This window comes from Mauremys mutica, chromosome 4 (assembly GCF_020497125.1).
Source record: "Mauremys mutica isolate MM-2020 ecotype Southern chromosome 4, ASM2049712v1, whole genome shotgun sequence".
Lineage (NCBI taxonomy): Eukaryota > Metazoa > Chordata > Testudines > Geoemydidae > Mauremys > Mauremys mutica.
The window spans coordinates 11,378,199-11,522,377 of record NC_059075.1 but is presented as its reverse complement, the minus strand read 5'-3'; the positions used below and the strand labels follow the sequence as shown (position 1 = coordinate 11,522,377).

The 144,179-nt window shown below is 42.3% G+C and overlaps 2 protein-coding genes across 4 annotated transcripts; one reads left to right on the top strand and one right to left on the bottom strand.

Annotated features, from left to right (window-relative positions):
- Positions 1-37,728: 37,728 nt before the first annotated feature.
- On the bottom strand, positions 37,729-94,431 carry AP5M1 (adaptor related protein complex 5 subunit mu 1). 2 transcript variants are annotated; one of them, XM_045013250.1, is made up of 8 exons: positions 94,256-94,431; positions 45,887-46,529; positions 44,079-44,306; positions 43,589-43,728; positions 42,673-42,758; positions 42,465-42,580; positions 42,130-42,226; positions 37,729-40,956 (listed from the first exon to the last, which is right to left on the bottom strand). In XM_045013250.1, the coding sequence occupies exons 1-8, from the start codon at positions 94,279-94,281 to the stop codon at positions 40,874-40,876; spliced, it is 1,419 nt and encodes a 472-aa protein (XP_044869185.1). In that variant the 5' UTR covers positions 94,282-94,431; the 3' UTR covers positions 37,729-40,873. The 2 variants fall into 2 exon arrangements, with proteins under 2 accessions (XP_044869185.1, XP_044869184.1); XM_045013249.1 differs by lacking the exon at positions 94,256-94,431 and adding an exon at positions 52,400-52,667.
- EXOC5 (exocyst complex component 5) lies at positions 53,111-94,926 on the top strand. 2 transcript variants are annotated; one of them, XM_045013248.1, is made up of 18 exons: positions 53,111-53,246; positions 63,297-63,391; positions 66,707-66,822; positions 69,904-70,098; positions 75,685-75,749; positions 76,164-76,192; positions 76,346-76,455; positions 76,710-76,754; positions 76,877-77,017; positions 78,692-78,774; positions 79,980-80,189; positions 82,614-82,761; positions 85,186-85,294; positions 86,855-86,975; positions 87,567-87,653; positions 90,712-90,820; positions 91,435-91,650; positions 92,999-94,926. In XM_045013248.1, the coding sequence occupies exons 2-18, from the start codon at positions 63,313-63,315 to the stop codon at positions 93,185-93,187; spliced, it is 2,052 nt and encodes a 683-aa protein (XP_044869183.1). In that variant the 5' UTR covers positions 53,111-53,246; positions 63,297-63,312; the 3' UTR covers positions 93,188-94,926. The 2 variants fall into 2 exon arrangements, with proteins under 2 accessions (XP_044869183.1, XP_044869182.1); XM_045013247.1 differs by having other exon boundaries at positions 66,675-66,822.
- The last annotated feature ends 49,253 nt before the right edge of the window (positions 94,927-144,179 follow it).

Genomic DNA, 144,179 nt, shown 5'->3' with positions numbered 1-144,179 from the left:
GGTGGTCTGCTGGTCTTCCTGCCGCCACCTATCCTCACGTTCCATGAGTGTGCGATGCTGCTCACATAGGGTCTCCCTCCAGTGTTTCTGCTCTGCAGCCTCTGCTCGGGAGCAGACCATCAGTTCAGCGAACATGTCGTCCCTAGTCTTCTTCTTTCGCCGTCTAATCATTGCCAGTCTCTGCGAGGGGGATGCCTGGGCAGTCCGGGAAGGACCCGAAGCTGTGTGATGGGGAAAGTTAGTGATTTCCTTGTACAGATACATTTTCGCGAACAGTGAACACCGTCTAGTCAATTTCCATGAAGAAGACCGTACCGGACAACAAGTGTCACGTGGTCTCCAGAGAAGCACAACATTTTGGCCTACGCTCTGATTGGCTGCGCCATTGCACAGGAGAGCGGAGAAGTCGGGAGAGAGAGCAGAATCCCTCTAGCAGAGAGTCCTGGTAAGCCTTACAGTACATTATGCTTATCAGTTAACGGATAGCTGTGCCGTCGTGCTAACGGCAATCTGGAAATCAGATACTATGACCCTTTTGCAGCCACTCCCGACACTGCAGGGGAAAGATCAATGTATGCTTTTCCTGTGTGGCCTACAGCACGTGGCTGCTAAGCGCGGGGCTTTGTTATGCAAAGTATAAGTAAACCATTAAGAACAGTAACTATTCGCTAATTGCCCTAATTAGATGCAGCACTTCAGTAACGAGATTACCCTGAGGCGTGTCTCTCGAGTGCAGAAAGAAAGGATGTTAAGGGAAGCACTTCACCGACCGGGACCCTACGCGGCCATGCTGGTAGAGGCGATGGTTCCCCTGTATCTGAGGATGTCGTGGCGTGGAAGAGTGAGCTTCACCGGAGGACCAAATAGGGCACCTCTTCCTCGAAACCTCCTGCGGAGGGTATTTGAGGAACTGTTTGAAGCATTTGTGGAATTGTCCATGGAGGACTATTGTTCCATCCCAATCTGTGTAGACCTACTGTTCGTTTAGTTTCCCTTTAAAAAGTTTTAGATATAGTATTTATAGATAGAATTTATATTTTTGGTATACATGTTTTCGAGCAAATAAATATTTTCTTGTTTATACGACTTACCGCCTGATCCTTCCCCTGACTCTGAGTCCGGGTTCACGGCCGGTGAGGGTTGGTAGGGGATCTCTGTGAGGGTGAGGAACAGATCCTGGCTGTCAGGGAAAGCGGCATTGTGTTCGCTGTCGCCTGCGCCTTCCTCCACGGACCCTTCGTCGTCTTGCCCATCGGCGAACATCGAGTAGGAACTGTCCTGGCTCACTATGCCATCCACTGAGTCCACGGTCAGTGGTGGGACAGTGGTGGCAGACCCACCGAGAATGGCATGCAGTGCCTCGTAGAAGCGGCATGTCTGGGGCTGTGCTCCGGAGCGTCCGTTTGCCGCTCTGACTTTTTGATAGCCTTGCCTCAGGTCCTTGACTTTCACGCGGCACTGCATCGCATCCCGGCTGTATCCTTTCTGTGTCATGGCTTGGGAGACCTTCTCGAAGGTCTTTGCATTACGCTTGTTGGAGCGCAGCTCCGACAGCACAGACTCCTCGCCCCACACAGCGATCAGATCCTGGACTTCCCGGTCTGTCCATGCTGGGGATCTCTTTCTATTCTTGCATTGGGCTGACTCCTCTGCTGGAGAGCTCTGCATCGTTGCAGGTGCTGCGGAGCTCGCCCCGATGTCCAGCCAGGACGTCAGATTCAAAGTGCCCAGACAGGAAAATGAATTCAAATTTTCCCGGGTCATTTCCTGTGTGGCTGGTCAGAGAATCCAAGCTCCGACTGCTGTCCAGAGCGTCAACAGAGTGGTGCACTGTGGGATAGCTCCCGGAGCTACTAAGTTCGATTTGCATCCACACCTAGCCTAATTCGAGCTAGCAAGTGCGAATTTAGCGTTACTCCACCTGTCGGGGTGGAGTACCAAATTCGAACTAAGGAGCCCCCTAGTTCGAATTAAATGGCTTCCTGGTGTGGACGGTTGAGCGATTAGTTCGAATTAACGCTGCTAAATTCGATTTAAGATCCTAGTGTAGACCAGGCCCAATTCCCCTGGGCTACTTCCTACCGCAGTATGGATGTAGGGCTCTGTAATCCAAAGGTCCTCTGTTTCATCGGGGTACTCAGCCACCGGGAGTCCTCACAGCTCCTTGGAGCATTCATCTGATGGCTGTCCTGGCAGCTCCTCGGGGCACTCATCTGTCTCCTCCGGCCACAGGGCGCAGCTCCACTTAGAGCCTAGTCTGGGATCTTGTTGAGATCCCAGCTCCCTGGAAAAGCTGTCTGCTCCCTCCAGTGCTCCAGCCCCAACTGAGCTCTGGAGCTCTCCTTTTATACTTCCTGTCCCACCCTGGGACTTCCAGTGAGTGGGGCAGGGTGGATTTAGCTCTGCCCACCAGGGGGAGTGTGGTGGTCCCTCGCTCTCCTGCTTGGAGGGAAGCCACTCTGCCTCACTACACACATTGAGCTCTTGCCCTCGTTTTTAAGGCTCAACACACAGCTCTTCCCTCTCCCACATCTCAGCTCATATAACCCCCACTCTACATTCTCCTCAGTCCTCTTTCCCCTGACTGCTCTGTACGCACTGATCTTGTGATCAAACCCCCTAGCGTAGACCTCTGTGCCAATGGGGCTCCATACAGGTACAGGGAGCTATGACAGTGGATATGACGGCAGGATTGGGATCTTAGTCTCCTTCTCCCATGCCTGAATTCAGGCCTTCTTTCACTCTCCCCATGCTTTTCCTACAGCACCACATACTCGTCTGATGACATCAAACAAACAAACAAACAAACAGTAATACAGATAGATCCACTTAAAGCCTGTGTTTCCCTAAAGAAGGAATAATTAAGATAAGCCTTTCACAAGCACAGTAACACAAAAAAGGGATTTTGCCAGCCACAAATGCAGAGCCAAGGGGTTAATATATTGGTGATTGACTGATGCCTTGCCCAGAGCTATCAGGACATGTACTAATCCAAACTCTGATACTGCATCCATGCCAGGCTATGGAGTAGTAAAGGATCCTCTCCATGTGGCTACTTCCGCCTCAGGGAGTAGCCTGTGCAACTGCTGCAGTCTCCCTATGTGATTCGGCTTAGCTGGTGGATCTGTGAGGTTGTTGGTGCCCCATCAGTTTCCACTTCTCTTCCTGCAGCCAGTTCTATCCAGTTGGTGAAGGGTTGGCTCCATGATGCCCAGTGTGTTTGTGTATCCTTTCCATGGGCTCCTCACATCCTGCCTCTGCCACCATACAGTGGAACCTACACTGGTTCATTGCATAGCAGGTGCCATTGTCCATACGATAGGGCAGAATTTACCCTGAAGCTTAGTAGTGACCCTTTCCACTTATTGAGCCAGATACTCAGCTTCAGTGAAGTCAATGGAGCTGTGAGGTGGATGTGACACCTGTCAGCTCTTGCCAAGGCTTTAGGCCTCAGCCAAGCACTGACAAATTCATTGCTGGAAAGCAGTCGATTAGTATGGTTAAGACAGGTATTGAACTTATAACAATGTGGTTAGACTATGAAATGCTTGCAAGTTGCTGCCTGCATTAATCTCACTTAGAATATCTTTATCACCTGCTATAAGGCAAATATTCAAGTGTTTACTTTCTAACTATAAACAGCAAAGAATCCTGTGGCACCTTATAGACTAACAGAAGTTTTGCAGCATGAGCTTTCGTGGGTGAATACCCACTTCTTCGGATGCAAGCAGTGGATGCATCCGAAGAAGTGGGTATTCACCCACGAAAGCTCATGCTGCAAAACTTCTGTTAGTCTATAAGGTGCCACAGGATTCTTTGCTGCTTCTACAGAACCAGACTAACACGGCTACCCCTCTGATACTTAACTATAAACAGTGTTTGCTCTGAAACCATGAAGCTAGTCAGGAGGGATTGACTCCTGCCCAGCAAGAAGGGCTATCAAAACGAAATGGGCCATTGTAGAACATCGCAATACAAAGACTTTAATTGCCCCCTCACACTATGAAGAGGATTCTTGCAAAGGGGCTCGTCCAATCGGCTTGAATTGTGGAATAAGGAAATTAAAATGGCCGACAAGAAAATTTTTCATCTCTTGGGCTCTCATGGGGACAGAAGCAGAGATCCCCAGGGTCAACCTGAGTTAGCCCTAAAAGACATTCAGAGCCGATGGATTATTACAATTGTATCACGTTTTCAAACCAAAGACTAACCAAAGATTTATTAACTAGGAAAAAGAAATGAGAGTTACCACAAGGTTAAAAGCAGGCAAACATATATATACAAATGAATTTGTTTATTACAGGATTGGCTACAAGTGTTGTCTTTGGCAAAAGATCTGCGGTAGAAATTGACCTGAGACAAGTGATTGTTCTCTTGGGACTGGAAGCAAACTGAGTATTTTGTGTTCTTTGGTGTATAACAACCAACAGTCACAAAGGCTGGCTTGCCTGGTGGCAAGGGAAACTGGAACGCCCAAGGGGACTGTGACTCCATGCTCAAACTGTTACAGTGTTTTAAGCATTCACACTTGTTGATGGGTTGGTGAAATCCAATTATAGAACATACAACCAGTGTGGGGTCTCTGCCCTGAGGTTGGCACTCACAGTCATGAGCCACTCCAGACAGAGTGACCATGGAGGCCCATTTTTAAAAAAATTGATTGATGTATCCTACTTTCATTGCAATCCAGATGAAGTGTTGAGCAGAAAAGTCTCCAATCCATTTCTGGATCTGACTTCATTTTCATGTCCTTCCTTTGGATCTCTGTGTGAAACAGTCTTCATGCTACCACAGTTCGCTCCTGAGATGGCCATGTTGCTCTCTCCACCCATTGTCTGCTGGGGACATTGTGATGCTCGACTCTTATCTTTTCCAATGTTTAGTTAGCCCAGTAAAAGAGATCTCCAACTGCACGTCACTGCCTCACCTAGTAATAGTCAGAGAGCATACGGACTTCCCTACCATCCGCTGCTGGAGCGGCTACTTCAGAGCAAAGCAAGAAACTTCCTGAGGAAGAGTTGGGAACTGGCATCATTTTGCTCAGAAGATGTGGTGCTGTTTTCAGGGAGATTTATTTCCTGATTCTTTCTCATCTGTCAGGTTATGTTTCTTTGATGACGTAGCTCAATCTCCTGACCAGTAATGCATTGCATAGACACAGACTTCCTCTCTACCTGCGGGGTGGAGGGGGTGCTCAACCTCTGCCCTAGGCCCCGCCCCCACTCCACTCTTTCCTCCAAGCCCTCAGCCCCACCCCACCTTTCTGCCCCACCCTGCCTCTTCTCGCCCCCGCCCCGCCTCTTCTCTGCCCCTTTCCACCCCCTCCCCAGAGCATGCCCCATCCCCGCCCCTTCCGCTCCCTCCCAGCACCTCCTGCACACTGTGGAACAGCTGATCCGCAGCGGGTGGGAGGCGCTGGGAGGAAAGGGAAGAAGTTATCAGTGAAGCTGGGAGGAGCTGGCTGCTGGTGGATGTTAAGCACCCACTAATATTTTTCTGTGGGTGCTCCAGCCCTCGGATTTTGTAATATGTGCCATTCTTATAGAAGCCACTTTGGAAAGGGGATCCCTTATATGGTCTAGAAGCCTGTCGCACTAGTTTCTGTTTTTCTGTGCTTTGATTAGATGGCCATCCCTCTCCCTTTCTAAAAACCCATATAGCCAACATTAAGAAAAGAGACTAGCTGAAATAACATTGCATTCCGTTCCATATATGCCCCTGGTAATCCTGCAGTTCTGTTTGAATTACTTCACTTGTAGCAGCATATAATACTAGATCAGGCCTGCACAACTCGTAAAGTGGTGAGGGCCACATTACTCCAAAGAAAACAGCTGAGGGCTGAAACCTCTGGCCCCGCGGAAACACCCCCCCCCCAGCACTTCCCGGCCCCGTGAAAACACCCCGCTCCAGCACCGCCCAGCCCTGCAGAAACAAACCCTCCTTCCTCAGCACCGTCCCACCAAAACAGCTGTGGGCCCAAAAGGAAGGTTGGGGGTGGGGAGGTGATACTTGATTTTAAATCAGCCAGGGGCTCCCAGCTGAAGAGGTGGCTGGGAGCCCTCAGGGGAAAATTAAAGGGCCCGGGGCTCCGGTGGCTGGGGGAACAAGGAGCTTTCTGGGGCTGGGGCAGGGATTTAAAGGGCCCAGAGCTCCTGCCGCTGAGGGGAGCCCGAGCCCTTTAAATCCCAGCCCCAGCCCATCTGCTGGAGCCGCGGCTGGGATTTAAAGGGCTCTGGGCTGCCCGCAGAGCGCCGTGTGCAGGGGATTTAGAATCCCCCCGCGGGCTGCACAGTGAGGCTCTGCGGGCCACATGCGGCCTGCAGGCCGTATGTTGTGCAGGCCTGTACTAGATACTCTGGCAATGGGAACTGTAGAAAAGAAAGGAAAAGAGAAAGCTGCCGGGTTTTAGTGGAAGTCATGTAAAATTTCTCAGGAAAAGAATATTTTTTTAAAAATGCACAATGCGCGAGAGCTTCATTAGTCACACAGTTTTGCAAAAGACAAAGATCTAGACCAGAGGTGGGCAAACAACGGCCCGCGGGCCATGTCTGGCCCACAGGCCCATCCTGCCCGGACCCCAAGCTCCTGGCTCTGGAGGCTAACCCCGGCCCCTCCCCTGCTATTCCCCCTGCCCTGCAGCATCAGCTCGCTTGCTCCCCGCCAGCGCAATGCTCTGTGTGGCGGGGCTGTGAGCTCCTGGGGTAGCGCCGTTGCAGAGCCTGGCCTGACCCGGTCTCTGTGCTGCGTGGTGGCAGCAGCAGAGGCAGTGTGGCCCGGCTCCAGCGCTGCCAGCCATCGGTGCTCCAGGCAGCATGGTAAGGGGGCAGGGAGCAGGGTGGGTTAGATAGAGGGCAGGGGAGTTTGGGGTGGTGGTCAGGGGAGGGGGATATGGATAGGGGTCAGGGAAGTTCGGGGGGGAACAGGGTGTTGAATGGGGGCATGTCTCCCGGGGGGCAGTCAGGAAGGAGGGGGGGTTGGATGGGGCAGCAGGGGACAATCAGGGGCAGGGTTTCAGGGGCAGTCAGGGGACAGGGAGAAGGGGTGGTTGGATGGGGCAGGAGTTCCGGGGGGGCCGTCAGGAATGAGAGGAGGGGTTGGATGGGGCAGTGTGGGTCCGGGGGCAGTCAGGGGACAGGGAGCGGGGATGTGTTAATGGGGCAGGTGTCCCAGGGGACGGGGGGAGATAGAAGGTGGGGGCTGGACCACGACCCCCGCCCCAACCGGCCCTCCATACAATTTACAAAATCCGATGCGGTCCTCAGGCCAAAAATTTTGCCCACCCCTGATCTAGACACTGTACCAACCCAGTGAAGAGACAGCCCCTGTCCTCAGGAGCTTGTTGTCTAAACAGACACAACAAGGGTGGGAGGGAAAACAGAGAAAATACTTGCCAAAGTTCACCCAGCAGGAGTGTGACAGAGCTGGGATTAGACCCTAGGTTTCCTGACTCCTAGTCCAGCTCGCTGGCCACACTGCCTCTCTGATGTAATACAGGGCAGCTCAATAGAATTCTAAACATTTGCAGACAGTCTGTCACCCTGTGTTTGGCCTGGTCTACACTAGGGGGCAGGGTCGATGTAAGATACGCAACTTCAGCTACGGGAATAGAGTAGCTGAAGTCGAAGTATCTTTTTCGACTTACTTCCCGTCCTCACGGCGTGGGATCGACGGCCACGGCTCCCCCGTCGACTCTGCTGCCGCCACTCGCCCTGGTGGAGTTCCGGAGTTGACGGGAGTGCGTTTGGGGATCGGTATATCACGTCTAGATGCAAAGTGATATATCGATCCCCATAAACCGATCGCTACCCGCCGATCTGGCGGGTAGTGTAGACATACCCTTTGAAAGCATTTACCACCAGGATGGAGTTACTGGCCAATTTCAGCCCCATGGAAGGCTAAGAGAGGGAGGGGTGCCTGTTCACTCTAAAGCCACCTGTTGTCTTGGGAAAAGAGTGGGGCAGGACAGAGTTAGAGCTGATCAACCCAGGTGCCCCCAGTGTGCAGTACGCAAGTGCAGGGAGAAAAATATATAAATAGCACAAAAATCCAAGAAGCCAAAATTTTCATAGAAGACAAACAAGATCAGCTTGTTTCAGAAACCTGCAGGATGAAAACTGTCTCAACCCTTTTGCCAACATTTGTTCTTGTTCTTTGACCAGCTCTAACCAGGTTCTGCAGGCACAAATGGAGAAAACAAACCATATGTTGCTTACAAGTAAACCATAATGTTAACTCAAGAGTTAAGTAAAGAAAAAAATAATGTAATAGTAACTGAGAAAAGCAACAGATTAAAATTGCAAAGTCACTTACAAAATAGATTCTAAATGCCCGTGTTAGTGACCAAATCCTTTAGAACAGAACAGTGGCAGGATAACGTAAAGCTCTGCAAGCCCTCTTTTACTTGAAAGCAGCACTCTGAGCATTTTTGTCTCATAATAGGCTGGAGTAGCAAAGGAAAGATAGGTGGATAGCCATGGAAACCAGCACTGCACTGATGACAGGATGCTCAACATTACTAGCAGGTATGTGATAGTCAGGCAGTATCTGTATATGTTCCCTGCTTGAATAGTTCAACAGAACATATGTAACCCCTCTGCCAGGCCGAAACGATAGCAGCAAGGGCCGGGTTCAATACATTGGGGTCCCTTCCCCACAACGTAATGCAAAACCAGCTCGAGCCCCCACCCAGTGACCTGGGAAAATCTTACACACACCCCTGGGTGCCTCAAGGAGGCAATACTTCCCCTCTCGCAAGCACAGAGTCTTGGTGTAGCAGAAAAGGTTTAATTACATGAGATAAACAACAAGCATTAAATTGGGAAAATACCTCAACTAGAGTTCATAGATCAAACTGTGAGCAAAGACCCACCCCAGCAAATTGGGCCGTGTCCTTCTCTCGGGGCCCTTGAGTCCAGCAACCCCCAAATCACCCACAGTCCCAAAAGTCCCACAATCCAAAAGTCTCTGTCCCGGGTCAGTGCAGCCCCAGAGTTTGAGAGTCTCTCTGCAGAGGTCCCCCTCCCCAGCCTGGGTAGAAAGGGGCACCTTACGTGGTTCGGGGCCAACTGCCCTGTCTCTTCTTGGGGTTCTGCTTCCACCAGCCGTCCCCGCAAACAACTCAGCTCCGCTGGCTCTGTGGGCTGCTCCTCTCTGCCAGCTGCTCTGGTCCACCAGCTGTCCTGTGATCTGCTCCAGCTGTCCTCGCGAGCTGCTTGGCTCCACTCACCCCGTGGCTTCACAAACTGCTCCACTCCGCTCTGCCAGCTGCTCTACTCCACAGTATTGCTTCAGGCTCCCCCACTCGTTAGCACAGTGCTCAGTGCTCTCAGCTCAGCAAGTCCAGCTCTTTAGTGATTTCAGCTCACAGTAGGGGAGCCCAGTGCCAGTGCACCACTAGCCCAAAGTGAGTTCAGCTCAGTAACCTGTATCTAGATTCTTAAGAGAATCAAAAATTAACTCTGACATTCCACAGTGGAGAGAGGCATAGGTGGAACTGGTGCTTCTGGCTCACACAAGGAGCCTATACCACCAAGTACAGATATCTATCCCAGCCTCTCTCTTTTCAATGGGTTTTGGAACCCATGTCCCTTGTCTAGCAAGTGCTATTTAGTTGATAAGGAAACCCTTTATCATAAGACAATTTTGTAGTTCCTCATTTACTTAATCAGGGTGACAACATTTTATTCCTCCTGCCCCAATAACAAAGAAATTGGGGATCCCACAGCTGTGAAAATAACCATCCCAGGCTGCTGTGCAGTATGCTAAGTGGGGTGGGAGTGCCAATGCAAATAACTGAAATGCCAATGCGAATACTTGAAACTTCTTTCTGCACTCCCCGTAATTTACCACCAGATGTCAGGGTAGAGCTCATCCTGACTCTGCTTACACATATATAGTATTTAATTTTACTTACATGCATAAGAAAAGTGAAGCCAAGCCATTTGAACGGATGAGCAGGTGGAGAGTTGGTCCAATTTATATTTTGTAAATACATTCATCTAGAGCTGTGGCTAGGACCTTATACATTATCTGAAATATGTGCTTTGTAAAGGACACAGCAGTTTTGAAATCTTCAGGATTGAGAAAGAGCCAGGCATTTCAAATGAGCAATGTATCATTTTGCTTTTGGAAGCTTTATTGGAAGGTTGTAAGAACGTTTAGATGCAAACGTTTAGCTTTGCCTTCTGATTTTGCATGCCCACTGTTTTCACATCTGAACTGATTGCTCCTGCAGAAGTGGACCTGTGCCTCATGTGCAGCTACAAATGGCAACTTCCAACATGTTTGTCTTTGTTTGCTAACATAAAGTTACAGGGGGCCCCGAACTAGAATCTTGCATCCAAACCACCTGAACTTGGGAGAATTCAGATTTGCACCCATCTCCATACTTAGCAGTTCAGATCAAGTTCTAAAATGGGTCCAGACTGGAATCCTGAATCCAAATACCCCTGGACACAGGAAAGTTCAGCTCTGAATCCAGATCCTCCAACTGAGCCCATCCGGTGAAGTTACCTGTTATTAACACTGTACATTCCATAATGGCCGAGAGTCATTTTGAAGCTTTTATGGGTCTGTTATGCAGCACTCATGTTCACTGTGAATCGAAAGAAATGGGCTCAAACAGCCTGGCAGCTGGGCCTTGCAGTTGTTCTCTTTTCAATGTACTGTCTTAGTGCAAGGCGAATCTAGGATTTGCCGTACAGCATTAAATCACTCAGTATTGTGCCTCTGGTGCTAACCAGCGCTGAATGATTCAGAGCATTCTGGCAAAATTGATTTATTGTGGTAAAAGATCTGAAATGGGATAAGAAGGAAACAAGCTACAGAAGCCACACCCAAAAGCTTCTTGGGTGAGGTATTTACATTGTCAGTGCTACACTGAAACCTTTGCTCTTAAAAAGCAGAAGTGACTTGCAAATCCAGGAGCAGGGCCGGCTTTAGGCCGATTCGCCCGATTCCCTGTAATCGGGCCCCGCGCCTTAGGCGCCTTTTTTATTTTTTTTACTCACCCTGGAGGCGGTCCACTCAGGGGTCTTCAGTGGCCCTGCTCTCCTGGCTGGATCTCCGGCTGGAGTGCGGCAGCCCCACGGGCCCTGCGACCCCGGCCGGAGCGCCGCGGCCTCGTGACCCTGGCCGGAGCGCTGCAAGCCCCATGGCCCCACTCTCCCGGCTGGAGCTCCTGCTGGAGCTCCGGCTGGAGTGCGGCAGGCCCACAGCCCCGCGACCCCGGCTGGAGTGCGACAGCCCTGCAGCTCCGCAACCCCAGCCGGAGCACCGCGGCTTCGTGACCCTGGCCGGAGCTCTGCAAGCCCCATGGCCCCGCTCTCCTGGCTGGAGCTCCAGCTGGAGCGCAGCAACCCCACGGCCCCATGACCCTGGGCCCGGCCGGAGTGCGGCAAGCCCCGCAGCCCTGCTCTCCTGGCTGGAGCTCTGGCCGGAGCGTGGCAAGCCCTGCGGTCCCACTCTCCCGGCTGGAGCTCCGGCTGGAGCGCGGTGGCCCCACAACCCCTGCCGGAGCATGGCAAGCCCCGCGGCTACCCTCCCCTGGCCGGCAATCCGAAGTGCCGCCAAAGACTGGGAGCGTCGCCCGGTGAGTACAAGACCCAGGAATCAGGCCCCACACTTGCTAAAGCCTGCCCTGTCCAGGAGGTTATATTGGCTTCCCTTTGTTGGACCAGGGAGCCCCCAGATGGCTTGGCACTGAGCTGAGTAGAGACTCATTTAACACAAAATGAATTTAGTGTGCTAGAAAAAGACAGACACACGCCAGATCTGGCCCCAGTCTGTGTTGGGGACAGAGAAACAGTTTGGCCAAAGATCTTGAACTTGGAGCTTTACTGCTGCTTCGGCTGTCTTTGGGCAAGCAGGTAAATATTTGTGAATAAAGCCCCTTTGGAATAGAATATCCTGAGTCTGTGCCAGCTCTTCTCTTCCAACCCACACCAGAAATCCAAGACTTCTTTAATTATTCAAAGGCTGGGACAAAAGGAAGACCAAGATCCCCCAATTGACTCAGTACATAGTGCACTGCTGTCCAAGAGGATAGGTTCCTTCTTGAACTCTGTGGTGATCAGCTTACACCTGAAGTGCAACAGCTGATTATCCTTGTCCTAACAGGCAAATATTACTTATGGAATCTTAGAGGGGCAGAGACCAGACCCATCTTTCTTTGCAAAATTAGCAGCTATTGTGGAAAAGTTATAAAAGAGAAGAGAGATCACTGCTCTGGGGATTCCCAGAGACACACCAAGCACTAGGGGGACAGATCAAGGGGAGGCCAAGGAGAGGTACCATATTTGCAAACCTGCCCCCTGTACGTCTTTCTTTAAGAAAGTATTTTGCTCCATTGAGGTAGTGATAATCTCTGCATCTGTTATTGTTCAGTTTTATGCTTGTCTCACATAGTCCTTTAAATCAGGAAACCCTCTTCACTCACACGGGGCTGGACACAATCTTTCCCTTAAGTAGGTAGGAAAGATTTTGGATTGAGGCCAGGGGTGGCTCTAGGTATTTTGCCGCCCCAAGCACGGCAGGCAGGCTGCCTTCGGCGGCTTGCCTGTGGGAGGTCCCCGGTCCTGCGGATTTGGCGGCAGCCTGCGGGAGGTCTGCCAAAGCCGCGGGACCAGCAGACCCTCCGCAGGCATGCCGCCGAAGGCAACTTGCCTGCTGCCCTCGCGGCAACCGGCAGGGCGCCCCTCGTGGCTTGCCGCCCCAGGCACGCGCTTGGCGTGCTGGTGCCTGGAGCCGCCCCTGATTGAGGCCACTGCTCAGGGCAGGGTGAGGAGGGGCTGTTTTTTGGCAGCCATGCCCAGAAGCATTGTGCCTGAGGAGCACTGTGGGAGCAGCCTCTGCCACCTCATGTTAAGGTATGTGCTTTTCTCTTTGCTAGCCCAGCTCCACTGCCGGAATATGGGAGCCTAGGGGAGTATGGGGGGAGGGGAAGTTGCCATGGTATTGCCGTTGCCTTCTTCTGCCCTTTTGGGGTGTGTGGAGCCACTGTCCTTTCTAAACCTCCTCAGTCCTGTCGCAACTGGGAGTGCAAGGACCAGGATGGTAGCGGGAAGGGGAGAATGTCCCTTGCCCCCTTCCTCAACGTGTGCACCTGGACAGAGAGAAGCATTGAGAAATGGGTTGTGCCTATCAGAATGATGGGAGAACCTTGGGTGAGCAACATGGAGAAAAGCAAGGCAGCAATGAAAAGATTCTCTATAGTCTCTGTCCGCAATCTATGGAAACCTGCACAGAATACATCCACGATCCATCAGCTCCACAGCTGTCCAGCAGGGGCTCCCTCTACTCCTCAAGGCAGAGATCACGACAGCCAGATCACCCTCAACCTCGTTTTGCACTGATAGCTAATCTGTTTACAATAGAAACATTGATGTTTTGAACATACCAGGTATTTAATCTCAGGAATACTAATGTACCAGCTCGGCTGCTTCCATTGCATTGAGTCACATATATTATTCACGGACCCCAGCAAGATTGTTTGACAGTATAAATTTAGCTTAAAAAACATCAGCCCAAACAAGTGTTGAAATCTTTCCTAGCATTATAAAAACTCCTTATTTAAAAGTGCATTTGAACAATGAACGTACCAGTGGCTCACAAAAATATCATTAAAAGATCCAAGACATTCTAAATCTTATATAAGGGTTCTACATATTAATTTTTTATTTTCCAGCTACTGAAAACATGCCATATTTGCATTTTTGAGCCTGACTAGTTTTAATTCAGTTTTTTTTATTGTACAAGCTAAAGAGGAACATTTACTTTGTTTTCACTGATTAGTTATACAATTATTCCTTTCAGATACTACATGAACCATGAACCATCATATTATATTCTTTGCTAATGCATTCTGGCAGAGCTATTTACATGAAAAACACAATACACAAATGTAATGAATTTCTCAAATGAACACATTGGTAATATAAAGTAATCACTTTTTTATACAACAAAAATTCATTAAACTTTTCTCAATTAGCAAAGTGACTTTTCTAAATAAGCTACTGAGTGAGTGACAGCCACTCACACAACCCTTGCTGGATTGTATGATATTGTTTGGTGCATTGTACTGGGAGGACAGGAAAAGAAAGAGTTCATCTTAATAAACTTCAGGTAATGCTGACTCCCAGAGAACTAGATAAATATCAGGTTCCTTTGTTTTTTTAATTTAGCTCCTTTTAAGGAGTGACTGGATTTTATAAGTTCATACATTGTAAGGTCACAAGGAATCATTTAGTCTGACCTCCTTGTCACAGGGTCAACTCACCACTAAGAGCCCCTCCTCCTGGCCACTCTGGGGATTAGCTCCACTCCAGTTGCTGCACCCTCCTCTTGTGGTGTGGCCACCTATCTCTGCTGTCCCTCTGTAGCCACTCTTGCCCCAGGAGCTGCAGCTTCCTGTCTGTGACTTGGTCCTCTGGCCAGGTCACTATGGTCCTCCCCTTCTGGGGTATCAAAGTCTTCCAAGGGAAACTATCCCAGGCAGTCTGTTCTCTGCTGTCAGGTCCGCACCACTTCCCCAGTGTCGAGGAGGGGAACTTGGGCCCACCCTCTTCTCTGGGCTCCTGTTCAGGGGCCCTCACTTCATCTGCCAAGGTCTGCCCACTCCATACCTTGCTGTCTTTCCCCTGAGCCTTTCTGGCTCACTCCCTTCTCCGGGGTTTGCCAGCCCAAACTCCCTCCTCCCAGGAAGTAACTGTAGGCTACCTATCTCTAGAGCCCTAAACACACCTCCCTTCTCCCAGGGAGTGACTGCAGACTGCTTCCCTGCTGCTCCTGTCCCACTGAGCCTCACTTAATCAATCCCCACTCCCTGGCTCCCCCTCCAGGTGCAGCCTGGGGAGTTAATTGGCCCACCTGCCCATCTTAACCCCTTCTAGTCTTGTGTGGGGTGGGCACCCCATCACATTCCTAGAACCTCCCCCAGTAATTACGGCATCAAGCCCATCACTTCTGTTTGAGTAGATCTTAAAGAAAGCCATCCAGTCTTGACTGAAAGACTTCAAGGGATGGAGAATTCCCCACATTCGTAGAGAGGTTGTTCTAATGGCTAATTAATTATCCTCACTGAGGAAGGGGCAGGAGTTCAAAAATCAAAAGACAGACGGCTTTTGACTCCCCCTGCCCATTCCTCAGTGTACGGGGGTGTGACGACAATTAGTGTTGCCCCCTCTCCCAAATGTATTGGTTAAAGTAATTTTGGTGCCACTGAAAGAGCTCTCACCCTCCACATCTGCTCATCCCCTGCCAAGCAACTGATTCTGCCCCTTTCCCCCAGCGCAGCTCCTTTCCAGTTCAGGCTCCCCACCACAGTTCACTCCCCCAACCCCTCAGTTCTGGCCCTCTCCCAAGTTCAGCCCCCAGCCTCACCTCCGCTTCTCATAGACTCATAGGCTAAAGCCAGCAGGGCCCATCTTGATCCTCTAGGCTGACCTCCTGCACTTTGCAGGCCACAGAACCTCACCCATCCACTCCTGGGATAGACCCCTAACCTCGGGCTGAGTTACTGAAGTCCTCAGATCATGATTTAAAGACTTTAAGTTACAGAGAATCCACCAATTATGCTAATTTAAACCTGCAAATGACCCATGCCCCATGCTGCAGAGGAAGGCAAAAAAACTCCCCGAGTCTCTACCAATCTGACCTGGGAGAAAATTCCTTCCCAACCCCAAATATGGTGGTCAGTTAGACCTTGAGCATGTGGGCAGGACCTGCCAGGCAGACATTCGGGAAAGAATTCTCTGTAGTAACTCAGAGCCATCCCCATCTAGTGTCTCATCACCAGCCATTGGAGGAGATATTTGCTGCTAGTAGTCGCAGATCAGCTACATGCCATCATAGGCAGTCCCATTATACCATCCCCTCCTCCATAAACTTATCAAGCTCAGTCTTGAAACCAGTTAGGTTTTTTGCCCCCACTGTTCCTCTTGGAAGGCTGTTCCAGAACTTCACTCCTGTGATGGTTAGAAACCTTTATCTAATTTCAAGCCTAAACTTGTTGATGGCCAGTTTATCATCTATTTTTTCTTGTGTCCACATTGGCACTTAACTTAAATAACTCCTCTCCGTCCCTGATATTGATCCCTCTGATGTATTTATAGAGAGCAATCACTTCTTCCCTCAGCCTTCTTTTGGTTAGGCTTAACAAGCCAAGCTCTTTGAGTCTCCTTTCATAAGGTAGGTTTTCTGTTCCTCGGATCATCCTAGTAGCGCTTCTCTGCACCTGTTCCAGTTTGAATTAATCTTTTTAAAAAATGAGAGACCCCAGAATTGCTCACAGGATTCCAGATGAGGTTTCACCTGTGCCTTGTATAATAGTACTAACACTTCCCTGTCACTACTGGAAATACCTCGCCTGATGCATCCTAGGACTGCATTAGCCTTTTTCACAGCCGCATCACTTTGGTGGCTCATAGTCATCCTGTGACCAACCAGTACACGACTGGTCTTTCTTCTTCTCTGTCACTTCCAACTGATATGTCCCCAGCTTACAGCAAAAATTATTGTTGTTAGTCCCTAAATGCATGACTTTGCACTGTTAAATTTCATCACATTTCTATTAGTCCAGTTTATAAGGTTGTCCAGATCCTCTTGTATGATATTCTGGTCCTCCTCTGTGTTGGCAATACCTCCCAACTTTGTGTCATCTGCAGATTTTAATAGCACACTCCCACTTTTTGTGCCAAGGTCAGTAATAAAAGTGTTAAATAAGATTGGCCCAGACCGATCCCTGAGGAACTCCACTAGTAACCACCCTCCAGCCTGACAGTTCACCTTTCAGTATGACCCACTTTAGTCTCCCCTTTAACCAGTTCCTTATCCACCTTTCAATGATCATATTAATCCCCATCTTCTCCAATTTAACTAATAATTTCTCATGAAAAACTGTATCAAATGCTTCTTTACCCCCCCGCTCCAGGCTTGGGGGGGCTGCAGGATTTGCAAGGAGGGGCAGCCTAGGGCTGTGTGTTCTGGCCCCATGCGGCTCCTAATCCCCAAAGGAATGTTCCGTGGAGCCATTACAACTTCATTGTAGCTGCTGCATGCCACCAGCCATCCTGCAAATAAAAGGCCTTCAAATAATGGTCATAGCTCATCCATTACTACCACAACCAAAGTGAAGGAGCTACCCAAGCGCCTGTTGCCTCCAGAGTCCCCTTCTCTGGGCCTCTTTGTAAATATTGTTGTCTAAATATTAGTATAAACCCTGAATGTAGGACACACTGCAGCTGATGAAGCAGGCCAACCCGTTTGAGTTAGATATATCATTTCTGGAGTGGGGACAGTTGCTCCTGACAATCTCCTCTTGGGGCCAGATCCCCTACTGGTATAAATCTTTGTTGCTCTATTAACGTCTGTGGAACTGTGTTGATTCACAGTAGCTGAGGCTGCGGATTTACGGAGATTAAATTTTTCAAAAGCGAACAAATTCCACGTGTTTTAAAATCAGTCTTATTGGATTCAAAAGAATATATATATTAGATTTCTTTCTAAAGGCATGACTGTCTGAAACACAGTCAGCTCACTAGTGAGAGTCTGGATTTGTTATATAGACTGTTTGAGCTGCAATTTGAGTAGGTAGCTCTGTAAGATGCTACTTCTTGGGGAAATAAAATCTGCCATCTCGTTTTTGAACACACACACACACACACACACACACACACACACACACACACACACACACACACACACACACACACACACACACACTTTATTGACTACAATAAAATAATTACAGAGATCACCTCTTCCATCTAGTTTGCATACATTGGTTCACTTCTGGGTAGCACAGAATGAAAGCAATTCAGTCTTTTCTGAGCAATATAAATGAGCTACTTAAGGGAGGAGGGATAGCTCAATGGTTTGAGCATTGGCCTGCTAAACCCAGGGTTATGAGTTCAATCCTTGAGAGGGCAATTTAGGAAACTGAGGCAAAATCAGTACTTGGTCTTACTAGTGAAGGCAGGGGGCTGGACTGGACTCTGTGACGTCTCAGGGTCCCTTCCAGGTCTATTAGATATACCTCTCTCCATATATTATTCTTACTTTCTAGACAGTAAATCCATTGCTGGAGCCAATATGGCAATTGTTGCAGAGATCAATGTTTACTGAAATCAAAATGATGGGCCAAGTCGTGGCCTCCCAGGAAGTCAATGGGAGTTTTCCATAAGACTGAGATTTGGCCCGAAGTCAGGCACAGTGTGTAAAAAGGAATAGCAGCTAGTAGGAGTTTGGAGTCTTCATCCAGAGAACTCCTTCCCAGGCCTGTTACACAGATCATATTGTTATAGCATGGGCCTGACCTACTTTGCTTTAATAAGCTCATCTGTGTGCAATGAAAAGATAAGCAAAAACACCCTCCTGTTCCAAAAAATCTATGCTATCTATCTGTGCCATCCTTTTTATGGGTGCTGATAAGGACCCGGTCATGCAGGCAAAACCTTCATTGACATTAAAGAGAGTTTTGCCTGCACAAGGGCGGCAGGACTGGGCCCTGTAATGGGGCCAAAAAGGATGATATCATCAGACTATGTAGAGATATTTGCAACTGGAATAATGCTGCATGACAGAATCTGTGTATAAAGCACCTGAAGATGCTCTCTACATCAAGACACAAGTGGCTTCAGGGGGAGATTTTCAAAGGCACAAGGGGCAGATGCCCTCTTCCTGTTGAAAGTCAATGGGAGTTGGCTGCCATTTGTTCCTTTAACAATCCCTTCTTTTATTTTCAGAGGTGCTAAGCTCCAACAGTCTTGAAAGAACATCATTTGTCTGCAACAGATTTCGGCCCCATTTCAGCAAAGCACTTAAGCAGGTGCTGAAAGTTAAGCACATCCTTAAGTACTTTGCTGAATGGGGATGGAGTTCAGCACAGGCTGCACTTTGCTGAATTAAAGCCTTATGCCCAGATCTTCAAAGGGATTTAGGCACCTAACTCCCAACCTAACATAGCAGATAGGAATAATGGGCCAAATCCCACCTGGCTGTATGTAGCTGAGACCTGGCTTGAAATTTGTGATTAACACATGGAGGGAGGCCCTAATTCCTGAATCCCCCCATTTCCCCACCATGGTTGAGCCTGATCCACTCAGCACAGCAGTGCTGTACCTGAGTGACAAAGGCTGGGGTCAAACTGACTCCTGGGGAAGCTGACTGGAAAGAGGTCTCATGGGAATCCCAACCATATAACCCCACTGAAGTCAAGGAAGTTACATCACAGAAGGATTTGGACCATTGTGGTTTGATAGTGATGCAAAGCAAGGCAGATAACTGTCTCTTAATTAGGAGAGCTGCAATGGGTGGCTTTTACATCAGGCAATAAATGCCCACAACACTTAAGGGTCAACAGCACCTTCACTTGCTATTCCTAATCTATCAGGGTTGAATGGGACCTCAGGAGGTCATCTAGTCCAACCCCCTGCTCAAAGCAGGGCCAATCCCCACACTAATTTTTACCCCAGATCCCTAAATGGCCCCCTTAAGGATTGAACTCATAACCCTGGGTTTAGCAGGCCAGTGCTCAAACCGCTGAGCTATCCCTCCCCCCTTTGTTAATACTTGGTACTGTGGGACATCTCCAGTTCATGTTCTTTCTAGTTAATAATAGCCTTTGTGCAGGCCTTCCTTTCCTAGGAGGGAAGGCTAATGCAATACTCACTGAGTTGCAGCTGCTGGCTTGGAATCGTCAATAGGTCATAAACCTACCACCACATAGGAAAGACAATGAGATTATATATACTCCTACTACCTCCAATTATAGTAAGAGCAACAATTATAAGGCTGTACTCCTACAGCCACCCTAGGGAGAAAATGAGAGGAAAATGTTCCATTAGCCTAATGAAGAGAGTGTACTAGAGCTACAGTCAAATTTTCTCACTATTAGCCCCTACAGCGTGCCACTAACACACAAGGGAAGCAGGAATCATAGGGTAACAATTAAAGTTCCTGACAATCGGCCCCTATGATGTACATGCCTCTAACCTGATGAGAAAATTAAAAAGAGTCACATTTACATTTTCTCGCCATTAACTTCGGCAATGTACAATGCGTCATTTGCCAATAAGAGAGCGAGCAAATACAAGTTTGTCGCGGATCAGGTGTGCACGATGTCTATACAATGCCATCAGATCTGGGCAGCGTAGCACTGTGTGTCCAGAGTCGTTGTTAAATGTTCTGGCTAGTCCTGGAGTCACTGGAAGGCACACAGAAATGGTTAAGATTTTTGTTATTTAACAGCGATGAAAAGAGTTGCTGTTAAATTTTCACCTAGTGAGGGAAAAGGTGGACAGAAATGATGTGGGTAATTTTCTGGTGTATACTGCCACTGCAATAGCCTTATGAAAGAGGAAAAGCAAGAGAGAGAAGGACTAGACCAGGGGTCGGCAACCTTTCAAAAGTGGTACGCCGAGTCTTCATTTATTCACTCTCATTTAAGGTTTCACATGCCAATCATACATTTTAACATTTTTAGAAGGTCTCTTTCTATAAGTCTATAATATATAACTAAACTATCGTTGTATGTAAAGTAAATAAGGATTTTTAAAATGTTTAAGAAGCTTCATTTAAAATTAAATTAAAATGCAGAGCCCCCTGGACCAGTGGCCAGGACCCGGGCAGTGTGAGTGCCACTGAAAATCAGCTTTTGTGCCGCCTTTGGCACACATGCCATAGGTTGCCTACCCCTGGACTAGAGGCTTAGGAGATGGAAAAAGTTGGATCCTTAATGTATGCGATTAACAATGTGGGGACAATCTCAGCCATCACATAATTGGATATAATACCCATTGACCTCAATGAGAGTTGCATCCTTTTGTACTAGTGGTGAATCTGGTCCATATGGTAGCCAAGATTAAAAGCCAGCATTTACCAAGAATGGCCACAACATGGTACCTGACATACCCCAGTTATTACCTATTATAAAACCAGGGAAATCCTGCAGTATCTCAGGTATGACAGTGTAGCCAATGTTGGTGGAAACTGACATTTTGATGGTGACTGCTAAGTGACACACTGGATTAGGTACTTCACTTAAAAACCCTGAGGTGAAATTCAGTCCCAGTGTAAGTGGGCATAGCTCTGTTGGGAAAGTTGCCCCGATTTACACTAAAGATAAATTTGACCCTATTTTCCAGTTGCTACTTGGGTGACAAGTTGCAATTGGCTGCATGGTTGCATCATCAAGTCGGCTATGGAGCTGGTCCATAATCTGTAATGGCTTTATTTCCACATCCCTAAAAATGTAAAGTGGACAAACTACAATGGCTGTAAAATCAGTGCATTTAGCAGGGACTGGAAACACTTCCCAAGCCAGTTAACTGGAGAACTGGTTCAACAATTAATCCCCAGAATTAATGTGTTCAGTTTTCAGTGCTAACCGCACAAGGTAATCTGCACATGTACCATTCCGTGCAGCCTGTGAAAGACTATGCAGATATCCTGGCACGACTGTAATTCATTGTGAGTCACACCTGAGGTCTTCCTTGGCAGACTACCTCTCTGATTCAAACTTGGCGGTAATTATCTCAGTGGCTGCTTCACCATTGTGAAATAACCAAAGACCAGGGCATACTAATTTCTTTGTGTAGCCTTTGATAATAATCTGCTCATACCCAGAGTTTTCACAGACCTCTGTTTCTCCAGTTGGCTGATTTTTCAAAAATGGTTTGAGTTTCAAAGCCGCCTAAGGGATGTAGGTGCACAAATTGAATGGGAGTTGTACACCTAAATCCCATAGTTTATTATGAAAAATTCAAACATGGATTGTACTTCATCATAGGACCAACATCTGGAAAACCTGACGTGAAACCAGACTTTGCTCAATGGATTGAGGAAGAGTGAATGCATCCATACTAGTGTTGGGTTAACAGCTTGGAGCCATATTACTTTAAAGGAAGCTTTTTGTTTGATCTCTAAAATTGCAAAGCCAAGAGCTGCACTGACAGCTTCTGGAGAAATTATAGGGTGTAAAGAAACCCCCCTTCTTCTTGTCTCCACACACCTGGAGAAATGGTGATCCACTGATTGACCAAGGGTGAACGTTAGAAATAGAGGGAGATGGAGCAGAAGGAAGTAGTGGGTGGTGAGAGCAAATCTGAATCCTCTCCTGGCATCTGCATTAGCTAATGGCAGTGGTGCGAAAAGCTGGCTGCCCTGAGTGATTTATGTGGTGATTTCTGAGCCAGTGAGCGCTACGTGGTAAAGCTGAATTCCACTTTTAACCCAGTTAAGAGATAAGACATTATTATTATTATAATTACTATGCTGTTACTTTATTGGTTAAATTAACATTCAGTTGTTGGGGTTGCTGTGCAATATACAATATTATTTCACCTACTGTGCCTTCAAAGTCATCTTGTCACAGCAACAGCGTGGCAGCATGGAAAAAAACCTTTTAACAAATAGGTAAATACATGCCTCTGGGGAATGCAGAGGGCTAATTATGTCAGCTTCTGTACATTTGTGGATGAAAAAAAAAGCTAAAAATAAGTTGAACTAAAAATATTAGAAAAATATCTAACATTTTTCAAAAAGTTGTTGCGATAAAAAGGTCCAGAAAATGGATTTTATTTCCATGTTATTTTATTTAACCAGTCCCACACCTGGGGCCCACTGAAGTAAATGGGCCAGAGCCCTGGGTCTGGTAACATCCCTTTAGACCACTAGAATATAAATGCTACCAGAGCGGCTCTGTAGCTTAGTAGATTTGGAAGTAGTGAGGGATATAGAAAATTGGAGTTCTAGACCTTCATTGAATCTTTGTGCATCAGTTTTCCCCATCTGTGAAGTGGGAATAATAATACTGCCCTCCTTTGTAAAATGCGTCAAGCTCTATTATTAAAATAATCTTAAACTTGCCTCAAATGGGAAGCTAAGGATTGATTAGTTAAAATGGGCACTACAGTCTCTTCTTAATGAAATCATACTTTTGAAAAAGAAACTCAGGGAACAAGCTTCCTCACGCTTGTTTAATGCATCCATTCTTAGTGCATCAGAAACCTGGGATTGCATCCAGTTGCATTGCAGTATATAACATATCTCAATACCTACATTAGAAACTGATAGATTTTATCAAAACATCATCGGGATTAGAGCACAAAATAGCTTTGTATGTTGATGGCATCTTGTCATATTTGCAGGCTCGAGAAGCATCATTAAGAATTACAGAACAATTGATCTTGGAATTTAGGCAGGCAAGAGGCTTCAAAATAAATTACAATAAAATCTGAAATGTTGGGAATGAATATTCCTGAAAGGGTCAAAACAAACTGTTGACGGCTACATACATTTAAATGGATAACGGGATCTTCCAAATATTTAGGAATAAATATTGTGGAGAAACAAAAATCTTTTTACAGCAAATTACCCTCCACTATGGAGTAAAATATTTTTTTAAATGGGGGGAGGGAACAAATAAGAAATTTCTTGGCTACGTAAGGTAGCCTTGGTAAAGATGGATGTTCTCTCAAAGTTATTATTTTTGTTTCAATGCATCCCTATTGGCATCCCTGACATTAAAAACATGGCAGGATGCACTATTAAAATTCAGATGGAAACATAAAAGACTGTGACAGGCAGGGCTTTCGAGCGGAGCCCGGAGCTGGAGCATGGAGCAGCTCCGGAGCAGAGGAGCTGCAGGTTTTTGCCTGGAGCTGGAGCTGGAGTGGAGCCGGAGCACAGGTCAAAAGCCCTGGTGACAGGGCAAGCTTCTGCCCCTGCCTTCTGCTGTGTCTATACAGACTCAGAGACCTTCAGTTGTTAAACACCCAGGGGCAGTTAATTTGCATTTTCTCTTCCCACCACCTTGCTGAGCCATACACCATATTATTTACAGTTTCTCCTCGGTTCTCTGCCAAGAAAGGAGAGTCAGCCAGCTAACCCTTCCTGTGCCGTCTTATACGTCCTGTGTTAATGGGCCAATTTACTCATTAGTCCTCCACAAATTTGGCCCATCAGGTCCACCCTGTGGGGAATGAATTGATGTTTAAGTGCCCAGGGTGCTGTCTCAGCTGCTGGTTCCCAGCACTCTGTCACGCAGACAATGGGTGAGTTCTAAACGTCTGTATAAGCCTACAGAGCGGGAGGGACTAGCTTTCCCCTAAATTGTTTTTTTATTATGCATCACACTTAAAGATGGGATCCGTCGGTTTAACAATAGATGAGCCAAACCCTGGGTAAAACTTGAACAAAACCGGAGCCCAAATATAGCTATTTATAGTCACTGCTGGGTTAAAAAGAAATTTAGGTCACCCCAAATAATAATACACCCGTTCATCCAGACCACCATACTAGCTTTGGATAAATGTAATAAACTCCTGCCACCAAGGCTCTCTGCATTAGCTACTTTCATTAATAATCAGGAGTTTATCCCTAGGAAACATTGAAGTGGCTATTCTTTGCGGGTAAGAACTGAGATTACTCAATTTTAACAGCTGTTCCCAGGTCCTGATTTCAAATTATACCAAGAGATATGTAGTAACACAAATAATACAAAGATCTCGTATTTTCAGTATTTACAGATCAAACATTTTATTGTGAAATCTGGGTACAAGACAGCTTTATCTAGACCTTTAACAACACTGGAGGAGCTGACCTAGGACCAAGCTGAAACAAAAGGCTGAATTATTAATATATATACGATGTTGATTGAAAAAGATGTTGAAAAGAAAAGAATCCAGACGAAAAGATGGAAGGGGGATTTAGACAAAGAAACTGATCTGGATGAGTGGGGAAGAAGATACACATCTTCAATTGGTGTAGCGCAGAACAAAAATGTTTATAAATTACTGTGGCGGTGGCATTTGACTCCAGTTAAAATCCATCGTATTTTAGCTACTAGGGAAGTGCTCTGTTGGAGGGGTTGCAGGGAAAAGGGGGACATATTTGCACATATGTTGGTTGTGTCCAGGAATAAGATGGATTTTGTGGAGGGGAATTATGAAAGAGATTCATCTGATGACAAAATATCAGCTTCCCAGAGATCCCTGACCTGCTTCCTTATTGTTCTAGAAAAGGATCTGCATTTTAAACAGAATGACAAATTCATTTCTTTTTTATTGTTAACAGCAAGACTTTGTATTGCACATTATTTAAAAAAGTGAGCCCTCTTCCACACAGAAGTGTGGTATAGTAAAACGTGGACTGTCCTTATAACAGAAAAGCTTTCACACCATGTACATAGGCAAGAGATGTGCCAAAAAGAGGATGGGCATTTAGAAATGTGGTCACCCTTTCTAGCATACTCAGTGGAGGAGGGGTCCCCAGCCAGCAAGGCAGAATCTTTAGTCAGGTTCTTTGAATATTAACCTGACCCTGAATAAGTAATAAGAAATGTACAATGAAATATGTTACCATTTTATTGTACCCTTAATAACAAGTTTAATAAAAAACAAAGAAAAGAAGCAGCCGACAGATTTTCAGCATGCACAGCTCACACGGGTGGCTGTTGTCTAAAGCATAACAGCAGCTCTCTCTGAGCAAAGATGTAATTTGGGCAATTGGCAGCATGTATCCAGCTCTGATGGGAAAATTATGGTAATCCCACCTGTAGTGCAGCTCCTAGGATCCTGAGCCTGCAAAACGGGAAGTGTGTAACTTTCCTCGTCTGAGTGGCCTCAGGCTGGGGGCACTTAAGCCACCTTTCTATCTCCCCTGATCTTAGGGCCGGCTGAGAGCCAAACCGGCCCCTGGCACAATCAAGAGCAACCGAAGCTCTGTGCTGCCTGTGACCAATCAGAGATATTCAGCCCGTCCACTTCCACATTCAAAGCACTTGACAAACAGAGTAAAGGCAGGGCCAGAGTGCTAATCACTCTAGCCATTCCTGGCTGGCAGATGGGGTCAGACAGGATACTACACCCCCCTCGCCCCCCAGGCTACTCTAATCTAGGGTGACCAGACAGCAAGTGTGAAAAACCGGGACAGACAGTGGGGGTAATAGGAACCTATGTAAGAAAAAGCCCCAAATATCGGGTCTGTCCTGATAAAATCAGGACATCTGGTCTCCCTGCTCTAATCTGTGCTGGAACTAGGGCTGAGGCCCAAGGATCAGGGGGCTACAACCAGCTCCCTTTGGCCCCCTCCCCCGCATCTCAGCTGTGCCCACACTCAAATATCAAGAGGGCGAAAATGAAACTGACCAAGTCAGAATCCATCCAGTTCAATTAGCAAAGACCATACTGTTTAATTAACAGTCTATTTAATTAATTAAATCTTTAGAACAATGATACTCAGACGGGGGCTGGCAAGCTACAAGTGGCTCTTTAATGGGTCTCCTGCGGCTCGTTGCAGCACATGGTAGTAAAACACCGTGTGACTGAATTATTAACCCATCTAAGTTATTAACCAATCAGGAGGCTTTTACTATTCAGAGTAACCAATTGTAGTTGATAAAATAATAATTCTTGGTCAGTCATTTTGCTGTGAGAATCATATCTATATATTTAAACTGCATGACAGGGCGAATATTTATTTTATATATATACATACATATGCATATAAACTAAATATCTGCCATCACACTGTTTAAATATGACTATATAGTACTATAGTAAATGAAACAATGACGTCACACTACTGTGGCTCTTTTGGGTAATGGTGATCATTTATTTTGCAGCTGAATCACTGAGGTCTGAGTATCACTGCTTTAGAACATCCTAAATTAACTGTGAATGAGGGGCACAGAATGATTTTGCCAACGACATGTGTTCCAGGTAATCCATACAGACACTGCCATAATTAAAATTGCCTCTCTCTCTCTCTCTCTCTCTCTCTGTGTATGTAAGTCTATGAGAAATGTATGTGTTTGCTATTGTTGGTTAAGTGCCCACAATGTACCCAGTGCTGTACAAGATGCAAAACGAAGACCGTCTTGCCCCCAGAGGGCTTGCCATCTAATAGACACAAACGGAGAAGATGGAGCACTCTAGGAAGGCCAGAGAAAGGAGTAGATTTCTCTGATCTATTGTTGCAAAACGCACTAGAGACAAGTGGTTCAGCTAATGAAGAACCAGCCACATCACATCATCTCATAGGGTGGGCAGGCTCGAACGCATCAAGACACGGGGCTCCTGAAATGTCAGTGAGCCGGATCTTGAGCTAGTGCAAATTGTCCTAGCGCCACTTGCCATCAGCAGAAATGTGCTCATCATTATCAGTTGGAGAACTGGCCCGGAAGTAATTTTCTTTTGACCAGAGCTGAGGCTTCTCATTGCAAGATCATGGAGAGAATGGGGCAGGAGGAACAGATATTGTTACTCTAGAGCCATAACTACCAATGCGGGATTCAGAACTTTTATTACGAACAACCTAATGAATAGTCTTTAGAATTATTATTAATGGCCATTGGTTTGGGCACTTAATATGATGCTTTTTGTCTAGTTTTTAATAGCTTTTTTTTATTCTACAAGCTAACCGTGTTATTGCAATACAAAATAACAGCTAGGAGATGAATTTGGTGGAAGGACATATAAATGAGATGCTAGCTCTTGTCTGCCACACAATCCAACCCTCTACTGCTCTTTTACAGAAAAAGAGGTCAGTGTAAATTGCAGTGTAACATGCAATTATTCTTTCTACAGGCTAACTATGAATGTTTTCCCACGCATATTTGATCACTATATTCAATTACACATCCACTTAAACAACACACACTCGTTTGCATTTCTGCGAGGCTTTGATTTTTCTCTTTGAACAGATTGTTTGCTATGCGTGCTGAAGATCAGCAGGACAATCACATGAAGCATGTGTGAAGTCTTGTGTAAAATTATCTTATTTTCAAAATAACTTGATTTATTGTCTGGAAAAATCTCCTTCCCTCCCAATACGCACTCCTGAAAAGAATAATTTCTGGGGCAAGCTCTCTCTAACGTGTAATCTTCAGCCCTGAGTTTGCTTTCACTTGGTTAGCTGCGGGGAATATGAGCAAAATTAGAATGCTTTGGGGTTGTTGGGTTTTTTTTACAAAATAAAGTGCTCATTTCTGTTAGCAGTTCTGCACAACAAGGCAGCCCCTTCTGTGAATTTGAAGATGCAGCTAATAAATTTCCAACACTTCAATAAATAGAATTTAAATGTTAGTCATTATAATGCCTCTATTGTTAATGCCAAACCCGGATTTTTCAACCTCTGACTCCCAGCAATGACTAGCTGAGTAGCAACAGCATAGTGCTGAAAGAATTTTTCAACAGCAATTTGCTTGTTCCAATTTGCTTTTCAAGGTTTGTGATCAGGATTGCTATAGAGCCGGTAAAAGGATCTAGTTCTATTAATTTGGCCCAGTCATTTCTCTTGTTCTAGTCATATTTAGTTTCTCTGGCAGTTCCACTGAGTAAGTTAATTGAATCAGCAGTGCCACCAGTAGCCTGTGTGCAGTTCTACGGTTTCACATATAAAACCTGCTCTGCTCTGCCGCAGAAATAGATACTCTGCACCTGTTGAGAAGGTGAAGAAATGTGGAAATGACTGTTTTAGAGACATTTCTGCACTATAGCTTAAGTTGCTTGTTCCTCCCTTCCTCTTCCAATAGATCATACAATAAAACAGTGTTTTACGTTTTGCACGCAATGTAATGTCAATTATACCAGAGCACTAGTGATTGCACAAAACATAATGAAAAAGGGAAATGTAATAGACTAGATTTTTAGTAGAATTGCACTTTAAATAATGAAGTGATTCTGTAAAAATGGCCAGATGTCATTCCATGTTGAAGCAGCAAAGAATCCTGTGGCACCTTATAGACTAACAGACGTTTTGCAGCATGAGCTTTCGTGGGTGAATACCCACTTCTTCAGATGCAAGTGGGTATTCACCCACGAAAGCTCATGCTGCAAAACGTCTGTTAGTCTATAAGGTGCCACAGGATTCTTTGCTGCTTTTACAGATCCAGACTAACACGGCTACCCCTCTGATACTTGATTCCATGTTGATTCTCTCTCTTTGATTCTAGGTCAAATTTGCCCAGTTTACTAATGCAAAGATTTTTTTTTCCAATTGCCAACTCTGCAAACTCACCTTGGAGTCCATCCTGCTTCCACAGAACTACAAGTAATTATATTAAACCAGCCAAGTTCTGCCCTTGCCTACATCATAAATAGGCTTGGAAGGATTAGATTGTTGTTGGTAAATGTCGGTAAACGTCAATTTCACCATACACACACAAATCGAAACATTTCTACCAATAATAATCAAAATGTACAGATAGGCAAAGAAATAGAAAAATATTGGTTGAGAACTTCTTAGAGGTTGATTTAAGGATCTTTACTTTGTCTATTTTAATGTGTGATGTTGACAATTTGTGTTTTAACAGTGATCAAGCTTTAACTTTTTGAATCTCAGCGTCTACGGTCATTGAATAATTTCTGCCTGACCCTGCCTATTGTCTGACTCCCCCATAGTTTCCCACACCTGTGTAAATTTAAATCAGTAAAATTGTAAAAAAACAACAACAAAACTTTTAAAATCCATAATTTTGCAGAACTGTGAAAATTCAGATAGATGTAGAAAACAATGCTTTAAAATATCCATTGATATTATCCATTGAAAGTATATAAAAAATTCTGCTGAGCCTAATCATAGAACTGTGGGGCTGGAGGGGACCTCCACAGGTCATTTAGCCCCTAAACTGAGGCAGGACCAAGTAAACCTAGAGCAAACTGGACAGGTGTTTGCCCAACTGTTCTTCAAAACCTCCAATGACGCAGAATCCACAGCTGACCTTGGACGCCTATTCCAGACCTTAACTACCCGTATAGAAAGTTTTCCCTAATATCCAACTTAAATCTCCCCTGTTGCAGATGAAGCCCATTACTTATTCCCCTACATATAGAGCCCCATCATCTTCAAATTAAATATCTAAACCCCTCTTACTCTCAGCATGTTGCAACAGGTGTAAACAAGAGGAGAATTTGGCCCTACAGTATTTAATTAACAATTCTACAAGAGATCTGCAAAATCACCTAAACTATTTAGGAGCCCAAATCCCATTGAAAATCAAATGAATTTATGCTCCTAAATCACTTAGGGTCAGCTTTTTAAAGTTATTTAGGTGCCTCAAGATGCAGATAGGTGCCTAGTGGGATTTCAAAGACACCAAGCTCTCTAATTTCCATTGATTTCAACAAATCCCATTCACCTAGGCTCAATTAGTCCCATAATTACCCCTGCCTTAACTGTCCCCAAGTCCTTAAGGCATCACCACCCTTTGGCTGAGGAGGGCAGTGGATTTGGAAAAAAACTCTGACAAGAACTCCACACATTTGCTTAATTGTGTGCGTCAGCCATTGTGGCTCCTGGCAGGTGCAAAACTAAGTACATGCACAAGCTTCTGCAGGCTCAGAACCTTGGTGATGTGAGGCATTTCTGCAGCCTCGGCTATCTCTAAAGATAAGCAAGCTGTGCCTGTAATACTGCAGGCAAGCACCTTTCAAATGAAAGAGCAATAAATACATGAATCAAGGAAGGATGGGGAACTGAACAGCTGACCCTGGCCTGGCAGAATACTTTGGCCCATTTCAGTTATCAGAGAGACATCATAAACTTGCCATGAAAACAAACTGTTCTGTGTTTGTATGGTGTCTAGCACAGAAGTATCCTGGTCCATGACTCAGGTGCTTAGGAACAACAGCAATACACATCAAGAATAAATATTCCATCATTCTCATCACTTCTGCAGTGGACTTTTTTTTAAAAATGAGTAGTTTTTTTCACCACCGCCAGGGGGCAGGAAAGGCCTTTAAAGAGTATAATTTTCCATGAAAGCCATACTCCTAACTAAAATTCCTGAAGACACTAACGTTTTCCACTTTTCTAAGTAATTCCTACCTCTTTTACAAATAATGTGTTGACCCGCCATATCCTACAAAGTTAAAACAGTGGCCTGTGTGAAGGATGATGCTTTACGACCTATATAATCTAGAGCTGTTACTAGCTGATCAACAAAGAGAACACAGGGTCACACTAATTTTTTTTAAGATATATTCTAATGTCATGAACTATTTATTTCTTAAGAAATTAAATAATGTTTTAACAACATTAATTGGGATAAAAACTTTTAACTTAATAAGAATGGAGTATCATCCTTAACCTCGTATTTCCTGGAAGTTTATTATTATTTATTTGGATGTATTTCTATTGGTAGGGAACTGACATGCAAATACCTTAAACACAATACAGCTGTTCAATAACAGATTTTTTGCTTCTTGATTACACATACAGTATAAACTAATGAAGCCACTGCCCCTTGCTTCCTGCTCATCTTGGAGTGGTACCGTTTGTATTATTCATGTAGATAAAATGAATTTTCCTAAAATGTTTGATTTAGTAATTAATTATCTTAATTTAGAAACTAATTATTGAACATCAACTAGACTGTAGAAAGGTCAGTGTGGGTTTCATGGCTTGTTTTTTTGTTTTTGTTTCTTTAAGTATGTCACAATTATTAAGTCACTCTGAGGTCCTTTCTCGGAGCTGAGGAAGAGCTCTGTGGAGTTCGAAAGCTTGTCTCTTTCTCCAACAGAAGTTGGTCCAGTAAAATATATTACCTCACTCCTGTTGTCCCACAATTATTATGCAGGTTAAATTCTTATTGGATTATTTTCTAGGTTTAATTTCTCTTCTCTCCCAAGAATGCTATGAAATCGATATGATCATTACAGTAAATACACAGAATACTTTGATACGTACACGTGTTTTTAACTGAATAGTGAATACATGTAACATTTTATTTACCAGCAACCCTAACAGCACCTTTACAAACTCTCATGTAACTCCAGATTTTGGCATTTCTTAAAAAGGGATTTCTTTTTTAAACCCACTACACGGTAATGGCTCTTAAGAAGCTGTTACTGTCTAGAGTGTAAATCCTTCTTAGTGTGTGTATTATTGACCTGATAGACTGTGATGGAGCCTTCCAGGAACCATTGTGTTGATTCAGCTGTGAGGCATGTGCAGTAAGTCTGCTTTCTGAAATCCGTATGAAATTTTCCCTGAAATGAGGAGGGGGACTGAATCAGAATGGAATATCCAAGTCAAGTTTATTCTCCGGTGCCCTAAAACACTCACGCTATAGAGCAGCTGTTTACAAATTCAGGCTTTTTCAAGTAATAGAATACTAGCCAAAAAATGCATTTTAAGAACTTTTTAAAAGTTCAGCCATGAACTTAAAAGTAGCCACACGTAGCTTCTAATGCCCTGATTCTGCAAAGACTTAAGCGCATCGGCCCAGGCCCTTGAAGGTATTCAGGCTCCTAACTTCCATAGAAATCAACCTTTGATGATCTGGGCCAGGGTTAACTTAATTTATTGACCTCAATGGGAATGGCTCGCAAGGCAGGAAGTTAAGCAGGTGCAGGATCGGAGCCTAAAGCAGGAATAAAACCAATGTTCTCTTGAGCTAACCTATATGATTAACATTCATTTATGTGCAAATAGTAAAGCCTTAAAATGAGAGCTTGTAGAGTGAAAATGCTGCCAGCCACTTTACCTGAAATGGCATAAACAATATTGCCTTCCTTTTCACTAAAAATAGATACAGCGTGAGGCCTCTGGCCTGCCCCGAGAACCCACAATGGCAGACGCAGTTACAGAATCAAGGCCTTATTCTTATACTACCATCCACATCTCATAGTTTGCAGATTACATTAGTACCAAGTTATTTAATAAGTCAGAAGAGAAGACAGAGAGAGGGATGTTAGAAAATGCGTAAGCAAGGGGGGGGGCGGGGGGGAATATAGATTCAGATGAGAGACCACCACCACCTCTAGGTTTGAAATACGTGATGTTAATGAACTTTTTTTTTCTAATCAGTCACAATATGTGTTCCTTTAAAAATATTTTATGGCACAAAATATAGAACTATGCATGTATTGAATCTGACAATAGCCATGTAGATACAGCAGGGATTTTCCAGCCTAAGACAAGAGGTCAACACCACACCGGACTTCTAAGGGGGAAAAGCTTAATAGATTAAGATAGAGAATTCTGTGTTGCAATATCTTTTTCAAAACCGTGGATCCTTCACACACACCACATGCTGCTCGGTAATCGAATGGAAACTGGAGGACCAGCTTTGCAGAACAGAAGCACTTCTCTCATTATAAGACAAGGCCCTTCCCTTGAGATACGTGATGCAGATAGCGCATGTAGCAAAAAATACAGTTAGTTCAACCATCTTGTTTTGGGGAAGAAAAGGCCTAGATTTCCTAAAATCATTATTGTCCAAAGCAAGAGGAGCTATTTGCCCTATTATGTAAGAAACAAACTTTATTTGGTATTCAGTTGACTTTCTAACTTAGAAGAGAGGACTTCAAATGCAGAAAAGAGATTGCATTCTTGGCCCTTGCTTGAAAAGGTTATGGAGAATAAACGCACACCCTGGTAGCGTTCTAGTGATCTCCCTAATCTCAGTTGCACTTTGTCAGAACGAGGTAACTGGTAGTTAAGTGAAATACCCTAGATCAAAGGGGGATTAATCACCAACTGAATCCTTGCTGAATAAACCTGTCATTCAAGAAAATTATTTCCACTGAACTTAGCAGAGGATTGAAGGTATTTGCATAACAGGGACCAACGTACTTCAGCCAGGTTAAAAGGTTCAGAATTCATCCAGTGTTTAGCTTTTTGCCTCCTTTTCCTTTCAGCAGCCCTGTACAATGGCTCCTAATCTGATAATACAGCTAACTATCTAAATGATGTCAGAACAGGAAGGTATTGCAAAGTTTGGATGAGGGATGGATCAATTTCACTTTCAGTAACTCCTAAATCTGATTTGTTGGAATTTAAGATGTAATCCTTAAAAAAAGTCCCTTAAACCTGAGGGCTGTTTATTAACATCCTTTTTTTTTATTTGACCTTTGTCTTAGAAACTACTATTCTGTACCTGCCACCCTCCAAGGGTCCTTTCTGATAATTTCATATGCGTTTACTTTTAATGACTTATTTTGGAGGATAGCTATAAAACCAGTTGGGTTACATATACAATTTCAGATTTTTATTTTAAAGCTTGTGCTGCTGAGTTAATGAATTCATACAAATAGAAGCAGGATGGATAGGGTTAAATAAATGAAAACAACAGGCTTCCAGCATTTTCCAGAAACTATTTTCATAAGAGTTTCAGATACCTACAGCCTTTTTATGTGTAATCATACAAAGATTTTTAAAGCCAGGACATTGTCTTTTTTTTTTCTTTCAGGGAACTCAATCGTGGTGGAACAGAAGATGAGGAGACTAAAGTGGTTTTAGACTGCTGCGGCATTCTTGGACTGCGCTATGAAAACTTTGGAAAAAATATGAAAAATGTGCAATTTTTGTGACTGCTTTTATCATCAGTCTCAAGAAAAACCTCTCCCCTGTGCTCATTTTCAGGCGCTTTCTACCTCTCTCACCTTTTGGATACATGGCAGGAAGTTTGGATACATGGCAGACGTCAGATTTCATAATCAGATTTTGACACTAAATGGAATTTAGCCACTTTTGCGTTGAGAATACGTTTGACATCATTCAGGCTTTCAATAGAAGCAGTTCATATTCATTGCAAACTCAAAGCATCTTTCAAGTTAAAAAAAATGGCAAAGAATGGTTATCAAAGAAAATGAATAAAATCCATATTGAGATAATTTTTTAGAAAATGATTGAAGTTTTAACCCAAGAAAGGACTCTTAGAGTTTCTTATAGCTTAGAATAAGAACATGTCAATCACGATTAAGCTTCTGGAATCGGAATCCCTTTGAAATGCAGCTGTTTCTTCTTTAATTGTGGCAGCGGACTCAAAAGAAAAGAAAGGTCCAGCCTTAAAGATGAGTAAGGAATACAAAATAGCTCAGGATTAGTTGTGGAGTTCAAAGGTCACTAATTACACTAAGGAGTTCCCAGACACAGGGAAAACATTAAACAGGTCACCTACCAAATGGGAAACAGACTTTGTCTTCAAAAAATTATCTTGAAGAGATAGGTTTCTAGACAAAATCAAAAAGCATCACACAGTGAGAACAGCTGATCTCAATGGGATGAGAACTGGAATTGGTTTTAGTTCGCTACTGTTATGGATGGCTACAGACACCCTGAAGATTAACAAAAATTGTCTAGATTTCACCCAGCTTTCTAGAATGCTCTATTAAGGCACAGGGAAAGGCCTTAGTATGAAAAAGATGGTTTTTACTTACAGCCCTTGATCTGCATCAGTGAAATACAAACCACCTCTAAGATCAATAGCTGACCTTGGCACTTGGCTCATTTCATTTTACTGAAATGCCTATAAAATTGTTCGGCTGGTAGAGAAACTTTAGCCTAGCCGGTCAGATGACTCTGCTGAGAGTGCTATCACACAAGAGATGCTAGTTCAGGAGTGATCTCCAGGAGAGTCTTTCTCCACCAATGGGGGCTAGAAACGGCTTGAGGGTAATGGTTTCCCTCAAGGTCTCTTCCCAAGAGAAAAGTCCAACGAGCATTGTTTGTTGGCTCTGCCTAGCAGTTGATCAAGAGGAGGAATAAATATCAACTGGGGATGAAGACGGCTGTTCGGCACCCAAGTGAGTGTGCAGCAAGAATTAGGAAATCATGAAGGGAAACGTGGTGACTAAGAATGACAGTGGGTGGAGGCAACAGGGAGATTTCAATAACCAAGGCCCAGATTCAACAAGGTATTTATGCAATACCCAACTTTAAGCATTGACTTCAGCTGGACATGAGGAATCCCATTGATTTCAACTGAAATCCATGAGACTACTCACATGCTTAAAGTCCAGCACATGCTTAAGTACCTTGCTGAATCAGGGCCCAATGGTCCCTTGTTGTCAAAAACTGTTGTCATTGCAAAAAGATCTACCACGCCACACTATGCCTCATTCCATGTGGAAGGCCATCCTTCACTGGAAAACCCTTAGAGCATTCAGTTTAAGGGGGTGAGGGCAGGAAGAAATCTCTCTCTGCCCCCTTAGTTTATTGATTAATAAAGTTATTTACAGGAGAACAGGATCTATTTCTTCAGTTCCCACTTTCCCATCTGAAGTCACAGTCTTGTTCCTGATATTGCAATCAGTGGATCTTAGAGCAGAAACAGATTTGTGGTTTCATGGAAATAATGCTAGAGAACTGCAGAAAATCTGCTTGGTGTGTACCTCAGTGGTTTACAAAGAGCCCGTACTTGCTCTTGGAGTCAACTGAAGTTTTGCCATTGACTTCTACGGAGCAAGATTGGGTCCAATTGTGCCATCCTCCCCTCCCTGCACACTGTGTGGCAAATTAAGAGCTGGTGCCAGGGGAGCTAACCCATAAACAGGCTATGCAGCTGCAATGCAGCCCCTCTGTGGCAGTTATCGACTGTAAGAGCAAATGCTGCATCTCTTCCGCTGAGGTCTGGAGTTACTGCTGTGACGGGTTACCTCTGGGGTGCCACAATGGGACTGAGGTACCATTGAGCCCACCTGACCCACCAGCCTGGGCTCCCTTTACACTGTACTGCTGAGGCAAGCCAGCCAAGCCCTTTCCCAGGCTTCAGCCTACACTTTACCAGCACCCATACAAGTAGAGACACACCCAGCTGCAGCTACACACACACATGCTGAGATCAGCTCTGCATGGGAAGGCTCAGCTAAGGAACTGCCCAGTTACTCAAGTGCACCCCCCCACTGCTGGGGTCTAAACCCAACATTATACCGTCTTGCGCTGCACAGAGAATTCTACAGTGTGAGCTTGTGAGATTCGCTCCCTCCCTCAATGTGGAGAGGAATATACACAGCTTTCTGTCCCCCCCCCCCCCGTTATGATTTCCACACACTGGTTTTAGACAAAACAAAAACAAGTTTATTAACTACAAAAGATAGATTTTAAGTGATTATAAGGGATAGCAAACAAACCAAAGCAGATTACCTAGCAAATGAAACAAAATGCAATCTAAGCTTAATATACTAAAGAAATTGGACATAAGTAGCAAATTCTCACCCTAAATGTGGTTTTAGGCAGGTTGCAGACATTCTGGAGGGCAAGCAACACTGGCTTGCAGCTTAAAACTCCAGGCACTCCTTTCACAGGCTAGGAAACTCTCTAACCTGGGTTCAGCCCTTCTCCCCCAGTTCAGTCTTTTTTTCTCGTGTGTTTACAGCAGTGATCTTGGGTGGGGAGTCAGTGAAGAATGACTCATGACCATGTCACTCCCTTGCCTTAAATAGCTTTAGCATATGGTGGGAACCCTTTGTCATCTGGTTTGATTCCCATGCCTGGTCAGTGGAAAAACACTAGTATGATGATGGAGTCCAGTACCAGGTGACTTGGTCACATGCCTCTGAAGGGCCATAGCAGCCATGAGACAGAGGCTGTTTGTAACATCCTCAGGAAGGCTCCCCGGTGGGAGATTAGCATCTTCAAAGTCCTACTGTTTTCCTTAAGTCACTGCTTCCCAGGATAGAGTCCTCCATCCTAAGTATGGCCTACGTTCTTTTTTCCTAGATATATGACTTTACATTTGGCCATATTAAAACATATTGTTTGCTTGTGCCCTGCTTACTAAGCCATCTAGGTCGTTCTGTATCAGTGACTTGTCCTCGTCATTATTTAACACTTATGCAAATTAGGTGTTATCTGCAAACTGTACCAGTGATTTTATGTTTTCTTCCAGGTCATTGATAAAAACATTAAACATGGGCCCAAGAACTGACCACAGCAGAACATCACTAGGAACACACCCAATAGATAAGTACCCATTTACAATTACATTGAGACGTACCAGTTAGCCAGTTTTTAGTTCATTTAATGTGTGCCGTTTTGACTTACTATTGGTCTAGTTTCATCATCAAAATGTGCAGTACAAAGTTTATTACAAAAACACTTAAGCTTGTTTAATAAAGGTATGTAATCAAAACAGATTATGTAAATTCCATTATTTTGCCCCACATGGATGTCAGGCTGATAGGCCTATAATTACCCACATTGTCTCATTTGCTTTTTTTAAAATATCGGCACATTAGCTTTCTTCCTCTCCTTTGGAACTTACCCTGTGTTCTAAGACTTATTGAAAATAAACATGAATAGTCTGAAAGCTCCTTGGCCAGCTCTTTTAAACTCTTGGATGTAAATTATCTGGACGTGCTGATTTAAAAATGTCTAGCTTTAGCAGCTGTATCTGTGAGAGGTGCAAATATGGAATTACAAGAGTCAGGGCCCTTCCTCTGAGAAAGAGCACGGTGTATAAAAAAATATTCTTAAAACTGCCCTTTGGTAGAGAAAATATTGAATAATTATTTGAAGTAATTATTAAATGGATGACCTTAGCTTGAAAAAGAGGCTTGGTACATTATTAAGCAACTAAAGGGACATCAATTTGATGTCTAATTAACATCAGAACAAGTTAGTAGTAGTTGAAGGAACACCTACCCTGGAGTCCCCCTAAAAATTTTGTGGGTTCGCAATCACATTTTCCTGATATAAAAAAAAGGTTTTCTCACCGTTATTGTGTGTGAAAGACCCACACAAATGAGGAAAACTGATAGGGAAATAGCGAACCTGGCTAGACACAACATACCATGAAATACACAAAGTAAACAAATTGAGAAAAGAGAGAATTTTTTCTCTAACTTCTCCTGTATAGTAATCTCAGCTGTGGGCATGACATTTTCAGATAGCATTTCCATTAGGTATCATGAGGGATTGTGGTGGTTATAATTAGCAGTAAAAAACCAACAACACTGTTTCCCATTGTTCATGCTGTGGCTATCTCACAATCACCACATCAGAGAGGGGTCTTGTGGCTATTAAACAAAGCTGTTTAGCTCAGACATGCTTGGTCTACCTCCATTTGTCTTTCAGGCTGACTAGTTCATAGCTGCTTTCCAACATATGGGCCAAATCATGCTCTCAAAATGTCCCATTGAAGGCCAACGAGCCACATTTTGTCAGAAGGGGACTGAGAAGTAGTAGCATTTCCCTCATCGTCTGACTATGAAGGATTTTTCTGCCATAGGATGTCCATGGTTTCCAGTGAGGTGAGAGAGGCTGGTCATGGCCTGAGGAGAGACACCACCTGCACTATCATCCCCCTCCAAACCTTCACTGACATCCGCATGTAAATTAATTCTGCCAATCACTTTCCCTTCTTGCATACTGAAGTCCTCCTCACTAAGGGAGATTTGGAAGCATGGACAGGAGGCAAACCAAAACGAGCGTAGCTTGTGAAGCAGCCCTGCTTTCATGGAGCTCCTCCTATCACACAATGAATTCCTCAGCCCCTGTTGATGCTCCAAGATACACAGGATTGTCCTGGAGATTCTTGGACATCTGTGAATTACAAAGGCAATGCCTGCTATGAAGGGTGAACAAATCCCCTTTCCCTCTACTGGGATGGGGCAAAGCAATCCCCACAAGTAGAAATTCAGATTCATGGCCCTTCTGTAGCTTTCTTGTACATAGGGTGGTGGGGGTCACACCATGCCCCAACTTTAAAAAAAAAAAAATTCTCTAGCCTAATCTGAGCACAGTGTTGGTCTGTATGTATGACAGCGTCTTTGGGGGGCAGGGGTGGGGTCAAAACTCTAGGAAATTTATGAACGCACTCTTTGTCCAGTAGTAAAAATGAATTCAGCATCTTTGTAAAATGGGTCATTTTAATTCCACCATACTGTAGGTGTCCCTTAGAAGTTTGCATAGCAGTTTCAGCTGAGCTGCACGGTTCACATAAATTAATCTACTCTTTAGAACGTTTAACCAACCAATTAGATTACTATCTCAATCTAAGCATATTTAAATTATAGCTTAAAACTTTCCCCCTTATATAATCACTAATCTTATTTATCACACAGCGTACAGTTAAACAAGAGGTGCTGTAGCAGCAGCCACAGTGCTCAGTTATTAGAGGCAGCATTCTTCTCTTCTTTTGTGTTGCTCTCCAGGTTCCCATTTTTTTCCACCAGCCTTTCACAATTTGCTCATTTTCTGATATCTCTCTTAAAGTTTATTTCCTGTGTTCCTGCAGATACCAATTTTCTTCTCAAAATTGGTGGTTTGCCTCTGTAAACTCACGCTCCCTTTCCTTTAAGCCCAGTTTTCCAACGAAAATGGGTTAGTGATGCTTCTCAGCATGTTAACAAACTTGGATAATTTTGTTAGTTATTTTTGGTTAATATTCTGCCATTTATTTTTTAAACTGTATTTGCATCTCTGTATCATCTTTGCTACTGTCTCCTATAACAATGCTATCTAAAGGTAGATTGCCAGATTATTGCTATCAATGTAATTATGTGGTTATTGTTCACAACTTTAAAAGCACGATACAATTCATTTGCCATTACTAAAATATAAATGAGCTAAAGTGTTCATATGTACTTCATACAGAACCACACACAAAACCAATTGGGAAGAGCAGCTGTATGAAGACAAAGATAAAAAGGATTCTTTGCTATTGGACTGCCCTATTAACTTAGGGGCCAATCTGACTCCAACTGACTTCATTATAGGAGTAAGATCAGGCACTTTATGTGGGCCTGTAAGTTTGTGTGTGTTAATGGACACTGGTGCCTACGCAGAAACACACTGAAGTCAGTGGCATTCTGCATACGAACAGGGCTCATCCATACCAGCTTGCAGCATTGGATCTTTATTTTGTAAAAGTTAATAATAGCAGGAAGAGATGTGTGGGGTAGCAATGGAGGGGTGGAATCAGATTTTAAAGTGTATTCTTTCAAATAGTATCTAGGACTAAAAATTTAAAGCAAACAAGATAAATTTTAATTTAATTGAAATAAACTGATATGTTTTCCCCCCAAACAGGAACTTAAATACAAACATATTCATTAAAAATACTGCTCTCCCCCCACTTTACAATATATTAACATCACGTTTGATAGCAGTCTTTTTTGTTCAAATACAAAAATTCTTCACAGGGAAATTAGAAAAATAATGTTCTGTACACTACAGGTGCTGGGGCTTTGGAATTCCAGATGTAATAATCTGAGGAAATCAATTCCCGGGCTAAAAAAGATAGACAAAATAAACATTAAATGGTGTCTTGCATTAAGATATTACTTTATTCAATTTAAGAAAATATTGATCCATTCTCACTAATTGACAGAAAAAGTGTAATGGTCTCTTTACATTGTAATATTTAAATTATTATTTGAAAATTGTTTTTGAAGAGGAGATATTTAAAGTCTCAGCTTCAATTACCTCTACTAATACATTGGTCACAAGCTTATAATTCAAACAGAGGTTAACTCAAATTCAGGCGTATGGTTTGGATTTTGTTTAATGAATATAAACTGTGTATTCAACATAAATATATATGGTATGACAATTAACTGCTGTGATGAATGGTTTGGCATCACTAGAGTTCTCATGAGGAATTTCTGGGCGTCTGCTGAGGTACTTGGAAAAAGTTACAAAATAAAGCAGCAGCAAATAGAACAGTGACTTTATTAGCCACCGCTGCCTGCTCACATATAATGAGTGTCTAATATTTGCCCAACAGTGGTACTTTTTGGGTGAAGACTCAAGAATCTTAAGTGTTCAAACACATCAGAGAAAGAATGGCCCACTGTTAATAGGGGATAACAGCGCTTTCCTACATCACAGGCGTGTAGTGAGGATAAATATATTAAAGAATATTAAAGACTGTGAGGCACTCAGATACTTTGGTAATGGGGGCCCTATGAATATTTAAAATACAGAGATTATCCACTTATGCCACGTGCATATTGTTCCTTCTATAACCCTTTTTTTTTTTTAAATCAGGTACAAGTCTTAAAACAGACATAATTTAGGTTGGAGCTAGAATACAGTAGCTATTCTACATGGCGTTCATAATTCAGTTTTCCAAGTGTAGTTCATAATGGCATATCTTGTCAAAAAGACTACACTATTTACTGTAAGAGCGGGTATGATATTTCTAGTTACCACGTCACTAAATTTTTACATTCTTGTCAGGCTCAGTCACATCATTTGATTAAAAAGGTACTTTAAAAAAATAAAAAAGGGCTGATAGACACGTTTTTGCTTTAGTGACTTTTACACTGAAATTCACTAACTTTGAAAATCATATTTAATAAAATCAACAAAAATAATCTAATTTTAAAACTCAGCCAGTTATTTGTACTTCATGACTCCACTTTGCTGTTTCAACTAAATAATCAATAATTTTGAACTCACATGTACTTATTTTTGGTTTTCCTGATGAAAAGACCTGAACAGAATGCTGGTCTGCATAACATCCAGTAAGCGTGTAGTCTGGGATCCTAAAATAAAGCTACAAAAATATGGAGAAAACACGATCAGATGCATATTTTTAGTCTTACTTCAGAAATACTGGCAATCTAAGTTGTGTCACCCTTGGTGTGCAAAGATATAAAATTGATAGGAAGGAGCATTCTAGAGAAAACAGAGAACAAAGATACTGATTATGTGTGATGTAAATCAATGTAGTTTCATAGCCAATTGTAGTTAATAAAAAGTGATTACTAATTCTCATACAGACTACAACTCACTTTTACATACGCAGTGCTCCCACTGCAAATTGGATCAACTGGTTGCTCTTTGCTCATAGAACCAAAAGTCACAGTTCCAGTAAGAGAAATTTCTAACGATTTGGGAAACTTTTGTCCTAGAAACAAAAACAGCCTCAGTAAAATTCTAGATAAACAAGTGTACACAAAAATGACTAGAAAAAAAATTGATGTATTTTATTCAGCTTACCTATGACCCAAACCAATAAGCTTTTCTCTCGAGATACATCTAGCTGGCCATAACTAACTTTGTACTCCAAATGAGCGACTGGACCCCTATTGTAGAAAAGGGAGTAAAATGTCATTGGAACGAACACCATACAACTATTTATTGACAGGTATTTTATAGAATAAAGCAACAAATGTATTAAAATGAATGCCACTATTTATGTGTACACAGCCAAATCACACTGAACTGAACATACTGCTATCTTGTGGAAAGAAATTACAGCCAAGGGGGATCATTACTGTTTTAACGTATTAACTGCAGTAGAGCTTTTGGTGACTTTATTTCACTGACAGCATTTTATCACTGCTATGATCAATGTCAGCAGCTTTGTAGAATTTCATTGTTATAATTTAATGATAATTATATGACAATATACTCATAGCAATTGTCAGATAGGCTTAATAAAACAAGTTTTAATTTTAAATAACTATATTTGGATAAGCTGATTTTTGACTATGATCAGAAGTCTCTACAACTGGGAGATCCTGGTTCGGAAGCAACCTCAAGACTTACTCCACTCGGTGGGTGGTGGCTGAATTTGGCACAAAGAATGGTAGAGGGAAATAGGATATTCAATAAAAGTGATCCAAGTTATCCTTTAAGAGTAGTAGCATAAATCTGGTTGGAGAAAGCATCTGTCCTGACTGTTGGTACCACTGATAAAAAAAAAGGCCTCCCGAATCAGGATCCAGGTGAATATCCTGAGTATCTCATTTGAGTCTGAATACATCTTAGATGATTTCTTAGTCTCAATTACAACAGCCTTGGGCATAAACTTGAGGGGGAACTAATCCTGATATGTTGATCCATGCGATTCCCATTCTAAGAAGACTATTAGGGAGGTGAAGAAAATTATTTAGGATTTCTTTACTCTTACCTGTTAAAGAAAGGTATACGAGCTTCACAGTACTCAAAAGCATTTTTTACACTTTCATGAAGTTTTAAATTAACTGTTAATTTTAATTGCAATTCTTCTTCCTTCAGCTGGTAAAATCCCAAAATTGGTGGTACAGGCACCTGAAGAGAGTACATTAATTTTAGGAATAATTCAGCAATACCTTCAAGAAGTTAGTTATGCTCTTTAATAATAGTAAGTAACTTAATAGTTGATTAATTTATGTTGAGAACTATATATTTTTAATGAACCTGCAAGCCAGGCTCCTCAGATCACTTATGCTACGTAGCTTTGTGGTGTGATAGGAACAGTTATTGGCATCTTATCTTTGCTCTATTGTGTCAGAGTAAAGTTCGCTAATCCCTGAGGAAGCTCACTTAAACTTACTCAAAAATATAGATTCTCTCCCCTCTCCCACCTCCTCACCCACTTGAAAGAGTGGTAAGTTATATGCATCAGGGAATGTAGTTACCTGGGATGTATAGTAGCACAAATTGAATAAGTCAGGAGGAGGAGTGAAAGGAAGTTTGTATGGCCCGCTAAATGCAGAATCATCCATGACATCAACGCTACAGGAAGTAAGAATTGCAGAGTCAAGAGAAGTCACACAGGGATGCACCAGGATATCCTGGAGTGGAGAGCCATTGGCAGGGAGGTTCAAGCTGACAGTCACATTTGATGTAGCTCCTTCCAAATCACACTTGGAACACAAAATGTCAGGAAATTACTCAATAATATTTCTAAAATCAGAACTAGACATTTGAAAATAAAACAAAAAATAAACAATCCCACTAAAGAATTTTAAATGGGCTAGCATGTGAAGGTTGACAGATATACTTTCAAACCCACGTCTTTTCCCCAATTTTTAACCTTCTGATATCCTAAGGAGTATTAACACAGACTCTTTTATAGAACAGTCTTAATTAATAAGCACTCCTTGGCAAAAGATGCAAATGAACCAAGCACATGCAGTAACAGATACATTAAGAATTTGATAGACATATTCAATAATTGTCTGTCCAATTAATTCAGTTATTCATACATCATCGGTTTAATAGATTCAAACATGCTATTAATGTCCACTGAGATACCATGTCAGCTCTCTTGTACTGATGGCCTGCAGTGCTATCCACTGTCTAGTCACTTGGTGTGCCAGCTCAGCAATGCGTGATTATGCCAATACTTTCTTTTTATGACTGGCTATCTACTCTGCGAAGTGACCCAGAAACCTGCCCTATTGAGAGCAAGAATCTCTCCACCAAGATAATCCCCACCCGCACAACTGGTGGGAAAAACCCCAGTGTCTTCAAGAGCAGTATACTTTGGTCAGCTTCCCTATGAGATGAGCATGTTGACACTTACTGCTAATAATTAAATTACCATGATGCACTTTATCAGAATTTCTTTTCTCCTTATCAAACAGTAGCAGCTAAAAAAGTGGTTAGTTATAATAATGTCACACACTTCTCTAGCGCAATTTATGACAAAGAAGAGGAACTTTAAATCATTTGATACAGCTACTGGATTCACTATTAAAGATACAAATATTAGCATGTTTCATAAAATTATTATTAATCTACTTAACCAACATGCTTCCTCATTTTTACTAATAAAAATAAACACCTGAAACACATACAGAAGCTATTTAAAACAAGCATAAAGCTGTTTTCTTTCATAAGAATCTATGTCCTTAGATTTAGCAAGATTAGGAATTACTGTATAAACAGCATGTGTGGATGCATGATTTTGTTTTAATAGAAGAAAGCAAGATATAAAATTAAACTTTCATTTACTAGAAACCCACCAAGCAATTTAAAAAATGCTAATGCAAAGACATTTGTAACATTCTCATTTAAGAATTTTGTTTTTTGTTGATCATTACTAAACCTTTATTAGATGGCTGGGGTAAATTTGGCACTGTAATTGTTATTTCCCATTCCCTGTCCTTAAAGGCAAACACTTACTATTTCATTTAAAATAATAAGAACATTGTAAAATACTTTGGATCTGGATGATGCTTGAGAGGAGTGTTGGTTTTACTTCCCATAAATAGCTAGTGAAAAAAATGTGTGATGAATTCAAGAAAACAACAGTAAAGCAACATTTTTATTCTGATTTAGCTCATTAATCTAATAAATACCCTCTGGTATACATTTAGGCATAAAAGCTATTTAGTTCGATTGCCCCATATGCCAAGGTAAAATGAACTGAATTTTTACTTTTCCTAGTGCGTTCATATGCTAAACAGGTCAGTCAGATTTGTACCAGAAATATCCTCACCTTACAAGTCACAGTTCCATAAACCTGCCACATATCTGCAACATCCCTTTTGTCATATTGCATGGACTTGACTTTTTCAGTGATGCAAACATTAACCTGAGGTTTGCCTTTGTATGTGCTAATTCTCCAAACTGGTTGTTTCTGCATGTGGTTTGTAGAAACATGACTGTTATCTAATAAGCCATTCAAGTCTGTATCTAATGGGGTGCCAAGTGGACAGGCCTGCATGAGCAAACTTGGAAGTTGGCCCACTTTTGCACTCATCTCAGCTTCATTCTTCTGACTGGAGTTAATGAAGACCAGCAATCCTGACAAGAGAGCGAAGGCTTGTGAGATTCCGCTAATGCTAATAAGGGGTGGGCGTGGCTTCAAGGATTGCTCAACTAGGGGAAGACAAACATATATCAAACCACTCTTCTGAAAGGCAAGGACAGGCCAGAGGTCCCCTCCTCCTGTTGGAAGCGCATACACTGAAGTCTTGTTGATTCGAGAACAGTTATCTCGATATTCCACAAAGTTCTTGTCTGGATCTGTCAGCTTCAGTTCAAAAAGCAATGCTTTAAGAAAAACACTGTCCTCTGGTACGGTCACATAGCTTGCTCCATTGAAGGCTTTTGCTCGTTTTTCAACAGTGGGGTAATGCCTGTAATAAAGAAACAGAAATTCATTAGCATTACTCATCTTACTCTGCCCATAAAACAACACACACACACTTCCTGATATTTATTGTCTGAGCTATACTTTGTCTTTTCTAATTAGCCAAACACAGAAATTCCGCTGCTGCTCCGAGAGGGAGTATTATAAAGAACTATGGAAGATGGATATAGTCAGGGTTGAGGTTCAGTCAAATATAAAAACACAGACAGAACATTTGAAGGCCCTCATCCTGCAAATTATGATATGTTCACGGATCTCTATGACACCCCAATGAAACAAGTGGGTGACTGGGTCTGCCCACCCAGAGCAACTTGCAAATTAGAGCCTAAATCATTGCTAATAATATAGAAGATTTTTAGCAACAATGGATTTTTATTGAAAAGTTTGAACAAAAGTATTCACCCATTTTTGAATAAAGATATGTATCTTTTCTGTTATAAAAAGATGCAGACTATTTAAAATAAAAAGACGCATAAATAACACCTGTGCAACAGAACTTTAAAAGTTGAAACGTTTCAGGAAGCTAGAACTTATTCACTGAAGACTAGTTTCCAGACAATTTTCCAGGAAAAATGGAAAATAAGTTTTGCATTTGTGCAATACAAAATTTCTGCTACCTTTAGTGTTGTTATAATATTTAAGACTACAGAAGAACATAAATACATAATATCAATGTTAGTTCATACATGTAGTTTTGCATTGCTATTCCACTGTGGACTTTCATAATTCTGTAATTCCAAAACTGCACAGGCAAGAGCTTACATAATAAAATCTGTAGAGTGGTGATTACTTAAATTAATCTAATATTAAGGTTAGCCAGCAATCTTTACTGTAATATACAAAGGCCTTTCAATAAAAAAGTCCATTTTTTTCAACAGGAGTTGTATGGATTTATATGTGGGCAAAATTGGATTCTAAATTTTATGTACAGTATGTGTAATTTAAGACTACTGTAATAACTTACGGTAATATAACTTTTTTAAACAGTTAAGAAATGCATATAATCTTAATATTGCATTAAAAGATTTTAGATATTTTAAAATTTCTATTTTGTATCAATGTTCTTTGCATTTTTTTCTCTGATTTTCTAGTGAGAGAATTTGAGAGAAACCAAGCCAGCTATTTTATGCTACACCTGGTAATTTATCCTCAAACAGTATTAGTTTATTTATTTGTTTTAGGAGGGGGAGGGAAATCCCCATTTTCTTTTTAGGCTAATTTATATCCACCGGGAACAATTGAAGATTTGACTTTTTAACAATTGACAAAAGAGGAACAGTGTTGTCACTGGTTTACTCCATCCCCTAATCATCCTGAAACGGATTCCTATTTGGGCCAAAGTGTGTGTGTGTGTGTGTGTGTGTGTGTGTGTGTGTGTGTGTGTGTGTGTGTGTGTGTGTGTGTGTGTGTGTGTGTGTGTGTGTGTGTGTGTGTGTGTGTGTGTGTGTGTGTGTGTGTTGCTCTTGGACTGCTTTAAGCAACAGGGGAGCAAAAGTTATTTTTTATACGCACACACACATATATACACACACATTATATATGTTTATATGAATTTTTAAAACAGACTCTATTACATGATTTTACAGAAATTAAAGATAGGATGACAGCCTCTCAGTCTTTTTGCACTTCATTTTATCTGTGTCTTCCATGTGTTCTGCTCCCTTTCTCCCTTTGACTCCTTGTTCCTCAGGTCATTGTTCCTTAGTTGGAGGTTTCTTCTCCCATTGACTGGCAGACAGCTCCAGTCTCTTCTGGTTCCTCTCTTGGCAGAAACCCTCACTGGAGGCAGCTATGCTGGCTTCTCCTGGTTGATTTCAGCTGGTTTTTACAAGCATCTAGGCCTTTGCCTGGATAAGAAAGCATAACAAAAAGAGAAGCCAGAACTGTGTGATTTACACATGGGCCACAGGAAAAAGTTTGAGAATCATCTCTCCAAGTGGTCTCATATACATGATGAACAGTAAGGGCATGGATCTGTTTCACAGCTTGAATTTTTCTTCGGGCTTGTTAAACATAATTGAATAGGATGAGACCAAATTCTACCTTGGGGATTACCTCTTGTTTTTGGATGCTTTTTTGAAAATATGGGAAGAGGAAATGCTTGGGGTGTAAAATTTTGCATCATTAATATCCCAGTCTTCTGCCAGCACACTTCATCTGCTTGAAGTTTGTCAGCAAGCCACAGTGATCTCATTCTATGCATGGGGAGTAGAGGCTTGGATTCAAAGCACTGATGGTGTTGATCATCAGATGATTATATTGCTTTACTGACTTGCTGGTCTCTTAGCCTTGTGGTTTTTCGTTCAAGGACATGCTGACAATTTCATGGATTTAAAAGTTTTCACTGGTGAATCAGCTGTGGTAGTGCACCTATCTTTATAAGATATTGTAGAGTGAATGCTCTGATCTTTGCCTGGACATGGATGTGATCAGACCAAGAGAGTGAAATGTTTGTGATGTCTCCAATGTCCTCACTTATGCTGAACATCAGATCCAGCATGCATCCAGCTGAGTGCATGAGTTTGGAGATGACTTTTCTGAAACCCAGGGTTTCTAAGCAAGATAGTCAATTGGATGTTAAGACATTCTTTGTATTATCTATGTTGAAGTTAAGGTAACTGATGATAATGAACTTGGGTATTCCACCACAACTATGTGCCACAGGTTTATTAATTCCCCTAGAAAACTGACAGGATCTTTGTCTGGACATCACTAGAAGTCTAAGATGCTCTTTGTCCTCTTCCATGCAGTTAACTGGGAAACAAAGTGTTTTAATAGAAAGCAGTACTGAATAGGGTACTGGACTAGGATTCAGGAAACCTGAGTTCTATTTCCTGGCTCTTCACCTATCTCTCTCTATTTACTCTCTCACCATTTGTCCAGCTTGTCTGTTTAGACTGTAAGGTTTTCAGGGCAGGGACTGTTTCTTACTATGTGTTTGTACAATAGAGCCCCAATCGTGGCTGAGACCTCTAAGTACTACTCTAATACATATAAGAAGAGGAATTTCTAGGGTAAAGCAGTCTTCGTCTGAGGTTGGAGGTGACTACTTTCTTTTTGTCTTGTTCTGGATTCTCTGATTGTGTTGAATTGAGTATAAGATTGCATCCCTCCACTTTTACCCCTTCTTCAGGCCCCACAATTTTTTTCCTATCCTCAATATGTCCAGGTTCCCTTCTTTCATTCTCTGGAGAACAACAATCCTCTAGAATCATACAGATTACTCTCAAACAGGCAGGAGACTTCCCATGAAAACACAACTGGCTTTTCTAGTCAGAAGCCTTTCTACTCTCTGTGCTTTCAGTTCTAAAGGATTAAGAGTCCTAAATAAATAAATTCTTCTTGGAAAATGCCCCTTTAGTGCCCAAAGAACTCTCTCTATATGAAGGTTACAATCAACTTGGGCAAAAATCATACTTCTGTCTGAAAATACTTTACCTACTCTCCAGTTACAAATAGAAGAGTACCAAAACTCAAAGAAGTTATCAAAAATGTTTCTCTACATTTTCAGTTGTTTGCTTTGATCATTTGACAGCATTTTGTAGAGAGTCATCTTCATGGTTTTCTGTGTGCCACCAGACCCTGTAGTTGGTTTTTTTCTTAATTAAAAGACCCTCATTAACATCAGAGGAACAAAAACAAACAAACAATCACCCCCCCACACACACACACTATTTAAAAAAAAAGAATTTAAATAGTATGGCAGCAAAGAGTCCTGTGGCACCTTATAGACTAACAGACGTTTTGGAGTATGAGCTTTCGTGGGTGAATACCCACTTCGTCGGACGCATGCTCATGCTCCAAAACGTCTGTTAGTCTATAAGGTACCACAGGACTCTTTGCTGCTTTTACAGATCCAGACTAACACGGCTACCTCTATGATACTAAATAGTATGGGTTATTTTACTGCTCTCTCAGAAATCGGAAATTTTAAAAATTAATTCCTAAAATTACGAGACACTGTCAACTTGAAGTACAATATATTAATAAAAAATATTTAATTGGCATCATGCAGTTTAATCCCAGTATGGCGATTGGTTTTATTTGTTTATTTTTGGGAAGGAGTCAAAATGTTCCATATATCATCATTCAAGCTGTTATGAAAATACTGATGTCCTTACAATGCCAATTGGTGATTTTTTTGGTAAGAGTTACTATTAAAAAATAAAGCAAATGCAATAAAATTATGACAAAAGAATAAGTAAGCAACCACAGCCCAGAAATATCAAATATCTTTTCACTAATGTAGTAATATCAAAATTTTACTGACATAACTGTATCCAATCACATCACTTTATTTTCACTATATTTCATCTAGTTACCAGTATTCACTTTTTAACCGTGTCCTCATACTTACCAAGCTTTACTATGGCATTTGATCAGTCACATAAGTTGTTTAATGCTTTGTATACTCTTCTGCAATTAATACTAGTCTTTAAATAATGCAAAGAGTCCAACATAAACAAAAATTCAGATGTTTCTCACTCTATTGTACCGAATAATGGGTAATGTAATGCATATGTACTGAATTACCAAGCTTCAGGTTAAAGATGGAGTGGAAGTCTCAGTTTAGCACTTCATTGCTTCTGTCTGTTCAAGTCAGCCCCTTATCATTTGAGCAGTTATTTGAGTTTCCATACATTTCTGAAAAAAGTACCAGCTCTCTCCCCAAAGGAAAATAGATTTTTTAAAATAAATCCTTCTCTCTGTTCCCAGTAGCATTTGAGATTTAAAAAAAATATTTCATTTTGTTATAATCTATGGACCCAGCCCTGCAACAAGCACTGCATGGGCAGACCCACGCACCAACATTGAGCTCTAGTGAAATCAGTGAGGCTCTGTGAAGGCACAAGGGTCCATCCAGCCTGTACATATTAGCTTGTAGAACTAGGACCTAAATGACCTTTCAGCATTTCTCTCTTCCTTAAGTGAGGATGGATTTGCAGGGGAGTGCATATGTGTTAGTTATTCTCTGGAGAATGGATGATTTTGCTGTTTCAATGGGCTTGTTTTCACTAGAATATCACGTTAGATCAGGGGTAGGCAACCTATGGCATGCGTGCCAAAGGCGGCACGCGAGCTGATTTTCAGTGGCAACCCACACTGCCTGGGTCCTGGCCACCAGTCCGGGGGCTCTGCATTTTAATTTAATTTTAAATGAAGCTTCTTAAACATTCTAAAAACCTTATTTACTTTACATACAATAATAGTTTAGTTATATATTATAGACTTATAGAAAGAGACCTTCTAAAAACGTTAAAATGTATTACTGGCACGCGAAACCTTAAATTAGAGTGAATAAATGAAGACTCTGCACACCACTTCTGAAAGATTGCCGACTCCTGCATTAGATCATAACCTTGAGGAGTCATGATAAATAATACAATGCTAGACAGGACTTTGAAATCAGTGTAAACTGGGCTAAATCACATTTACTATTGAGCCACTGGTCATGGCCATCCCTATTAGGGCCATGATCAGTACACAGGACATTAAACGCTATTTGTCCCTGTCTATGCTGACTGCAAAGTAATGTTCAACACTGTGACAGTTAACGTGCCTCTTCTAGGTCATGTACCAACATGACCTGATTTTCTGATGAAGCAGAGCCCAATGAGAGATGTTTACTAGCCCTGTCAAGACTCCCTGACACAATGAGATTCACAATGGTTAAAATTATTGGGTCTATCATCATCTGGGAGTGGTAATTTTAATAAAACAGTATTTAGAGTAAATCACTCAATGACCTGGCTTGATTTTAAATTTTTTTGTTTTGCCAGGTCTGCATGAGCCATCCTCACGCACACATTTTAAGCAGCAGAGACTTGGATTAACGCAGATTTTAGGCAGTGTTACCTGGAGAACAGCACGGCTCCACAGGCCCCTTGTTCGTAGCTGATTAGCCACACTCCCCTCAGGGCCATCACAGCCAGCTAGCAGGCCAGGACCACTGCACTTCAGTTCATCATGCTGGACAGTTACCTGAGGTGCCTGGCATCCCAGGCCCACTGGCTGCTAAGGGCATCATTTAACAGTGACATTCCTGCCTGTCCCCCTCAACAAGTCCCTCCCCTGCCTGAAGCAGCAACAGGCACCCCCACAAGCCACCCAGGGGACCACCCCCTTTGCTAGAAAATGCCCCCCCCAAAGCAGAAGCCAACCCCCTACAATCTCTCTGTCCCCTCCCCACCCAGACCAGGAACACCCTCTTCCTCTGCTCCCCAGTACAAGCCCACGGACCCAAACCCGGAGCCCGTCTCTGGCTCTGCCCAGCCCCCCCCAAAACGGAGCGGGCCCCTCCCCTTGACCTCTGCCCAGCCGCAGCCCCCCAACTCAGGGCAGCCCCCGCCCCAAAACGGAGCGGGCCCCAAGCCAGAGCAGGCCGCGAAGCGCCCCCGCCCTCTGCCCAGCGGAAGGCCTGACTGAGGTGCCGCCGCAGCCCCGCCCGGCGATGGCGGAGCGCGAACCGGGGGGGAGGCGGGACGTTCCCGCCCTTCCGGGCCGGGCGCTGCGCACCGCGCGCGGGCTGCGGCTGCTCTGCGCAGGCCAGGCCCGTTTCCGGCGGACGGGCGGGAGGGGGCGGTGCCGCGGCGCTGGCCTGTCAGGGGCACAATGGGCGGCGGCGGCGGGGTGTGAGGGGCTCGGCGAGGAGGAGCTCGGGGCTGCTGCCGCAGACATGGCCGCCACTGCCGAGCTCTTCGAGGTGGGTCGGGGCGGCCCTGGCTGAGGGGCGGGTCTGTCTGTGTGGGGGGGGGGGGGGTTGGGTTCCTTCGGGGCCTGGGGCTGGAGGGGCAGTGGGGCCCGGAGGGGAAGGGGGGAAAGGAGTCCTCTGGGGCCGGGAGCGGGGCAGGGGCCCTCTGGGACCGGGACCTGGCGGGTGGGCGGGCGGTGTCTCTGCGCCCTGGGGCTGTGGTGAGGCTCGGCAGGCAGCAGCGCCGCTGCCTTTCCAGCCGCGGTGGGCGAGGTCTCGCCGAGGTACATTCGGTGTCCGGTGAGGTGAAGCAGAGGGTACAGTGGGTGGGGTTTCCTCCCCCGGCGTTAGTATTTCCTCCCCTGGAGCTCGGCCCCACGGGCGGCGGGGGCTAGAATAGCAGACGGGAGCTGCAGCCCTCGGGAGAGGAGCGGTGGTGAGAGCCGAGCCGCTTGGGTTCCTGGGGGCTGGTTCCCTTCTCTGCTAGCCCCTGGTGGAGCTGGTTGCTGGAGGGACGGAGATGCCCAGTGCTGTGAGCTCAGCCTAAACTCAGGGCTGGCTTGGTGTCAAAAATAAATTCTCCCGTCCGACTCTAAACACATGCAACTGTCAACTTCCTACACCGGTGCTGGAATGGGAAACAACATAGAAATAAAAGCAGAGCTGAGAAGAGGTTGCCGTGCTGGGAGAAGAATAGATATGAAAGGATGGGAAAATGGATATAAAGGAAAAATAGTGGTGGTGGTGTTGGGTTAGGTGCAGTGGGGCATGCAGCGGCTGGTTCCCCTCAGTGTGGGCTCCAGCAAAGTAATTCCTATTGTGGCCTGCTTCATACTGGCTTGTAAACTGTTTGGGGCCAGGAATTGTCTCTTTGCTATTTGTTTGTATAGCACTTACTGTGGTTCAAGACTAGGGCTTCTAGGTGCTATAAATAATATAACTTTTCCATGGTGTGAGCACTGTTGTAGTAGAGAGATTGTTCTTATAGACCATCTGGATGCTGACTTGCCTCCATGCAATGGCAAATGAAGTACCCAGCACATGCCTCATACATCACCTGGAAATGTTCCATGGACCAGTTTGGGAACATTTGCATTAAACCTTCCCCCTGGCCCTGGGAATAGTTATTCTGCTACTGTATTTAAGTCAGATACATTGTGAATCATTATTATGACCGATCCATGTTATAACACAGTTTTTTCTGGCTTGTATCAAAAGAAAAAAGCAATGTTAAAACACTGTGTTATAACTGCATTAAGGAACCATATATTCACACCCTTTACTTTATAATTGTGTTTGGAAAAATGTTTGCCCCCTCAGCCTGAAGACAACATAGTTGCATTTTGTAGTATAGCTGTTGGATATGCATAAAACACTAGGTCTTTTCTGCATTACAAAATGGAATTGGTTGTTACATGACAAAACATGATTTGCAGTGGTGGTTTAGCTGTGTTGGTCCCAGGATATTAGAGAGCCAAGGTGGGTGAGGTAATGTCTTTAACTTCTGTTGGTGAGAGAGACAAGCTTTTGAGCAATGAAGCACCCTTCTTCAGGTGTGGGGAAGGTACTCCAAGTGTCACAGCTAAATAAAAGGTGGATCAAATTGTTTAGTATAAGCAGCTAACACATTGTCAGAGACCATTCAAGGGGAAATGGCTGTTAACACGTCTGCAATCATAGGACAAAAAAGGGGTGGTTAAATTATTGTAATAAGCTATAAATCCAGCCTCTTTATTGGGTTCATGATTTTTAGTGTCTTGCAAAGTAATGAATTTAAGCTCCCAGGCTCATCTTTTGAAGGTGTTCATGTTTTATTTTGTTTGAGGATGAGGACTGAGAGGTCAGCTATGGAGTGATGATTTTGTGAAAAGTGTTCACCCATGGGTGACTTGTTTTTTTTAATCTTTTATCATTTTTCTGAGCGAGTTCATTTGAGAGTGTAGTTATTGTCTGGTTTCACCCACATAGTTGTTGTTGAGACATTTAGTGCGCTGGATGAGCTACTCCACATATTGTGATAGGCATCTTGAAAGATGTCTTGTGGGGGATATTGATCACCCTAGCAGTGGAGCTATGTCTTCCAGTTTTTCACCTGTTCTGGCAGGATCTGGTGCTGCTTTACATTGGTCCTGGTCTGTGCGGAGGTTGCTTCTGATGATGAGCTTGGAGAAGTTGAGGGGTTGTTTGAAGGCCAGAAGAGTGGGCTGGGGAAAATTTCTTTCAAGATGTGGTCCCCTTTGAGTATAAGTTGTAACTGTTTAATGATACCCCATACAGGTTGAAGTGTGAGGTGTAGGTGACAACTAAGTTTGTGCAGTTGGAGTGGTTTCCCACTCTCCTTCTCTCCCCTCCCCCTGCATTGAAGCAGATTCTCTCTATTTGGGTGGTCCATTCCATGATGGGATCTACTTCTCTGGTGGAATGTCCTTGTTCAACTAAAGCAGTTGTAAGTATGTTAAGGTGTATATCCTGGACTTTCTCCTTAGAGCATATTCTGTGTTGCCTGGCTGTAAATAAAGGATTTCTTGGTGTGGTTACAGGATCTGTGAAGTTAAGTGTGGTGATCTGTGGGTTTATTTTATATAGCTGTCTGTAGAATTCCATTGTTGAAGCTGATTATGGTGCCCAGGAAGTTGATGTTGGTGCAGGAGTGTTCTAGAGAGAGTTTGATGGATGGGTAGTGGTTGTTTTTGAAGTTGTGGTGGAAATCTATGACAGATGACCTACACTCTCTCCAGAAGATGAAAATATCAGTGATGTATCTCAGGCATATCATTGATTTTGTGGTATATTTGGCCACCAATTCTTCCTCAAAGTGGTCCATGAAGAGGATGACATATTGGGGAGCCATCCTAGTATCCATGTCTGTTCCCATGGTTTGGACAAAGTGTTGCTGAATGTGAAATTTTTATGGGTGAGGATGAAATGGATGAGTTTGGTGGTGTGTTTGGAGTGGTTATCTGAGTGTTGTCCATTGTCTTGTAGATATTTGAGGCAGGCAGCAATGCTGTCATTATGAGGGATGTTGGTGTGTAGGGAGGTGACCTCCATGGTGCAAGGTTGATGATTTGAGGGAAATTGTTAATGTTGTGGATTTTCTGCAGGAAGTCAGTTGGGTCCTGGAGGAAGCTGGCCCTTTGTGCGATGAGTGGTTTGAGGATGGTTTCTGAGTTCTGATTATCTGCCAATAAAAGTGCCATGGCCTGATAAGATGGATCTGCATACGTTCCCTTGTTTGTGTATCTTGGGAAGCATATGGAGGGTGCCTCACGTGACTTCATGGGAAATGAAGTTGTAGAGTTTCTCTTGGAGTTGTTTGTGGAAGGATTTGGTGATATGCTTAAGTACCTGTGTGAATTGTGGTATGGGGTGGTCTTTGACTTCTTTATAGTAGGTCGTGTTGGAGAGTTGTTGTTTGGCCTTGTTAGTGTAGTCATCACGGTTGGGAACTGTGATGTCTCCCCTTTGTCTGCTGGTTTGATTACTGTTTGATGATTTCGGGGACACTGTAGTCGTCCTCTCAGCAGTAGAGAGATTGTGGTAGATGTGATGTTTACGAATTTCACAATCAATTTTCCTAAAGCAATCAATGTAATGATGAAGTGTGTGATTTTATCACTGGGGGGTATCCAGTCAGATGATTCTTTTTTCTTATGACTATTGGTGGAGATGTGTTAGTTGTGGGTTGTGTCTTTGTTGCGAAATAATTCTTTGAGGATGGGTCCGCGAAAGAATTCTTCTAATTCTCCATGTTAGTATGGTATCAGTTTCTGTGGTGGGGCAGAAGTTCAGTTCTTTGGAGACTAAAGATAATTCAGCTCCGATTAGGGGTGGTCTTGATAAATGATGATGGGGTGTTGTGTAGTGTCTATATGGTGAGTTCTGGTGCCACGGTTTCTCCTGGAGTTGGGTTGTGGAGTTGTTGTAGTTGGTTTTGCTTTTTGTTTTTGTGTTGGATGACTTTCATCAGGTTTTTTGATAGATGTTTTAGGTTTTTTGCATAATCCCCAGGTAGTTGTCCTGTTGTTGTTTTTTTCCCTTCCAGTGTATGGGAGTATGTGATGATTTCTTTTTTGAGATGGTCTCTTTTGGAGTATGTAAGGTACAAGAGGTGGTTCCTCAGTTTTTCTGAAGTCCTTCTGCAGAGCTGTTCAGTGTATTTGGAGTTGTATGTAGTGGTCAGATTGTTATTGATAATGTTTTGTTTCTTGCATTTGCCCAGAAAGTAGATGTCGCTGTTAAGTTTTGCTTCCTTTTTCTTTATGTTGTGGAATTTCCATTTCAGATGGCAAAATTTGATATCTATATAGCAGCCATGTTGAAATTGTAGTGTGTAGATGAAGACTTACCGTAGATACCAGGTTAACATTGTTCCCTAATATAGGTATACAGTCTATTTTTGTCCATTTAAGCAAATAAGTTGTAATAGCTTTTTAAATTACTGTTAGTCAATAAGCTGCTTGTGGCACCCTTCCTACTAGTGTTTGAATTTGAAAAGTGATGCGTATTATGATGGTAACTGGGTTGAACATAGATAGAGGAAGATGTGTTACTGCCACATTTGGGCAGAACTACGTTTGAGAGAGATTTTCAACCTGATTATGTGCCCTGGTGTGGACAGAGAGTTAATGAAAATTGATGAGCCAGAGAGGCCTTGAAGGATCGATCTATCTACTGAGCCAAAATAGAGTTCAATTATGATTATGGCTGAACTGGATTTTAACAGGGTTTGATCCAGTTTGGGTCCATTTGCCCAGGCCAGACCAAACCACGTTATTGCCCAATTCAACCACAATTGTCATCAAATTCGGTTGTTTTGGCACTGTAGATATGGTCCCATATATTGCTTTGGTGCTAGAGGGAGGTTCAAAGCTGTATGGAAAACGCCTGTTAGAGTTCATCTGATGATATCACTTTTACAGATTGGGTGCTTAGAAATGACATTTACAGTAAATGTTATTTTCTGCAACTGTGGAAAGGAAATGTAAAATGCTTACTTGACCATCAGATTGCTCTAGATACTCTTTTCATTGTACAGCTGTTTGAGCTTTTATATAATACTTTTCACTATTCTAATTCTTGCCAAAAGAGAAGCAGCAACAGATAATTCAGTAGTAATATTCTTTTGTTGTTGATGTTAAGAGCTCTTGTTTTTGTTTCTAAAAAGACAGACAGATTGGACATTGATGCTTTATGGGGATATTTATGTTCAGTACATGTTAACCATCTTCATACACCTCTACCCCGATATAACGCGACCCAATAGAACGTGAATTCGCATACAACATGGTAAAGCTCTGACATGTTGCTCTGCGCAGCAGCGTGTTAAGGGTGTCGGGCCAGGCCGGGGCTGAGGGGTTTGATAAGGGGCAGCGGGTCTCGGGGGCAGTCAGGGGCTCCCCCCCCCAGGGCCTGGGGCGCAGGAGCTGTGGGAGGGCACTTTTGGGGGCCCCGCAGTCCCAGAGTGGCCCGGGGGATTAGTGGGGAGCTGGGAGCAGCCGCTATGCTTCCCTTGCCCTGGCCTCAGCCGTGTCGCTCGGGGGAGGGGTCTTGGGGGAAGGGATCCCCCCTGCACTCACCAGCAGCGGCGGAATCGGAGCAGCCTGGCCCCAGCCTGCTCCACTCTGCCAGCTCCCAGCCGCAGCGCTCCACTTCCCACCACAGATGAGTACGGGGGGGTGTCCTTTCCCCAACCTCCCCGCACTCACCGGCGGCAGGAAACGGAGCAGCCCAGCCCCAGCCAGCTCCACTCCGCCAGCACCTAGCTGTGGCGCTCTGCTTCTCGCCACAGGTGAGTGCAGGACCTTTCCCCAGCGACACGGCTGGGGCTGGGGCAAGGAAAGCGGAGCAGGCTTTTTCCCAACCCCTCGCTCACCGACGGCGGGAAGTGGAGCACCGTGGCTGGGAGCTGGCAGGGTGGAGTGGACTGAGGCCGGGCTGCTCTGCTTCCCGCCACTGCCGGTGAGTGCTTGTCAGGGGGCGGGAAGGGGTGGATAGGGGTTGGAGCAGTCAGGGGACAGGGGGTTGGGTAGGGAGTGGGATCCTGGGGGTGATTAGTGATGGGGGTCTCTGGAAGGGGCGGTCAGTGAACAAGGAATGGGGAGGCAAAGCAAGTTTGATATAACACGGTCTCACCTATAACATGGTGAGATTTTTTGTCTCCCGAGGACCGGTTATATCGGGGTTGAGGTGTACTATAAAGGATGCACAATTTGTCATGCACTGTATAGTTTCACATTCCGCCAAAAAAACTGGGATATAAACTATTACAGTAGATTATTGTTCAGTACAGTTATAATAATGTAATCTATTTTCAATAAATGTTTTCCCTTCTTATCAAGCTTATACATTTGCAGTTGAATGTGCTATGTAACTCTCAAAGTGAAATTATCAGTTTCAAAATCAGATATTGCTTACTGCAACATCAATCAAATCAATGTACAGTTCACTTATAGTAATTTTAGAAGTTACAGTAATTTAAAGATTGGAGGAAAAACCTATTTTCTAAGTTTACTTTTAAAGTTTACATTGATCAATACTTTGTATTTCGTGTGTGTGTGTGTGTGTGTAACTTTCACACAACAATGGGGAGAGGAAAATGTGAATGTAAAATTACCAAAATTAGCCAGGAGGTAAAAGGACTCATAGACTTTAAGGTCAGAAGGGACCATTATGATCATCTAGTCTGATCTCCTGCACAATGCAGGCCACAGAATCTCACCCATCCACTCCTGTAACAAACTCCTAACCTATGTCTGAGCCACTAAAGTCCTCAAATCGTGGTTTGAAGACCTCAGGGTGCAGAGAATCCTCCAGCAAGTGACCTGTGCCCCACGCTGCAGAGGAAGGCGAAAAACCTTCAGGGCCTCTGCCAATCTTCCCTGGAGGAAAATTCCTTCCCGACCCCCTAGGGACACCATTCCTTACTCATCCTGGCTAATAGCCATTAATGGACTTAACCTCCATGAATTTATCCAGTTCTCTCTTAAACCCTGTTACAGTCCTAGGCTTCACAACCTCCTCAGGCAAGGAGTTCCACAGGTTGACTGTGTGCCGTGTGAAGAAGAACTTCCTTTTATTTCTTTTAAACCTGCTGCCCATTAATTTATATTATGGGAACAAGTAAATAACTTTTCCTTATTCACTTTCTCCACATCACTTGTGATTTTATATACCTCTCACAGGGGTAGGCAGCCTATGGCACACGTTCCGAAAGCGGCACGTGAGCTGATTTTCAGTGGCACTCACACTGCCCGGGTCCTGGCCACCGGTACAAGGGACTCTGCATTTTAATTTAATTTTAAATTAAGCTGCTTAAACATTTTAAAAATCTTATTTACTTTACATACAACAATAGTTTAGTTATATATTATAGACTTATAGAAAGAGATCTTCTAAAAATGTTAAAATGTATTACTGGCACGTGAAACCTTAAATTAGGGTGAATAAATGAAGACTCGGCACACCACTTCTGAAAGGTTGCCGACCCCTGCTCTATCATATTCCCCCTTAGTCTCCTCTTCCAAGCAGAAAAGTCCTATCCTCTTTAATCTCTCCTCATATGGGACCCGTTCCAAACCCCTAATCATTTTAGTTGCCCTTCTCTGAACCTTTTCTAATGCCAGTATATCTTTTTTGAGTTGAGGACACCACATCTTTACGCAGTATTCAAGATGTGGGCGTACCATGGATTTATATAAGGGCAATAATATATTCTCCGTCTTATTCTCTATCCTTTTTTTAATGATTCCTAACATCCTGTTTGCTTTTTTGACTGCCACTGCACACTGCGTGGATGTCTTCAGAGAACTATCCACGATGACTCGAAGATCTTTTTCCTGATTAGTTGTAGCTAAATTAGCCCCCATCATATTGTATGTATAGTTGGGGTTATTTTTCCCAATGTGCATTACTTTACATTCATCCACATTAAATTTCATTTGCCATTTTGTTGCCGGATCACTTATCTTCAACGCAGCTTCCTCCTGAGAAGGAACACTTATCATGAAGTTGTTTCTTTTGGTCAACCAGGCCTTGCATTTCTTTGTTGCACTGTTTGCATTTTGCCCACATGCCTGTCTTACCCACAGGTAGAGGAACGTCATTAAAATATTCCCAAACTGGGTGTGTTTTACGGCCTGCTGCCATTATAGGTTTTCCCTTCTAGTGAGAGAATGGTATGGTAGATCTCAAATCAGTGAAGGCTACACTCAGAAAGACCTCAAGACTTCTGGAATATGCTGCTCAAACAGTTTCACTTTTGTTTCTACTGCCTGTCCCTCCCTTCTCACATTTATCTCCAAACTTCTTTTTCTTGTCCAGATCTATTCTGCCCCCAACAATCTTCTATTCATTGAACTTTTTGAAACTTTGCACTTTTAGAGAGAGGTAAGGAATGGACTCTGTGTACACAAATTTGCAGAGGGACAATAGGGTTGAGGTCTGTTATTTTTCACCTCTATATATTGTGTTAGGGGTGCTTGCCAAGCTGGACAGTCATTTCAAAGCATTTCAAAAAACTTATGGGGCTTTAAAAGCATAGTGGTGGGGATTGACTTTGAGTCTTCATGACTCTGAGCAGTGGAGTTCATTGTAAGCACAATGGTCAGTGTCGGGCACTCTGGGACAGTTGCTGGAGGACTGTCTGTGCTCACTCTGCATCAGCCTCCGTATATTGACCATGGCACAAGGTTGCTTGGGGAGGTGATGTTGCTGTTGTTACATTGCAGTAAGGGGATGCTTACATCAGTGGGGGATGCATTTAAGTGAAGACGCATTCACAACTTGGTCGCTGCAAGGTGGCATATGTCGACTGAACTTTGTAATATAGACCAGGCCTTGAAATTGAAGGGTTAAGGCTCCTAACTCACAGCACCACTTAGGTGCCATGTGGGAGGGGAGGAGCTTGTGTTCTGTCAGATCACACATTTCAACATGTAAAGTCTGTGTCAGTGTATTAAAATAAGTATTTAGAGCTTTTCTGTTTACTTAATGGATAGGTCTCAGCATTACTCTGGTCAGAATTTTGAGAGTTGCTATTTAAAGTCTTGGACTGGTACCAAAATAACTTTGCTAATTTGAGCAACTAGAAACCATTTTAATATGTAGTTTCTGATGAGCTAATAGTTGGAAAGCAGACATTTCTATTTCAAATAATAAACATTAAAATTATCCTTTCCTTCTACTTTTGTTATGACTCTATTTGAGTGACTATCTCAAGATATGTTAGTATTAGAACCAATACTATACATCATCTGAAAGCTTTCAGATGGGATAAGATCCTGATCCTGTGTAAGTTACTGGGCCCATAAAGGGTTAATGTTGAACTCTTGGGGTTCATGAGATTATGGCTGCTAATATAGCACTGGAGTAGAAATGATGAGTAATAATACTGATTGAAAGGAAGGTGGGCGTCACCAAACTGAGTATATTTCAATATTTGTTATAAGAGTAACTTTAAAAAAAAAAGAATTGTAAGTCAGTTGAGTTTTAGTTGTACATAGTATCTTAATAGAATGAACAGAGAAATAATCTGTCTCCCCACCCCATTCACAGTTGCGTAATGTCTCTGGCAGGTACAGCATTTTTTTTATGGGAAAGTTATTTTAGTAAATTTGTATTTTAGCTGTCTGTTGTACACCAAGTATATTGTCCTTTTTGAAAAACGATAAATGGCATTGTCTGTTTTTGTTGAAATTAATCACACTGTCTTCTTTTGCTTTTCTTTTCATCCTTCCCTTCCCTCTGATCTTTTTGTCTCATCCGGAAACAAGAAGAGCCTGCCCCCTGTTAAGTTAGCTCTTCACAGACCACCAGCAAGTGTTCTGTGGATCACCAGTAGTCCACAGACCATAGTTTGTCAATCTTTGAACTAGATGTTCAGTATACCATTCTTATACGGTTTGTAGATTTAATATATAAACAAGAAAGGTGATGGTTACAGTCAACACTATGTATGGCCTTTATTGCAAGTTTTTAACCACTTTCATAATGATGTGTAAACAGCAACTTAGTAAATTACCCACTGTGGCACATTGTAAAGAGTCTTTATTCTATGGCTAGGAGCCTTTTGTGGCAGATGAGTACATTGAACGCCTGGCATGGCGAATTCCTGGAGGAGGTTCCAAAGGTGGAGCAGAAGCTTTTGATCCCAAAAGGTAAATTAAAATGTGTAATTTGTTTTAACAATCTTTAATTATTCAATTTTTTTTTTACATCTGTAACAGAGCTATATGCAGTGTCGGCATGTATCCAAGAAGATCTCCAACTGGGGGAATTGCTAAAATATGTGACCACAAGCCAGATTTTTAATGAACTTTCAGAACAATTTTATTTAGGGAAAAAAATATAGCAGTAAGAAATGAGCGGGGAAATCCCTTTTTAAATAAAAGGGAATGGCTTCTACTTGGCCTCGTGCTTTGACAGTGGTAATTTTTTCTGGTCAAGAGCGAGAGCTGGTTTGAGGAGTGTCCCTGGGCAATGAGGCCAGCCTTCTTTTTGATGTGTTAATAACTTTAATCAACAAGTAAACACAAATAAGTAAAAATTCTATGCAGCGATACCCTTGTGGGGGGAGGGGAGTAAAAATATTCTGTACCATTTTGTTTTTTATAGGATGGAGCATTGTTGTGGTATCTCAGCATCTTCTACAGAATATTCATTTGTTATCTTGGTTAGCATTAGAAAGGCCATGTTGGCTTAAGCAATTTTGATTTTCTAATATGTTGAAAAGAATCCGTGTTTCAATCAGTGCTGTTCATTATGACTTTACTCTCACCAATGCTATTCTTAAAGCCGTCATTGACTAGAGTATGAGTATTTTGGGGCTGGGTGGGTGTCCCTTCTTCCTTTTTTAGTCACAGTTTAGGAGTGCTCAATAGGACTAAATTTAGGGTGGACCTAAATTAACTTGGATTAAGGTAGAGTGTGTATGTAAAACACAATAGCTATTCCTAAATAATTCCGTGTGTGAATACCCTCATTCTGGATTAAGAGTGTCTTGTGCCTGTTTAACTTAATCTACAGCAGATCAAGCTGAACAAGACACTCTTATTCCACAATAAGAATGTCCGCACATGGAATTGGATATCTCCACATGTGGACAAGCCCATACTAGCCAGAGGTAGATATGAAAGACAAAGATAGAGACTTCATTAATAAGGTTCAGTGACAACCCCCTAGTGAGAAGCCCAGCCCCTTAGACATAACATAAGAAAGGCCATACTGGGTCAGATTCAAGGTCCATCTAGCCCAGTATCTTGTTTTCTGACAGTGGCCAATGGAGGTGCTTCGGAGGGAATGAACAGAAATGGTAATCATTCCCCATCGCCCATTTGCAGCTTCTGGCAAACAGAGGCGAGTAACACCATCCCTGTCCATCCTGGCTAAAAGCCAGTGATAGACCTGTCCTCCATGACAGCTGCAACAGTTGGGATGGGGGTTTCTAGAATGATGCTGTCCCTGGAATTAGACTTCAGAACTGAAGTTACCCATTGAAATGATTGGAAGAGGTTCACACTTCTGAGTTATTTTTAAACAGTAGTCACAGTGGTTTACATTCAGGCCATATTTTAAAGATTACTTTCATAACCATAAGCTTAGATTCTCAAGAACAGTAATGTGGCAGCATTACCATATTGCTCTCTATAAATATATCAGAGGGATAAATACTAGGGAGGGAGAGGAATTATTTAAGCTCAGTACCAATATGAACACAAGAACAAATGGATATAAACTGGCCATCAAGAAGTTTAGACTTGAAATTAGATTAAGGTTTCTAACCATTAGAGGAGTGAAGTTCTGGAACAGCCTTCCAAGGGGAGCAGTGGGGACAAAAGACATACCTGTCTTCAAGACTAAGCTTGATAAGTTTATGGAGGGGATGGTATGATGGGATAGCCTAATTTTGGCAATTAATTGATCTTTGACTATTTGCGGTAAATATGTCCAATGGCCTGTGATGGAATGTTAGATGGGGCGGGATCTGAGTTACTACAGAGAATTCTTTCCTGGGTGCTGGCTGGTGAGTCTTGCCCACATGCTCAGAGTTTAGCTGATCACCATATTTGGGGTCGGAGAAGAATTTTCCTCCAGGGCAGATTGGCAGGGGCCCTGGGAGGTTTTCGCCTTCCTCTGCAGTGTGGGGCATGGGTCACTTGTTGGAGGATTTTCTGCACCTTGAAGTCTTTAAACCACGAATTGAGGACTTCAGTGGCTCAGACATAGGTTAGGGGTTTGTTGCGGGAGTCGGTGGTGAGATTCTGTGGCCTGCATTGTGCAGGAGGTCAGACTAGACTATCATATTGGTCCCTTCTGACCTTAAAGTCTGACTATGACTCTCCTGCTTGCCATGGGTAATAAACTTACATGGGCAAGTTTCATGAACTTCTGCACAATCTAACATTTAATAAGTTAACATTCTTTTTTAGTCCTTACAGTTATAAAGATGGTTTTTGAAATGTGAACAGTATATAAACTAATGCAGTCTGCACAGACAACTCCAATACTACTGCTGCTCATAGTTTTGCGAAGCTGCAGCTAAGTGAAAGCTGGTCAGTCTTAGCAGCAGTAAATACTGACATTCAGACCAGTGGGAGCAGTGGTGAAACTGGCAAAAATCAGGTCAGTTTCATGCAGCTGCTTGGTGGAAAAGCTATAAGCCTTAGAGGATGTAGGCTCTGGAGCTACGCACTGGGAGGAGGCACAGGAGGGGTGGAATAGCAGAGATACCACTCTCTCTTCACTTCACAGTTGCCTGGAGACTCTTTGAGATGTGAGCTGTGTGTGTGTGCTCCTTCTCCTTTCTAGTAGTTGGATCAGATTGGAAGGGCTTCAAATTATTTGGACACTTACTCGCCAGAGGCCAATATGAAAAAATGGATCCTCCAAACAGGGTCCAGGAACAGCATCCTGGAAGAAATGCCATCACCTTCTCCTCTGCTAATTCAGCATTTCCCCAGATGCAGAGTTCCCTGATCTTTCATTTGTTTTTGTTATTAGGGTTAGTCCTGTGGCTGTTTTATTCCTTAAATTGCAGGGGATGAGTTGGCACAGACATTTTTCACCTAGGTGAGAGGGCCTAGTGTTTGTCTACATGAGGAATTTTTGCACTGGTATAAGTAAACCATTGTAAAAATTCCTAATGGAGACAAGTCCTTGGGCTAGTAAGTGCCTGGCAATTTTTTTTCCAAGCGGCTATATCTATATCTAAAAATATGAAATGCACAGGTGTAAGAGCTATAAATATAATTTAAAAAAAACCAGAAGCTTCAATTTTACAGAGATTGATACCTTAGGTTCAATCACTAGCCAAAGAAAGTTTCCCGCTTCCTGCAGGTGAGTGGATTTCTCAGGCCTGTGCCTTTAATAAGTTTTGACTGTAGTAAGATAAACCTTTTCATATTAAAATCTGCTTTATCAAATCATCATTTTTTAAATCAGATTATTAGAAGAATTTGTAAATCATATCCAAGAACTACAGGTAATGGATGAAAGGATTCAAAGAAAGGTGGAGAAGCTAGAACAGCATTGCCAGAAAGAAGCCAAGGAATTTGCCAAGAAAGTACAAGAGCTGCAGAAAAGCAACCAGGTAAGAACTAAGGTGTATAGTCAATATTAAATTATAAAAGCTATTGAAAAATGCGTTATCCTATAAAAAAAAATTCTCAATACAGTGGGCCCATAATTTGCAATCAGATCTCTGTAAACAGTTCCCTTTAAAAAAAAAAAAAAAAAAAAAAGAGCGGGGTGTGTGTCTTATCTGTTAAACAGGTCTTTACTTCAGGGATTGCTGGGCGGGCTCTTCAACCCCTACGGGAGGTATTGCCAACTGCAGGGGTTCTCATGAAGGCCATAAGGGGGGAGGGATGGCTCAGTGGTTTGAGCATTGGCCTGCTAAACCCAGGGTTGTGAGTTCAATTCTTGAGGGGGCCACTTAGGGATCTGGGGCAAAAATTGGTCCTGCTAGTGAAGGCAGGGGGCTGGACTTGATGACCTTTCAAGGTCCCTTCCAGTTCTAGGAGATTGGTATATCTCCAATCACTATGAGTAGCTTTAGCACAGGGTTTCTCAAATGGGTTACTGCTTGTGTAGGGAAAGCCCCTGGTGGGCTGGTCCGGTGTTTTTCCCTTCCCCCATCCACAGGTCTGGCTGATCGCAGTTCCCACTGGCCACGGATCGCTGCTCTGGGCCAATGGGAGTGGCTGAAAACGGTGGCCAGTAAGTCCCTCAGCCACTCCCATTGGCCAGGAGCAGCGATCCAAGACTAAGAGCTAGGAATTCCTCCCCACTCTCCTGGGAGTTGTTGGCTACTATCTGCTAGGGGAGAGGATTAAAGGGGAGGAAAATAATCTCTTTTAAATGCAATACTTACGTTGTAGTTGCTAATGGCTATGTACTAGAGTGAAACCCATTTATAGTGGAGTGAAGCTTTGTTGAGTAGCAAACCCTGCCCTGCTTTCTAGAATGCATGAGGACTGGTATAGTTCCACAATGAAGTGAGTACAAGGGTGAGGTGTCAATAGCCAGCCAAGTCAAGTATTAGGAGCATAGTTATGTAAGAATTAAAATAGTGGTGAACAGGAGTGACCACTGCTATTGAGCTGCTCAGGAACATGCAAAACAAAAGTTAGGGATAACTTTCCGTCAGTGTGTGCAACTCATTGCCATGGGATGTTGTGATGGCCAAAAGCATAACTGGGTTCAAAAAATAATTAGATAAGTTCATTGATAGGTCCATTAATGACTATTAGCCAAGATGTTCAGGGATGCAACCCTACCATGCTCTGGGTGTCCCTAAACCTCTGGTTGCCAGAAGGTGGTTTTGCCAGTCTTCCCTCTGAATCATCTAGCCACAACCATTATCAGAAGACAGGATACTGTGTTAGATAGATTCACCCAGTATGGGCATTCTTATGTTGTTACAAATCCAAATTTTGGGTGCTAGTCTGGGATGTGAGTATCAGTCAGCTAAGAATAAAATTAAAAATATGTATCTTATTTGCAGTATCTTATGCATAACTTAAAATGTTCATTTGAAACCATATACATATGAAGTGTGTATGTTGGTGTGTGGATTTGGCCCCATATCTTTTAGCACAGAGAAAGGCAAAGTTTAGGGTACAATACACATTTGTAATTAAAGTCACATCTGGTTTTGATACTTTACAAGTTATGTTTGGTATTTTACATAAATATCTCTGCTAAAAGATATGGGGCCAGATCCTCAGCTGGTGTAAATCAACATAACTCCACTGATTTCAATAGAGCTACATCAGTTTACATCAGCTGAGCATTGGCCAACTAACTTGTTTTATTAATTTTAAAATACTAAAATTCCAGTTCTGATTATAGATTACTGCCTTTCATCTTCAGTGTTTGCTTATGGTGGGTCTTAACCTATTTACCATTGTGGGCTGCTTATGCAGCTCTTTGTGTTATGTGGGCTGCATCCACACAATATACATACTACCTGTATGGCCCTGAGGAAATCACATGGGCCGCAGCTGCGTGCTGATTGGGTCGTAAACCAGCCATGGGTTGAGAACCACTGGGTTATATAGAAGCAGCAAAGAATCCTGTGGCACCTTATAGACTAACAGACGTTTTGCAGCATGAGCTTTCATGGGTGAATACCCACTTGGCTCTTCAGAAAAGTGTAAAGAAAGTAAGTGAACTCTGGGTAATTAGGGTTACTGTATATGCTTCATTTAGAGTGTAACTTCTCCCTTAACGTTGTAGTTATGTTCCTGAAAAATGTGACTTTAAGCAAAATGATGTTAAGCGAATCCAATTTCCCCATAAGAATTAATGTAAGGGGGCGGTTTAGGTTCCAGGGAATTTTTTTTTGCCAGACAAAAGGCATTACATACATTTTAAACCATTTTAAACAAGCAATTTAATCTACAGTCATCATTGCTGAGTATGAAGCAATGGGAGGTGCCCCTGCCTTACCTCACACAGGCACGGCCCACTGGCACTGCAGACCACGAGGCAGGCAAGGAGGCTGAAAGTGCCGTAGGCTAGGAGAAGCACGTTGCACAGCAGCAGCTGTAGCTTCCCCTACTGTGCCAGGGGCAGGGGACTCAACCCTCAGCCCGCCCTCTCCACCTCTTCTCCCAAGTCCCACCCTTAACCCGCCTTTCCCCCCCCTTTACTCCACACACCGCATCCTTGCTCCTCCTGCCCACGGCGGTTTGCGGTGTTCAAGAGGCAGGAGAGGGAGGGGGGGAGCCTCCGTGCTGAGTCCTTGCTCCTTCCCGCTCCCTCCTGAATGCTGCAAACCAGCTGATTGCCGCGGGCGGGAGGCGCTAGGGGGGACGTAGGGGAGCTGATGGGGCGCTGCTAGCTGTGGACAAAGCAGGCAGCCAAATGACGTTATAGCAAAGCATTGCACAACTTTAAATGAGCATGTTCTGTAATGGAGCAGGGACGTAAGAGCGAAACAACGTTAAGCAAGAGGATGTTAAGTGGGGAGTTACTGTATCTCTTTCCCCATCACAGGAGTTTTCTCCAGCTGTGAGAGCGCTGAGCTTGTAATTTAGTTGTCCAGTTTGGTTTGCTTGTCATTGTGACTCACACTAGATAGAATCAAGTTTACTTTTATTTTATTTTTTTAAGTACAGTAAGTGGAAAAATTGGGTATTTTATAGGCATGTCTGTGTTCTCCCAGGTTGCCTTCCAACATTTCCAAGAACTAGATGAGCACATCAGCTATGTAGCAACTAAGGTCTGTCACCTTGGTGACCAACTGGAGGGGGTAAACACGCCACGGCAACGGGCTGTGGAAGCTCAGAAACTGATGAAATACTTTAATGAGTTTCTGGATGGAGAGCTGAAGTCTGATGTTTTTACAAACTCTGAAAAGGTAAGAGCTGTCAGCGGGATAAAAGCAGTTCAAAGCAATAAGCAGTACTGCCCTAATTACAAGCTGCTACCATGACTTACCATGGTCAGACTTCTAACCAGTGAGTGACTGACTTCTTAAAGTTTCATTGTTCTGAAATGTAAATTAACAACACTAGCCTGCAGATTGCTGATAAAGCATTTGTATTCAGTGATTCTTAATTTGGCAATGTTGGCATGTTTCATTTTATGAAATTATAAGAGATTTGAAAAATGCTGAGAGGGCAGCTTTAGAATGCACATAGAAATCTCTTGCCTTTTTTCTTTGAACCCCTCCCTCACCTCAGTTCCACCCAATAATCCATAAAGTTTTTGAACACAACGTCTGAGATTTTGTCGTGCTGGGCCAGTCTACTGGCCATGGATACTTATAATTGGGGTGTGCTTTTGGGCTATGTAAAGCCTATGGTGGTGTGTTCTCTCCCCTCACCAAGATTTGGGGGAATTAGGCATGAAAGCTGAAATACTTCTTAAAAGAACTGTAAAGAAGAACGTTTCTAGATGTCCTTCCTTAGGAAGATATCTATGAAAGCATAAATCAGTATAAACTGACTAGTGGGACTGAAAGGAACAAACTGCAGAAGTGGAGCCCAGCTGCTGCAGGAAACAGGACACAGAGATAACTCCATGCAGTATGTAAAATGAATGTTACATTTGAGATGTATCCCAAAGAATCAAACCGCTAACCCAAAGTACTGCGCATGGTGTGCATGGTGGATAGGAATTGCCACATTTGGGATGGGAAAAATTTATTTTGCAGGCCTGGCAAAAATGTTAAGGATGGCTGGCTGTACTTGAAATACATCCTATGGGAGAGATGTGAGTCATAGCTCAGGGTTAATAGCCATCCCCTTACTGCTTAGCTGAAAACATATCATAGGGAAATTAGAAACTAACCATTTCATATGTCCATACTCCATAGCAGTCAGTTGCACAGTGTTGTTTGGATCATTGTCTGTGGGTATACAGTAATTGCTGTTTGGCACTCTGCATTAGTCAGTGAGAGTGTGTGAAAAAGTGCTCCTGTCCATCAAGAAAAATGAGAACAGATTTAAATTAAAAAAAAAAAGGCATCACAAGCAGACAAAACCTTTTCCAGATCTGTATATAAAAGTTATTTGTAGTAACTTTCTAAGCTAGACACAAATAAAACTTGCATACATTTTATTTTAAAAAGTGCTTACTGTTCGCCTCCATATAAAATCTGATGTAGTAACATGAAATTTAAGTAGTACAGTGCAGGTTAGAATAGTTATTTTTGAGCCCACTGCAGTCTCATTGTTAAGTAGCTAGTATTTTCATGCCATTCATAATGTTAAAGTTACAGAGCACAATCAATATTCAAGCACCAGATTTACATGGTATCTACATAGGATTACTTGTATCTAGAAAATCTAGTTTCTACTCCCAGCTCTGCCACAGGCTTCCTTTGCGACCTAAAGCAAATCGTTTGGCCTCTACCTCATTTCTCTCCTTCACACCCACATCTGTAAGATGCAGATCCTACTTCACTGGGTGGTGCTAGAATTAATTCATGTTTGTCAAATCTTTTCCTCACCTTAAAAGCTATTCAAATATTTTGGGATCTTCCAGTGGAAAGTGCTATGGAACTTCTAATTACCTCCTAATTCAAATAATAAGTAGAGATAATAATTATAGGAATAAGGGGGAATCTGCTTAGATATGTGCTTTACCATCTCCTTGTACCCACAACAATTTTAAGTGCAATCCTGTGTGCACTCTAAAAGTAAAATATCAACGTTTCTTTGTCTGTTATATGATCTTAGAGCCCAAATGTCTGTGTACATTTCACTGCTTTTGGGGTAATGGCACCTCCTGGGTTGCCCTTGCATTATTCCCACATAAATGCAGGATTTACTCTAACATTTTTACCACCGTGTTAGGATAATTTCTTTCTTGTACACTTAATGATTGTGCCTGGATAAACTGTTGTTGCCTTATTGACCTCATGTGTGCAAATTCTTTCCTGAAGTCTAGTTGGTTTTTTTTTTCTCTTTTCTACTTTTGGATTGTTCTTTCAATCTTGCCACTTGTTAACTACTCTGAATAATTTTCCCACATTTTTATTTCTGTAATATCATATCTCTGCTTTGCAGTCTGTTCCCCAAACTGTATGTATCCAATTTCTTCAGCCTTCAGAAGGCATATCTTCTGTTCCTCATCACTTTTGTTGCCCTACTTTGGAGGGACTGGTTAACCAATCCTCTTTCTGTAATGAGAAGCCTATAAGTGAGCAAAGTGCTCCAGATGTCACTTTTCTAAAGATGGATAAAATAATCACCTTCTTAGTTTTATCAGTGATACCCAGATTAGTGTTTGCTCTTTATGCAACATCATTTTAGCATGTGCTCATGTTTAATGTGTTTGCTGTCATCTTCAAATCCTTCTCTGCATTACTGCTCTGGAATCAACATTTTGCTGTTTTGTCCTTTACATGGATTAAAATACATTACCTTGAATTTTTTTATTAAAACTTCCTCCTGTTCATCTCAGTCCATATTTTTCTAAATTCTTTAGGTACTTCTAGTCTTTAACTTGTGTGTGTGTGTGTTTTTAATAGCATCTGTATTTATTTTGATTTAACACAGTTCATTGAGGTCTGATTCAATTAAAAACTAAGTGTGCGGATTGAAGTAGAAACCATGGAAAATTGATTTGTCGTGGCTTCTGCTGTACACAGGTGTTATTGAATTCTGGACCTTCAGTTAAGAAGTTGGTTAATAAATGTGAATATATATATATATATATATATATATATATATATATATATTATTGTAGTGTCTACAAGCCTTCCCCGAGCTCACAAGAACAGAACTGGCAGGAAGTGCAGGGAGACCACATGATGTTCATATCTCCTTAATCCTGTCAAATCTAGCAGCATTGTTTTGTTGGTGCTTTTAACTAGGGCTGTCAATCACAGTTAACTCGTGATTAATCGCGATTAATTTTTTTTGAGTTAATCACACTGTTAAACAATAGAATGCCAATTGAAATTTATTAAATATTTTTGGATGTTTATCTACGTTTTCAAATATATCAATATCAATTACAACACAGAATACAAACTGTACAGTGCTCACTTTATATTTTGATTACAAATATTTGCACTGTAAAAATGATAAACAAAATAAATAGTATTTTTCAGTTCACCTCATACAAGTACTCTAGTGCAATCTCTTTGTTGTGAAAGTGCAACTTACAAATGTAGTTTTTTATTACATATTGTATTCAGAAACAAAACAATGTAAAACTTTTGAGCCTACAAATCCAGTCAGTTCTCCTACTTGTTCAGCCAATTGTTAAGAGAAACAAGTTTGTTTACATTTATGGGAGATAATGCTGCCCACTTCTTAATTACAGTGTCACCTGAAAGTGGGAACAGGCATTCGCATGGCACTGTTGTAGCTGGTGTCGCAAGATATTTACATGCCAGGTGCACTAAACGTTCATATGCCTCTTCATGCTTCAGCCATTGTTCCAGAGGACATGCTTCCATGCTGATGACACTTGTTTTTTTAAAAAAATCAATGCATTAATTAATTTTGTGACTGAACTCCTTGAGGGAGAGTTGTCTCTCCTGCTCTGTTTTATCTGCATTCTGCCATATATTTCATGTTATAGCAGTCTCGGATGATGATCCAGCATATGTTCATTTTAAGAATACTTTCACTGAAAATTTGACAAAAGAAAGCTACAGCACTCAACCCAAGGTTTAAGAATCTGAAGTGCCTTCCAAAATCTGAGAGGGACAGGGTTGGAGCATGCTTTCAGAAGTCTTCAGAGCAACACTCTGATGTAGAAACTATAGAACCCGAACCACGAAAAAAGAAAATCAACTTTCTGCTGGTGGCATCTGACTCAGATGATGAAAATGAACATGGGTCGGTCTGCACTGCTTTGGATCATTATTGAGCAGAACTCATCATCAGCATCGATGCATGTCCTCTGGAATGGTGGTTGAAGCATGAAGGGACATATGAATATTTAGTGCATCTGGCATGTAAATATCTTGTGACACCAGCTACAGCAGTACCATGCAAATACCTGAAAGTGAGAACAGGCGACATTATAAACAAGAAGCAGGCAGTATTATCTCCTGCAAATGTAAACAAACTTGTTTTTCTGAGTGATTGGCTGAACAAGAAGTAGGACTGATTGGACTTGTAGGCTCTAAAGTTTTACATTGTTTTATTTTTTAATTCAAATTTCTTTTGTACATAATTCTACATTTGTAAGTTCAACTTTCATGATAGAGATTGCATTAAAATACTTGTATTAGATGCATTGAAAAATACTATCTTCTGTTTTTACAGTGCAAATATTTGTAATAAAAATAAATATAAAGTGAGCACTGTACACTTTGTATTCTGTAATTGAAATCAATATATTTGAAAATATAGAAAACATACAAAAATATTTAAATAAATGGTATTCTATTGTTTAACAGCGCTATTAATCGCATGATTAAAAAAATTAATCACGATTACTTTTTTTAATCACTTGACAGCCCTAGTTTTAACACAGTGGCTAGGATTTTCTTTACCCCACTCAAGGTGCCCTCCAGTCTCCAGGGCTGCAATAATAAAGCTTCAAAAACCATCATGGAGGCATTTTGTTTGGGCCTGTCAACAAACTTCAGCTTTTAAAGGGCTTCAGTAACATCCAGCTGTAACATTTACAGTTGCAAAAGCTGTGATTTGCTTTTTCATAATTTTAACTCAGCCTGCTAAAACTGTCACTAAAATCTGTACAGCCACCCTTTATCATGATGACTGACAGTGAAAAGACAAATTATCTTAGTCACCTGTCAAAAGTTTTCCTGTCTATGGGCAAATAGGAGTTTGCAAACTGTATTAACTGCACTGGGTATTTTTTTGTAACTAAATATTGACAAGGGTGTTTGTTATAAGATGTTATTTTATAGCCCCAGAATTAAACTCCCTTTCATCTGAAACATAGCTTCTGCCTTAGAAGAAATAATTTGTATGTGATTTCTTCCCCACACCCTCCTCTAGCATGATTTTAGAAACTCTAGAGATGCTCTACTTTAACCCTCCAGGCATTGTGTCATGATTGCCCTTTCTAGTTGAAAAAAAGTCAGGGTGCTGCTTTAGCCACTTTACCCTGGGGTTTAGCAGAACATCACAACATTACTCTCAGACTATTCTAGTTCCGGAGTGGGATATTGAGCTAAATCTTGAATTCAGATCCTTTGCACACTGTAATGTTGCAGTAGCACTAGACACATGAGCTAGCTGTTTTTATAGGTTTAAGATGCTTTATTGTGATCCTATAACAAAGAGGCTTGTGTTTACATGAAATTGTATGAACTACTAGTATGTAAATGAAGATTGATCTGACATAATAAAAACATGCTGAGAATTCTGAAGCAGGTATTACTTTCCATGTGGATACCAAGCAACTTTAAAAAGAGTGGAGAGGGGGAAATTGTGAAGAAAGAAAGAAATCTTATAGCCATAACTTTTAGGGTTTTTTTAGTAAATTTATGACTTTCCTCCCCCAACAGATTAAAGAGGCAGCTGATATTATTCAGAAGTTGCATCTGATTGCACAGGAATTACCTTTTGACAGGTAAAATCCAATTCAAACATTTTAAATCATATTTGGAAGAGCTATAACTTTATTGTGTAACTTCAGTTTTTTTCTGGTGCCTGGCATCAGCTGATTTCTTTAATAGTTTTTGACATGATGAGTGAATTTGTTTATTTATATGTATTTAGGATCGCCTTTGAACATACACCTCAAAGTACTCGATAAATTTTGCTGGAAACAACCTAATTTGAGTGTGCTTATTTCCTTGTAAATTGTATACTAATTTCTTATAGATTTCTTACAGATAAAGCTTGAAATATCATTGTCTTCCTGCTCCATATGTTGTTGAACCCTAACTACAATTGACAGCAAAAGTGTTCAATTAACATGTTAATACTTGTTTGAATTTTTTTGTGTGTGTTTTGATTAATAGTACGTTTTTTGATTTAACAGGTTTTCTGAAGTAAAATCAAAAATAGCAAGTAAGTTTCCTCCCTCACTCAGCCAATTTTGCTCAATCTTAACTTGTGTTGCTTGGTTCTTTAATCTGCTTTTATTGACAACATTCAACTGTCTTTATTTCTTTGTCAAAAACTTCCTTGCAAAGCCTGATGAATATTTTTTTTTCTTTTCAGGTAAGTACCATGATTTAGAGTTGCAACTGATTCAGGAGTTTACCAATGCACAGAGAAGGGGGGAAATCTCCAGAATGCGAGAAGTAGCAGCCGTTTTACTTCACTTCAAGGTAAAGACTGAGTTTTTAACTCTAAAAGCACATGCTGCATTAAGTACCTGTTCTGAATGGATACAGTAATGAAGCTGGTCTAGACTTCTGAAGAAAATGGGTCTGAGAAAGTTCATCCTTTTGATAAATCTTCTATTAAAACTAAGCAGACCGTTTTCCATAATTACTGCATTTTCTTTATTGAATTGTCTTTATGTAATGATAATATTTCACAATAGAAAACATATTAATTCCTATTTTTTTCCATCTCATAGGGCTATTCCCACTGTGTTGATGTATACATAAAGCAATGTCAAGAGGTAGTGTGTTTTAAAACCAGATATACCTTTATTTTTGGGTCAATTATTTGTGCATGCATTTTATTATTATTGATATCTATTGGTTTGGAGATCTTACATTGTAATTTGCCTTTAATCTCTAGGGAGCTTACTTGAGGAATGATATATTTGAAGATACAGCCATCCTCTGTCAGCGAGTGAACAAACAAGTTGGAGATATCTTTAGTAGTCCAGAGACTGTATTGGCCAAACTTATTCAAAATATATTTGAAATCAAACTTCAGGTATTTAAAATTTGGCGTATTAAAGTTGGTTGTTAAGAATGAGTAAGAAGATTCCTTAAGTACTTCTAGTAACAAAATCTCAAAGAATCTATATTGTTTGTAATATTTTGAGTAACCTTAATCATGGAAAAATCACATTTGACTGCTCTTTAAAAATGACAACAAAAACTATCAATTAAGGATGTTAAAGTAGCCGTTTGTGTACTATAAGCACAATGTAAGCAAGAATACATAAAATACAAATATACGCAGACTTAAGATGGAAGAATAGATGTATTCACTAATGATTCTGATTATGTCATTCAATGTCAGGCACATACTTGGTCTATCTCTGCTGCCCCAACATCAAAAATTTGGGAAAGGAAAAATTTCTGTTTAGTTAATATCTTTAATCCTTTCACTCTGAGTCAGATTTCCAGTGTGAGACTAGCATTGAATATGCTAAAATAATGTACGCCAAGGAATAGGGTCCCACAGCTAATGTAGTAGTAGTATGAAAACCTGCTGTAGCTGAATGACAGTCCCTCATTCTGCAAATACTTATATATGTGAGTAAAGTCAGCGTGACTACTCACGTGTGTAAAGCTACTTCTCTGTAGGCGTGTAAGATCTTGTCCTTCCTATCTAGAACAATATTGTTAGAGCCTAATCATAAAATTGAAGGTTCCTTAGATTTAATTCTTGGGCTTTCCTTGGAGGAGGAGTGATCTGTTTACTTACGATCATGTAAGTGGATCTAAATTATTCACTTGTTCATCAGTTGTGTTCATTTACTCTTTGTGTACTAAGAATGCATGTAGACTGCCAGTCTTTTTGCTCTGAAAATCAGATGCTTTGGTTCTTATACCTTGGGTCTTGTACATAAGCAGTTCAAAGATATTTCAAACAGCAGACGTCTTGCATTTTCAAACTAGTTTCCTTAAACTAAACACGTTTATCTAAAACCCTGGAGTTAAATGTAAGATATCTGTAAATTGAGATAAAAAGTAAATATGTATGACTATGTTATATAAGATGTGGTACTTTCTTGGGGATTTATTGTTAAGGCTAAGTTTTAGTTAGGGTTATTTTTAGTAAAAGTCATGGACTTACCCGTGACCAGTCCATGACTTTTACTAAAAATACCCCTGACTAAAAGTGGGGGGGCCACAGGTGCTGGGGAGTGGAGGGGGGGTGCAGGTGCTCAGGGGAGGGGGGAAGGTTTGCGGAGGCAGGCTCCCGGGAAGCGGCAACCCTAGCTCCACATGCTGCCTCTGCTCTGCCCCAAGGCCCAGTTTTGCAGCTCCCATTTCCTGGGAACCACGGCCAGTGGGAGCTGCTGGGGCAGTGCCTGGCTGCCGGCAGAGGTAGTATGGGGAGCTGAGGGGGGGATCCCCCTTCCAGGTAAGCCCTGTCCTGCTCCCCAATACCAAGCCCTGACCCCCCCCCCCCACATCCAAACTCCTGGAGACGGGTGACGGGGAGCCCGAAATTGCCCCAGCAGCAGCTGGTGCCACCTGGCTCAGGGGCTGCCCGAGCTGTTCAGGTGGCTCCTGGGCCAGCCTCACCGGGCTGCTGCAGAATCCATGACTTTCCGTGACCTCCAAGACAAACATGGAGCCTTATTTATTGTAGATAATATGAAATGTTGATTTTTCTTATTCCATTAACTGAGATTATGCCTCCATTTTATAGAGTAATGTAAAGGATCAGTTAGAAGAACACAGGAAGTCAGATGCAGAACAGTATCTTAAGAATCTTTATGAGCTGTATACAAGGTAGCTATAATTTGATTATTAACATTTTGTTGTGTAGGTAGCATCTTGTGAAAGATGCATTTGTTGTTAAGAGGTGGGAAGAAAGGCAGCAAAATAGTCGTCCAATTTTTAGAGGAAGTTGGAATTTTCGTCCTATCTGCCTTGACAGTTTTCCTTTTTAAATTGTGTGACCTTTTAGAAAACAGCTGTTGTACTTTCTTTAAAAGTATCTAGATTTTTGAAGAATCAGAGACTGACATTATTATTTAGCAAAGTATATAACACCCTACTCTTGTAATATGAAAAGTGTAATTAACAATTTGCACTTGTACCATATGTATAAAGCTGTAAGAAAATTGTGAATTTTTGGGGGGGGTGTCCAAAACTTGTGGCCACATATTGTGGAAGTTATGGTTTGGGGTGCAGCTGTGTATGTGGCTGGGGTGACAAGACCGAAACTCTTGCTTTGTAACTGACTAGATGTTGAGTTGGAAGCACACCCTCCACAAGGGGCTGGATACCCCCCCTTCCTCCAATCCCTTCACCCTAGAGCTAGCCCTAACTCAGAAACCCCTGGAGATGCTGTGGGTGGTTGGCACTGCTGGGCCTCCCCGTCCCAGTTCTCCACGCTTTGGGAAGCATAAGTTCCTGCCTGGCGCCAATCACTGGGTCCTCCCCAAGTGTGTCCCCCAGTGCATTCCGGTAGCTGAGGAAGGCAAAATCCTTGAGGTCACACAGGAGACATGGCTGGTCAGCAGACCCAGCCCCACTCCACTTGGCAGAAGCGAAACTTGGCAGCACCATTGCTGGTGGGGCTGAGTGCACTTGGTGCAAAGGGGAGGCAGCAAGCGAGACGAGCCCCCAGGATTGTGCAGCCCTCATCCGCACGGGTCCCAGGCCTCACTGTCCTTCTTGTCCACCTCCCCCATCACCCCATCATGTCATGATGGAGGGGGTTGGATGGGCCAAATTTGAGTAAGCGGCATTGCAAAAAAGTTGTGGTGAGTGTTGAAAGATGCAGTTTCCACAACAAAATCACAGCCTGCCATTTTCTTATAGCATTACATATGTGCATAAATTATACAGAGTTCTTTGTCATTTAAATTTGGTAATGCTCAGATATCCCAGTCAGGATTGGGACCCCATTGTTCTAGTTGCGTTGCAAACATGTAATACTGTAATTCATACAAATGCAACATTTTTTTCTCTGTTTCCTTTGCATAAAGAACTACTAATCTTTCAAGCAAATTGATGGAGTTTAACTTGGGTACTGATAAGCAGACTTTCTTGTCTAAGCTTATCAAATCCATTTTCATTTCCTACTTGGAGAATTACATTGAGGTGGAAATTGGTTATTTGAAAAGTAGGAGCGCTATGATTCTGCAACGCTATTATGATTCCAAAAACCACCAGAAGAGGTCCATTGGCACTGGAGGGTGAGTTTCTTTTTAAAGAGAGGAAAATATAATAAAGGGAAAAAATACAGTGAACATCACTTAAACTGTATGTTGATCATCTGCATAAAAGCTGGCTTCCAAAACCATCATTATTTTCTGTATTACTTGTGTTGTCACATTATATTACCATATACTAAAAGGTTTGCTCCCCTGGATACAAAGGAAATGCTAGATAAATCCATTATATAGTCACATGAAATTAAACTAAATATCTTGAGCAAGTAAGTTGAAACTTAAGCCTTAGTGTCTAGCAGATCTTTCTGCACCAAATATAATACTTTCATCTAATATCTTTCTCAGGCTTAGTGTGAGTCTTATTACTGTAATAAGGCTAAAGACTGACACACTCTGAAATAAATTGGTGTCACACTACCACTTGTGCAACCGTTGACTTCTAAAAGTTGAATAGGAGTAGTTTTTCTGGAGCTTCAGAATTTTTTTTGCAAACTGTCACATAGTGAAGAGCCTATGGTGATCAAATTGAACAGACTCAAAGTGGGATCTTTGAAGTGTAGACTCTGTGCACAGCTGAAAGTGTGTTAGCAGTTATGCATTCTTTCCTTTTGTTTATGAAGGAAACAGGTTTTTTTAAATGTCTGTTTTAAGATAGTTTTGTAAAATCCCACTCCTCTGGGGCAAATAGGAAGCTTTTGTGGGCTGCATGATCTAAGTTTTCTCTTTAGTTGTTAGCCCTTACGGCTGCAAAACCAGACTGAATGTACCTAATACTTCAGTTGCCATGCGGTGAGTGCAACTGCTGTAGATACACTGTTGGCCTGAAGGAGAGCTCCAATAGGCCCTGCTGGATCCTTCAGCCTCCCTCTCTTCTGAGTGCATAGAGGGAAGGGGATTGAAGACCAGCAGTTGTAATTCCCCCTCCCCTGGGTCATGCCTGTTCCCTCCTTTATCCCTGCTGGCTGGAGCAGGAGTTGGAGTCATCCTGCTGTTCTGCCCTGTATTCTTCTGCCCAGCTCTGGCGGTCCAGTGCTGAGACAAAAGAAAAGGAGGAGAAGAGAGTGAGTTCCATAAAATCCTTCAAAGAATCCAGCAGCAGAGAGGGCTAGAGCTGAGCTCTTGGTTCTCCTCCTCAGCAACAACCACACGCTTAGACAGTTAGGGTCTGTAGCACCGAATGTGTATAGCCACATTGTACAGATTTATTTCGGGCATCTAAAAGTTCCACAGGGTTATTACTGATCTGGTGTGTAGCCAGGTTAAACATGGACTACTCTGTGGCTGCTACCAGTCTGTGCCCAGGCAATGTCCCCTCCTGGTCTCAAGTCCGATCTTCAGGGCTCAGTATGCAGGGATTTTATCTCCAAAGTGGGCTATATGACCAAAAAGTGCCACCCAGTGGTGACCAATGATGACTTCAGTCCTCTTAAGCTCAGTTCTCAAATAACACATCCCTATTACTAGAGCCCCGCAAATCTGCGGACATCCTCTTTGTATCCACAGACCATGTTAGCAGATCGTTGATTGGCTGTGGATACAAATTTTGTATTTGCGCAGGGCTCGACCTTTTGCTGATCAAATCAAACCATCTTATCCCAATAGTCCTCCTCTGGAATTGGGAAACTGTGGTGCTGCAAGTGGAGCAGCTAGGGGGAGGTGCCTGCCATCAGGAGAATGCTTGAATCTTAGCTGCAGGAGCGGTGCTGAGGCTGCTGAATCTTTGAAGAGCTGCTGTTGAGGTGTAATGGATTTGGTGGCTCACAGAAGAGAACTGATTTGGGGGAAGGGAACAAAGAGAAGAATAATGCCTTGGCAGGAAGAGATCTGATGTTGTAGGGGAGAGAATAAACAGACTGAGATGACGAGTTCTGGCTGAATTGGGGGGGAGTGTGCATGGAGGTGAGTCTGGGCATGTGAGACTGAGCCAGGGCTGCTTATTGAGTGAATGTTGGGGTGGTGTGATTGTCAGGTGCATGGGGGGGTGTAAGAGACAGAAAAACTGGTGTGAGCAGAGAGTCCAATGGGAGGTGGGTGTGTGTGTGTGAAGTGAGAGTCTCGGGAGGTGGTGGGAGCTAAACTCCCACAACAGGATATAAATATACACCACTGAACTCACTGGGAACTACTTGTCATGCAGTGAGGAGTACCTAGTCCCTAGGGTGTGGAGGGACATGGCAGAGTAGTGTGGGTGTGGTCGTGGGACTTGAAGAGTGGGTTGTGCATGCTAACATGTTTGGTAAGGCCAGTAGGTTTTTGTCTGCTCTGGTAAGTTTTTCTTGACCACTTTGCAAGGTTTTATTTATTTGTTTTATTCAAAATACAGATGTGCACTTATTAAGTTATGTTTTAGGCTTCTGTTTACTATGTTAAATATTCCCAGTGTATTGTTAAACTTGAACATTAAAATTTCCACTCAGTGAGATTTCCCTCTGGTGTATTGAATTCTAGTATTCAAGATCTCAAAGAGAGAATAAGACAACGTACAAACTTGCCATTGGGCCCAAGTATTGATACCCATGGAGAAACCTTCCTCTCCCAAGAAGTGGTGGTTAACCTTTTACAAGAAACCAAGCAAGCTTTTGAAAGATGTCATAGAGTAAGTCTGCTTTCTGTGACTTCTATAAGTAGATATCATTTGAATGGCACACAAACAAAATTGAGCTAGAAGAAGCAACTGTTTACATCCTCAATTTTAAGAACACATCTTGTTTTACAATTAGTTGAAGTCTAATAGGAGGTAGATGGACTTGGTGCAGAGGCAAGGGCTTGAGTCTCATTTAATGAAATAAATTACCTTTTTAAAATCAGGGTCATGGTGAGGTAGCGTAAGACATTGTTTATAGACCTTTTGTTTCTTAACAAAAGTAAGTTACAGAAAACATCTGACCATTTGTTTTAAAAACACTATTTATAACCAATTGAATAAAAATAGCTTTTTACATTGTTTTTGTTTCTAAACCAGTCCTTATAATTGATTAGCATTTAGTATAACAACTTAGATATGTTGTACAGATGTCAGAGTTTAAAACAAGAAGTTACGAAAATAAGATTAATTTAGATAAGATAATTTCTCTACAAACATTCAACTGTCACATGTATCAGTCTTCTATTATTAATTAATACTATTGTTGAGAGGCTGTGGGGGATAATCTTTGCTGTTGCATTGTTTACCTTCTATTTAATCCTTTACTGTTTTCAAATGTTTGTGCCTAATACAAAATAGAATTTTTACTATTGATATAAATCACAGGTTTTTCTGTGCCTCATTGGCTGTGTGGGTGTAGTGCTTTAAAGGTTTAATAAGAACCTTAGATTCAATTACAAACTTTAATTTAGAGACGCCAAAATCATTTTTTGCAAATACACACATCTATTTATAAGAATTATCCTTAAAATGAACAAAACAGAACTCCAAATATTTTGCTGAACCGTCTCAGTGTGTTAAATAGCTTTTAATATACACCTCTACTCTGATATAACGCTGTCCTCGGGAGCCAAAAAATCTTACCGCGTTATAGGTGAAACCACATTATATCGAACTTGCTTTGATCCGCTGGAGTACGCAGCCCCGCCCCACCAGAGCACTGTTTTACCGCGTTATATCCGAATTTGTGTTATGTTGGGTTACGTTATATCGGGGTAGAGGTGTATTAGATATTGAGAGGATACAATGTAACCATGGTTATAGCAGAAATAGATACAACACCGGTTAATATTCAGATAACAGATGATTTAGCATTGATAATGTCAAAGTGACGGCATGATGCACAGACAGATTAATCATTTTATCATTATAGTGGTCATTGGTAAAAACTGCTGTAGTTCTAACTCAATTCTAACTTCTGTTCTAACCTTCCTTTTCAGTTGTGCATATTTTTTTTTTCCCAAACACATTCCTTTTGGGATGAAATTTTTCAAGTTTGGTCTCAGCCCAAGATTGATTTGTTTGTAAAGTTAGAGCAAAATAAATTCAGATATTTCTGCATGCATGAATAAATGTTGCACTTTCATAACCAAAACAGATGAAACTAGAAACTTTAAAGCACAATTTATCAAGGAGATGTAAAATAAAAACTTCTAAAGGTAAAGAATATTCAAAATTAGTAACTTCATGGGAATGCATTTGAAGAATTAGAATGTGTAGTTTTTATTTTATTTGGACAACTAAACTAAGCATACATTTAACTCCAAATGCCAGTGGTCCAAGTCTCCTGTGCTGCAAAGGTCTATAGTCTTACTTTTGCAGATATTTTAAACTACAAAGGACCAAAGTCCAGTTGCTGTTCAGACAACTTTAAGAGCCACCTTTAAGTTCTAAAATCCCAAATAGTGTTGGTTTTTTTGTTTCATTTTTTATGCAGAGCATCAGATTTTGCTATATAAATATCTAGGATGAGATTTTAGAATTATGTGCATATAAAAATGTACTCACACCATGCAGTTACTGAAATTGTATTTGTGCGTATGGTAACTGACCATGCAAAAGACAAGTTAGATGTGTACTGTTACCCTGACACTGCATACAGTCATAGTAACTATATCAATTGTTCAAACATGCAACTCTAAAAATCTGAGCACAACTGCCTAATCAAATGTATGCATGAAAATTTCAACATGTGATGATTGTCTATAGTCCTATATTATATATTGATATATAGGGGCAGATCCTCAGCCAGTGTAAACAGTCTCACTTTTTGACTTCAGTGGAACTATAACAGTTGACACCATCTGAGGATCTATTTTATTATTTTGAAAGTGCTCTGTAATTTTAAGTCTTCTGCAATCACTGTTAATATATTTTTTAAAAGTGTGTACAAAGGATTGTCTACACATGAAGTTATTCACAAATAGCTCTGTACGTGGTCACATTGTTATTCTGGAATAAGTGTGTCCACATATGAAGTTATTGAAATATCTTGTGTGCTTTAAATTCACATTCTACCCTAATTCAAATAAACTTCCAAGTGTAGACAACAAGTTTTAACACTAAATATCAAAATATTTGTTGTTCTTTTTAAAGCTCTCTGATCATTCTGATTTACCGAAGAATGCATTCAGAATTTTTTCTATGCTTGTGGAGTTTTTGTGTATTGAGCATATTGATTATGCCTTGGAAACTGGACTTGCTGGTAAGCATAATTCTGTCTTTTGTTTTCTTAAATGTGTGGTATTTCATTATAAAATAGCACATATTAATGTTTCTAATTTCATTGGTCAATGCATTCAGAGCACTTTATACTCTTCAGTGATTGGCCTTGAGATCTATACAAGTTAATGTTGTGCAAAGTGTGTTGATTAAGGGAATTAATTTATCTAATACTTTGGCTTCCAAATAAATAAACTTCTAAAGCACAGCTTACATATGGGAAATCAGTACAGATTGAAAGACAATGATTATTCAGAAATATCTGGAGGCTTTATTTCCTGCATCATAAGAATCTGAGCATGATCATTCCCTTCCTACCTCTTTCACCTTCTCCATAAAAAGAGAATAAGGTTTTTATAGAGTATGTTTATTTAGAGTGTGTGGTTTTACATGTATATGTTATATAGAGGAACACTTGTTATATAGAAAGACTTTTCTCGTATTTACTTTTTAAAAAAACCTCTTTTGTTTGTGTGTGCATATTTTAATATTTTAGGGAAACTTCTCAAAGTAAATTTTTTTCTCTGTTTCAACTGTTTTGAAGAATAAACTACATGTGGTTACAGAGTTATAAGTCTTTCGTACAATTTGCTGCCTTTCGTTGATAAGCAGAATTCCTATCAATATTAGTGGGAGTCCATTGACGTTACCCTTTGTACTATCTGCATACAAAGAATATTGTATATAGACTTCTAGGGTAATTATGAAAAAATCTCCTATGATTTAGGCTTGGTCTACATTACAGAATTAGGTCAACATAAGGCAGCTTCTGCTGACCTAATTATGTCAGTGTACATACTACATCCTTGCTCCCCCCGATATAAGTTCCCTATTACACCGACATCATAACTCCACCTCTGCAAGAGGCATACAGTTTATGTTGGTGTAGCTAGGTTGATGCAGTGTCTGTGTAGAACCTGCATTACTTGCCTTGGCTGTTGACTGTCATGGAGCCATGAAATTGACAAGAAAGCTGGGGCGGGTAGAGGGGCTCCAGCTAGAGCCCAGCTGTTCCCCAGGCTCCCCATTTCCAGCTGGGCTGCACCCATCCCGCTCAGAGCCTGGCTGCCCCCTGGCTCCCAGCCCAGCTGCTGCCCAGGCTCCCTGCTCCCCCTGTGCCTGCCTGGCTCCCTGGTGGGAGCCCTGGTGCTGCCCAGTAGCAGGGAACTGAGAGCCAGGGATGCAGCTGGGCTCCCGGCAGGGAACTGTGTGGGAACAGTCCTCCACACTGCCCCTCTTAAGTCAGTGGAAGTGCTCCTGGTGAGGATGTGCACCACTGATAGAGGAGGGTAGTGTGAACATGAACCACCGCGGTGGGTGTAAGTCGCCCTGACATAGGTCGACTTATGTTTCTAGTGTAGATGTGCTCTTAGATGCCTAACTCCGTTTTCAAAGTGACTGAAGTTCTTAGGAGCCTACACCCCATTGATTTTAACTTAAGTACTTTTTTGAAAATTTTACCCTTACCCTTAGAAAGGATAGTGATACAGATTACATGCACTATATATTTTTTTATGATCCTAAATAAATGTTTCCACCTTAGGCATTCCGTCTCCTGATTCTAAAAGTGCAAACCTTTATTTCCTGGATGTTGTACACCAGGCCAATACTATTTTCCACTTGTTTGACAAGCAGTTTAATGATCATCTGATGCCATTAATCAGGTATGTCAGGTGTTATGTTTTGCATTTCTTCTGTGAATATGTATGGTCATCATTGCTAGAAATTATGAATTTCATTTGTGTTACCATTAATACAGTTAAATATTTTTATTAAAAGAAATTTGCTTTAAGAATAATTCAAATTATTGATGATGGAAGTTGTAGAAAGTTTAGTGTTTATATAAATCTGACTTCTAATCAGTAAATTTGGAAGAGGGGTCTTTTAGTCTATTATGCTGATGTGCAGCGTATTGGCATGCACAGCAGTCTTGGCTCACTCTTTGGACCACTGGGGATTGGCAGCAATATGAAAGCAGACGGCTCAGTCCAGGGGCAACTCCCTTTGAACTACAGCAGAGTGTCGCCCACCTCTGGGTCATCAAATACAGTTGTAGTAGGGTCTTCTGACTTTTGAAGTAGCTCCATCCATCAGTCCTTGATTACAAAGACAGATAACTGCATCCAGTCTGGTACTTTCTGGGAGAGGCTGGGTGGGGAATCCTGAAGTACCCCTGTTCTCGCTAGCAACCAAAGCAAATGGATTTGATTTACATTATGTTTGACTGTTATGATTTTTCCCTACTATTTTTATAGCTCTTCTCCTAAGTTATCTGAATGCCTTCAGAAGAAAAAGGATATAATAGAACAAATGGAGATGAAACTGGACGTGGGCATTGATAGGCAAGTGAAGTTTTAAACTTTCCATCAATCACTGCTCTACTTACCATTTTTAACACAAAGAAGTTTTGCCTTAGCTTGTTTTTCCTGCCGGGAAGTAATCATTTAGAACCATGGAATTTATTTCCTTTGAAATCCAGACAGAAAATCAGAGATCACACTGAACTTTTGTCAAGAAAAAACTAATGTTGGGAGGCTGAAATTTTTCCATGATTGATTTTTGTCCTTAAACTAATACTTTTGGGAAGAGTGAGCAAAATCTTTCATCCACTTTTGTGGCGGGAATGAGGTCATTCACAATTTTCCTCTGTCTCTCTAAAAACCAAACAAAAAAACCCCAAAACACTTCCTGTTTTGGGCTATGGGGGAAAAGCTCACATACAGAATGTTAAGTATCAGAGGGGTAGCCGTGTTAGTCTGGTTCTGTAGAAGCAGCAAAGAATCCTGTGGCACCTTATAGACTAACAGACGTTTTGCAGCATGAGCTTTCGTGGGTGAATACCCACTTCTTCGGATGCAAGTCATCCGAAGACTTGCATCCGAAGAAGTGGGTATTCACCCACGAAAGCTCATGCTGCAAAACGTCTGTTAGTCTATAAGGTGATACAGAATGTTGAAACTTAAAATTTTAAAATATTTAAAGAGCAGTATGTGTGACAGACTGAAAGAGATTAACTGACTTGCTTGAGTGGGACTGTGGTGTAATGCATATCTTGGGAGTCAAGAGAATTGAGTGTAATTCTGGGTTTGACATTGACTTGCTCTGAGACTGAGTGATTCATTTAATCTGCATCCCTCAGTTACCTCCTATATAAAATGGTGTAATTTTTATGGATGGAAAAAGCACTATAAATGCAAAGTATTATTGTCATTTTGCAGTGGGAAAAGACAAGAAAGAGGTAATGCTTAATGTTAGGGAGCAGTCTCACAATGTAAGTACTATACTTACAGAGTATCTATATTTTTACTTGTACCAAGGAGATTTGTATTATTCCCATATCTCCAAATGATTTGTTGTTTGACCTTGGACCAATTGTTTAAGCTCCATGCCTCGGTTTCCCCTTCATAATGTAAATAATACATCCCCATGGGAATTGAAAATAATGTCTGTACTGCCTTGAAAAGTGCCATATAAGCATTAATTATTAGGTGTCCACTCCATCCCGAAGGAGCAAAGAACAGAATTGTGCAAGAGAAAACAAGCATTGCTTCTTGTATCCTAGCTCTGTTACCTTCTGCTCGGTGAGGAAGAGTCTCAAAGGAATTGAGGGGTGATTTGGTAAAAATATTTGCTGTGGCGATGGAAGGAAAGGAAAAACGGGAGAAAGTACAGAGATAACAATGGAGATTTTAGCTTCTGCTGCTGGAAATGCCGTAGTGGTTTAAACATTAAGTCTGAAATACTTACTCTCTGAAGCCACAGGTTCAAACCTAGACAGGTTCAAACCTGAGCCCTCAGTGTCAGAGGAGATAAATTAAGTTCTGTGTACTATAAATAATCTCTAAAGACTATGTGGGGATTTTCAAACATGCCTAAGTGATGGAGAAGCACAAGTCCAGTTGGAAGTCAGTGGTACTGTGTTCCCAAGTCACCTAAGGTGGGATTTTCACAAGCCCCTATGTGTTGCAGACAACTACATGTTTATGATGGCTCTGTAAAAGAGAGACCAGTTTTGAGACAAATCACTTATATAAAAATGTGGTTACTTGCACACCATTTTGTCTACATGAGCACTAAAATACCAGAAAGAACCCCAAGAATAGATCATGCTGGACTTGGGCACCATCTGGTAACAAAGAAAGGTAGATTCCCAGGCATTGTTGGTTTAAATGTTATCCAGAATCTGACAATGTCTGATAGCAGACCCTTGAAGAGTTTTCACAGTGATGGTTTCTTCCTCAGTAATGATTAGTTGAACTGGTTTTAGTCCATGGACCATCCTAATGAACAAGCATTGCTGTTCTATATATCCATAGAGATTGCCTTACGTGCATGTATATTAAAAGTGGAAGTTGGAAGAGCAGGGGGATGTAACTCTGATTTCTGTTATTGGCTGAGGCAAGGTTGTAGAGTGAAGTACAGCCAGAATGGGAGTCTTAGCTTCATAGGCATGGAAAATAATTAATTTGATTCCCTGTTTTGGGATTAGGTATATTTTTCCCTCCCTCAAATCCTGTGGAGTTTTCATAGTCCAAGCTATGTAGCTTCATTTTTGCTGATTACGGTCTCTAGAAAACAGTGAGAGAATGTGTTCTGAAAAAATGAGTGTTCCAGTGAGAGTCACTTGGGAGAGTGAGCACTATGTATTGCAGCTGCTTTGCTCTTCAAGCTCTCCCTGGATCAGCTTTGGGATTGACTGTAAAATAAACCATTTCTGACTTCAGATAATGTTCAGGAAGGATAACTGCTAGGGAGAAGAGAAGAACTGTGGTGCAAGTAAAGTTGCACAGGATCTTTCAAGACAAGTGACCAGCACTGGTGAATGGAAAGATTCTTTCTTGTTGCAAGTGTTTTGTGATGCTGTTTCGCTTGAACTGTGTATTCTTTATAAAGTTACTGAACTAGGTCTAGAAAGTTCACTTCAGAGTCTTTCTGGTTTCCCCAGCAAAGAAGAGTGCCTGGCTATTCTGAAGAGCTGGCTTTAAATTGGTTATGTTTCAATTAATATGTCTCCTTTAAAATCAGCTGGCCAGCACATACTGTGTTGCATTCCAAGATAAAGAGAACTTTGGAGCAGAGATTTCTCAAAGGTGTCTGACTCTCATGCCCCTACCGCCTTCAGAAAATCAGACTTGTCTTGTGTACTAAAATTGCATATCAGCTTCAAAAATATTTTTGGTCTTTGCAGTTCATTTTAGCGTGAACATCTTTTTTTATATTAAATGGTGAAACTCATTTAATCTTCATGAATTTGTAGAAGTGGTGGATAATGGGGGATTTCTACTTCACGGTGCACTAATCACTTATATTTTATGTGGGATCACTTTAGAATTTTTAAATGTTAAAATCAAGTAAATGAAAAGTTTTATTTTAAAACACATGTATATTTTAACTTTAAAGGACACTGAATTGTATGATTGGTCAGATGAAGCACATCTTGGCTGCAGAACAAAAGAAGACCGATTTTAAACCAGAAGATGAAAACAGTGTTTTGATTCAGTATACTAATGTGAGTAAACAAATAGAGATTTGTCAGTAATACATAGTAGCATTTTGAAGATAATTTGAGCAGTGTTGGCATTTTGATAGTGTATGTCCAATTACATGTACATCTGATTAACATTCAGGCTTGTTTCACTCTATGCCAAGGATTCTCAAACTCCTTCACAGTGTGGATCCTAAACTTGATGGGAGTATTCTCAGTTTTGTTGTATAATAATAGTGTCCAACAGCCCCAGTCAGGCTGGACTAAGTGCCGTACAAACACAAACTCCTCCTCCCCTAAAGTACCATCTAAATTAACATGGACCAAAACTTAATAGAGAGTTTGTCATGGATCTGCCTTCCCATTTGCAGGTCTTCCCAGTGATAATGGCAACAATTGCTTACCCAGAAAAGTAATATTAGGGCAGTATTTAATGAATTATGGATGTCTTTCAATGCAATTTTTCTGCTGAAAATGAGGAACGCCAGCAGCAAGTGGTCAGCTGGTGATCCACAGACCGTTATGTGTGAGCCAGTGCTCTGTACATTGCTCGTGATTAATCTGAGACTTTGCTTTCCAAATGTTTAAGAGGGAAAGCTTCTCTTTAATCAGTTAACTTACAAGCAATTTTTTTATAGGCCTGTGTCAAAGTATGTGGCTATGTCAGAAAGCAAGTGGAAAAGATTAGAAAGTCTATGGATGGTAAGAATGTGGACACAGTGCTGATGGAGCTTGGAGTTCGTTTTCATCGACTTATTTATGAACATCTACAGCAATATTCCTACAGTTGCATGGGAGGCATGTTAGCAATTTGTGATGTGGCTGAATACAGGAAGTGTGCCAAAGACTTTAAGGTTAGTGTATGTATACTTAATATGCGTGGTGTTAGAGGCATACATAAAATGCCTGGATAGCGAAACAATATTTTTGTTGAAAAATGTCCTTCATATAGCCACATTTCACATCTTTTGCCTTCTATTCACAACCTACCATACATTTTAGACTGTAGATTGCCCTAGTACCATGGCAGCACCTTTAATCATTTAATAAAAGATGTCAGCAAGACTGTCTTTTCCGAATAGTCCTCATAGCTGTCTCCTAAATTCACTTGCTTTGTGTCATGAGCTTACCTGAGTCAGTTGAGCATGTCACAAAGCAAGCTTGCCCTGATTTTATAAATCATAATAGCCACCTGGGATTTAAAATTCCGAAACATAAAAGTCCTTTGGTGGCTTAACCAAATGGTGTAGTCAGAGTTAGATCCCTGACCAAGCCAGGCCTCTTGGGTTAAAGCAGAGGAAATCCTTAGCTTCTGACCTTGTCCCAGCTACAACCAGAACTGGCTCTTGGAAGAAGCAGTCAGCCCATTTTATCTTGCCTGCTGAGCCTTGATTGGCTTCTGTCTGCTTCCAGCCCTTCTGGCTGCTGGAGAATTAATCCTTTTTGGTGCTGCAAGCAGCTGACCTGGAATGGCCTCTAGACAGTTCTTGCCGGTTCAGACTTGCTGCTTTTTTTTCTCACAGACATATTCAGGTGGAATGGGTCAAGGTGGTGGTGGGGATTTCAACAGGGAGTAGGAAATGACTGCTACGCACCAACATGTATTATTTTTTAATGCAATTCAAAAACACACTGCGTGTTTTCATGTGTATGTAGGATTTCACATCGAAATAAGTTAGGAATGTACGCACTGCCAGACAAGATAAGACCTGTGGTCCATCTAGCTAGTATTCTGTCTTCAACAGTAGTCAGAGGCAGGTGCAAGAAACTCTGCATTAGACAGATGCAGGGCAGATTATATTACATATTAGGTGTCCTCCTAATCCCTTTTAGGTAGAGATTTAAGACCACAAACATCTAAGGATTAGTCTCTTGCAAAATTTGTTACCATCCACTATTATAACTCTGAATATTCTTTTTATCCTAAACATCCCATTGTGCTAACTTTTTGGCCACAACTTCCTGTGGCAATGAGTTCCACAGTTACTTTCATATAACATGTAAATAATTTCCTCCACCTGGATTTGAATTTGCCATATTTAATTTAACTGAACACCCGCTAGTTCTTGTGTTTATGAAACCTGTGTGGAAAATAGCACTGACATTCTGGATGAACTTTGCAGCAGCTATTTCATTATAAGACTTATACTTACTTTGAGCATTTTTACTGGTTTTTTTCTTCTCTCTCTCTCTTTCAAACAGATTCCATTGGTGTTGCAGCTTTTTGACACCCTGCATGCACTCTGCAATCTTTTGGTGGTAGCACCAGATAACTTAAAGCAGGTCTGCTCCGGAGAACAACTTGCTAATCTGGACAAGAACATCCTTCACTCCTTTGTTCAGCTGCGAGCTGATTATAGATCTGCTCGCCTTGCTCGCCACTTTAGCTGAGAGTGCAGACAAACATGTTGTCCCATTGCCAGGTTGGGGGTGTTAGAAAGCACAGGGAATAATTTCTTATTAAACAGCAGTTGTAATTTTTGTGGGACACAGTGACTGTTCAGAACAAAACAGCAGCCATATTTAAACCAGAATTTATTTGAAGAATGTGAGCAGATATAATCCTTAATTCATATTCCTTAAACGACATTTCCCCCAGATATGAATTTCTGCAAAACTACTTGCCACTAATTTTCCATTGGAAAAATGTTGGTGAAGGAAGGCAAGTGATGAATTGAAAGTATTTCAGTCCTCAATCATCTAATACCATTTGTTAGACTTTAACTACAGAGCATAGCGTAGGTAATGGATTACATAGACTAAAACTGTGTAATGACTTAAACTTCAGCACAGCTAATCATAATCAAATTATCTTTGCTGATTGGTGTTTCTAAATCATTTCATTCTTTCAAAATGTTATCCTACGCTATACAATTTCTTGCTTTAATTAATTATCTTTGAATTTCTCTGAGATGTAGGAGTAACAGAAACACTATCCCAAGAAAGATGTAATTTATTCATTGTATAGAACTTTAAGCTAATCTAAATTGGAGAGGGGTTTTTGCTGTTGTTGTTGGAGCCCACTGGAATGTATCAACTTCATACGAACTCACGGCACTCTGTTTATTATCTGTCTGATAATGGCACTTTTAATTTCAAATATGTTCCTAAATGAATGCAGCCACCTTGTTTTAGATTTCATTACTGTGAGGTGAAGATGCTTGTTGTCAGTTTAACATCATAGAAGCTTGTTTGTTTTTTATTCTGTACATAAACAAATTGAGATTGTAACAGAAGTGAAAGGATGAGGTATAACCCACACATTCATCTGTAGATGGGAAGAATTTGTATAAAATCTAGCCAAAATCCAAAGCTGAAACTTAGTTTAACTTTAGGACATGATCTTCAATACCTGAGCAACATAAAATAGTTGCAGGTGCAGAAACTTTTCTTCCCCCTGATATATCTAATGCTGTGGATAACTATTACTGTATGTGTGTTTAAACAATAGGAACTTACTCAAGGTGCGTCTGAGATGGATCCATGCTGGGTACAGTAGCTGAAGTGAAGTAATGGAGATGATGAAATATTTGGGGTAATATTTCCCAACAGTTGAAAATTCTGTAGTAAGTGGTGACATTTTCGAGCCAGAGAGCTCCTGTAGAACTCGGGTATGAACTGCATTGTTTCAGTGTTCTAAGTTCCACTCATTGTGCGGATCATCTGTAGCACTCTGTCTTAATTCTACTCTGCAGACTTGGCATATTTTCCACAGAACTTTCTCTCCCTTCTTCAGAGTAGGTTTTCCTAAAATCTACTTTGTCTCTCCATTACAGCTATCCTCTGCCAAATTTTTTAAAACTTCCCAGGCTCAGTCAAAATTGATTTTTTTCCCTTTATTTTATATTGAGCAGAGAATTATATTGGTAAACAAGAGAAATCAAGTATGCCAGGTTTTCCTCCAAAGCATTCTGGGAAACTGTGGCAGCTTTGTCCAGATGTATAGCTCTATTCCTTGGCCATGGCAGAATCACAAAGAGTTCTGGATACTGGAGGAGGCACATGCTTGTACTGTTGCCATTTTTAGAAAGCTCTGATGTGAATTCAAATTATACCTCTCTGTTACCTCTGTAACTTAAAGCCAACAATTTTAAGATAGTGGCTTCACTAACCAATATAAAATCTTTGTACAAAAAATGACAATTTGTAAACACTTCAGAACAGTAAACAAAACCACTAGGCATCATTTTAAGACTGCAAATTATAGAAATGCTTCAAAATGTCTTATGTTGTAAATTTCTTGTTTTGAATTATATTTTAAAATTATATAAAATGTACTCACCATATTGTTTACGTTAACTGTGGTGTTTTCCATGCATAAGTTCAGTGCAATATTCTCTATTATGGTTTTATTTAAGTGCTGCACATAACTTACAAATACAGTGAGGTGCCTCAAAGGCAGTCCAACGTCGTCTGTATCTAACTGGTGCCCCTGTGGGTGGATGTTCAGTTTCTCTCCTGCGCTAGGTTGTATTCTGTTTCTGTAGGAAATGCAACGGCAAGGAGGTGCATCTTATTGATGACCGAGAGGCTAGGACTCTTCCTGCTCTTCTTTGGAAGTGTGCCCTGTTTGGCCTGCTAGCGCTATCCCCAGCTTCCTCAAGTCTGTGTATGGGTGCCAGTAAACCTAGTGTGCAGGATGATCTTATCTGCCATGGAGGATTCCTGGAGGAAAGGTGACCTTTGAGATAACGTTGGACTGTTGTGGCAAGGGCTTTGTCAATCTGTATCAGACCCCTGAATTGACTTGGTAGTGCAGGAGGAACCGGCGAAGGCTGTTGGGGGACAGGCACCAGCTTCATTGCCATCACCACCTCAAATATCAGGAGAAAGAGCAGGCAACTATCCTCCCCCGCCTTCCTCTTTCACCCTCAAGAAAACCCTCCCCCCAAAAAGTACCTCATCTGAGGGAATGGAAGTTTGAGAGTTCAGTTACTGCTGACAACTCGACACTTGGCTATGATCTTCCCTGATCTGTCTGTGAGTAAGGCTGCACCTTGCAGGGATAATTCCCTTCTGAGCATTGCAGGTGGGAAGCTACAGACTGATTCGTCCAGCACACACCCTCCTCGCTGGAAAGGTTTGTCTTCATGTACAGTGCTACACTGGTGCAGCTGTGCTGCTGAAGTGAAGACACTACTCTGCTGACAGGAGAGCTTCTGCCATCAGCATAGTTAATCCACCTGTCTGAGGTGAATTTAATAATAAATTAAAAAATCTTGGGACTAACTTTGCAGACCATCACCGGTCAATCTGCTTATCCCTTTTCCCCACTACCATCTCTGTCTTGCCCATTTAGATTGTATGCTCTTTGTGGCAGTAGCTATTGTCTCTTACTCCGTAAATCGTGCCTCACTCTTGGTTGGCATTATCCTAATACTAATAAATAATAGTAAATTTGCAAGAGTTGGCAATGCTGCTATTGAGTGGATTTCACTTCCCAATCCCTCTTTACTCCTCTTGCATTAGAGCCAAGTTTCTTGTGCTTTAAATCACTGGAGTAGATGTCACCTTCTGATTAACTCCCAGACCTGCTTCTGTAGCTTGTAAGAAAACTTGTTTCCAAATGCCTTTGTATTTTAGTGGTATCCATAAGAAGGTGGCAACATCTAAAAGTGGGTAGTCCAACCTGATGAGTGAAGGTGTAGTCAGTCAATACATAGTGTGGCAAGGTTGTATTGTTTCTAAATCAAAATGAGTTAGGCGTTAGCTACTGAGGAGAATGTGTTACTGGTCTCCATTGAGCCGAGGTAAGACTAATCTTGCCAATTTAAGTGCAGTAATTTTGAACTTAGCAAAATACTGAATATTACAGTGCAGCCATAGAAAAGCCAGTTAACGTGAGCTTTAATCTGAAACCTTTTTATAACATTCATTTTATTGTAAACAATTCATTAAAAATAACTTGCTAAGGCTTAGACAAGTGGATTTTTGAAGGTTGTTCATTGTACTTACCTATCCATCCAAAGTCAATTTGAGTCTGAATATATAACATTTTACTCATAATAGCAAACAATTTCACAGAAGAGACATTTATTCTGGAGGCATAGATTCAAACTAGACAGCAATGATGCATTACAAATATATAATTATTTGCACTAATATTTGAGCAGGTGGAATGGATTAGTACATGGTCAACATTACATTGCTGATAACATGTATTTTTCTGTATTAATATGTACTGTGCAACATGTATTAAAATGGTCAATAATTCATTTAAAAAGCGATACCAATATTTATATTGCTGTGTTCTGCAGTCAGCAGAACGAATTGGTAAAATTTGCAAAGCTGGGCTAGATTTAACTTTAAAAATACTTAAAGACCAGAATTAATTCTCTCCTTTAAAAAACAAAAGACCTTGCTATTTCTTTTTAAATGTCAGTAAAATTGGGAATTAGCAAAGTATGTATAATATCCACTGTCTGAATGAGGTGATATTTAAAAGAGGGTGACAGGGTGGGTATGAAGAGACAGTGACAAGTGACTTACATAAGCTATTATCTCTGGGACAGGTAAATAAAGACAGGGGTGGCTCCAGGCACCAGCACGCCAAGCGCGTGCCTGGGGTGGCAAGCCACAGGGGGCGCTCTGCCGGTCGCCGCGAGGGCGGCAGGCAGGTTGCCTTCAGCGGCATGCCTGTGGAGAGTTCGCTGGTCCCGTGGCTTCAGCGGACCTCCCGCAGGCATGCCGCCGAATCCGCGGGACCTAGGACCTCCCGCAGGCAAGCCGCCGAAGGCAGCCTGCCTGCCATGCTTGGGGCGGCAAAATACCTAGAGCCGCCCCTGAATAAAGTATAGAATTAAGAGTAAGCAGGAATATTATTACAGATATAAAGGCTTGTCTAAATGGGGACACTCGGAAATTAATCCAAATTAACTAAAATTGGAAATTTAAAGTGAATTGGTAAAACCGCATAAAACCCTTGTGTGGACACTCTTATTTAGAATTAAAGTGGCCTTAATTACATTTAGTTTGTCTTCACTTCCAAAATGACTTAATGTGAGACACCTTAAAAGGGCCTGAGCTTTAGAAAGTGCTGAGCACCCACCCTCTGAAAATCAGGCCTCTTTAACATGTCTCAGGTTGGGCACCCAGTGTTAAAACTGGTCGGGAGCTTTATCCAATTTCTTTTCCATCAGAAAATACTGACTCATTGAAACTAAAACTTTGCACAGACACCTACTGGTTTTGATGGAACTTTAGTCAGGAAGATTTCTCAAGGCTTGGCTGGAATTTCTGGTCAAGACCACACAGATAGTTTAGAGCAGGCTAGAGAGACTGTTCAAAGACTACCAAACCTGCCTTTCCCCCTTCTCTCTCCAGTCATGCACTGGCCACAGCTCACCTGGACTAGCAAATCTCTCCCATGTGCATATATGCAGGTATTGGTGTATACAGTCATCTCTTGCAGACAGCTTTGGACATGGCTGATTTCTTTTTCTGTTCTATGTAACTTGTTTATCTTAAAGTAACATCATGTATCCAAAAAGCTTCTTTAAAATGTAATGGCAGCCTGATATGGTATCTAACACTGCCTGCTATTAGCATCCGTGTGAATGAGCACCCTGCTGAGATGGACAAATAAAGACTTGCTTAGCTATTGTGAATCATCTTGCTTTTGAACTTGCTTTTTCTCTGTAACAGTGAGAGCACAAGTAATAATTTAGAGGTAGAAGGTTAAGTGTCGTTCTAGTGGTTGAGACCACAACTATCTGACTGTTTCCTAGGCAAAATAAGGCATATTTGTGCCAAATTCATTGGTAGTGTAACACGCACAATTCCATTGACTGGAATGAAGATATTTAATTATTTTATAATATTCATGCACATTAGACACAAACCTTGGACTTCTTACATAATGGGAGATTTCCTTTGGAGCATAAATCCAGCATGACTTTGAAACCACTAATGCTGCTTCAGTTTAACAATTCCCACACATTTGAGATAAAATAGGTAAACTGCTTGGCTGAATTCTAATTTAGGAGAAGCGCATAACCATTTTCAAGTTGGTCTATTAACCCCTGCCCCCCGTACATTGCTAAATAAATTCGATAGCTGAGATCAAAATTAGTTAAAGTAGCATGTAGGCATTACAATTTCTGTTTAGCTGCTTCTGCTCAAACCACAAACTAAGCCCTGGTCTACATTGGAGGGGGGAATCTATCTAAGTTACGCAACTTCAGCTACATGAATAACGTACTTAGATCAACTTACCGTGATGTCTTTACCACGGTGAGTCGACTTCTGCCACTCCCCCATCGACTTTTCTTGCGCCTCTCGCGGTGCTCGAGCACAGGAGTCGACGGGAGAGCACTCGGGTGGATTTATCACGTCTAGACTAGACGTGATAAATTGATCCCTGCTGGATCGATTGCTACCAGCCATTCCGGCGGGTAGTGAAGACATACCCTAAGATACAAGCTACCAAAATGTCAGCTACGTTGCTGGTACATAAACATAGTGCTAACCTTAGCATATGCATATTGGATACAGCTCACTTTTTGGTGACTTGGATACTAGGATGGTACTTTAGTTAGAAGTTGGAAATTATCCTTTTCTGGGAATTGAAAAGTAGCTCAAAGTTACTTTGGGTGGGTTGCAAACATCTGCAGTATGAAGTACAATAGATAGTGTTGTCAGAGCGGTACCGGTGTGGTGCTCTGCTGTCTCCTTGTTGATATCACTCGGCTGCGTGTGTGAGTCCCTCTGTGTGCTGCCCCAGCTCTGCAGAAGCTGACACAGCAGACCCGACGAGAATCCCCAATGACCACAGAGTCCAGTAAGATGCAAAGCCACATCGGGCTAGGTTTATTGCGACCTCGGACACAATTGCAGTTCCCTGTAGGTTTCTTAGCCTAATTCAGGGCATACTACGAGAAAGTGCCTCTTGGCAAGGACCCGGCTTAGTGGCGGGACTTTCCACTCCCCCTACGGCCGGACAAAGGCACCTCCCCAGGGATGCATTCTTATACACAGATACAAACAAGTTACACATCACACCTGACGTATTGAGGTGCAACCTCTCTACGTAGCAAGTTACAACCCCTCTACGTATTAAGGTACCGCCTTCTACCTTGTACATGTTGGTTCGATCAAAACAACTCTATCCATCATTTTACCCTTTTGCCCCTGTCATTGGGATGGGTCGGCCTGTCCTCCTGTTATCTATGGAATGTTTCAGTATAGTGTGTTCTAGTGCTGTGTTTATGCTAGGTGAATATATGTTTATGCAGCATCAGCCCTTTTCGTGCCAGCTTCTGTGAGCAGGGCCTACCTCTGACTCACAGCTTAACTTTGCTTTATGTTAGCAAAGTCTTGACCATTACTTTAGTTCAGGCCTCAGGCCTCATACTGGGCCTTTATTAGGGCCTGCACTTACTACATTCCCCCGCTTTTTGTCTTTTTATGGGGAGGATGTTTACCCATCGTCCCGGAAAAGCATAATGTATGGACTAAAGATAACCCAGTGGGCTAAACACTGTTATGTGGTTACCTTATTTTACCATCCATACACTCATGCCCCATCTGTCTTTTTAGTCTGCACATTCCCTCGTACGACTATTAGACAGACTTTATTATCCAATTATTTTAGTCCCTTATGTTGGGCCTGGGAATGTTAGGCCTGGGACCATGGATACATGGGGGTCAGTAGCCTCTCTGGTGTTTTATTGAGGGCCTCGTGAGACCATACAAATGTAAATGTAAATGTAAAATATAAAGGTAGTATTATGATTGAGCCTTAGAGGCACTCCCAAATAATTAATATATATAAATTATATGGTTATAGCATATATATTTGTAGCATGTATGGGCATATATGTATAGTATGTATGTGTACATATGACACCACCTTACATCCAAGCATAACCATGTTTTTCCAATTTGCTGGTGTACTGTGGCCCTTTTACTTTGGTGACACAGATAGACACACACCCCTATTAGGGCAATTTCAGTGACTATCTCTCTCATTATTAGTAGTAGGCTGAGTGTTTTAAACTACTGGGATGGGGATTGTGATAGTGTGTCCCACAGTGCTGTGTATATGAGAAGTAAAATAAAAAATTGGAGCAGTGACACTACCACTGAGGCCTTTATATATAAATATATTGTAATTAGTTACTACACAGTACTGTCCATTCATGTTATAGGTTATCCTTAAAGCTGGTTGTCACCCTCTGGTCAGGTTTACTGGGCAGGAAACAGAAGTGGGTAGCTTCTCTGTTCCATTGGTTGATGTAGATCCAGTTGTTTCTTATGTATGCTGTCTTCCAGATAACCTACTGAATGGACAGTAACCAATTTATCAAATATTGCTATGTCTGGATTTAATATTGGTACCCAGACACTGAACAAGATTGTTTTGAATAACATGTGCCTCAGTTAGGATGCAGTGTTACTGACCCAAATTATGACTGATACTAACAAGCAATTTGTTTACTCAATTTGTAGTTACTATGTAACTTAGTTTCTTTACCAATTTGTTTTTTCCTTGTCTTCATGTTGTTGCTGCCATTCGTTTGTTGATTTGTACCTGTGTGTTGGTTAAACAGTTTAGCAAGGTTATACACATTGTACATGTACAGCAATCATACAATACAGCAGTACAATAATAGTACAGTAGTACAGCAATAATATAGCAGTACAATGATAATACAGTAGTACAGCAATCATACAGTTGTTTTTACACAATAACCAAGTTGAAATTAAATGACAGTTTTTCTGGTCCAGCTAGTGTTTTTTAGCTGATTGTTAAATTAATTGTCCATATATTGTAGATAGAGGTGTAATGGACCAGTCTCTTATTTATAAAGCACTTCATTTTTCTTTTCTTGATGCTTGGGGGTTTCTTCACTGTATACAGATATGAACTGGTGTCTTCAGGGTAGGATATTTTCTGGCATCTTTAGTCTGTGAGATGCAACTTAAACAACTTTTGTTAGTTAACATAGTAAAGTTTTTTTTTTTTGTTTGCTTTTCAGTAACCCAAACTTAATACACAGTTTTAACTTAGTTTCTTTACAATGTAATAAGAACAATGTAATAGGGACCGAGTCTTTTATAACACAAGCTATACTTTTGCAATTGTTGTATAGACATTCATTTTCATTTGGGGTGCATTACTAATATTTCATACTAAATGTAATGATTAACAGCTAAAATAAATGCTCACAATCTTCCATAAGAAGGTATATTGCTTTCCGTTGCTGAACACTTTGTTACAGCAAAAGAGTTAGTAACATAATTTTAACTAGCTTTCTAAAATTAATTTGCTTGTGATACCAACTTCACTCTTGTTAACTGTTTAGAAGCACAAACCTTAACAACCATTGCTTCCCATTAACATAACATAACAAAAGAAACGCATATAAAATTAAACCAAAATAAATTTTAAATACAGATACATGCAAATACTTTGAGGGTATTTGAGGGTATACTTTTATGATGCTTTGTTATGTTTGGGAGCCAAAGGTGGAAACCTGTTGAAAATGTTAAAACAAGTTAAAATTGTTTGGTTAGCTTTATGCATAAATTGTTATTTTAAAACATCTTGGTTATGACATTCTTATAACTATATTTAAAAGTGCAAACAATTTTATAAAAAGCCCAAACAAGAAATTGACATTTTGTTAATATTATCTTTACTTTAATGTTGAGGTTTTCCCTTACATTTTTTCTTTGAATAACAATTAAAAAACAAACAAAAAAACTTAAAAAACAAAACTGTGATTGATAAAAGAGAATTCTTTTTGTTTCCAATTGCATTATTTGTTGAGGCAGAAATATATGTACATATATTTGTAACTGAAACCTTTTTGAACTTTGCACAAAAATTGGTGCTAATAATACTATGATTACACCCCAACCATGATTTTAAAATAGTGTGGTACCACGTCTCATATATATTTTTAAGGGTATAAAATTGACTTTTGTTGCAACAAAATAAAAATAATTAAAAAAAAAAAAAATAGTCACGTGACACACACAACATAAACACAAGACACACACATGACATACAGGACAAACTTATAATTTAAAAACAAATGGCGCCAAAATTCTATTCATAACTATACAAAATAATACAACCAAAAATAAAAAGTAAAAAGGGTTAAACATTTGAATAAACAAGTTATTACCTTATTTAAAACTTGTAGCATAAATTTGATAAAAAATATATTAATATTTGCCAAATGTATTGTATTGTATTTGGTAACAAGGAATTTTACATTACTTTATGTTTAACATTTTAAAACTCTGCTATATGGAAATAAAAAAAAAAAAAAAAAAAAGCCCATATTTCAAATATTAGTTAGTGGTTTGTAGTTAGCAGAGAATGCATTTCTGTTGCTTGGCAACCATATTTTCAAGAAAGTTAGGAATAATTCCAGCTGTTGCATTCCTGAAGGGTTAAAATAATTAATTTACTGGATTTAAAGTTTTTACCTTGTTTTCTTTTTGTTTTTGTTTTGTTCTGTTTTCAATTGCTTTATTTTTTGGAGGTTTCTGTAAAAACTATAACTTAACTTTTAAAACAAAAAGAGAGCCGAAGTGAGGAGAGGCGGGGGGGAGGGGGAAGGGGGGGAAGGAGGGGGGGCGAAGAGCAACCTAGCTCTTCCTAGGAAGGTAGCAAGACCTGAGCCAAGAGAGATTAACTGTATTAAGGTATTTGAAAGTACAAGCAGCAGCAGCAAGTTTAGCAAACTGAGACAAATTTAGCAAACTGTCCTAACATATAAAGGACAAAACTTAATTGGTATGTACAAATATTTAAGAAACAAGGTTATATTTTTAGATATGAGCGCGAGTGTGGTTCCATGGGTCAAAGCAATTGGAAACCTGCACAGTTGGGAATTGCGCCCCTGGTTTTTATCCTGGCTCTGAGAGGAGATTGGGGGTAGTTACCTGCTCTTGTAAAACGTGAATTTGTTCCCCCAGTGTCTGTTGCTTTTGTGTGCATGCCAAATGGACAGTGGGAGTGCCCTTTTTTGCTGCAGTTAACTGTTTTTGGGCAGCTCCATGTGTTAATGCATCAGTTCTAGATGTTAACCCGCTTACTTTCAGTTTTTTACTTTGAAATTCTTTTTTATTCACTCCCCTGCGATCGAGTCGCAGCTCCTGTTTCCTAATGTGCTCTGGGAACTGTTCCATTTTTTCCTTCATTTGATTTACCAATTCAGTGAGAGTATTGTTTGCTACTCTTTCCTTCTGTGCACTTACTTGTCCCGTTCTGACAGGCACCAGTCTAGGTTCCGGTTTAAGTTTAACTGGAACCTGGCTTTTATCATAAGGTGATGGTTGCAATGCAGTGGACCCTGTTTCATCTTTTAATTTTATTAGGGCCACCTTTTTCCACTTCTGTCCCCATTCTTCAGGCACAGGGTAGCTACCTGAAGCCTGCTGTTTACCACCAATATTTATAACAGGGGACGGCACATGTATTTTTTGTAAGTTCCTTACAGCTGTTTCCAGTGTTTCATTCTGTTCCTGTACTGGTTGTCTCTGGGCTGCTTGCCACCCTGCAAGGGGCGTGGGAGCATTCCAGGGCTGTGTAGCTTCTTTTGATTCTTTTAACTCTTTCTTTGTTACTGTTACTTGTTTGGCCAGCATGCCAGCATGCTGTTTAAGCCATTTCACTGCTTTTTTACTTTTATTACTATTTCTCAGAGCCTCGGTCTGTACCGTCGCTCTACATATGCCAGTCCATGTTTCCCCACTCTCTTTTTTAAATTCATAAGGACCCCCTTTACTGGCAATCCAGCGGGTCCAGGAGTTATCAAACTCCGTGGGGATTAAAAGGGAGGGGATAAGGGGGTTCCCTAGCTCGAGGTTTACTGCCATGTTGGATTGCGATTCTCACCACGGCAGGCTCGCTTACTCACCAGATCAGCGGTCGGGGTCACCAGTGTTGTCAGAGCGGTACCGGTGTGGTGCTCTGCTGTCTCCTTGTTGATATCACTCGGCTGCGTGTGTGAGTCCCTCTGTGTGCTGCCCCAGCTCTGCAGAAGCTGACACAGCAGACCCGACGAGAATCCCCAATGACCACAGAGTCCAGTAAGATGCAAAGCCACATCGGGCTAGGTTTATTGCGACCTCGGACACAATTGCAGTTCCCTGTAGGTTTCTTAGCCTAATTCAGGGCATACTACGAGAAAGTGCCTCTTGGCAAGGACCCGGCTTAGTGGCGGGACTTTCCACTCCCCCTACGGCCGGACAAAGGCACCTCCCCAGGGATGCATTCTTATACACAGATACAAACAAGTTACACATCACACCTGACGTATTGAGGTGCAACCTCTCTACGTAGCAAGTTACAACCCCTCTACGTATTAAGGTACCGCCTTCTACCTTGTACATGTTGGTTCGATCAAAACAACTCTATCCATCATTTTACCCTTTTGCCCCTGTCATTGGGATGGGTCGGCCTGTCCTCCTGTTATCTATGGAATGTTTCAGTATAGTGTGTTCTAGTGCTGTGTTTATGCTAGGTGAATATATGTTTATGCAGCATCAGCCCTTTTCGTGCCAGCTTCTGTGAGCAGGGCCTACCTCTGACTCACAGCTTAACTTTGCTTTATGTTAGCAAAGTCTTGACCATTACTTTAGTTCAGGCCTCAGGCCTCATACTGGGCCTTTATTAGGGCCTGCACTTACTACAGATAGTAGTCCCCATAAAGATGAGGTACGGATTTTATGAAGTTAAAACACTTTACCTAATAATAAATTAATATTTGGTCCAAAAAAGAGCACAAGAAATCCGGAATGAATGGAGATTCAGGATTTATAGGAAAAAAGCAGTAAGACTGACTCTAGGAAATTATTCCAAAGTGTACATTCAGATTATACCACCAGGGGGAGGATGCCTTTTACATTAGTGAGATGATCCAAAATTTATCCATTACTTTTTTAAGACACCGCACGTGTTGAGAAAACCCAAGGAATTCTTTGTGCAACTAATAATGCAATCTGCATTGCTGTTTTCAATTCAGACCCACCGTATGAGGTAGAGTACATGGAAGTGGGCAGCTTCGTGTTTTGTTTCATACAAAAATAGTGCATTTTAGAAACATTAGGGGCCTAGCTTAAAAGGAGAAGGGAAAAGAAAAACCCTAAGTGGATGCTTAATACTCAGCTGTGAACTCATGTTGTGAGGGCAGAAATGAACAGCAGCATCAGCTAAGGGACAGCGTTCATGACTCCTTATTTCCAGGTTTTTGGTGGTTTGAACTGGATCATTAAAGCTTATAAAAAGTGTTTTTCCTTGGGAATTCTTAAGAGAGTGACTGGGGGTTGGACTGTCAAGCCAACCTAGAAAATGTGTATTAGTTACACAATGTGGCATCAGATACAGGATTTTGCACACATGTTGTGCTTTTAATTGGAAGCATTTATTATTGTTTGGGTTTTTCAAGTGCCAACAATCTACTTTGTGCTGCACAAGACAAAAATGAATATAGTCCCTTCCCTGAAGAGTTTGTAGCCTGTAAAAATAAGCATAGAAAAGATTGGTTGTACTGGGGAACCAAGAAAGGGGAATAACAGGGATTTTTTAGTTTCGCTTTATTTTTGGACATAGAGCTATATGAATTCTAGGAAGGAAATGGAATGCAGCCAGCTCAGGGAGGAAATGTGTTGTGATGCAAAGCATGCAGCTACATTCTCCACCACAATGTGTGACTGAAATGGAACCACTGAAAGAACAGGGAGTATATAATTCCCCGTATTCTGGGGCAGGACACTAGAGCTAACAGCCCTGCTCTTCCGAAAAAAAACTTCCTGTGGAAAGTCTGCATCTGACCTCTCCTCTGAAAAATGAGAAGAGTGGCACCTGCTGAATCTTAGGTAAATGTACTGTGTATATAGGTATCTATATAAACCCACACTGACTGCAAGGTTTGGCTAGATCCCAGTCAGAGGGCACATCTCCTTTAAAAGTTATGCTCAAGAAGGCCATGGAGAAATTCCAGCTACCACTAATTCCATACCCAGAAAAGCTCAGTTAAAATTGTATTGCTTCTGACCTTCTGGTGTATTACTGTCTTTATGATTATGCGACACACACGGAGAGAGAGAGTGCTAATATCAAATAAATTAAATCTGCCTTCTTCCTGGGTACAGTATGTGGGAGAGTCTGACTGGCTAGGAATTTTCTCTTCCAGCCAATTTTTCTTTGACACAATGCCAATGAATAATGAAGTTTCCTACACCATTTATGAAAGTTCAACTCCTTTCTTTAGAGCAGGCTGAAGTCTGGGCAGTGTGATGATCTCTCTTCGGGTGGCAAAGAATCAAAGGCGTGCCGATACCTGCCTGATCATGTTTAAAATCTCATTGAGCAGTCACAGAGGCACGCAAGGCTGCCCATAGCGTATGGACATTAAATGGTGGTTGACTCCTCAGGGCTTCAAGGTAGACTTGGTGGTGGATAAATCCAGGCCCTCAGTGAGGAACTGGCCCTTCTCCAAATGTTAACATACAAGCCAAGAAAGTCACTTTAAACCAGCTGCCCTCATTGCTTTGACACCTGAAAATTGCCTGGCTCCCAGGAGGGCATTTGGGTTTCATTTTTTCCACTGCAAATGGAAGAGTCTATAGCTGGCATAATTTCATTAGAAAATCCTGTAAAGAGAGGAAGGCTTGGATTGAGTGGACTCCTTCCTATAAGTGTTCAATGGCATCTTTAGCAGGTCTGCAAGTACAGTTGGTTGTATAGGCAGGGCCTGGCATCTGGATTTATCTCCAATGAGAGTGATGTGCCCAGAGCTGGCTCAGAGCAGGGGGTGATGCAGGCATGAAAACTTCATGTGCTCGTGGCAGTGCTGATCTGGGGGCAGGGGAATAAGCTAGAGCAGTGGCTCTCAACCTTTCCAGACTATGGTACCCCTTTCAGGAGGCTGATTTGTCTTGTGTACCCCCAAGTTTTACCTCATGTAAAAACTACTTGCTTACAAAATCAGACCTAACCCATACAAAAGTGTCAGACTGAAAAATTGCTGACTTTCTCATTTTTACTATATAATTAGAAAATAAATCAATTGAAATATAAATATTGAACTTACCTTTCAGTGCATCGTACATAGAGCAGTATAAACAAGTCATTGTATGAAATTTTAATTTGTACTGACTTCGTTAGTGCTTTTTATGTAGTCTGTTGTAAGACTAGGCAAATATCGAGAGGAGTTGATGTAACCCCTGGAAGACCTCTGAGTACCCCCAGGGATACACGAGCCCCTGGTTGAGAACCACTGAGCTAGAGGATAAGCAGTTCTGGTTTTGACGATTTTGATTAGGACTGGTCAAAAAATGGTAATGAAAGAAAGGTGAGAGGGGGAGACAAAATAGTGAAAAATGTTCATTTTCAATTCCATTCCATTTGCTTCCAAATGAAACATTTTCATTAATCAAATACTGGACAACTTCAAACAATATGAACGCTTTTTGTGGAAGACATTTGTATAATTTGAAAAAGCGTTTTTCAATCGGCCTGAGTTCTAACCAGCCCTGGCAGTTTAGTGATCCGCACGAGATGATGAGATGAATATGCATTTCTTCCTGAAAAGGTTCAGATTATTTTCACTGCTAGGCATATGCTACTGTTGAACAGGGCCGCCCAGAGGGGGGGGCAAAGGGGGCAATTTGCCCCGGGCCCCGGGCTCCGCAGGGGCCCCCAAGAGAAGAGCGGAGGCTCCCGCCTCCGCCCCTCTCCTGGAGCCTCGGCGCATCAAGCGCCGAGACTCCGGCCGAGCCCCTGAGCCCCGCCCCGCTCAGAGCCGCGTGGTGAGGGGGCGGGGCTGGGAGCTCCAACGGCTCCGCTCGGCGTGGAGCTCACAGCCCCGCCCCCTCACCACGCGGCTCTGAGCGGGACGGAGCTCAGGCGCTGCCGGCGACGCGCTCGGTAAGAGGCCGAGGCCGGGGCCGGGGGGAGAAGCCGGGGCCGGGCGGGGTGGGGGGAGAAGCGGGACCCAGGGCCGGGCGGGGGGGGAGAAGCGGGACCCGCCGCTGTCGAAGCGCAGCCCGGTCTTCGGCGGCGGGGGGCCCCTTCTGTTCTGGGACCCGCCGCCGCCGAAATGCCCCGAAGGCCCGCGGCGGGGACCCCCCCCCCCCGCCACCGGATTACCGCCGAAGACCGGGCGGCGGGTCCCGCTTCGGCGGTAATTCGGCGGCGGGGGGCTCCCGCCGCGGGTCTTCGGGGCACTTTGGCGGCGGGTCCCAGAACGGAAGGGCCCCCCGCCGCCAAAGACCCCGGGCCCCCGGAATCCTCTGGGCGGCCCTGCTGTTGAACAATAGCACCCTCAGCACCTCTTGTATTCCTTTGAGTCCCTCCCTCGGTGATGCCCTAGTTCCTCTGGCCCCTTAGTGTGTAACAGCTTAATTCATTATAACCCTGGTGAATCAAGACGGTGCCGGCCTGCCTGTTTACAACTCCATGAGAAAGCTGTGCGTGCGCGTTTTGCTGGCTACACTACTCCGTTTAGAGAGGTTTCCAATCCTGCAGGATGTAGGAAGCTTATGTATGCAGCTCTGCCACCAAAGAACCCCCAGGCTGGTCCAGACGCCCAGAAGCCTTTCATTCCATTCGAGGAGTGCATTCCACGGCAGGAACACCTGTGTTTTGGGCGGAGGAAGCTGTTTCCAGGTTTGGCACAGAACACACTAGAACGTTTATGATCTCCAGTTGGTGGATGGTGTAGAGACAAGGCAGGTCATCACCATTCACTTCTTGAAGATGGGGCTGTGTGATCCTGGGATCTCAAGTCATCCTTTGGGAGAGGGTGGTCTTTCTGCCTGGTAACGTTTCACAGCTTATTTGATGGTGCAGTGAATCAATGGGTGCTCCTGCTCCAGATGGGAAATAAGCCCCTCAGACACCCGTAGAATTTGGTGTAGCCATCTCAACAACAGGACTTGCTATGTGGCCACTGTATGTTTGGACATGTGGAGGGTCTTACTGCTTTTATTTCTATATATGCCAAAAGCAATGAACGTGGCATCCCCAGGGAAGATCTGGGTGGTTAATATAGGTTTGCTTAATTAGGTTTCCTTTATACCAGACTTCTGAATGTTCCTTCCCCTTCTGCAGTTTGGATTTGTGGCTGAAGCATCATCCACTGGACAAACAGGTTGGTGGATAATGGAAAAATACAGGATTGCAGTTGGCGGTTGGTGCAGCCCAGCTTTGGCTGAATTGTCCTAGCATTGTGGCACGTGGTAGGAGCAGCTCGCTCATAATGCTATTTGCAAGGGATAGAAGGCTGGGTCCACCATTAGTTTTAATTATATGCCCGAGTGTGGATGATTTAGTGGAGAATTCCAGGGTTCATTTCTTCATTTGAATCTTGATGAGGCCTCTGGCTGCTGAGATCTGGGTGAGCACGGTGTGACCAAGCCTACTTCCACCAAAGGGGAGGAGATAGTAAGTCTCACTTAGAGTTCAATAAGATTAAGTATCTATTTTTTTATTACCGTTACACTTAGGGGCTCTAGTCATGGACCAGGACCCCGTTGTGCTAGGTGCTGTGCAAACAGAATAAAACAGTCCCTGACCAGAGGAGCTTACCAACCAGAGGGCAGGCACAGGCTGGGGGGAGAGATCTCTCACGCAAGCAGCGTGAACCCTGTGATGGTGGCAAGCTTTGTTAGTTCCATGATTCTTTCTTTCCGGTGGGTTTAGTTCAGAAGGAAGGGAGAGGGGGGCAGAGAAGGGGAGAAGAGGGCAAGAGGAGTGATACTGAGGTGAAGAGATGCAGCCAGGAGGGTTGGAGCAAACAAGCCAATCTGCACAGGGCAGAGAAAGTCCAGTCAAAACTAGAAAGTTCTCCAAGGAATAAAAGACCCTGTGGCTGGCCTGGCTCAGCTGACTTGGGGCTCAGGCTGCGGGGCTAAAAATTGCTATATAGATGCTTGGGCTGGAGCCTGGGCTCTGGGCCCCTCCTATCTTGTGGGGTCCCAGACATGGGTGTTTAATTGCTGCGTAGATGTGTATCTCAAAGGCTGGCTCCTCTTTGCAGCTTCCTCTCAAGCCTAATCAGGGGAAAGTGAGGAGGACACTGAACCCGTCCTAGTGCCTCTGGGCGTAGAGGGGAGCTTTGGGTGCAAGGAGGTGCTGAGGGGAGGGGTGGAACTCGCAGAACCTCATTTCTCGCCCCCTCCCCCAAATGCAGCAGTCCCTGCTCTGGCTGCTTCAGCCCCTATCAGCTGGAGTCTCTGGCTGGCTGCTCTCTGCATCTTTCTTCCAAGCCCACTTACAAGTACTTACAGGTCCTGAGCACCTCCGGGGAGCAAATGAATAATTATTCAGCACTGCTAACCTGAAAGTTAGTTCGGTGGGAGGGGAAATCCCTTTAATACCATGTATGTAGTCCAGTGATTTCTAGGTAAACTAATTTCTATTACAATTTGAATATTCTGTTGGAGAGGAAGCTGGGGATGCAAACCTAAGAAATCCAGTCAGTTCAGATCAATTCTCCGCGTGCGGGTGTGGGTGGGTGGGTAGGTAGGTAGGTGGTAGAAATGGTGGAATAATTGCAAATAGTTTATTTCGCCTCGATGAATGTATTAAAAAATATTTGCAAATAAAATATTGTCAGCTCTATAGATGGTGGAAATGTATTTCTCAAAAACATTATTCACCACTTATTCCTGTCAGTTGGCAGAGTCATACTTTGTGAATACTGTTTCCATTAGGAAAGCAGCTGTAATGTATGTGTATGTTAGGTATATGTAAATATGTACCTGCCTATACAGAAAGAAGGGGAATCTCTCCACTAGGTTTTCCTTCAAATACCCCCCACTCTTGTGGTAACTGCGGGGAGATGAACTGGTGAAAGCAACAGGGGACCTCAGATGTATACAAGGTTTAAGGCAGCAACTGGCATTTTAAGCACCGTGCCACCAGACACCACTCAGAGCATTTCTACCTGTTCTCAAATGCCCCAGGGAAATAGACCAGCTTTACAATGTGCAAATTCAAAGCCTTAGGACCCTCGTACAGAATACCCTGCCAACAGCCTCTTCTTGTATCACTGGGTGTGCACCTTGAGCGCCTCTCCTGGTTCAGCTGTGGGGGTACGGCACAGAAAGGAAGGTGCGCTCTCAGGCAGCGAAGTCCTAAATCGTGTAAGGCTTCATAGCTCAAGATCAACATCTTACATTTCACCCGGAAACTCGCAGGCAGCCAGCGCAGATCATGGATATACTCCTGGTGAGACCCTCCGTTTACCCAGGGTGCTGCGGCACAGTGCAGGTGCTTCAGCTTCTGGCTGAGTTCAAGGTGTCGCCCCACAGAATGCATTGCAATATTGCATCCGGAGCTGACGGAGGCGTGGATAGTGGTGGCGAGGTCGGCAGCCGAAAGGAAGAGCCACCATCTCGTACGCCTCTACCCCGATATAACGCTGTCCTCGGGAGCCAAAAAATCTTACCGCGTTATAGGCGAAACCGCGTTATATCAAACTTGCTTTGATCCGCTGGAGTGTGCAGCCCCGCCCCCCCTGGAGCGCTGCTTTACCGCGTTATATCCAAATTCGTGTTACGTCGAGTCGCTTTCTATCAGGGTAGAGGTGTACATAAAAGCTAACGAGCTGACTGGATTGTTGCTGTCACCTGATCTGCTAGTGGAAACTAGGAGTCCAAGCAGCCCTTTTAGATTGTGGACCTGATCAACACAAGCTGGACGCACACCTTCAGTCAATGGCACAGATATTACTCAGGCCAGTGGCTAACCTCAGCCAACTCAGCCTTGCTTGGAATAAGGCTCAGTGAGCCAGCACCCCTCAACTGCCCCAGTTTCAGTCAAACGCTGAGTGAGAGGACTGGCCATTTTGGCTGCGGCCGATGGAACATAGACACAAAGCTGCAAACAGGAAGTGTCTCGGTAATAACAATTATTGTTCTCTTGGGTTCCTATGGGGGCTGTCAGATTTGTATAGTTTTAGACCTTAAACTAGACTTGAAGGAGGCCGTGCAGGAGAAAGGTGAGCATTTTCCCCCCTGAGAGCCTGATTCTGTAGTGAGCGCTATGTGAACAGATTCTTACAACAGCATTGAACTCATTGCAGGATTGAAGCCATGGGAGTAGTTTGGAGGGGAGCCATGGGGGGGTGTTGCACCCCCCCCCACCACCCCCAAAAAACTGCAAGCCTCAGGCAGGTGCAGAATTCCTCCCCCGATCCCCATGACCTGTTGGCCTGGCTGGAGCTGCCCGCCCCCCATCCATAAGTCAAACTACACCTATGATTGAAGCCTGAGTGAGCCAGCTGGTGCAATCTGGCTGCCTATAGTGGCTCCGTGAGTATGTAAGCATGGAATGAAATCTGTATATTTCACACACGGAAATATGTAGTATTGTTTGAATCTTGCATGTTTTTCTAAAAGATATGCTCTTGTTCAAACAAATTATTTTGGCAAAGCTCTATGGCCTGTGATAGGCAGAAGGTCAGACCAGATGATCACGGTGGGCCTTTCTGGGCTTGGAATCTGGGAGGCTATGAGGAGAGAAACAGTTAAGCATCTTAAGCTGTGTAAGCAAAAAAAAAAAAAAAAGTTGCCAACATATTTTTTGACAAAAGACAGGAAAATGACAGGCTGTTCTGGGTATGCAAAAAATGTTCCCTTTCATACATATTGACAGCCAGAGGGGGGTTATTATTGAGAATATGGGTAAAGTTACTGCCAGTTTCTGCTGGTACTCGTGTTTAAAAAGAAACTATGGAAACCAGGAGTAGGAATATTAATTAAGTTCAAATTTGGAATGCCTTTGCCAGGAGAGGCTGCATGAATTCAATGAAGCAACCTGTTGGGTTGCAATTCACTATGTTGTTTGCAATTTAATAGAATGCTGAACTTTTCATAAATTAACATGTTGTTTCAATAATCTGATTAAAAGGTTATATGTTGATAAGATTAGCCTTAGCTGTGTTTTTCCCCCTTGTTTAAAGAACCAGTGTATATTTTCTTGTCTTAAATCACTGTGCAGCCATATACTATATCTTAGGGGCCGGCTCATCAACCTGTGTAAATCATTGTAGCTCAATGGATCTGTGACCATTTACACTAGCCGAGGATCTGATCTTAGTCCTCCGTTTCTGGACAGGATCTGATTAATTGAAGCTATTCTTAAAAAATGTGTTTTTTGATTAGTTGTATGCCTATAGTATAGATAACAATAATGATACTTTCCCTGCTTGGGCTCTTGTGCCTCACCTGCACATTGACTGTATTAGACCTGATGTGTTACTTTTTAATTTTTATATATGAAAAAAAATTATACTGGTCAGATCCTATGAGGTAGAGTGACCCCAACCCTATCTCATAGAGCTGGAAGGGACCTTGAAAGGTTATCAAGTCCAGTCCCCTGCCTTCACTAGCAGGACCAAGTACTGTCCTTGACAGGGGGGGGGGGTTGTTGTTTTCCCTTCCCCCCAGATCCCTAAATAGCCCCCTCAAGGATTGAACTCATAACCCTGGGTTTAGCAGGCCAATGCTCAAACCACTGAGCTCTCCCTCCCCTCCTATTAACTCCCATTAATAGGAGGAAGCTGAGAGCCAGATATAAGTACTGTTACCTCCAGGATGCAGATAGGGGAACTAGAGCACAGAGACAAGGAAGAGCAGGGTTTTCAAACAAGGTAGTCATGCAGTTGCACTCTGCAAGGATCCCAGTTCTACAGCAGAAGGATCCCATTGGCTGCAAGGGTTACTGGACTGTGCCAATCTGATGACACAATTGTCATCAATCTTGTGCACAACCATCCGCCTAACTTGCACATGCAGACACGCCAGTTTGTGTTTGAATGAAGCAATTAACCAAAATCAGCCGTGTGCACATGCAGTTATCAGACTTGCTCACACAGTAATGGGAGTTGTACAACTGTGTGCCTGACTTGTTTGGAAAATCCAGCCCCAAGCACGGAGTTGTTACAGGCCACACAGAGTAGCCAGGATTATATCTCAACAGTTTGTGGCTCCTGAACCTCATCTCAGATCACTGGATCATAAAGCCATTGACAAAATGCCTAGCATTTGACATTAGCATCTGATAATTGTCAATAGTCCCGTATTTTTAGAGTAAAGTAGAAGAGATTTTATGTGCAACGCACGTAAATGGCATCTCTGGGTGTGGAAAAACATCATTCAATTCAACCATAAGAATTTAAGAAAGGGCGGAGGGGAAATGGAAAGGTTATATTCATGTATTGTATGTATCGAAACAGGCAGAATTATTTGTGTGATGCTGTTGTTCAGTTTTTAGAAATGCGGGGAAGTAAATTGCAAGCCGTTATTGCAAAATCCGCAATGTAAAATATCACGTGTAAAGGAAGGTTGCCAATGTTGTATGACAATAGGTTGGCTGCATTGGTTTTTAACTGCCTTACATCTTTGTGATAAGAATGGCTACTGTGTTCAGAAAACGCTTATTAAGCCAAAAATAAACCCCATTTTTATGTGAAAAGCAAATCCTAAATATAAACACGGTCAGCAATAGATCTCAGATCTAAATTGTACGCCTTGCTGATTCTTATTCCAAATCCAGGGCAGCAGATGGTAACAATGCACTTCCCTTAGATGGTAGAAGGGAGGCACTCTTGTTTCAAGTAATACTATTTCTGGGCGATAATCCAAAATGCACGGTAGGCAGAAGTTAAAAGGAAGTGCTTGCTTTTAGGTTTTTAAACTATATCCCTTAATCCCGGGTGATGATTGACAATCATGATTTAGAGTACGAGGTGCCCCTCTCTAATCCAGCAAGTTTGATGTTATTTGCGTATCTAGGATGCTTTATTCAACTAAAACTAAATTGGAGCCTGTGCAACTGATGCCACATTTCAGAGATGAGTCCTGGACTGGGAGTCTATTTACAGATGAGTGGATACACAGTTCCCATCGTTGTTGTGTGTGTGTGTGTGTGTGTGTGTGTGTGTGTGTGTGTGTAAACAGTGCCCTTCATTGTAGTCTGTGTAATTTAAAGACTCCAAAAGGCAAATTTACAATTAAAATGTTTCTTGCTGGGTAAGAATACTAATAGAAAACTTTTTACAAAATTTAAATCACCATAAGGGAAGCAATATACAAGATTATATTAATCCTAATTTGATCATTATAATAAAATAAAAATCTTTGTATTTACTAGTGATTAAAAAGCTATCCTTCATTGATTTTTTTTTTAAATTTTTTACTATAACATGCTTGATATTGGTATCCACAAAAATGTCGTCTTCTTCCTGCTGGCGTTTACAGTGAACAAATGCAAAATGAAGATGACAAGCAGGTAAATGATCTTATTTCAAAACGTTTGTTATTTTTAAAGGCAAGGTGATACTTGCTTATGTTCTGTGATCAGGAGCTTTTAAGAGCTGTTTTGCTTAAAGGATAAATGGTAACAGGTCTCTATTCATGTCAAAGAAATGGAAAAAACCATCACATATTTAAAAAGAAAATCTACAGAAAGACACAAACAAACTGGTATGATTTACCGCAAAAATGTTCATGTCTGTTAAAAGGTGCTTTACTGTTGATTTACCAAATACATGGTTCCTAAACTGTACACTTCTGTAGATTGAAAGCTGGCATCTATATTTGAGCATTAATCACAAGCAGATGCAATGTAGGGAAACCCTCTTTATAGCCAGCCAGATTATATTAGATTAAAATGATCCATATGTAAGGCGTTGAGACGCCTACTACTGCGGTGGAGGGAAATCACATTATACTTGTGACTAGATTAACACATAGGCTGAGTTGACTATTCTTTCCTGGCCTTTTATTTTGTTGGGTGGGAGAAATAAAATGTATCTACACGAGTGAACTGCCTCAACGAGGCATGCTTCTGTAATTGCTTTGGATACACAGATTGGTTCCTCAAGTCAGCAGAGGATACCAGAAGAGTCAGATGCCACAGGATGCATGTCTGTAAACCCCAGTTACATAACCCTTTCTGTTGCAAGTACATCCTGGATGTATTGCATTGGGTCAGATAGTTGATGGAGCTGTATTTATTTTGAATGTCCTAACTGTGGAACCAAACCCTCGGCTCATGTAAATCAGTGCATCTTTATGGACGTTGGTGGGGCTATCCCAGTTCACACCAGCTAGGGATTTAGGCTACACTAGATGGTAATCCAGTGTACTGTACATTGTAATATTTTGATATTGCAAATGCAATATAAGCACAAGTCCTGGTCTGCAACATTTGGTTCTTGAGTTTAGACCATGCAGGAGATCGTCGCTATAAGATGATACGTGGGGTTCAACCCTGATGAAATATTTTATTAAACTCATTTTGCATAGCTCCAGTGTTTGGAACTGAGCTGCCAGACAGGAGGGGGGCTGTTTAACTCATTCTGTCTTTCTCTCATGAATGGCACCGGGGGCCCCTTCTTGAACTGCTGGGGCGGAGCCCTGGTGGACCAGGGCTTTATTCCAGTACATATTGTCACAGTGGAAATTCTCCACTCCACTGGCTGTGCTTGAGTAAAGAGTGCAGGATCAACCTCCAGATCATTCTAATCTTTTCCTAAGGGACCCACGTCACTCTGAGTCATTTACACTGTGATCTTGCTAGCGTTTTACCATTTTCCAGAGGGGTTCTCTCTAATGCAGTCTCATTGCAGGACTCCACCTGCCTCTCTGTACACAAGACCTTGGACCAGATTCTGATCTCGACTGCTAACCCCGTACACGGGCTCTGTGAATTTACAGGAACTGCAAAACCAGAGCATCTCATTACTAGGGAATATAACCCAGTGATAGCGGAGGGAATTCCCTGTGGCATAGGGCTTGCCAGGCATCCGGTTGCCAAGCATCCGTTTTTTGTTTTTTTACCAGAACGCCTGGTCAGAAAGGGACCCTGGTGGCTCTGATCAGCACCACTGACCGGGCCATTAAAAGTCTGGTCAGCAGCGCAGCAAGGCTGAGACAGGCGTCCTGCCTGCCCTGGCTCTGTGCAGCTCCCTGGAAGCGGACGGCATTTCCCTCCGGCTCCTAGGCGCAGGGGCAATCAGGGTAGCTCCACATGCTGCCCCCACCCCCAGCACTGGCTCCACAGCTCCCGTTGGCCAGGAACCACAGGGGCAGCGCATGCGGGCATGGGCAGCGTGCACCGGGCAGAGCTGCCTGGCTGTGCCTCCATGTAGCTACTTCCGGGAGCAGCGCGGAGCCAGGGCAAACATGGAGCCTGCCTTAGCCCCGCTGCACCGCTGACTGGGAGCCGCCTGAGGTAAGCACCTGCCCAGCTGGAATCCACACCCCAACCCCCTGCCCCACGTCAGAAACTCCTCCCACACTCCCTTCCCCAGCCCTGAGCCCCCTCATGGAGCCCGCACCCCAATCTCCTACAACCCTGAGCCCCCTCCCACACCCAAACTCCCTCCCAGAGCCCGCATCCCACACCACCTCCTGCATTCCAACCCCTTACCCCAGCTTGGTGCCCACTCCTGCACCCCAAACCCCTCCTCCCAAGCCCCACCCCAGAACCCTCACCTCCTCTCACACCCCAACCCCCTGCCCCAGCCCGGTGAAAGTGAGTGAGGGTGGGGGAGAGCCAGCGATGGAGGGAGTGGGGGTGGAGCCTCAGGAAAGGGGTGGGGCAGGGGCGGGGCCTCAGGCAAGGGGCAATGCGGGGCAAGGGTGTTCGGTTTTGTGCAGTTAGAAAGTTGGCAGCCCTAAGTGGAATGACTGTATGTCACAGCTCCTGGCATAGAACCGTGTCGGGGGCGGGGAGGCTTGAGAAGGAAGGGACAAGGCCAAAGTGCTGTTACTGCTGGACAGCCACTTGAGCACCTATAATTTACAGCAGGACCAATCTGATCCCTGGCTGCCTCCAGAACCCAGGAGGTGCAAAGGTGCTTGGCCACCACCTGGAATCAGGGCCCTTGTCTCATTCTCTGCATCTACAGCTCCATCTGTCTGCTACTAGGTCTTTCCTTCTGCTCCTTCTCTGCTGGTTTGCACAAAAGTCCCCCACCACCTCCACTAAGCAGCATTTCTGCTGTTGTGCTTCCCTCCAGCTCTGCTTCCTCTCACTGTCTTGCTGCTCTCGGGCCCATCTCTGCCAGTCCTTGGCTTCCTTTTCCTTTTTCCCAGTTGACCTGCCTGTGTGAAGAGCTCATGTAAAGAGTGCACAGAGGAAGCCATTTGCTATGCACAAGAAGTGGTGTTGGTCCTTACAAAGCCACGCCCCAGGAAATGTACTAGGTGTTCTTGAGGGCCATCTTCTGGCATGTTTATATCGACAGGCAGAGCTCTTGTAACCGTCTCCATGCTACCTTAGTCTAAATGCTGTGTTTCCAAGGTGCTCTGCTATGATGAGCTTGGCAACGTTGCCTTGACTTTTATGGTGCCTTCTTGGAATATCATCCCTGCTGCAACGGCAAAGGAGGTTTGCTCATGGAATGCGAGACCCCACAAAAGAGTCAGTTCACAAAGTGCACCTCAACTCACTATATTCAAGAAGGATCAGACTGTATTTATACAAGTAGATTAGGGGGCAGGGACTGTCTTTGTGTTTGTACAGCATCTAACACAATGGGGTCTAGGGTGACCAGATGTCCTGATTTTATAGGGACAATTCTGATTTTGGGGGCTTTTTCTTAGATAGGCTCCTATTACCCCCCACCCGTCCTGATTTTTTTACACTTGCTATCTGGTCACCCTAATGGGTCCTCCCAGACAGTACCACTATACACATAAATAGTGGTCATAGATGTCAGCCAAACACCTAGGATTGTCTTTATTTTTACACTGGATTCAAAGAATTGGGGGGGGTGTGGCCACTACGTAGTTGATTGCTGAAATACACTGGTAGGAATTTTTAAAATATTGGAAAGGGAAAAGAACTTGAAATTTCCAGAGATCACCAGTGTTAGGTTAATGAAGCTTAACTAACCTGTACTACACTGTGTCTCTGTGTGATCCTGATTGTAGGCCTGATCCAACTCCCACTGAAGTCAAGAGTAAACCTTCCACTGACTCCCCTGGCTGGTGATTTAAGAGTCAAATAAAGGGGAAACATTTCAGTACAGATTTGGGTTTGGATTTCTGGTATAGCTCTGGGGCAGTGACTGCAATTTATTTCATGGCAGTACAATGCACAGGACAACAGATTGAGGCCATTGAGTTACTGCGATATAGTTGTTTAATACTAACAATGCTGCAGTTGTATACTGGGATTTTCAAATCCATCTAAGTGATTTAGGAGGACAAATCCCACTGAAAGTCAATGGAATTTATGCTCCTAATTCACTTAGGAGTGTTGGAAAACCCCATCTGTAGAGCTCACCCAGACCACTTCTTTCCAATGAGTACCATGGTCACTCCAAACTCGTGTCAATAAAACATTAATAGCACATCATTATAATAATGATCATTATCTGTATAACGTGAGAGAATGCAGGATAACAGGGTATGGTATAAAGGTTTTATTGGTTACGTTCTGGGACAGCTACATTATTCAGAAGTGAAATATGACCTCCCAATGACTGCCGATGAAACATATTTTCCTCATTACCTTCATCTATTTTGTTTATGCTGCATATTTCACAGAAGGTGGCAATTTTGCAACAGAAAAGCTTCAAAACCAGACTCCAACGAGAAGCTGCTGAGCTTGAATTAATATGCAAACTAGATACCATTAATTTAGGTTTGAACAGAGACTAGGAATGGCTCGGTCATTACAATAATTGAATCTATTTCCCCATGTTAAAGTATCCTCACACCTTTGTGCCAACTGTCCAGAAAGGGCCATGTTGATTATCACTTCAAAAGTTTTTCTCCCCTTGCTGATAATAGCTTCTCTTAATTAATTAGCCTCTTACAGTTGGTATGGCTCCTTCCACCTTTTCATGTTCTCTATATGTATAAATATCTTCTCACTGTATGTCCCAGTCTATGCATCCGATGAAGTGGGCTGTAGCCCACAAAAGTTTATGCTCAAATAAATTTGTTAGTCTCTAAGGTGCCCACAAGGACTCCTGTTTTTCTTGCTGATACAGACTAACACAGCTGCTACTCTGAAACCTGTCATTATAAAATAGCATTCACGTTATTTTGATTGGTGCTGTTTTTATGTGCCCCTCTGCTTGTAAAATCAAGCACTCTTGTACTGAGAGGCATCCAGCCGAAGATTGGAATTATAACAAAAGGAATTAGGACCCTCTAAAAAGGATCCAAAGCAGCTTTTTCTACCAACTCTAATGTTGCATATTTAATGTCTGAGCTCTCGTGAGCTGCCAGGGCTAGAAACAAGTGCTGTATCCCATTGGAAAGAGAAATGCAGAGCTCTCTGAAGTTAGAACGCAATCGTTTCTTGCTTGGTGGGTTCACCAGACTTTACCCTTTAAACCTGTCACTATTCCAGGATTAAATATTGCCACATGTGGGCTTTGACCATTGTAGTTTTGTCGGAGACACTTTCTGTATGCAGACATGCCGAAGGAACAGGCATTTTTTTCTTGCAGGTTTAGGTTTTTTATAGTGTTTGAATAGCTGATTTATCTAAGTTGCTTTGTTCTGTGGATCTCAGTGAGACTTAAAAATCAAGTCAAGTCTGAAAACTATAGTCTACTATAACATGTTGGATGCATGACTGTACATGAAATGCCAGATTGTATTAAGTGGCAAATAATTGCATAAAGAGATCATATTAAGGCATAAGAAGAGGAAGCCGAGTTAAGGATGAGCTTTTGTCTTTAATTCTGCATTTCCTGACTTTTAAAAGCTTGTTTTGTCAAATTCCAAGTTGTAGTTGACACTCATATTTTGGGTACGGATCTTTTGTTTAGAAAGAGAAAAAAATTGCCAGCGGAACATCAAAACATTAAAACGAGCATTAAGGGAAGGAAAAGAGATTTTTAAGATGAGGTTAAAATGAGATGAATGAGAAAAGCAAAGGTGTGATATATATATATATATATATATATCTGACTCTGGATTTCTCATCTCCCATCTTTCTCTACAATGGGCTGAAACCAAACTCCAGATGTGGAGGAGTCAAAATCTGGATCAGAATTTTGCAGCTCAGATCCATTTCTAATAATAACATCATTAACTCAAACACAAGTATCATCCAGTACCTGACTCAGCCTAGGGCTAAAAATGTCAAAGGAGATAAGGACTGAACCATGCAGTTTGGGTTTACAGATGGAGGCAAACCAGCCCCCTCAAGTTCGCTTGAAGGTATGAATTCATCCAACTCCAATCTCCAAGTGGAAACTCTCACAGTTGTTTCCTTTGGCTAATTACATAGTTAGACGCTTGAGTTGAACCTGAGAACTGATTAAAAACCATTGCAAACCAGGAAGCCATCAGCATTCTTTGCTCACATCATCCCGATCCCTGACCCAATAGATGAGTGTCCACTTTCTTTACTAGATGAAGCTTCTGAAGTGTAGCCCTGGATGTGATGGAACATGCATAACTGTGGTGTGGTTTTCATCAGAGAGGGAAAGTCACCATTTCCTGGCCAGCTAATGATGGTAAAATCCAGGAACTGCAATAGATGGAAGAAGCCAGGTTACTGAGAGTATGACACATTATTACTCATGTGACTTCTACAGATAAACTGTATTAAACACAATGAATTCCTTCAATACTAACCCTTGAGGATTAAGACCCTGAGTTCACAAACACGTATGTGTAACTTTAGGTTCGTAGATTCATAGATTATAGGCCAGAAGGGAACACTGGATTGAGTCTGATCTCCTGTATAACACAGGCTACAGGACTTCTCTGAATTAATTCCAGTTTGAACCAGAACATCTTTTAGAAAAACATCCAGTTTTGATTTAAAAAATGCCAATGATGGAGAATCCACCACAATAAATTGCTCTAATGGTTAATTACCCTCACAGTTAAAAACTTGCATCTTATTTCTAGTCTGAATTTGCCTAGCTTCAATTTCCAGCCATTGGATCTTGTTATACCTTTGTCTGCTAAATTGAAGAGCCTTTTGTTATCAAATTCTTGCTCCCCATGCTTGAGCAGTCCCCTTGCACACTACTCATGTGCATAAGGGGCAGCACATATCGCATACTCCTAGTTGTGTGCAAAGGATATTTTATTGTAGATTATCAAGCTCTTTGAAAGTGTTGGGAATTCACTCTAAATGCAATAACAGTTCATAACTGGGTAACACATCTGTGATCTATTTTAACGATCTGTTTAATTGGCTACGGTCTCTGTCTTGCTTTCTTCAGAGCAGCATGTATGTGTGTAAGTAAGGCCTAAATTTGTGGATGCCAAACTTGCCACAAGCTAAAGGGAACTAATTTTTAAAGTGTGGATGGTCAACACACTAAAAATCAGGCCCCTTGAACGTGTCTCAAGTTGGGCCCCAAACAGTGAGGCGCCCAAAACCACTATTCACTCTTGAAAACGTACATACCCTCTGCTTAGACTCCAGTAATAAACAGGGGTGGCTTTATGTATTTTGCTGCCCCAAGCACGGCAGTCAGGTGGCTTTCGGTGGCACGCCTGCGGGAGGTCCGCTGGTAACGCGGATTCGGCGGCACACGCCTGCGGGAGGTCCGCCAGTACCTGCCGCCAAATTGCTACCGAAACCGTGGGATCGGTGGACCTTCCGCAGGTATTCTGCTGAAAGCCGCCTGACTGCCACCCTCACGGCGACCGGCAGGCCGCCCCCAGCGGCTTGCTGCCCCAGGCACGCGCTTGGTGAGCTGGAGCCTGGAGCTACCCCTGCTAATAAACATGTCGGATTGAATCGGCCCTATTTAGGTCAATGGTAACACTTCCATTGACTTCAATGCCAGCATTGGCTCCATGATTTTGATCTGTTCTATTATCATCAAAAAGAAAATAGTCTTAACAGTCAATTCAGCTTTCATGTGTGGCCCTCTTCTCCCTCCCCACTCCCCCACAGGACAAGGAAACTTGTGTGTGTTCACACCTTCTCTGGCTTGGCACTGTATTAGAATACTTGCAGTAAAGAGAGGAAAATCCTGAAAGCTGTGCTTTTACCGGCAGCTTGGCACCATCACTTCAGCTTTCATCCGCCGACTGGAGTGTGCCAATCTTACGCTGGCACAAACAGATGTGACTCTAGGGCTTTAAGTGTCCAATGAAAGAGGCATTGCTTGCTGAACGCCACGCTGAAAATAGCCAAATTCACCAGCCTTAGGATTTTCCGTTGAGATGGACAGTGTCTCGGAGCTTTGCTTCAAGGTTCCTGGATGTTGATTCTCTTTCATTTTTTTTTATTTTTTGGTTGGTGAACTGACGTTTTCCCAACATTCAGTGTGTGATTTGTTTCATAAGAATGTTTTCATTGTTTCATAAGCGTGTTTTCAGACTAGGCGGAGTGCTAAGAAAGCCATTTGATTCCATCTTAAAGCAAATGCTTTATTATATACATGGTAACTGATTAAAAGTACTGCTCTTTCCCTGAAAGCTCACATGTATTGAGATTTGGTGCAATGGATAAAATATATTTTGATTTCCACAGCAGTAGCCACTTTTCCTGCTGTTTGAAATATATGTATTTTATTGCTTTAGATACAGTAGAGTCCGTGCCGCAGACTCTCAAAGAGGAGATGGTTTAATTGGCAAAAACCGCTTAATCCAGACATCTACAAGGGAAATTAGGTAAGCCCAATGATGCTTAATGGCAGTGAGTGCCACTTAATGGGGATTGTAATTCTGCTTAACTGGAACACCTTGAGGTAATTTAGCGAGGCTTAGTGGAGCTGGGTGAACAATTTGCAGAGCTTATTCTGCAAAATTTAGGCTTTTTTTTTTCCTGGTTTGCAAATACTCAGTGAACAAACTGCATTTCCTAGAAATACGTTTGCTAGTCACAATTGTCTGAGGGTCAGATCATAACTGGGGCCTTGTATGTTGCGGGAGGAGAAGGGACAAGAAGCCTCCCTCTTCCTGGAGTGGCCTGGGCAAGGATCAGTCACAATAAACTAGTAGATTCCAAGGCCAGAAGGAACCACAGTGATCGTCTAGTCTGACCTGCTGCATAACACAGACCATAGAACTTCACCCAGTGATTCATGCATCCAGTCCAACAACCTCTGGTTGGATGAGAGCATATCCTTTTAAAACATGTCCAGTCTTGATTCAAAGGCTCAAGTGATGGAGAATTTACAGGTGGGGAACAGAGGCACGGAGAGGTTAAGTGAGCCATGCAAAATCACACAAGAAAGCCGTGACAGAGGTGGAAATCAAACCCAGTTCACTTGAGTCCCAGTTGAGTGCCTTTATCACAAGACCATCCTTCCTCCTGAGATAAAGAAGAGCTTATGGTAAGATTGGTAAATGCTGTGTCCAAAAATTAGAGACTGGGGGGAAAATTTCATGGCAAACAGTATCAAAAGATGTTCTTGTGAATTTTTAAAAGAATTGGCCGTGAAGAACATGTTGAGTGAAAGGCAATAACCTGGGGTAGTCTGACCTACATTGTGCTAATTGTTTGTTGTAGTTTTGCAGCTCTTGGAATGGGTCTCAAATGAAAAATCTGTTCTTGAAATATGAAAAATTCCATATTTTATATTCTCTCGAGACAAAGCATTCTGTCAACTCATGACAGTGTGATTCCAGGCATTTCTTCTTGGAATGAATTGACAATAACCCTAATATTTGGCTGGAGGGAGGTCGCTGCTGGGAAAGAACGGGATGGCTCAGCTGGTCACAAACTGGTAACTGTCTGTTTAATTATTATTATAATTCAACATTTAACGTTTCCCACCAGACAGAACTTTTAGATCTTCTAGAAAGCAACGCTCTTTGACAGAATAGCTTGGGACCAGGTAATTGTAGCTTGCTATTAAAACTCTTGTTCCTTCATATTTTCCAAAGCACAATGATTGAACGCCATCAGTGAGAGAAATATTGCTCTTTGGAGAATTAAAAAGTGATGAAACGATTAAGCCTTGACTTCAAAAGAAAAGAAAAGGTTATGAAATGAACTGCAAGCGTTCGCTTGAACTAGGGAACCCCCTGAAGTGTAGGGTGGAAGGTATCGTTACACAAAGATTATAGGGTGCCGATTCAGCAAAGCGCTTAAGCATATGCTTAACTTTTAAGCATGTGAATGACCTCATTGGCTTCAATGAGATTATTCACATGCTTAAGGTTAAGCATTTTCTTAAGGGCTTCACTGCACAGGGACCTAATGGCCTAGTCCTAAACCCATCAAAGTCAATGGGAGTCTTTCCTGTGACTTCAGTGTGATTTTAAACAGGCCCGCGGTGACTAGGTTGGGATTTTAAAAAGCACTAAGTGACTTGGGAAAACAACGGCCATGGAAAGTCCCATTGATTTCACAGGGGTTGGATTGGACGCTTGGCAAGGAATAATATGCATGTCCATTAGATTTCACAGTTTGTTTTTAAATTGCTTTTACACAGTTGTAATGTTCTGCAGCACTATGTTTTGTGTATTCTGAATAATGAACTAGAAGCAAATAGCCTTTAGTTTCCTTAAGGTAAGACAGGACTAGTAGAGAAACTGTATTTAAGCCCAATTCATGATTTTTCATGATTTCTTCGCAGCCAGGAATAAACCCCAGAGATGATTCTATCATGGAGACCTAAATCATTTAGGTTTTTTGTTTCAAACTGGAAATGTTTCTTACCAAAACCAGCCACAATTTTTCGTACTTTAAAGGCCACGTTTTCAACCCTGGCCTATAACTTTGCATGCCTCCCTTGGTGTGTGCAAGGAAGAGGATGCATGTTAGTTTTATGCACATCATCACAGCCTTTTGTGAATGCACATTATGCAGTTGAGTGGGCAACTTTACAATGTGTGGGTGGCCATTTTTGAAGTTGCCCTTAGTTCCATGGGCCCAATCAGAATCAAGGACTGGCAATATAGTCATTAAAGCTGCGTTAAGTCTGGGAGTGACACAGGTTCTCAAATCGAAAACCACACACCAGTTGGAAGTCAGCAACACACTCTTCCATTAAGTTTTCCTCAAATGGATGCATTTAAGATGGTTGCAGGTATCCCATAATATCAAAAGAGGTCTCTTAAGATGGCCTATTAATTGTATGCAAAGCCAAATAGAATGCCAGTATAAAACAATAATCAAGGCACATGAAATATTTGCGTTTATTATTTATTCCATTTATTACACTTTTAAAAGATTCTAATTAAAGCTTGTCATTTGCTGTGTGTGTGTGACACACATGAAATGATTGTGAGGAACTTCAGAAGAGCCTAGCCTGGGCGACTGACCGTGCAATGCAATAGATGAAAATATATGTAGACAAGTGCACACTGGAAGGAACTATTCATACACATTGCTGAGTTTTAAGTTAACTGTAACTACTCCAGAAAAATATCTATTGCACAATGCAGTGAAAACAACTGCCTGGTGGTGATTTTAAACCACTCCAAAGGGATTATGTAATATTAAAGAAAAGAAGTGAAAATATTATGTTATTGCATAAATCAATGATACACCCGCACCTGGAGTACGATGTCCATTTCTGGTCACCACGTATCAAAAGGATATACAAGAAATATCTAACATCTAAAGAATGGCAACAAAAATGATTCATAGCAGGGAAAGGTTTCTGTAGGAAAGTGCTATTAGGAAGATTATAACTTCTTGGTCTGGAGAAGACATGAGAAAGGTGAGACATGATAGAGATCTAGGAAAGATCAGTTGAGACCTGAGGAGATTATCTTGGTCCCATTGAAGTCTGGGGCAAAACTCCCATTCACTTCTTTGGGGTCAGGATTTCACCCCTGCTTTTCACCCTTTCTTTTAAAACAAGGACAAGGAGGCACCCAATAAATTAACCAATTTAAAACAAATGAAATAATTTCTACACATCCCATAATTAGCCTGTGGAATTTTACCTCAACAATCTATTTTTGAAGCTTAGGAGCTTTTTAATACCCATTAATATTACTAAGAATACTTGCGTTTACACTAGATAGGACAAACGTCAACTCTGTGCCTGGAAGCATGAAGCCAATTACTTAGTGCCTGGAGTTAGGAAGCAACTTTGCCTGTGAGTTGATTATTGCATACTTAACCACCATGATGTTCCATTACACCCTTTGCTAAAAGCATCTGGCACTGGCCTCTGTCACACAGAAGGATATTGAACTAGGTGGTTCACTGCTGTGATCTGGGATGGCAAATCCTCTGTGGGTGGGTGTAGGAGTACGTATTATATATTTGTTGCATACCAATGTGACAATATTACCTTTTAGTGGAATTACTCCTGCATTCCACTGGTATAAATGACAAGAGAATCAGGCCCATAATGTGTGTGTGTGTGTAATATATACACACACACGTATATGAGCCTGTGAGACTACACACATACATACATAGGGCCCTACCAAATTCACGGCCATGAAAAATGCGCAATGGGCTGTGAAATCTGGTTTCCCCCAGTGAAATCTGGCCTTTTTGTGTGCTTTTACCCTACACTATACAGATTTCATGGGGGAGACCAGCATTTCTCAAATTGGGGGTCCTGACTCAAAAGGGAATTGCGGGGGGGTGTCACAAGGTTATTTTAGGAGGGTTGCGGTATTGCCACCCTCACTTCTGCACTGCCTTCAGAGCTGGTGGCTGCTGTTGCCAGGGCACCCAGCTCTGAAGGCATTGCCCTGGCAGCAGCAGTGCAGAAGTAAGGGTGGCAATATCGTACCATCCCATCCGTACTGCTACTGGCAATGGCTCTGCCTTTAGAGCTGGGCTCCTGGCCAGCAACTGCCTCTCTCCAGCTGTTCAGCTCTGAAGACAGCACTGCCACCAGCAGCAGCAGAGAAGTAAGGGTAGCAGTACTACCCCCCCCCCCACACACAATAACCTTGCGATTCCCCACACACACACAACTGCTTTTTGGGTCAGGACCCCTACAATTACAACACTGTGAAATTTCAGATTTAAATAGCTAAAATCATGAGATGTATAATTTAAAAAGTCATATGACTGTGAAATTGACCAAAATGGAACGTGAATTTGGTAGGGCCCTATACATATGTAATGTCAAATAGAGGGGGTGTATATATGTGTGTGTGTGTGTAATATAAAAATTATAAATATATAAGCTATTTCACTTTGGTATGTTTCAGCAATGAAGACAATGATTTATAGCAGGATGGTCATAACTGGAGTATAATTGCCCTGGTTGACTGCACAGACATTTCACAAGTCTTTTCATGCGCACGAGGTATTTTTTTCTAATATGACTCTTTTTCCCTCCTTTCCTCTTTCGCTATTGTTTTTCAGTGCTGATGACCCAAACTGCGCAGTTGAATCATGTGAACTCTAAATTACGTAAAAGCTGGCGTGTTTGAAAGCCAACTACTTCATAAGCTGTTCGGCTAAAGGTCTCCCAGTTAGTCCAGAAACGTGTGTGTGTGTGTTTTTTTTACCCCTGTCATTTCTGTCCTGTTAATTTGAGCAGAAACTATAATTAAATGTAAGTGGTCCTTTTCCCACAGAAATGAATGGCAGCATCTGGAGAGAGACGACCGTTCCAAATACTTTTGGCTACTGGCTGTCTACAAGTTAGCAGTATGGAGCAAGGGCCTGAATCCAGCCTTCTGTCGGCCTAATTTTGTATCTGTGGAAGCACAACACTAAATCCAATATTCTAATGACGTGCTGTGATGGGTGTAGAGCAGAGTACATTCCAGACCTTAATGTTGCCCGCTCCTCCTGGGAGGCAGACGCTGCCTGCGTCTCCATGTGGGATTGTAAGTATTTTTCTGAATCACCTGGGCCAGGAGAAGGGAAAGGCATGTTTTTGTTTTCCATTGCATTATCAGACTTGACAGTATCTGGGCTCCGTTTCCCCAGACAGGAATCAAGCCATGTTTGCAAACCAGTAATTGAGTTAAAAGAGGTTTTGTGTCTGAACTGAGCCAGCTTCGTCATTTGCTTTCCCTGCAAAAGGACTGAACTACTTCTGCGGGAAGGTGTGGCTCCTAGCACCACATGTTTCTGCCTTTGAGCACAGGGTCAGCCTGAGGTCACGTGGCTCCTTATCACCACCAAAATACGCTCTAATGAGCATTTATCGTAATCAGCACTAGGGTGTTAAATTTAATCAAACTTTCCATCCTCTACAGGAGCATCAGACTTGAAATATTTCCATTCACCTTTCAGTTAATTGAAATCGGATACATTTCTTTCCTTTCTTCAGCTTCTTTTAAACATATCTGTCTTGGGCCACATTCAATAGGTCTTCACCTTTCGGGGGGAGGGATAGCTCAGTGGTTTGAGCACTGGCCTGCTAAACCCAGGGTTGTGAGTTCAATCCTCCGTGGGGCCCCTTAGGGATCTGGGGCAAAATCAGTACTTGGTCCCGCTAGTGAAGGTAGAGGGCTGGACTAAGTGACTTTTCAGGGTCCCTTCCAGCTCTATCAGATAGGTATATCTCCATATACACCTCTACCTCAATATAAAACTGTCCTCAGGAGCCAAAAAATCTTACTGCATTACAGGTGAAACCACATTATATTGAACTTGCTTTGATCCACCAGAGTGCACAGCCCCACCGCCCCAGAGCACTGCTTTTCCAAATTCATGTTATATCAGGTCACATTATATCGAGGTAGAGGTGTATTGCAGCATTGTCATCACTGGCCAAGTACTATACATATTTAAACTTTTTCTTTTTAAACACAGCTTTGCAGTGTTACATAATTTAACTGGTGGGTCTGCATACACAGGACATGCATGATGGCAATTTTAGAAATGGGTTATTTATTGTTTGGTTACTAAATTAAGCCTGTCTTCTTTATTTTATCTTGCTAACATTCATAGCTCTGGTAAAATGATCTTTCTGCTGCTTGGTTTTATTTTCCAGTACTTTATTGTCTAACAAACTTTTGGAAATATAGCGGGGAAAGAAGTTAGCTGGAGGTTTTCAAAGCTGCCTAGAAGAATTAGATGCACAATTTCCACTGAGATAGACGTACAATGCTCATCAAATCCCTTAGGTGGTTTGCAAATCTCTGCCTTAATTTATTATGGAGGCATCAGTAGTGACTGTGCAGTTGAGGCTGATTTGAGTCTTGCACTTGTAGCAAGGATTCAAAATCTGTTACGTGTGAAAAATACAGTGTATCCTCCCCAAAATTACAGCACTTATTTTTTAAGTACAGAATTATATTTCTGAGCATTTACAAGTAAATCTTTTAATTCGTTTGGGAATTTAAATTAAAAATTGGTCCTTTAAGAAATGTAGTTCTCCACATCAGGCATTTTTTTTTTTTGCTCTTAATAATCCCAGTTACAGAGTAACAAGACTCTTCAAACTTCCCATATAGCTAAACCTCACTGAAAACTTTTCTATGGGCTATACTTGATTTTTTTTTATTAATAGTATTTTTCCTGTTGTTCTTCATAACTGAAGGTTTCTCCTTCAATAGAGACTAAAGAACGCCAATGGAGAATTCCACAAAGAACTGATTTATTTCTAAATGTCTGCCATCTTCTCTTGTTCTCAAAAGGATTATTGAAGGCACAGCTACCCTCAGATGGTGGCCATTTTGAGAAGGGTCTGTCTCATGGGCTTCACAGCCTGAGCTCCAGTCTGTGTCTACACAGCTATTTTTAGTGCTGTAACATGAACCTGAGTCAGTAGACCGGGGCTCTGAGATTTGCTGCCGTGAGCTTCTGCTTGCCATATGGGACTGAGTGTCCCAGTCTGCTCACAACATACAGGGCCGCGATCTTTCCTGAGGGCATCTGTGGCATCAGACCTATTGAGAACAATGGGAGATGGTGGCCATTTTGAAAGGAAGCAAGTCTTCCTGACAGATAAACTTTGTGAAAAATAATGAGGGAAAAATACCATTAATCCTATCTTTTCTAAAGCCACCCAGATCCACTCAACAGATAGACCAGCAGCGAGGAGAAACTGGGGGTATAGATGCCAGCTGTTTTACTCTGCAGCGGTAAGACAAAGCAGCTGTAAACTAATGTATCTGGTCTGTTTGTGCTGTTCCAGTGAGGGTTAAAGTAACCAGAGTGAATCTGATCCTAAAAATTAAAGTTAAAAAATGGCTCGAGGTTGATACCTCATAACTTCAAATCTTTAGAAATATTGCACTAACATTCTTTTTGAGTTTATTTTGTTCATATATACATTTTTAATTAAAACAAACCCCAAAGAAATTCCCACACAAAAACTGCGTTAAAATGGAGTTTACAGCTGCAATTTTGGAGAACTACATTCCAGGGGTGTTGTAATCATTGCAAAGCCAACTGTTCTAAACCTTGGAAATTCACAATGAAGGTTAATTTATTATTATTATTTATGATTTCTTTTTATTTTATTATTTATTTTATTAATAATATTTGAAAGTTTCTCCTTAAGCTGAAACCTTTATCTCTGCCCTGTAGTCACACCACACCATTATGACTGAGACATTTAGTGTTTGGGCGTAGGTCCCAGCCCCTCCATGGGGAAAGAAGCCCAAGTTCCTCTCTCCAGTACGGGCCTCCCCACAGTTCCCCCAGACCTTGGTCACCTCTAGGTTGGACTACAGCAATATTCTCGTTCTTGGGACTGCACTCAAAGGTCACTTGGAAGCTTCAGCTCCCTGTGTGCCCACTTAGGGTGTTTCTCATTGGGGGCATGATTCCTGTTGTCCATCACCTCTACTGGGCTCCCGGCTCTTTTCCAGAGGTATCTGAAAGAGCTGATCTAGTCTAGACAATATTTTATGGTTTGAACCTTGGCTAATTTGGAATCTGCCTTGCTGTCTGCTTGCTAACCAGAGGGCCCTTAAGCTAATGGCCCCGGTATGGAAAGGGAAATGGGTGAGGGGGCTGTTCAGTGAAGGGATGCCAGGACACAGACCACAACTCATATTCTGATAAATCCATTCTTCCTTTCCCCTTAGAGTATTCAACTTTAAACTCTAATGTGTGTCTAATCCTTATATGCCCTCTTTATTTTTTGGTCATTGCTCATTTTAGGACAGTAACTAACTATGGTTAAAAAAAAAAGACATTCTGAAAAAATCATTTATTTGGATACAGATTTTTGTCTGTGGGAGGTGGTTGGAGAGAGTTAAATGGCTTTTAGTCTTTTTTGGGGGTGAGGTAGAGGGCTGGGGTAGGAATCTTGGCAACAGGTGTGCAAATGAGTTAACTGTCGTTTGACCGAGGTAACCATGTGTGTGGTGTTGTCCATGCGTTTTGATCAGCACATTTTATAAAGCTCAGTACCTAACATTTGGTGGTGATGTTACAGTCATCCCCCACTTCCCCCCAAGCTGCTTGGCAAAATTACAGCAGTGGAAGGATGGCCTTGTGCTAAGGCATTTAAGGAACCAGGAGATCTGGGTTCTGTTCCCAACTTTGCTTTTGGAGAGCACCTAGACCTTCACTTCCCAGCAGCCTTCACCAAGCTTCTGAGACCCTGGAAGTAAAGGAAGGCCCCAGAACTGTACTTGCAAGTTTTCCATACTTTTGAATTTTTAAACAAGATTCTAGGAATCCGAGAGTAATTTTGTGCTTTAGTCTCAGTCCTGCTAGCGTGTAGATGGGGCTGGCCAGAGAGCAGAGCTGAGCTGCCCACGATGCTTGGGGGGGATAGCTCAGTGGTTTGAGCATTGACCTGCTAAACCCAGGGTTGAGTTCAATCCTTGAGGGGGCCCTTTAGGGAACTGGGGTAAAAATCTGTCTGGGGATTGGTCCTGCTTTGAGCGGGGGGATTGGACTAGATGACCTCTTGAGGTCCCTTCCAACCCTGATATTCTATGCCTTGTTATGAAGTAAGAGGAGGTCACTGCACATTCAGGGTCTAGCTCATGCCCCCTGTACACCTTGAGGCACCAAGGAGCTGCTGTTAGAGCTCAGTGGAGCATTTCTGTGTCAGTGGTTGGCTCTCACGGATGGCCCTGCTCTCTGTCACTTATAAGGGTAACGTTTAAGAGCACTAGAGTGAGCCACTTATTCCTAGTTGGCAGCAGTAGTGACTGCTATGGCGGTTGTACACAATGGCATTTCAGCATCACAGGTGAAATCCTGGCCCCACTGAAATCAATAGGAGTTTTTCCACTGATATCTGTAGGCCCAGGATTTCCCCCCACTACCCTGGCCATGCCCCATCTGTTACTTATGTAGAAACATCTCCTGTAAATAGGTGGCAGCCCAGATTACAGAGCATAGTTTCTGGGTTTTGTAGGGCCAATAGAACTCCTTGTTGCTGTGACCTGCAAATGGTTTCCAGCTCTGAACGTTATGGTGCCCCCTCACTTCATCTTCTGCCCCACCTCTCGGCCAAAGATTAGTGACTTGAGATGCAGACACTTATTTTAAAGGAAAGGAGATTATTATGAAACAGAGGGGAGCCCGGAACACCCATAGGCTTATTTAAAGGTTCTGTAAAGTCAGCCCATCACCGCTGCCATCTGTTGGAGCCACAGGTACGGTGGCGATTCTTGTCTGCACCTCCCCTGGCAACCATGGGAAGCCTTGAATGCAGCACAGCAAAGGTGGGGGAGACAGCAGAAACCCGGGAGAGTGCCCAGTGAGTGCACAGCCCTGCTGCACCTCTCCCTTCCCCTGAGTGAGGGATGGGGGAGTGGGAGGTGCGGCAAGGCTGGGGGATTTGTGCTCTATGTACTGTATACAGGGCCAACACTTAGCCACAGCCACAGAGGAGGACCCAGTAACCACAAGAAGAGCTCTCGAATGCATTAACAACCATGAATCCACTTAGCTACTCGCCCCACCTGCTTCTGCAGAGCTTCCCTGGGCAGAGCCCATTTTCTCAGGGTCTATGTAGGATCTGGATGTGGCTCTATGTCTGGGTGGTGACCAGTAGAAGAACATTCTCTGAAGAACAGCAGAGTGTCTCCACAGCTGGCAGAATCACTGACCTGTAGGCTACCACCAAGGATCTATGCTTACTCCACAGAGGGATCGCTTCTGTGCGGTAGGGGCAGATGCTTGCGAAAGTCAGCATTGGATGAGTGGAAACCTTTAGCTTTTGGCCCGGTTTGACTAGCATGGAATAAAAGAGTGAATTATTTCAGGTCTGGAACGTGCACTCATACATGCAGCATCGCCTGGGACATATTGTTGAGCTGCCCTTCCTTCGGAAACCAGGAGTGTTAGCCTAGTAGTTGTAATAAACTTTAAGGACCAGATGCTCAGCTCCTGTAAGTTATCGTAGTTCCATTGATTCAAAGGAACTCTGCAGATTGAAACCATCGGAGGATCTGTTCCACGCCTAATACAATCCCCTACTGACACCCTTTGAAAAGTGCTTTAAGATCTAGTGATGAAAAGTGCTGTGTAAGAGCTAGGTATTATTATTTATTTAGCTTTTTATTCTATTTGTCCTGGAAGAATGGTGGTTAAGGTTGGTCTAGGTGCAAAATGCCGTGGGTATAATAAATGATAGTTTGGTGAAGGGAGAAGGGCCAGTAAGTTGGTCATTCAACCTCTAACCTGGAGCAGAAAGTGACCAAACCCAAGGACGTGTTGTTGGTATTAGTAGGGTGGATGAGCTGGCCCTTGTCCTCTCATGCCCATGTCGTTTCTATATGACCTTTCCAGCCCTTCAGCCATTGGTTCTCCAGGCTCACGGTCAGTCTCATGGACCAACTCCCTTCCCTGCTTTCCCACTGCTCGGTTACCAAGATATTTTATTTTGCAGGCTACCAGGCACGGGATTCACCAATAGCTTGGGGATCACTGTCTTAAATCAGGAGTACTTGTGGCACCTTAAAGACTAACAAATTTATTTTAGCATGAGCTTTCGTGAGCTGCAGCTCACTTCTTCGGATGCATAGAATGGAACACACAGACAGGAGATATTTATACATACAGAGAACATGAAAAGGTGGAAGTATGCATACCAACAGGAAGAGTCTAATCAATTGAGATGATAGAATGTGTTCCATTCTATGCATCCGAAGAAGTGAGCTGCAGCTCACGAAAGCTCATGCTAAAATAAATTTGTTAGTCTTTAAGGTGCCACAAGGACTCCTGTTCTTTTTGCGGATACAGACTAACACGGCTGCTACTCTGAAACCTGTCTTAAATCAATAATGCATCCTTGGACTGCCTTCAACAGATTAGAAATGTACTGTTGTTGGTATTGTCCTGGTATATCACCACCTTTTAAATTCTCCAGTCAATTTATTTAGCTTTGGATCCTGGAGAACTTGTAGAAATTTTGGAAACTCTTTGACCTGGAAGGGTTCCCCTGCTCTCCTCAGATGGCACAATCGTCAGGGAGAAGAGCCCATTTCAATTTGCAGAACTTTCCAAGGACCCTGCAGTATGTGAGGTATCTTGAAATCCTTCATGCTATCAGTATTCTTGGCAGGGGCCATGTACAATAATAAATAAAAAAAAAATCCTGTAGTCATGGAAGCACAGTTTACATCAGATTTCTATTTGCATGCTTTCATCCATATACATAAAAATATTTCATGTATCAAGTTAAATAATGCACAATACTTAAACTATGCTTACTTTTTATCCTTTGGTTATTGTAATTACAAGTCATTTTGTGAAGGATTTTCTATTTTTAAGAAATCACACTTTTGTACTTGATCCAGCTAACAGGATTTTCTTACATTACTTCATAAAGAGACCATCTTTAAACTTCTAATGTTATTTCTTATTCATTAGTACATATGCCTGTAGGGTATGTTCATAAATGGGTTAAAGTTACAAAGTTATGCTTATAAAAGCTCATGGTAATTTGGAGTATCAGGAGGATTTATTAATTTTGAAATCTTAAAAGAGCAAAAGCTAAAATGAGATTGGATTAAGTATATTCTTGCATGCAGTTATTCTAAACACCCTTAAGGACCGCAGACTAACTTACAGAGGACATTATGCAAATATGAATATATCTCTAAGTGCCTCATAGGCTTGCTGATGTAATATTTTACATGGTTAGTTAAGTACATCAAGTAAAAGGTTTGACCTTGGTATCCTGTAAAAGGTACTTATCCCACAACACCCAATTGTTTTCAGAGCCATTGTGAAATGTATCGCTGAAACGTGCAAACAATTTTGTGCATAAATCTCATTAAATATGGCTCAGGCAGCCAAGCAGCTGTCCACAATGCCCGGACTCTTAAATTATAAAGCAGATCTTTAGTCTATCTTTATCAGGTTGCTGTTTGCATCTATTGCCAGCACCAGGCGGTGGCTATGTAATTAGATGACTGCTTTTATAATGTCCAGTAGTTTCTGGTTCTTTCTTTCTCTTTCTTGCCAGGTTACGATGCCCTTAAGTCAAACATTGTTTTGGAGAAGGGACGTGAGCTGGAGTTTGTCTCAGTGCAGACTTTGGCCAAATACTTGGATTTGCTCCCTGTTTCGTTGTGCATCAATAAGCCTGACTTTAGGGACTGTAATGTTACACTTTCCTATTTTTATCTCCTCCTGCCCCCACCCCATTTTATTTTTTTTCTGTTGAGATGGCAATGAAACCGAAGAGAAAGGTGGTTTGCTAAATATGGCGCATTATCTTTTCTGTGTGTCTGTTTGTCTGAAGGGGAGATTGGTTGATGTGGCACCTGCTGATTACTTCAGGGTAAATCCTTATTTGTTCGGTTTAGCATTTCTGTGGTTATCACTAACTGAACTGGAGGTAGAAAGTCTATAGCTGGACAGTGATTTGCATGTGGTCTATAGTATTAATTAGATGGAAACATAGATATTCACTCCTGCACACCAAGATATCAAAACCCTTTAAAAATCTGTATCGTATCCAATAGTTCCTGTGGGGCTCAATAAGTAATGAGTATAATCTCTCTCAAAGCCACTCCAAAGTGACCCAACTGCTCCAAAAGTATTATGGAACATTATATTACTTAGACTAGAAAGACTCTCTTGAGATTGCCTTTCTTCCATAGGGGTGTTAGGAGCAATCGAACAGCTAGGAATATAACAGAAAGTGAATTAAATAGGGCACTTTCAGATGTGAAGGTGCAAGGTGCTGCTGTGAGTTTTGCGCTATTATTATGAAAGGCTGATGGTCGATCGCTGCCAGCCCCATCCTTTCTATTGCAACTTGTGGATTTTACCTCTTACCCCTGTTTTAGGCAAGTTCTAGATCCTGTGTCGTCGGGAGGTCAGACTGGATAATCACAGTGGTCCCTTCTGGCCTTGGAAACTATGAATCTGTGAAAACTTAGCTGGTTCTTGGTCCCTTGAGCTATATATTTATTGCCACTGTACCTATTGCTGTGTATGGAAGGGAGCGAGATGAATCGCTTGATAAGCACTAACACAAACAGCAAAGGAGTCAGTACTGATGTGCACATATCTTGTACATATACACACACGCGCTGCACAGTACAAATGCACATAAGACAAGTCGAATACCTATTTCCAAATAAGGCTAATTTTATACTTTTATACTGCCTACATTTCTTCAGTCTTCTCCCCAAAAATCGCATGTGACCGGACACCCTGTGAAGTTAACACAGACAATAAAGGGGAAGGGATGCAGATTAGAGTAAGGAAAGAACATGTCAGAGATCTTATGACCAATTTGAATGAACTCAAATCAGTGGGGCCGGGTGCTATTCACCCCAGGGGATTGAAGGAATTAGCAGAATAAATCTCGGAGCCACTAGAAATAATATTTACAAACTCATGGATGATAGGAGAGGTCCCGGAAGACTGGAGAAAAGTGAATGTAGTGCCCATTTTTAAAAAGGCTGGGGGCAGAGTGGGGGGGGAGGGGAGGAGATGCAGGGGAACTGTAGACCAGTCAGCCTGGCTTTGATACATAAGAGAGGCCATACTGGGTCAGACCAAAGGTCCATCTAGCCCAGTATCCTGTCCTCTGACAGTGGCCAATGGCAGGTGCCCCAAAGGGAATGAACAGAACAGGTAACCAAGTGATCCATGCCCTGTAACCCATTCCCAGCTTCTGGCAAACAGAGGCTAGGGACATCATTCCTGCCCATCCTGGCTAATAGCCATTGATGGACTTATCGTCCATGAATCTATCTAGCTCCCTTTTGAACCCCATTATAGTATTGGCCTTCACAACACCCTCTGGCAAGGAGTTCCAGAGGTTGACGGTGTGTTGCGTCATATGAATCTTGTATTTAAACCTGCTACCTATTAATTTCATTTGGTGGCCCCTTGTTCTTGTATTATGAGAAGGAGTAAATAACACTTCCGTATTTACTTTCTTTACACCACTTATGATTTTATAGACCTCTATCATATCCCCTCTTAGTTGCCTCTTTTCCAAGCTGAAATGTCCCAGTCTTATTAATCTCTCCTCATATGGAAGCCATTCCATACCCCTAATCATTTTTGTTGCCCTTTTCTGAACCTTTTCCAATTCCAATATACCTTTTTTGAGATGGGGCGACCACATCTGTACACATTATTCAAGGTGTGGGCGGACCATGGATTTATATAGAGGCAATATGATATTTTCTGTCTTATCTATCCCTTTCTTGATGATTCCCAACATTCTGTTTCCTTTTTTGACTGCTGCTGCACGTTGAGTGGATGATTTCAGAGAGCTATCCACAATGACGCCAAGATCTCTTTCTTAACAGCTCATTTAAACCCCATCATTGTATATGTATAGTTAGGATTATGTTTTCCAATGTGCATTACTTTGCATTTATCAACATTAAATTTCATCTGCCATTTTGTTGCCCAGTCACCCATTTTTGCGACATCCTTTTGTAGCTCTTCACAGTCTGCCTGGGACTTAACTATCTTGAATAGTTTTGTATCGTCTGCAAATTTTGCCACCTGGGAAGCAACTGGAGCAATGTATGAAACATTCAAATTGTGACTACTTGGAGGATAAAGGTGTAATCAAATCTGCTTGATTTCCTTCTTTGACAGGGTAAAGGATTTGGTGGATGGGGGAATGCAGTGGATGTAATATACCTGGACCTCAGCAAGGCTTTTGACACAGTCCCACATGACAGTCCGATAAATAAGCTGGAGAAATGTGGGCTTGACAGAACTCCCATTAAGAGAATACATAATTGATTAAACAATGGCAAACAAAGTGTAACTGTTAATAGAATGATGTCGGATTGGAGGGAGGTCTCAAGTGGGGTTCCACTGGGATCTGTTCTGGGTCTGGTTGTTTAACATCTTTATTAATGACCTGGATGTAGGTATAGTGAGCACACTGATCAAGTATGTAGATGACACAAAGCTGGGAGGGTTGCCAATGGCTGGGAGGATAGAGCAAAAATTCAGAGGGATCTTGACGAATTGGGCTATAGACAACAAAATGAAATTCAACAAAGACGATGTAAGGTGCTACACTTAAAGAAGAAACCCAAAAGTACAAATACAGAGTGGGGGATATCTGGCTTGGCAACAGCACTGCTGAGAAGGATGTGGGAGTTGTGGTGGATCACAACCTCATAATGAGTCAGCAACGCGATGCTGTTGCAAAAAAAGCAAATGCAATTTTAGGTTGCATTAACAGAGGCATAACATGCAAGTCACTGGAGGTGATAATACTGCTCTACTCAGCACCGGTTACTCCTCAGCTGGAGTACTGTGTCCAGTTTTGGTCCCAAATATATGGAAAGGATGTAATGAAACTGGAAAGGATGCAGAGGCAAGTGACAAAGGTGATCAAAGGGATGGAAGGCAAGCCATGTGAGCAAAGGCTGAAGGACCTGGGTATGTTTAGTTTGGAAAAGAGGAGATTTGGGGGGGGGATATGATAGTGGTCCTCAGATACTTGAAAGGCTGCCATAAAAAAGATAGAGAAAAGTTGTTTTCTTTTGCCACAAAGGGCAGGACAAGAGGCAATGGGTTCAAACTACACTACAGCATAATCTTGCTAGCTGTAAGAACAGTAGGACAAAGGAACAGATGCCTCGGGAGGTTGTGGAAGCTTCTTTGCTGGAGGTTTCCAAAAGGAGGCTGGAACCATCTGTATTGGATGGCTTACACACAAAAAATCCTACATCATGGCAGGGGGTTAGAGTAGATGACCCTTGTGGGTCCTTCTAACTCTTTGATTCTAAATTTAGATTTGTAATAAAATGTAATTGGAAAGGAGATTACACTATTATGCTATTCTGGTTGTGTTTCATTGACTTTGTATATACAATGCAATAATGATATATGCATAGACTCATCAAACCGAAGCTAATAAAACAAGAATATATACAATGCGGTCCAGCTGGATTCAGTAGAGTTGTGAGAAGACCTTCACATTTAAATTAATGTTTTGGTCTTAAAAAATTATAGAATTTTTCGTCTGAAGACTTGTTCTTAATGTTGAACCTAATCACAAACTGCAGGAAGAAATAATGAATCCACCTAAGTCAAAGAGGCAGCATGGGCTCATGGCTGAGACACTGCACAGGATATCTGGGGTTTAATCCTCACTCTGCCACTAACCTGATTTTTGACCTTTGGCAAGATACTCCTGTTCTGTGCCTGTCTCCCCTCCCACCTTTCGTCTGTCTTGTCTATTTAGCTTTTAAGCTCTTTTGGGTAGGGCCCATCTCTCACTGATTTGTACAGTGCCTAGCACTTTCAGTTGGGACTGCCAGGTGCTACCATAATGTAAATAGTAAATAATTTTTGAAACGTTGCCAATATTTGGCAAACTTCCTAGAAGCAAATGCCAGTTTATGCAAATCAGTAGTGGCAAGGGCCTTCGAGTGAGTCTCACAACCCTATTCAGGTACAGCAAGTCTATTGTTACCTTCCATTATTCTAACCTCCTTATGTTCAAAGAACTCACAACCTCCGCTTGACACTGCTTTTGGTTTGGCCGATGGTCACATCTTCAGCGTCACAGTCTCCAACACCCATTTTCACCTGCCTGGACCACTGCTTGGACTGTCGTTTTATGGAGCAGCCGGTGGTGATTTCCTAAGCGGTGGGAGGAGTTCTAGTGAACTGTGATTACCGTTGTCTCTCTTGAGCCCATCCTGGGGCAATTGCATTCATTGTTAAACACAAACCTTCACGTGGGTGTTTCAAACCCATCCTCTTTCCTGTTCTTGCCAGTGGAAGGTTTGTGGGTGTAGAGGGGTCAGCTCCTAATATCTTGTGCAGAAGCACATTCAGTGCATATTTCTCTGGTGATAGGCAATAGAGGTAGTTGCACAATGATTACTCACTAGCATTTGTGGGCATCACTAAGGGACCAAGCCACTGTGGGTAGGCAGTCTAGCTGACAGGGAGCATTGGCAGGTGTAGAAATGATGCAGAGGTGAAGCCGGAATTTAATTTCCTACAGACCCCTTCTCCACAAGCTGTGCAAACTTTCTTTAGCTAAATAAATACACTTTAAAGACAAAGGTTTCCCACTTTCATAGAAACACTCATGGTAACAACTGCTTGTGCTTACTCTCCTGCAGCCTTAACAAACAGTCCGCTCATTTGCATTTTCTCTATTGGTTTCAGCGGTAAACTTCCTTCCAAAAAGGAGGGGCAGGGGAGGAAATCTTGTGTTCCCTGAATGCAGAATGAAACGACCCGTTTTCTTGTTCACGCACAGAGTTGAGCACTTCACATATTCAAAACACGGTTCGCATAGGAATTAAATCATGTTTGTAAATTCTTGCTTCTGGAAATGAGTTCAGATTGGGTGTGAGTCCCAAATGAAACAGTGATGGGCTTAATCAAGCCCATCGTGAGCATTTGCCATAGAACCACAGTGTTGTTTGGTTGCCCTGAACTTTATTAGTTTAAATTTCAGCACGCCGAAGCCTTAGCTAATTCAGGGCCCCATCATTCTCTCATCGATTCGCACAAAACATGGAGTCATCTATTGAGCCGGTGGGTCCAAAGATGGTGACTGAAGGATCAAAATTCAAGGCCAGCTTTGAAGATTTGGCCCAAAACTTGAATAGTCAAACAATGGAGCGGATACTTTAAAAAGTAGAGCTAATAAAAATATGTTACCCATTGTCAGCATTAAAAGAGAGAAATGCATAGTCACCTTAGGGCCATGTTTTAATCTCAAATGCACAGTGCACATTACCATATAGCTGAAAAAATCAGATATTTCCAAGCTATTATGTGAAGTCGTGTGAGAGAGAGAGAGAGAGTCCATCTAACAGAAACTAGAATCTTCCATGAGTCTGAAATGCACTTAACCCCCCTCCCCCCCCCCAGTAACTGATCATTCTCAAACCACGGTTGGCACGACTGGTGGAGGGGCAGTAGGGTGAAAAGAAGGAGAGGCATGACCACAAGGCTGAAGGCAAAAGAAAGGTAAAGGAAAGAAAATAGACTATTACTAAGCTGGAGCTGGCAATCATGCCAGCGGCCTTTCACTTCCAGGTCACCAGTGCAACTGCAGCCTCGGTAAGTAATGTCCAAAAGTCATTTTTCTCTTGTAATGATTCAGTTTGGTTTGAGAAGTCTATGGATTGGTCTGGTTTTGGGCATGCAGATTTCTGCATCTTTGCAAGTGCAACACTGTGGCTGGCAATGATGGATACTAGCTAGATTTATCGTGGTCAATGAGTGGACATATGATTGTATGATAGTTCTAGTTGTCTATGCAAGCATTGGCAGAGCATACCCATGGTACTGTGTAAAGCATAAGTACACTCCACTCCACACAGCAGGATAGGGGATGCTCAGATCGCAGGACACAAGATGCTATTTTTTCCTAAACTTGTCCCTATTTCAGTGCTCAGAAGGACGTTGGTAGACGGCCTTGTGCAACTGAGGGCCTTGTTCTGAGAGCTCTTTGCTCCTGAGAATTTAACCATAGATCTGATCAGCCGCAGAGTCCCCACTGATCTTGCACGTGGTTGTGGACTGAGAGGCAGTGGCTGTCATAGTGGGGCTAGCCCAAAGAGGGCATTGAAGATTAGTGCCACTTAAAATTCTGCTTATAAGCAAAGCCAGAATTGTTTCAGGGCTCCTGCATAGCAGCAGAATGCTGGTGTGGCCTGGGCAGGCGTCTGGCGCCAAGTAGATTCTCTTAGAGATTTAACATAGATTCTCAATAAAAGGGGAGACAGGACTGAGCCTTGGGAGACTCCACAGATGAGAGCTCTTGGGGAGGAGGAACAGCGGCTAGTTGTGACCCCTGGGAGCTATCTGAGAGGAATGAGCAAAGCCATCTTAGCATGACTCCACTCATCCCTGCCAGGTCTGTGAAACGAGTCAGCCTCACCCTCTGATCATCTGTGTCAAAAATGGCAGAGACAAGTTCCGTGCAGTAATATCGGCCCAGTTTCCGTGGGTGAAAGTTGGTCCAGTCAAAGATATTACTTCATTCACCTTGTCCCTCTAATAACCTGGGAGCAAGATGGTTCCAACAACACTGCAGCCATCAAAAACTGTTGTCAGCGCTAAGAGAACTAGTATTGCTATTTGTCCTCAGTCCATAGCTAAGAGGAGGCCATTCACCAACGTGATCAGAGCAGGTGCTGTAGCAGAGTGGTTGGAGTGTTTGAACTCAAGATATCTTGCATCGACTTTGTA

Coding starts and splice junctions, on each gene's coding strand:
- AP5M1 (XM_045013249.1), bottom strand. CDS start 52,467: ATGGCCCTGAGGGGAGTGTGGCTAATCAGCTACGAACAAGGGGCCTGT. Junction 42,581..42,672: donor CTTATTGGTTTGGGTCATAG/GTAAGCTGAATA, acceptor TTTTGTTTCTAG/GACAAAAGTTTCCCAAATCG. Junction 40,957..42,129: donor AAAACCAAAAATAAGTACAT/GTGAGTTCAAAA, acceptor TATCTTTTTTAG/CCCGGGAATTGATTTCCTCA.
- EXOC5 (XM_045013247.1), top strand. CDS start 53,220: ATGGCCGCCACTGCCGAGCTCTTCGAG. Junction 66,823..69,903: donor AGCTGCAGAAAAGCAACCAG/GTAAGAACTAAG, acceptor GTGTTCTCCCAG/GTTGCCTTCCAACATTTCCA. Junction 85,295..86,854: donor CTTGGAAACTGGACTTGCTG/GTAAGCATAATT, acceptor TTTCCACCTTAG/GCATTCCGTCTCCTGATTCT.